General features: G+C 37.4%; 11 protein-coding genes, 1 long non-coding RNA gene and 1 pseudogene across 16 annotated transcripts; 9 read left to right on the top strand and 4 right to left on the bottom strand.

Annotated features, from left to right (window-relative positions):
- The first annotated feature begins 491 nt into the window (after positions 1–491).
- LOC108994997 (mitogen-activated protein kinase 15) lies at positions 492–8,240 on the top strand. Of its 3 annotated transcripts, none has more exons than XM_018970450.2 (10): positions 492–1,356; positions 2,532–2,940; positions 3,107–3,234; positions 3,390–3,449; positions 5,140–5,289; positions 5,415–5,570; positions 5,651–5,862; positions 6,320–6,421; positions 6,540–6,691; positions 7,406–8,240. In XM_018970450.2, exons 1-10 carry the CDS (start codon positions 1,333–1,335, stop codon positions 7,672–7,674), a joined length of 1,662 nt encoding a protein of 553 aa, XP_018825995.1. In that variant the 5' UTR covers positions 492–1,332; the 3' UTR covers positions 7,675–8,240. The 3 variants fall into 3 exon arrangements, with proteins under 3 accessions (XP_018825995.1, XP_018825994.1, XP_018825996.1); XM_018970449.2 differs by having other exon boundaries at positions 497–1,356; positions 6,540–6,700; XM_018970451.2 differs by having other exon boundaries at positions 497–1,356; positions 2,519–2,940; positions 6,540–6,700.
- A 987-nt stretch (positions 8,241–9,227) lies between these two features.
- LOC108994998 (BTB/POZ and MATH domain-containing protein 2-like) lies at positions 9,228–17,118 on the bottom strand. 2 transcript variants are annotated; one of them, XM_018970454.2, is made up of 5 exons: positions 16,302–16,636; positions 12,343–12,400; positions 11,899–12,247; positions 10,363–10,639; positions 9,228–9,663 (listed from the first exon to the last, which is right to left on the bottom strand). In XM_018970454.2, the coding sequence occupies exons 1-5, from the start codon at positions 16,522–16,524 to the stop codon at positions 9,482–9,484; spliced, it is 1,089 nt and encodes a 362-aa protein (XP_018825999.1). In that variant the 5' UTR covers positions 16,525–16,636; the 3' UTR covers positions 9,228–9,481. The 2 variants fall into 2 exon arrangements, with proteins under 2 accessions (XP_018825999.1, XP_018825997.1); XM_018970452.2 differs by lacking the exon at positions 12,343–12,400 and having other exon boundaries at positions 16,302–17,118.
- Positions 17,119–25,387: 8,269 nt separating this feature from the next.
- Positions 25,388–25,675, top strand: LOC108995075 (annotated as a pseudogene).
- Positions 25,676–28,365: 2,690 nt separating this feature from the next.
- LOC108995074 (guanylate kinase 2, chloroplastic/mitochondrial) lies at positions 28,366–31,280 on the top strand. The gene is made up of 2 exons (XM_018970577.2): positions 28,366–29,330; positions 30,863–31,280. Exon 1 carries the CDS (start codon positions 28,453–28,455, stop codon positions 29,299–29,301), a length of 849 nt encoding a protein of 282 aa, XP_018826122.1. The 5' UTR covers positions 28,366–28,452; the 3' UTR covers positions 29,302–29,330; positions 30,863–31,280.
- Positions 31,281–32,898: 1,618 nt separating this feature from the next.
- LOC108994975 lies at positions 32,899–36,061 on the top strand. Its single transcript, XM_018970420.2, has 2 exons — positions 32,899–35,302; positions 35,476–36,061. The coding sequence occupies exons 1-2, from the start codon at positions 33,224–33,226 to the stop codon at positions 35,896–35,898; spliced, it is 2,502 nt and encodes an 833-aa protein (XP_018825965.1). The 5' UTR covers positions 32,899–33,223; the 3' UTR covers positions 35,899–36,061.
- Positions 36,062–38,029: 1,968 nt separating this feature from the next.
- On the bottom strand, positions 38,030–38,700 carry LOC108995008. The gene is made up of 2 exons (XR_001996792.1): positions 38,533–38,700; positions 38,030–38,396 (listed from the first exon to the last, which is right to left on the bottom strand). It is a non-coding gene; the product is annotated as an uncharacterized LOC108995008 (long non-coding RNA).
- Positions 38,701–38,949: 249 nt separating this feature from the next.
- LOC108995037 lies at positions 38,950–60,547 on the bottom strand. Its single transcript, XM_018970497.2, has 14 exons — positions 60,215–60,547; positions 58,854–58,935; positions 57,761–57,864; positions 56,832–56,958; positions 55,886–55,980; positions 43,671–43,794; positions 42,902–42,982; positions 41,721–41,819; positions 41,050–41,208; positions 40,904–40,964; positions 40,695–40,765; positions 40,229–40,273; positions 39,790–39,966; positions 38,950–39,689 (listed from the first exon to the last, which is right to left on the bottom strand). The coding sequence occupies exons 1-14, from the start codon at positions 60,250–60,252 to the stop codon at positions 39,189–39,191; spliced, it is 1,764 nt and encodes a 587-aa protein (XP_018826042.1). The 5' UTR covers positions 60,253–60,547; the 3' UTR covers positions 38,950–39,188.
- Positions 60,548–65,461: 4,914 nt separating this feature from the next.
- On the top strand, positions 65,462–71,491 carry LOC108995063 (glutamine synthetase leaf isozyme, chloroplastic). 2 transcript variants are annotated; one of them, XM_018970560.2, is made up of 14 exons: positions 65,462–65,682; positions 67,177–67,436; positions 67,541–67,580; positions 67,712–67,815; positions 67,895–67,943; positions 68,051–68,157; positions 68,789–68,876; positions 68,983–69,111; positions 69,199–69,273; positions 69,822–69,875; positions 69,959–69,996; positions 70,197–70,356; positions 70,464–70,524; positions 71,037–71,491. In XM_018970560.2, the coding sequence occupies exons 2-14, from the start codon at positions 67,183–67,185 to the stop codon at positions 71,174–71,176; spliced, it is 1,299 nt and encodes a 432-aa protein (XP_018826105.1). In that variant the 5' UTR covers positions 65,462–65,682; positions 67,177–67,182; the 3' UTR covers positions 71,177–71,491. The 2 variants fall into 2 exon arrangements, with proteins under 2 accessions (XP_018826105.1, XP_018826107.1); XM_018970562.2 differs by having other exon boundaries at positions 65,489–65,641.
- An 846-nt stretch (positions 71,492–72,337) lies between these two features.
- LOC108995004 (membrane protein PM19L-like) lies at positions 72,338–73,535 on the top strand. The gene is made up of 4 exons (XM_018970461.2): positions 72,338–72,564; positions 72,649–72,868; positions 72,957–73,002; positions 73,096–73,535. The coding sequence occupies exons 1-4, from the start codon at positions 72,438–72,440 to the stop codon at positions 73,180–73,182; spliced, it is 480 nt and encodes a 159-aa protein (XP_018826006.1). The 5' UTR covers positions 72,338–72,437; the 3' UTR covers positions 73,183–73,535.
- Positions 73,536–82,492: 8,957 nt separating this feature from the next.
- On the top strand, positions 82,493–84,048 carry LOC108994971 (protein DOS2-like). Its single transcript, XM_018970416.1, has one exon. The coding sequence runs from the start codon at positions 82,515–82,517 to the stop codon at positions 83,691–83,693; it is 1,179 nt and encodes a 392-aa protein (XP_018825961.1). The 5' UTR covers positions 82,493–82,514; the 3' UTR covers positions 83,694–84,048.
- Positions 84,049–86,947: 2,899 nt separating this feature from the next.
- Positions 86,948–89,060, top strand: LOC108994972 (pentatricopeptide repeat-containing protein At5g18950). The gene has a single exon (XM_018970418.2). The coding sequence runs from the start codon at positions 87,077–87,079 to the stop codon at positions 88,898–88,900; it is 1,824 nt and encodes a 607-aa protein (XP_018825963.1). The 5' UTR covers positions 86,948–87,076; the 3' UTR covers positions 88,901–89,060.
- Positions 89,061–101,801: 12,741 nt separating this feature from the next.
- On the top strand, positions 101,802–104,467 carry LOC108995066 (BI1-like protein). Its single transcript, XM_018970567.2, has 4 exons — positions 101,802–102,162; positions 103,358–103,471; positions 103,578–103,735; positions 103,856–104,467. Exons 1-4 carry the CDS (start codon positions 101,904–101,906, stop codon positions 104,060–104,062), a joined length of 738 nt encoding a protein of 245 aa, XP_018826112.1. The 5' UTR covers positions 101,802–101,903; the 3' UTR covers positions 104,063–104,467.
- Positions 104,468–104,701: 234 nt separating this feature from the next.
- LOC108995089 (calcium-binding protein 39) lies at positions 104,702–110,016 on the bottom strand. The gene is made up of 11 exons (XM_018970593.2): positions 109,728–110,016; positions 109,183–109,347; positions 108,959–109,077; positions 108,499–108,573; positions 107,001–107,094; positions 106,832–106,891; positions 106,464–106,529; positions 106,277–106,375; positions 105,509–105,553; positions 105,190–105,292; positions 104,702–105,039 (listed from the first exon to the last, which is right to left on the bottom strand). The coding sequence occupies exons 1-11, from the start codon at positions 109,848–109,850 to the stop codon at positions 104,969–104,971; spliced, it is 1,020 nt and encodes a 339-aa protein (XP_018826138.1). The 5' UTR covers positions 109,851–110,016; the 3' UTR covers positions 104,702–104,968.
- Positions 110,017–115,310: the final 5,294 nt, after the last annotated feature.

The following is a 115,310-nucleotide window of genomic DNA, read 5'->3' as shown; positions in this document are numbered from 1 at the left end:
TCTCAATCCTGTTGTTTAATAATCCCCTTTCTCCATTTTTTTTTTTTTAGAATAATGGTAATTGAATAGATAAAAGTGATATTTTGTACGTTAATATAGTAAATTGAAATGAGATAAATTAATATAAAAATTAAATAAAATATTATTATAATATTATTTTTTTAAAAAAATTTAAAAAATTAAAAAAAATTAAATTATTTATTATATTTTATATAAAAATTTAAAAATTATAATAATAAAATAAAATGAGATGAGATGAATTTACTTCTCAATCTAAATAAGGTCAAAAATTTTTATTTTTTATTTAATTATTAATGAAGAGAATATTAATAAATTGATATTTTTTATTTTTTAAAAATATTTAAAGATATATAAAAAATGATTAAAAATAAAAATTAAAAAAATAGGATTTTTTTTTAATCTCCTTCCATTACTTTATTTAATTAAATAATTTCCATTTCGTCCCTTCTTGTTTTTTTTCCCCTCTCTCTCTCCTTCTCTGTCTCTGTCTCTCTCTCCTTCAAGAGCCTTCTACTTCAAGTACATTTTTCTGAGATTTCCACCCTCTAGGTCTCTCTCTGCACCTCTGGGATCCTGAAACACTTTTCAATCAGAGTTTCCTGTTGCAAGCCACGATTAATCTGCCACTTCCATTCCTGCTTTTCAGCGCCAAAAGAAAAGCACTTCCATTCTGCTCTGGAAACCACCTTTCCTCTTATATATCAAACTATATATATATTAATAAATATATATTTATATTTCCTCAACGCGTTTGAGACTTTCGCCATTTTTTGATCCGCCAAAGTTAAATCTTTTTTATCCAGCTAAGTTTAGACAACCATCTTTGAAAAACTCACACTTCTATGCATGATCTGTAACATCTTCGTCTCCAGCTACATTTAGAGGCTTCCGCCAGGTTTCTTGGCCAATCGACGTTCCTATCCTTTCTTCTTTACTAGGCTCGGTTTAGGTACCACAATAAGTCTTTATTCGTTAGTTCAACCCCAAAAGTTTGTATTTTGCTTTTAAACTCTACTGGGTTTTCCTTTTCTTGAGCTTCATCTTTTGCTTTTTTCTCACAACCACGAATTTTGAAATTGGGCTTCAGTCGCTTGTGTTATTGTTTTCAATTTTTTCCATGTTGATCTAGACGTTAGTGTGCCAGTTTAGTTTTTTAAGGTATTTTGGGTTTCTGGGACATTGAACGATTGAAATTTCGGTGAATTTGGTTTAACTTTTGGGATTTTGATCTGGGTTTTGAGTGTGAAGTCAAGGCCTTAGCTGCGCCTATTGGTTTATTGCTTTGAAGGACTTTAATGCTCTGTTGCAAAGATGCAGCCTGATCAGAGGAAAAAGGTAAATTTACTCATTTCTGGTGTATACAGTTATATATGTGCGTATATTGGCTCCTGTTATTGGTTTGAGATTATGCGAGTTGAAGTCTCGAGAATTGCTTCTGTATTTCTTTTATCTAATTTTAAAGGGAATCAAATTAATTGCAACCAAATCGCTCTTGTTCAAATATGAATTATTTTCTTTTTTTATAATTCATTATTGTCCTCTAATTTGTTGTGGTCCATTTGTACTGGGCTGCTTGTTATGTTGTGCTTATGATTCCTGTGTCTGGATCGAATGGAACAACCTGTCATGTTCATTTTTCAGCTTCTGTGCCAGCTGCTATGTCCCCATTGCAGTTTTGTGGGAGGTCCCACAAGAATACTCGTCATATGACAATTGAATGGCTGGCTTTTTTATTTCTCATGTTATGCTATATCATTATTTAAGGGTTAGTTTGGGATTGAAACTGTTATCTGGTGTGAGATACTACTTATCTAGGTTTTCAGACTTTAGTTACGCACTGTGTGCGACTTGTCTTTTTATTTTGGGTCTTGTAAATAAGTGACCTCTAATACCATATTCTCGTCCTCTCCCTTTTCCTTTTCATTTCTGCCATTTCATGAATTTATATTATCTTGCAAAATAATAATTTATTGTACTGGTTGTGAGAACCAGCAGTGATCCACTGAGTTGTATTCCATTTCCATCTATTGCGGTTCTACTGTCTATATCAGATCAAATTCCTTCCCGAATGACTGACAAAAATGCCTGACACTCTTATATACCAACTCATGAAGCATTCTAGCGATCGATTTGTAAGGTTGAACATATAGGGCCAAATATTTCTTCTTCCACTTGCAATACGTCATGTGTGCAAATTAAGTTAAACAGTAAATGTAGCATTGGATAATGCTGGATGCCAAAGCAGTTCTTAAATACTAAATATGATGACCATCAATGGTTTTGCAATTGCTGTTTCCTCTCTAGGTGAACTAGTATGTGGGATATCAAAGTTAAATGTTGTTGATGCTAATTTCTAATATCAGTAGTACATATGTTATCTGGTTATAAATTATGTTTAGCAGCGGTATTTTTTTAAAATGAATTATGTTGCAGAACATATCAACTGCATTTTGTATTTCTGCTTATGGTGTCATGGTGATAAAATTTCATGATCTAGTATTGTAATGCAGTCATCGGTTGAAGTGGATTTTTTCACGGAATATGGTGAGGGTAGCAGGTACCGAATTGAGGAAGTTATTGGGAAAGGAAGCTACGGCGTTGTTTGCTCTGCATATGACACACACACGGGAGAAAAGGTTGCGATTAAAAAAATAAATGACATATTTGAACATGTCTCTGATGCCACTCGCATCCTTCGTGAGATTAAACTTCTTAGACTCCTGCGTCATCCAGACATTGTGGAGATCAAGCACATCCTCTTACCGCCTTCCAGGAGGGAATTCAAAGATATATATGTTGTTTTTGAACTCATGGAGTCTGATTTACACCAGGTTATTAAAGCAAATGATGATTTGACGCCAGAACATTATCAGTTTTTTCTTTATCAGCTTCTTCGTGGCCTGAAGTACATACACACAGGTCATAATCATTTTGTTTAACTGTAGAAATTTTTCTAGCTACATGTTGCCGGTATAATAATTTTTTGGCTATACTTCAGAATGTTTATACCAGTAAGGAGTTGCTAATTTTGTTATCATGGTTTCAGGACTGATTTTTTCCTCTTTAATGTTTAATTTTCTTGTAGCAAATGTATTTCACCGTGATCTAAAACCCAAAAATATCTTAGCAAATGCTGACTGCAAACTCAAAGTCTGTGACTTTGGTCTTGCGAGAGTAGCTTTTAATGATACTCCCACTGCTATATTCTGGACGGTAATTTTCTTTCCTTTTTCTTTTTCTTTCCTCCCAAACTTCTGTGAATTTTTTGTAATTGAACTTGTGGAAGCATTATGTATGCGATTCACAAAGTGTTGGTTTTTAGCCAATATCTCTATCCAATTTGATTATTTGTAATTATCATGTTGTAGGACTATGTTGCAACACGATGGTACAGGGCTCCTGAATTGTGTGGATCCTTTTTTTCAAAGGTGCAATAATTATTACCTCTTTGCTTTTGCTTGGAAGTTGCTTAATCTTTTCCTCAGAGATATTGATTCTTCTTCTGTTGCAATTATTGAGTCAATTATTGAGTCATTATCATTCTTGTCTATCTTCAAAAAATTTTTGTCTAATATTTTTGTTCATCATCTCATTCTCTCTTTTCTTTCTTTTTCAAGCAATTTTTTTTAACTTCAGTACATTTTACTTTTGTGCTTTTCTTACTAGTTAGATTTGTGTTATGCAGTTCAGATTGCTGCTTCTGTGGATTGGCGTTCGTTGAAATTACTTTTCTTTTTCTTTTTCTTTTGGACTATGCCTTTCATTTACAGGGTTATCTCTAGATCTGGAAATTTTTTAAGAATCAGGCAACGTACATGACACACCATTATTTGTATTTGAGATAGAATTATGGTACATATAAGCAAGTTTTACTACAAACTCAACCAATTGTTCATGTGTAGCCTTATGCATTTTGTTGGCTTAAAGAGAACTGTATTTTTAAAGGTTTTAACTACTGGATAACATGCCTCTGCAGGGATGTGATTACATTTGCAGTTATACAGGCAAGAGTTTCAGTTTATCAGGCTAGGCATTCAGTCCTCACTTTTTCTTTATGTAATCGAGGTTTTTTGAAAAAAAGAAAAAGAAAGAGTCTTGCCTTTTCTCAAAGGTTGTGCCTGGCTTGAAGCTGAATCTTTGTCTGTAGAGTGTTCTTTTAGTTACTTGAAAGTCAAGACCATTGTGTGTTTCTAATAATTATTTAATTTATTAGATAACAAACTAAGCTCTGCTCGCATTTAGGGAATTAATTGAGATACATTGTATACATGTGCTTTAACATGTATGACCGGGCGATTATGCCTATGCTTATTTGATGTTTGTTGTCCCATGGGAGACCTCCATGTAAAGGCTGTCATCTCTCAATTCCAAGCCCAAGCAAATCCTCTCTTTTCAATAAGATAAGAAGAATGAGCTTGGTCCACATTCTGCTTAACTATGTTAAACAGTCTCAGGGATGTTGGTTATGTACTTGCATGTCTATGTGTAATGCCCAGTAATATGTGAAGCTTAGGAAACAGAAACATGCTGAAGTCTTGAAAGTGTCCAGCAATTGGGTACATGGGATGCATTTTTTGATAGGTGGGTTACATGACATGTATTTGGAAACATTAGGCATAAATGTTCCTGTTGGAAGAATTGGTAAGACTATTGAGCTTGCTCTACAATCCCCTGAACCAGTAATTATAACACCCAATGAGAAAAAACCTGGGTTTACTCTGCAAGGGTGGGTCCGAAGGGCCATTTCCTTGGAGAGGTTCCCGACATTATTAAAAAAAAAAAAAAAAAAAAAAAAAAGAAGAAGAAAACCTGAGCTCTCATCTGTTGAGGCAATAACTCCGAAGGGTTTATGCAAAAGCCCTTTACAGTATTTTTATATGCCCGTATTGACTGACATAAACTATGTTTTGGGAAGGGTTGGATACCCATACAGATCATTTCCCAGAAAAAGCTAATACCGAGAATTATCAATTTCACAATTCCTGAAATCACCTTACCTCTGGTTCCTGTTATGCCCATAAAACAGTTGCTTTTTAAAATGATATTTCTGCTTACTGTTTCTATGCCATTATAAATTTTTCAATCTCCTCTCCTGATCATAGTATATGTTGTTTTCAGTATACACCAGCAATAGATATATGGAGCATTGGATGCATCTTTGCTGAGCTTTTGACTGGAAAACCTCTTTTTCCTGGGAAAAATGTAGTTCATCAATTAGATCTAATGACTGAGCTGTTGGGAACACCATCTGCTGAAGCCATTGCCAGGGTCTGTATGTTGTGATTAACTTATTCCTAATATGGATTAGAGTATGATATTATGCACCATTGTTCTTTTGCATGTCGTCATCCATACGGATTATATTTCCCTAACCGCTGGGATTATACAAACAGGTTCGCAATGAAAAGGCTCGGAGATACTTAAGCAGCATGAGGAAGAAGAAGCCCATCCCTTTTTCCCAGAAGTTCCCAAATGCAGATCCACTTGCACTTCGTTTATTAGAAAGAATGCTGGCATTTGAACCCAAGGATCGACCTACTGCTGAAGAGGTAAAAATATTCATCAATCTTCTCTTATTTTACAATCTATCTTCTCTTCTCAGGGAGCATAATGTGTTTCATGTTGTCAGGCTCTTGCTGATCCATACTTTAAGGGCTTGGCCAAGGTTGAGAGGGAGCCTTCAGCTCAACCAGTTACCAAGATGGAATTTGAATTCGAGAGACGAAGGATAACCAAGGAAGATGTACGAGAGCTTATATATCGAGAGATTCTGGAGTATCATCCAAAGATGCTGAAAGAGTACTTGGAGGGAGCAGAGCCAACAAGCTTTATGTATCCAAGGTATTCTTATAGAAAATTGAGTACAGATTTTTCGTATGAATCTCTGACCCTTGTTTAGTGGTTATGCAAAACAATTTCAAATCATCATGTTGATCTTGCCTATGGCCATGAAGATTAGAATACACACTACTTATATCATTTGAGCAACTTGGGCATTTTTTATGCTTATGGTTAAATGTGCCATGGTTCTGCCTTTACCATTCGAAAGCGCATGCCTTTAACATCCTGGCTTTGTTTTTTATATTCTTGAAATTTAATGTACTATGGAATGTTAGAATTCAGCTAAATTGATTTCTGGATTTGGTGATTCTAGAATATAAATTCGATAAATTCATATTGATGATCAAATCCAATTTCAAAGATGTCATGCCACCAAACTTAGCTCAGAATCTTTTCAAGTTTGCACGAATTTGTCAATGGTTTCATAAATTAAATTTTAATATGTTTCTTCATGCAGTGCTGTTGACCATTTTAAGAAGCAATTTGCTTATCTTGAGGAGCATTATGGAAAAGATGGTACTGTTGCTCCACCTGAGAGGCAACATGCATCATTACCGAGGTGCATTACTACTATTCCTTTTTGGCTCTCTTTTTTCCTCCTAAAACCTTTTTGTTGAGCTGCCTACTTTCCTTATTTTGCATTATCTAGTCTGCTAATAAAGGGGTTGTGCCTGCAGGACATGTGTATTATATTCAGATAATGCGGTACAGAATTCCGCAGATGTTGCAGATGATCTCTCCAAGTGTTCGATCAAAGAAATTGAGAAGGCTCATATGGACAGGAGTTGTGGGATCCCTATGACACAGCTTCCTCTACAAGTTCCTCAAGGTATCCACGGTGTGTATTCTGTATCTGATTGCTCATATTTACATTTTTTTTGTAATGATTTCCATGTTCACTCTCTTTACGTTTGAGTAGAATGGTGTTATCAAAGTGTGAACAAATATTCTGGAAACTTTTTCTTAATTCTTTTTCTCCCATGTTTGACAAATACGTGTGCTTGTGCATACTGACGTCTCTTCTATCCCTGAAGAGTTTTCATTTCTTTAATCTTCTGTTTTGATTGGTATTTTTCTAAATCTGGAAGCCACAGAAAGTTGGTAATGTTGGAATACAGCTGTCATAGGCCTCTCATCTTACAATAGTAAGCTTTTGAAGGGGTACCTATTAGTCTTGGATACGTTAAATAATTCTCAAGATGACTATGTCTTGAATACACACCTATGTTGCCTCTGAATTCAAGGTGCTTAGAAATACTCCTATTTACTAGGCCTTGTTAGAACTGGTTTATAATTTTTTTCTTAGTAGTATTGACGGGCATGACAGCTAAGAATATGCTCCAACTTGAATGAATTCAATTAAGCATATGTTTGAACTTGAATACATTTGTGATAAGCAAGTACTACTCCAAAGCTGTAACTTTAAAATTGCTGCTCGTCATTCCCCGTCCCACCTTTGATCCTCGCATAGCTTTACACTATTGGCACTCGACTTATAAGAACATAGTGTACCAACTCTGATTATAAGCGGATTACTCTACAGGAGTCGCTGCAAGGCCTGGTAAAGTTGTTGGTTCAGTGTTGCGGTACAACAATTGTGGGGCAGCAGCAGCAGCTGAAGCTCTTGAACAGCGGAGGATGGTTAGAAATCCATCTGGTACAACTCAATATTCTGCTTCAAACGGCTCATATCCAAGAAGAAACCCGAGCTGTAAGAATGAGAGGGGTGAAGACGATGGGGTTGAAAGTTCTAAGTACATGGCAAGGAAAGTCGCTGCTGCTCAAGGTGGATCTGGAGGTCACTGGTATTGATATTGGTCATGTTAATTTTGTGCCGATCTGCCTACTATAGATATTATCCAACCGAGTTTTGGGGAAAATCTACCACTCATCATGGATTGTTCTGCCAAATTAACTCTCAGCTTTGATAACTGTATTCGATCAGTGTTATGAACTAGCATAGGTGCTTGGGAAGTGCAACTTTTTTCGGTGATTGGCTGGCTAAAAGTTGCAATTTGCATCTATATCTTGACATTTACATGGGGTTCCCGATGACTCTTATCCTTATTCTCTGATTCATAACCATAACCGAAACCAAGATTCAGCAGATGTGTGTAGCCATGAATGAGAAGAAGGCAGTGCTATTGATTGACTTGGAAGTTCTTTTGTTTCGTTCTCATTCTTTGATAGACTCTAGAAATTAATCTCTTTGTGGGTTCTTCATAACTGTGATATTGATTGTATCAGTTGACCTTAGTTATTTGTGCTCCAAATAGGGATCTTTATTCACCAGAACATCTTGAGCTGTTTGTGACAGTGACTAGATTGACAGATGGAAATTTTCTGTTATACATATTTGGTACCTGTATTTATTTGCACTTAAATTGCTGACTCTACATGAGCCCTCCCTCTTCAAGAAAAGACATGCCTGCTGATATATGCATCTCGTGGGGTTCAACTAATTGTATGATTCTTTGCCAGAGTTTTTGACGGTGATTTTCATCATTCTCGCTTCTTGGGTTCCTGCACTTGAATAAAAATGGTAGTTTGTCCTTTTTATTCAAGTTTTCTTCCTTCTTCGTCTTTTTCCCTCAAAATTTACAGACTTGTTGACTTTTGTCCCCACAAAAGAAAAATGAAGATTAATAAATAAATCAATCAATAAAGTTCTTCGCATGAGACATTATGCATAAATCCCTTATATATCTATACGCGGAATGCTCTGTTTTTATTCTTTATTTTTTGTTAAGTTTGCACTCAACACGTTTTTAACCTACTGTTCAGTGTTCAGTCTGTTCATTCATCTGGGCTGGAACTCGGAATTCATTGGTTATAACTTATACAAGGATTTTCAATGCAGGACAAGGACTTCCAATGTAACTAAATATATAAACGTGGTATTATAAGGGACCAAAATAGTAAACAGAATAATGCTTTTGAGTCTTACATTATTCTTAAAGGGTATGTAGCAGTTTGACACTCGTACGTTAATTTTATTCCTAAACACGATTAAAACCAAGGGGGAGAGCCATCCTGATTAGTTATTTTGATACAATTTATGTAGACAATTATGATGCCAAGGTTGGAGACCGAGATCTGTAGGTCTTTTTTTGGAGGATAGAAGAAGAAAATCTGATGGAAACTGCACCAACGACAGTGCATAAACCCCACACATATCGGCAAAGGGAGAAAATTGGAGAAAAATAGGGAAGAAGCCTGATCTGTTTCCAACAAGATGGGTTTTTTTTTTTGGCTTGAGTTTCAGTTGTGCAGAGAGAAAATGGGAACAATGTTAGGGATTTGATTTAATTTTTGCAAGGTGTCGGAGGCAGATTTGCAACAAGCAATAAACGGAAGCCCAATACTGGAAAAATACACCATATTTTTTAACTGCACAGCGATAGCACACAAGATATATGACAGAATCAGTCTGCTGAACCTTCGGATTACAGAGTTTTTTACCCCAAGGCAACAACCAAACACTAAATGGACCAGAAACATCAAATTCTTTTCCCCGCTCAGAAATCAGTAATTGTCGTTGCATTACAAAAATGGCTGAATCCTAACAAAATCTTTTCTTATTTTTGCAACGAAAGATGTTCTAAATGTTAATCCTAAATCAGTATAATCTCGGTTTCACACGCCTCCCATTGACATCACTCCCGTCTAGGTAGGGCTCATTATGGTAGGCACGAGCCTTGACAGAATGCTTGCCGATCCTGGCCACATATTGCAGCAATTCACTGAGGACAAGAGGGCAGCTTTCCTTCAAATATTCAAAACCATCTGTCTGCATCACAGCTGAAAACAACAAATCCGCCCCGTAAGTCACCAATTATGTATTCCTTAAGCAAATAGGTTAAACAATAAAATCCACTGAAAAAACTGCCTAATTTAGATTATTATTCAAGAACAAAGCAAATGCAATATATGCATGTTAGCCAAACATGGCAGGACAGAAATTTGCTGAATCATCAGAAAAGACCTCTTATTGTACTGGTTTCAGCCAGATGGCCGTTAAAACGGTAGTAGAAATGCTAATTGAAAGACTTTCAAGTAGTTAACACCGAACCAACTTCACGTATTATGTTTCAGAACATTGGCTGTTAAACCAGACCATGCATAAATTGGTCATAAGGTGCATATTGTTTTTAACAAACAATGCATAAAATTCTCCACAACGGGACTCACAATCAAATAATAAATGAAGCAATATAGAAACAAACAGCTCTCAAATAAATTACACATAAAGCTTAAAAAACTTTAGTGCTTTCCATTAATAAGTTTTTTCGTCAATATAGAGAAAATCTACTTATTGAGTTTCCCATGTAAAGTTTAGCATAACGCATCTTGCTTACATATCAGGCACTAGCCTGGTTTTCAGAATCATTTCATGTGAGGAGCCCATATTGTTCAGTTAGTTGGGTCAGGACCTAAGCATGTCTTCCTTGTAGATTTACAACAGCCTTTTGAACTAAGAAGTCGTGCTGAGAAGCCTACCTCTTAAATTTTCAGGCGACGCAATGAACTTGAGACATACATCTTTCAGTTGGAAACAATGGTGCTGCTCTGCCAAGGCCAATGTTGTCGCCACAGTGTTTATGGCAACATCCTCACAAAGTTTAGCCTCACAGAGCAATCTGAGCCTCTCAAGGGCATATCGGTCTGCTGCTGCGAGCAGATGTTGGGCCATCAGTGAAGAAGCCCACTTAGAGTCAAGACCAAAAAGCTCTTGCATGTCTGGTAGTGCATCCCAGTATATGAAATAGAGTATAACCTGCAGGACAGAGTAAGAAAGGTGTACAGGGGCAGCGCCTTGGAAGAAAATTCCAGATGAATTCATGCATAAATATAGTCCTTCTGTATAGAATCCAATTATTCACCCAAAGGATACACACCAAGGAAAAAAAGCACTTAATAATTTAACTTATTAAGTGACTACGTGAAGCACAGAAAGTTAGAGCAGTTGTAGACCATGCATATTCATTAACCAAAACATCTGTATGCACGTATTGTAAAAAAAGCTGCATACTTATTGTCAGTTACATAAAATATATATTAAGCACTTTTTATAAATTTCATTATTTTGTAGCAAGAAAACACAACACAATGGTACGAAACTACAACTTTTCCTGCAAACCCCCACAAAGGAGTTCATCATTCACATTTAATGCTTAGGCTTATGGAGAAACAAAACGGACATCTATTCTTCTATTTCCCAGCTTTTGATGCTCAATGAAAGCAAAAAAAACTGGAAAAAGAAAAAGGCATTTAAGGGAAATAAGCATCATGATAAGGACATTATTTTTTTTTATCAGTAAATAAGATTTTTATTGATGATAATAGGCATAGCCCAAGTAATATAATGAGGACATTATAATGGGTTTTCTGGGAAATCCCATTTGTTATATTGTTTTACTGTGAGAATCAATTTGTTATATTGTTATATTGTGATGCCAAGATTCTTTAAGTGTGTTAAGTCTCATGCTGGGTGGATAAATGGATTGTGAATGTGTGCATGTGCTAAGTCCCACACTGGTTGTATACAAGGTGAAACTGGCTTGAAAAGGGATTCTAAGGAATTTCAGTTGTAACTATATATAGCTCAAACATGGCTATAGCACATACATTATTATGTAATTGTAAAAGCCAAATTAGCATGAAGACTACAAGGATTTGAGAAAACCAAACATATACACACCAGAGAGCACATAGGCATGAGAAGAAACAATTGATGTTGTCAAAATCTTGATGACTAGGAATGATCAGTTCTTTCCTAAAATGAACAGAATGTGCCATGTAATAATAGAATTGAAAATATCAGGGGAAAAAACAATATACAAGCACGATAAAGACAGTTATTTATAAATAAGCAGGAAAAAATTAATAAAGTTATTTCTCCTAGGATGACAACCAGTAATCACATCTTTTTCCCAACAATCTAACTTATGCACACATCTGATATGTTATAAATTCATAAGAGTAAAATGAGCACAAAAGAAGGAAAAAAAACATGAGAAAGAGAGGGGGAAAAACCTTAAAAACAGGAGCCAACATGTCTTCAACTTTAATGGACTGACTGTATTGGTCTTTCATCGGACCAAAAAGTTGAGCCCTGAACACAGGCGAGCGTGCTGCAAGCACCAACTTGTGGGCAGCAAAAACTTCCCCATCAACTTCAAAACTGACGTCAGCTCCCTTTCCACTTTCTAAAATCTTCCCAAAATGCTGACCAATGTCAGAAGGTGGCACTGTTATAGAGTAAATCTTCGGTCCCTCTGTATGTGATTTAACAACACCAACACAACAGTGAATTATGAGACAATCATCTTTCAGGTAGTCAGATGTCTCGAGGAGAGTTCTTTTGTAGAAGCGTTTATAACCCCTGCAAGATCCAAAAGCAACAGCTGTTTAATTCTATTTATCATCCACTGAAATTTTTGCAAAACTAACAAAAATTTGAACCAAGAATAGGGATACCAGACTGGTATTGCCCATGATGACAAGATGAACAGAACAATTTGCTCTCCAAGAGATTCTGCAAATCCCACAAAATATTAACGCATTGCTCTCAGTAGATGATGCTTTCTCAAACCATTAAAAGGTCACTCCAATGTCGTAATGATCAGATTTTGGTGAATGTTGATGCATGCACACAAATAAAAGGTAGGCACATTTATGTATGCCTTTAGACTAGATGCACAGCACTTGCCAAACAAAATATGATCTCCACAAATATTCAAGCATGCAGTAGCCATAAATTTTGATATAGCTGGACTCATGGGAGCCATAAAGTTTGACCCCTCCCCAAGAAAAAAACCCCCTTACTCTCATCATTTTTATATAATATTACCTTTGCGCTGATATTGAAATTTATTACTAAAATAATATAGAGAACATTTCAATATCCTTCCAGATGGATTTTGGCCCCTCCACGATAACAGAATCATTGCCCCTTGGCTTCAAATCCTCAACCCTCCTAAAATCTCCTTTACCTGTGCACTAGCTTGTCTTTCAATATCAGTGTTTGCATCACTCTGAATTATTAAGACTAGCTGCCACATATTTAAAATATTTATTATTCATTCTTCGGTATTTATATCAACTGTGTCAGTGATATCCTAGTTACTATGAAACAAGCAAAAGTTTCAAACTAGAATGACCATGAATGAGCCAAAATCTCAGATCCTTAAACACAGCGACTATTTTAGTGCAAACCCTTTTCCCTTCAAATTAAAAGAGAAAGAAGCTTATAGTTTGAATATGTAGCCATTCAGACTTCGAGATAGTATGTATTCTCACTTGAGTAATTTGTTTAACATAAACCAAATCCAATAAACCAGCTTTTACAGTCACATTTCTTGTTCTCTTTACACAAAATAAACAACCAAGTTTGAGGTGGGTCAGGGAGCAAGAACCCGTTTTTGGTTCAATGTATGGTGTGGCGAGAGACCTCTTTACACTGTTTTTCTGGTCGTTTACAGCTTGGCTGGAAACCAGCAGGCAGCAGTTACAGAGGTGCTGTCTCATGTAAAAGGGACTGTACTTTGGAATGTTACTTTCACTATAAATGCTCAGGATTGGGGACTTGATGAGCTTGAAGGCTTTTTCAGCTACTTGTATTCAGTGAAGTTGGGAGGTAATGGGAGTGATCGCATGCTGTGGAAACATACGGGGAGCAAGAAGTTTACTGTTAAATCATTTTACAAGGTTTTGATAGTCCAACAGCCTAACTCTTTTACATAGAAGAGCATATGGAGGGTTTATGTGCCATCTAAAGTCACTTTTTTTACATGGACAGCTGTGCTTGGGAAGATTTTGACAGTGGAAAATCTACGGAAACGTGGTATGGTTGTTTTGGAGTGGTGCTTCATGTGTAAAAAGAATGGGGAGTCAATTGATCATTTACTTTTACATTGCGACGTGGCTAGGGAGTTATGGGCTGGAATTCTTAGTAGAGCTGGGCTGTGTTGGGTTATGCCTAAGAGTGTGGCGGATCTACTAGCATGCTGGAATAGGCATCTTAATAGCTCTCAACTGACAGCAGTGTGGCGGATGATGCCTTTGTGCTTAATGTGGTGTTTATGGATGGAAATGAATGATAGGTGTTTCAACAAGAAGGAGATAGGTTTTGGAGACAGGTTGATTTCTTGGATGCGTTTTTGCATTTCAACGGCCTGGTTTTCAGTGCTAGTTAATGGCACTCCTGCTGGTTTTTTTTATAGTTCAAGGGGTTTGCGACAGGGTGATTCGTTATCTCCCTTTCTTTTTGTCATAGTTATGGAGGCGTTGAGCAAGATGTTGCAGGCTACTGTTAGTGGGGGTTTTTTATCTGGTTTTCAGGTGGGAAATGGCTCTGGTAGCTCTTGTATCATTTCACATCTCCTTTTTGCAGAAGACACTCTGTTGTTTGTGAAGCGGATAGGAGTCAGGTCCAAACTTTGCGTGCATTATTACTTTGTTTTGAAGCAGTATCAGGGCTTAAGGTGAACCTTGACAAGTCTGAATTGGTTCCGGTGGGTGTGGTCCCTAATATACGCAATCTAGCAAGTCTTCTGGGTTGCAGGGTGTCCTCGTTCCCAATGAAATATTTGGGTTTTCCGCTAGGTGCTACTTTCAAGAGTAGAGTTATATGGGATGGGGTGGTAGAAAAGATAGAGAAAAGATTAGCTGGATGGAAAATGGTGTATCTATCGAAAGGGGGTCGTCTCACTCTTATCAAGAGTACCCTCACAAACCTCACAACTTATTTTTTATCCCTTTTTCCTATGCCTGCAGGGGTGGTGAATAGAATTGAGAAACTCTTCAAGGCATTTCTATGGGGAGGCTTAGGGGAGGAGAAGAAAGTTCATTTGGTTAATTGGAAGACAGTATGTTCTCCAGTTGAGTATGGGGGGTTGGGTGTGTGTAATTTGAGAACTTTTAATAAAGTGTTGTTGGGGAAATGGCTTTGGAGATATCATATGGAAGGGGGTTCTTTGTGGAGGGAAATAATAGATGCTAAATATGGGGTTGATTGGGGTGGTTGGTGTTCTAAAGAAGTGAGAGGGGGGCATGGAGTGGGGCTATGGAATTTATAAGGAAGGGGTGGATTATTTTAGTAAATCATATTCGTTTTGTCGCAGGTGAGGGTAACCGAATCAGTTTTTGGCGGGATGTGTGGTGTGGAGATCATGCATTGGAAAGGGTGTTTCCAGCTTTATATCGTATTGCAGTTAACAAGAAGGTTTCTGTGGCAGAAGTGCGATTATTTGCTCATGGTTTGCATCAGTGGAATATTATGTTTAATAGAGATATTCATGATTGGGAATTATCTATGGTTTCAGATTTTTTCAGCTTGTTACATTCTTTAGGGTCTACTATGGCACAACAAGACAGCTTGAAATGGAGGTTCCAGGATCATAAGAAATTCACAGTAAAAGCGTATTATAAAATTTTGATTTCACAGGATCACACCTCATTCCCTTGGAGGAACATTTGGAGGTCTCGAGTGCCCTCTAGAGTTGCTTTCTTTGTTTGGAATGCCGCCCTTGGGAAGATCTTAACCACGGATAATTTGAGGAAGAGAGGATGCGTTGTGCTGGATTGGTGTTACATGTGTAGAAAGAATGGAGAATTGGTAGATCATCTTTTACTGCATTGTGACGTAGCAAGAGGGTTGTGGGATGAGATTTTTCGACGAGTCGGTGTGGCTTGGGTAATGCCTAAGAGAGTGGTGGAGTTGATGGGTTGTTGGAGAAAATTGCAGGGCAGTCATCAAGTGGGAGCAGTTTGGAGAATGATTCCGTTGTGTATCATGTGGTGTATTTGGACGGAAAGGAATATGCGTTGCTTCGAAGACAAGGAACGAACAATGATGGAGCTGAAGAATTATTTTCTGCACACTTTATTGCTTTGGTTTTCAGCTATTGTATTAAATGGGGATGATATTCATGAATTCCTATCTTTAGTTTAACACTCTTAGAATGTATCTAGGTGTTCAACTGTATACTTCCTGTGTACTAGGTATATGCCTATTTCATTCACATCAATAAAGTTTATATCTTACTTATATAAAAAAAAAAAAACAACAAGGAGCGTGCAGCGGGAAAAATCTGGAATTTAATTGTATTCTTTTTTTTTACAGTGGTTTTCTGCTATTGTACTAAAGGGCGGGATTTTCATGAGTTTTTGTCTACCTTTATAAAATGTAATTAGGTGTCTCATTTTGTATACTTCCTATGTGTAGCATTGCCTAGTTTCACTCGATTCAATAAAATTTCTTACTTATAAAAAAAATAAACAACCAAACTTTAAATTCATATTGCATTGGCATTAACCAAACGTACCAAAGAAACCAAGGCAGCCAAATTTTGACCATAATATCGTATAATTGTTCTCAGAATCAAGAAAAGTAGTTCCAAAACACTAATTTCCAAATATGAAATCTAAAAACGTACCACATGCTTCCACGATATTTAAGGGTGTAAGGCCCGCCGTCGAGCATACGATTAAAATGGCTGTGGACCTTGTGGTTTCCCTTGCCGCTCTGGTCCAAGAGCGTGAGCTCGAACAACGCCCTGACGTCGGTGCCCTCGCTGGCGAGGGCGAGGAATAGGGAGACGTAGGCGGCGTTGTCCTCAGCGCTCTTTCCGTCCGGGTAGAAGTAGATGGCCCAGGCATAGCCCCCAACAGCGAAGGTGTCAGAGGTTATGTACTTGCCGATCCCCATGCCCTTGGCGAGTGAGTAACCCTTGATCTTGAACTCGTGGGTCCCATTCACGGTCTCCGTGCGCGACGTGGAGGCCGAAGAGGACGTTGGTGACGACGAGGGTTTGGAGTGGATAAACTCTCTGCGAGTTTCGATTGTGCCCATCAACCGAGAGACCGAACAATTTTGATGATGACTTATTTCAATAAAAAGAATAAAAAAGAATTCGTTCGTTATGCGAGAAAAAGGATTCCGATTGCTTGGTGGGTGGACAGGGGGAATTGGGGTTTCCGAAGGACGGAAATGAATTCAGTAGAGATGATGTGGATTGGAAATTTGTGGGGAATGAAAATGAATTGGGGGAGGGTCGATGTGTGGGTTTTAAGGTGGGAAACTTATGATATTCTGGAGATTTGTGTGGGGGGATTGTCGATGGCTGATGATATTTAACACACAGAGAGAGAGAGAGAGAGAGAGAGAGAGGCGTGTCGGAAATGGGATGGGATTTTCTTTTCTTTTTTCTCAGTTGGCAAACAAACGAGGATTCTACATATCACTCGTAAGTTTTTTTTTTTTTTTGAAGTACACTCGTAAGTTGTAACCCACCGATGGCAAAATAATATCTCCGTAATATTATTAATGTGATAGAAAACTTTAATTTTTTTTTTTTTTTGTAAAAATAAAAAGAAGAAAATTTTAATTTTAATTCAATATACATTACGTGAATGTGGTTTTCTAAATAATTTTTAATTTTTAATATTACTAGCATTATATTTTTCATCAAATATATTTATTTGTATTTGTATTTCCATTTACAGCCTCAATTTTTATGAGCCCACAATTTGAAATTATTAATTTATTAGCTTTTAAAATATTTTAGGTGGATGATTAGTCGCTTATATAATCTATTATAATGGGGTTGAATAAATTAGTAGCACAAATTGGAACCATGAAATTCTAGAATCTTCTTCGCTAAGAAAATAATGAAACTTGCATTGCACATGGTGGCGACATCCAGCCACTTAGGAATTAAATTTTTTTCCTACTTTATTTTAGTTTATAAAATAGAAGTTTAATTTTATATTTATTTTTAAAGGAAATTGTCATCATTCATTCATCAGATAAACTTACATCCATGACTGAATACATTATGGGATGTCTCCATATCAAACATGACATCACAAACCAAAATAATGCATTTAGAGCTCTACCAGTACATTATTTCATTTTGTAACTAATATGATCTTCAATATTGTTAATACTCTCTACAGATAAACATCCAAGAGACAATACTCTTTGCCTAAACAGAGACTCAACCTCACCCTTCATAGAAAGAGAAGACTTAATCTGTAAGAGGAGTTTCCCCCTTAGGAAAGGCCAACATGACCTCAGCCGAGAGACCCAGCCCAATAAGGGTTTTTATCCAAGCAAAGAAGCAAACTGTCAACAAGGGAAAGGCGTCGTCTAATCGACAAGACAGCTCGACCTGACGTAACGGCAACCTCCCTCTGAAACAGAATATGTATAGGAAACACAGAGGACCTTTGACTCATCGGCATCAGAGCATCAATGACTCATATAAATCTGATTGAGGCTCAGGGAGCCACCCCACATTAATTACACTGCTAATTAAGTCACACTCTGCCATTATGAAGCCGACACAGAGTCACGCCATATTTAAGGGTTCTGACAAAATGAACAGTACGATGAACCTGGATCTCATAGTAGTAGGGATGATCTGCTCTTCAAACCAGTGGTATAGTTAGCTAATCCCAGGTACAAGGAAACTCTCTCTAATCCCTAGACTTTCTTACTTATTTATTATACTCCAAGAATATTTACTAATTTTGGCATCGGAGGTTCCCCGGCCCTAAGGTCGCCCTCTCAAAGTCGGGTTATATTTTTCTCTATGCAAGGCTCGTTGTAGAAGACCTGAGTTGTTGGAGCTTGGCCCCAAGGGTGTGTGAAACATGACGTTAATAGTGACCCCATCTGTGGAATCATAATAGATCTTGCGTGTACTTCGTACATTTGAGGCAACCCTTTCCATGTAACTCAAAGGATCACTGAAGCGATTCGAGACAGGGAAGTAGATCAGATGGAGAACCAGGCATGCAAGAACGAAAAAATCACTACATAAGAAGACCAGCCATGCGTAAACAAAGCGCTATCTGCGACGGACGAGGCCGACATCTAGCCTTCGATCCTTGATCGCATGGACATTGCAAGCGAAATTCGAGACGAGCAGGAGCTCCGAAAGGCTGAGCCAATTGGACCTCTGGAACTTGTTATCCTAGACCGACTAGAGGCTACGTTGACGATCAGCGTGAAATGACATAGGAAGCTCGAGACGCCATGCTGCAACTTCTTGCTGAACACTTGGATGTGTTTGTATGGAGTCACAGAGACATGCCCAGGATAGCATCCGAGATCATACATCACAGTTTAAGTGTAGACCCAAAAGTCCAAGGGGTGCGGCAAAAGCATCGAAGTGTCATGCAGAGAAGAACGCCGCCATAGCCGAAGAGGTGGACCGGCTACTGAAGGTGGGGGTTCATACGAGATGCTCATTACCCATAATGGTTATCAGATGTAGTACTAGTAAAGAAGCCAAGCGGAAAATGGAAAATGTGCGTTGACTTCATTGACCTTAACAAACCTTGCCCAAAAGATAGCTTCCCGCTTCCCCGCATCGACCTCATCGTTGACTCTACGATAGGCCGCATGCTCAGCTTCATGGACACCTATTCCGAATACAACCAAATCCGTATGAAGCTCGGACGAGGAGAAGTCCTCGTTTATCACCGACCGATGTTTATAACAGACTGCTCGAACGACTTACTTTCCTGCTGGATACCATAGGGAAATGTAGGTTTAAAGGTTGTCTTATTCCTCTTGCAGAGGAGAGCGGGATCGGCCCTACGACTATCCGAATACTTACCCCGGCCCCCACCTCAGTGAAGGAGCGGATCAGCTACATTGCTGTCCGAATTACCTCTTCGGGGGACAAAGAGGCGAGATGGCATGAGGCATTCCGACCTCTTCCCAATGGAAAGTGGGCCGAGTCTATAGACCGCCCAAATAATGAAGAGAAAGACACGAACATCATCATCGGAATCTACATCAACAGGATTGTCATCAGCAACTTACCTTCCCGCGAGGCGAAAGGGAAATGTAGGCTTTAAAAGTTACCTTATCCCTCTTATGAAGGAAAGCGAGTCGGCCCTTGGTCACCCGAAGACAAAATCTTCACCAACGGACTTTACTTCAACAAAAGAATCTCCAACAACAAAATACCACCAAAGGAAACTCCACCAGCTCCAACTTACTTCCCCGCGAGACAAAAGGGATTAGTCACGCCAGAGGCGGCTCTATCCTTCTCGCAGAGGAGTGTGGGTAGGCCTTTGGCCACCCGACATATTTATCAACAGAACGTCATCTCCAACAACAGAACGCCAAACAGATAGTGCCTCAAACCTTCACCCATCCCGGCAAAATAGCTCTTAACAGGTTTGACTTGTGCAGCATCTCTTACTTACCTTCCCATGAGGGTCAACATGCTAGACCAGCCTTAAGGCGGCTCGGCCTGCCTCACTGCGAAGTGCGGATTCAATCTTTCGACTGCCCAACATTACTTTCGAGATGGCATAGCACAGCCGTACATCTCCTACTTACCTTCTCGTGAGGATCAACATGCGAGTCCAACCTTAAGGCAGCCCAACTTGCCTCACGACGAAGTACAAGTTCAGTCTTTCGACTGTCTGACATTACTTATTAAAGCAACATCTCCACCGACAAATGCCGGGTGTTCACACTCATGCCATAACCGCAGCCAGCAGGTTACCTTCAGGAACGAGCCTTCGGAGTTAACGTGCCTCCAAGCTCCACAGCCACCTAAAGTGGACCCAGAGGGTCAACGGGCTCCCTGACCACTTCGCGCTGGTTACAACTAGTACACTCTAACATTAACTGCGATCTGCATTAGTAAATAAAATTTCACCAACGTCATTGAAAACGAAGACGCCGAAAAATAGTACGTCTTTTGACAAGACATAGGGCCAGTCCAGTCTTACAAACTATTCCCCCCTTTTTACCATTTTTATAAAAGTCAACAGGCGGGAAATGTCAAGGACCGCCCGACCTCTCAGGTGTTTGAATAGGAGGGTAGGTGCTTGAACGTGCTCCATGCGATCGAACCTAACTCCACGTAAAGCAAAAGGGATCAGTCTTGCCGAAGGCGACTCTATCCCTCTAGCGGAGGAGTGCAGGTTGGCTTTTGGCCACCCGACATATTTATCGGCAAAATCTCCATCTACAAAATATTTATCGGCATCTACAAAATACTTATTAGAGGAGTCTCCATGTACAAAATATTTATTAGCGGGATCTCCGTCAATAGAATCTTCAACAAATGAATCTTCATCAAAAGAATCTTCATAAACGGAAACTAACACTCTTATAATGTAGGAAAAAGCAAACGGAAACAAAAGGGAGGCTAAAAGCGATAGAAGCTAAAAGAAAGACAGCTAAGGAACAAAAATGAAAAAAAAAAAAAAAAAACGGCGTTTGGCTCCCTACCCTGCAAAAATCAAGCCAAGCCTGCAAGCCGCACAAACAATAAAAGCGGGTGACAAAAACATCATCTTCTGACAAATAAACGCAATGTAAAGGGCCACAGATAGGCAGGGTCGTTGACCGCGGCCAAACGCTGGCAGGGTAGACTGCAGGGGAATTGCAGAAGAAACAATACGACAAGGTAAATGCGGAGAAGGTACAACCGGATACATAAAATCAATTTATTACCTATGCAGGATTACAAAAGACAAATTACATCATGAAGTTGGATTAAAGGAAAAAGTTACATCGTAAGGCCGCGTGAAGCCGTTGAACTACAAAAAATAATTCACACTGGAAAGCTCATACATTCCACAAAACAACCTGCAGTACCACCTACTCCACGTATACACGTATAGGAGAAAAGTCCTTGAAAGGATTCAGGACCAGAAATCTTACCGAGACCGACTCATCGACCTAGAACGATGACCACATAGCCATAGAACCCCACCACTGCAACCAAGTCCGATCGAGTCAATCTTCCAGGTGCAGCGTGTGGCAAAGGCATCCACCATTACGACGTGTTAATAACGCTAGAGATTCCCTCAAAACGTCAACAGGGATGTAATGAGTCAATTAATTGAGTAGTATGATGGACGCACTGTCTGAAACCCCAACAGTAGAGGATTGGCAAGGAAATCTGCTCGAAAATCCTGCCCTCATAAGTCAGGCTTGATCCCCGCAGGGCCACCACCAAGCCTCCAAGATGGCCCGCCGCCCATAAAAGATGGTGGCGGGGTCAAGGCATAATAAGCAAAAGAGCAAGAACAAGAACAGGAGGTCCGGGACCCCAGCAACAGGGGATTGGCGAAGAGATCCACCCGGAAAGTCCGCCTTCATAAGGCGGGTTCAATTCCAGCAGAACCGCCACCAAGGCCACTAGGGATCATACCTTCCCCGAGCATGTCGTGTCACTGCAAAGACACCTCACGTGGAGAAAAGTCGCCCACGCTCATAGCCCGAAGGTTACATTAGAGGTTCTGAAGAAGGAAGGATTTCATCTACTCTAGGCCTTTATAGTAACCAAACCTCCACGCACCCTCGAGCTTTAGCTAGTTCGTGGTCAGGGCGGTCTCCGCATCTTGTCTCTGCTACCTTTCCTCCTTCAAGGTCTTCCTCTTCACCGCCAGCGATTCGTTGGCCTATTTGACCTTAGATTCCAGCCATCTGATTGACCGACCATCTGTGTCTTATTGCCAACGAAGCTCCAAAACGTCAGCTTGCAATCGCTCTAGTTCCGACTGACACTGGTCTAAAGATTGTTGTAGCGTGTCCCTAGCCTCGGAAGTTAGCGAGGCCTCGATGCGGAGTTGACCGACCTCCCATTGGGACCTAACCAGGTCAGCTAGGGCTCCCTCAGCTTCCTCCCTATGCTCCCCCTCGAAGGCCACACTGTCCATGGTCGTCTGGACTAGAGAGTGAAGATCTTGGTTCTCTCTCCCTAGCTCTGCTGGGCTATCCACAAGAAAGGCAGCCAGGCGCTCCAACCCCTAAAACGAAAGACGGCTTAAAAAAATAATAATAAAAAATAAAAAAGAAAGAAAGAAAACAGAATAGCAGGAGAGTAAAGTTTACCCCAATAAGTAGCCTCTTGGCCTTCCCCTCTGCTCTACGAACACGATTGGCACGGCCGTGCAGCATGGTCATCTGGAGGTCCTCAGGAACTTCCCGGCAATTTTCCCGTCACCATAGGGAACACCAACAACTCCCTCACCAGGAACGTCGCCCACCGTTCCCATTGCACCACTAGGGATGGCAGCTTCGGCCTTAGAAGTCGTGTCAACAAAAACTCTCTCGGCCGGTGATGGACACAATACAGAACAATAGGTTGTGCCAACTCTTTGGATGCTCTTGGGGGTGTAGGAAGACAAAGCACCAACACTGACGACCCTCCAGAGGGAGTAGCAACACTATTCGAGTCAGTAGGAGGGGGAGAGATGCTGCGAGGTCTTTTTCCCTTCCCCACAACTAGCGGACTCGCAGGACGACTGGGCACAGGCGCGACAGTCCGATTCATGAGAATCCCTATGTCAGAGCGCTGGTTGGCGGGGGGAACCAAGTATCAACGGAGACTATCATCCGACATCAAGGCCTCCGAATACACGTCATTTGAATGTGCCACCACCCAGGAACTGACAATCCCAAGTCTCGCCTCCTCACAGGGGTTCGGTTCGGGGCGACGGATCTAGGCATCAGAGATAGTGCCCTAGTTGGCACGGACAAAGAACAGCCGCCTAACGACTGCCCAACTGGATACTCCCACCTGTCAACTAGCAAAAAGAAGAACTTGCGGTTGTATCCCTTCACCACCTTATGCCGCCCCTCTATCCGAGACAACTCCTGAACGGGCTGGAAGCTGTAAATACGTCAACCCTTCTGCACTAAATTATGGATAATAAATAATTCATGGGCAGTCAGGTCGGGATAGTCCGACCTGGCCTCCTCCAAGGCATGACACCAGATGACACAACATGAGATCAAGATCCTCCATGCAATGGGGAGGAATTGAGCAGGCACTAGCTCAAAGAAAGCCAGTACTTAACGCACTGGCCGAGGAACTGGTAGCCTTAGGCCATAGGAGAACATTGCAGGATACGCCGCAACTCTAGTACCATAGCCTTCCTCATTTACCGCTTCACTAGTGGGAGGGGGCATTTCAAGCTCCAACTTTAGAGGGATCTCGTTGTTTACTTTCAGTTCCTCAAATTCTTCAAAAGTAACTATTGACCGCCATGAAAATCTTGCAAAATCATTTATAAGGGAGTCGTCTCGGGCGGCAATAGCTTGAACGGTGCCAGAGGGCGAAGGTTTCTTTGGGGCTATAAGGAGCAAGAGAGACTTGTGAAACACTTCAGAAGAAATGCAAGAAAATGAAACTACAGGATAATGAAACAAAAGCAGAGATTAAGATGGGCCATTCAACTGGAGGGGAAATACTTATATATATAGATGGGGGAAAGATTCCCTTATCGAGGCGTCATAACTCCGCATATCTCACATGTGTCCCACTTAAGTACCAGAATCCCTCGAGTAAAGCAACTGTTGTAAAGTGTATCCCTGGGAATGACGTGTGAATTAATGATTGCAAAATGCAAAGACGTGGCGAAGAAGCCGGAGGGGCGTCATTCAATGTGGAAACATGGCTGACATTGTGCTGCCATGTGAACGGAACACAGATGATCACTCAGCATGCGGCTAGGCTGGCCAGGAACTTGATCAAGCCTAAGAACAAAGGAAATGAAAGAAAATTTCTCCCGAACCTGTCTGAAAAGAATTGACGGGGTAACTGTAAGGAGAATTTTCCCATTAGGAAAGGCCCATAGGACCTCAACTGAGAGTCCCAGCCTAATGGGGATTTTATCCAAGCAAGAAGCAAACTGTCAACCAGGAAAAGACACCATCTAGTCGACAAGACAGCTGAACTAGACACAATGGCAGCCTCCCTTGGGAATAGAATGTGCACAGGATATACGAGAAACACGGAGGACCATCGATTCATCGGCATCAGAGCATCAACGACTCATATAAATCGGATTGAGGCTCAGGGAGCCACCCCACATTAATGGCGCTGTTAATTAAGCCGCACTCTGCCATTATGAAGCCAACATAGGGCCACGCCACATTTTATGGTTTTGACAAGATGAACAGTACGACAAACCAGGACCTCATAGTAGCAGGCATGATTTGCTCTTCAAACTGGTGGTATAAATAGCTGATCCCAGGTACGAGGAAACTCTCTCTGATCCCTAAACTTTCTTACTTATTTTCTACACTTCAAGAACATTGAGAAAATCTCCAAACAGGTCGGGTGGCTTTTCCTCCTTTACACCTGCCAAGAGAATTTTAACACGTATAGAACTTATTTGTGTTATGATGTTTGCAAGTTGAGTCAATATTTTTCTCCCTTCGTCAGTTCATCCCATCTCCTCTTCCATTTTCCTATCTCTTCTTCCGTTTTTCCTTTGTCTCTTCTCTTCTCTCCTCTCTTCCCCACAATTCAGCTCTCATCTCCTCTTTCTCCTCTTTCTTCCCTTCCATTTTCCCTTTCTCTCTTCGTCCCATCTTCGTTGAGAGATTTTGTGGAGAGTAATTTGGAACAAACCCATCTCTCTCCCTCAACTCAATATGCAACCCACTCAATTTTTGCAAGTACTTGTAAGTTTTTGAGCCTAAACATACCTCTTCTCACTCTGCTAGGGTTCTACATCTACATCGGCTTCAATGGGAAAGGGAATATGGAGCTTTGGAAAGAAGAGGAACAAGATCCACACCTTGTGCATAAGGTGTGGCCGCCACAGCTTCCATCTTCAAAAGATTTGCTGATCCGGCTGTGCCTACCCTGCTGCCTGCAAGAGGACATATAACTGGAGTGTGAAGGCGATCTGAAGGAAGACTATTGGAATTGGAAGAATGAGGTACCTCCGCCATGTGCCTCGCAAATTCAAGAGTGGCTTCAGAGAGGGTACTCAAGCGGCACCAAGGAAGAAGGGATCAACTCTTATTGCTTAAGGCACTACTGGAGAGTGATCTTGATTGTAATTTGGGCATACCAAGTTACATTTTTTTAGATGTAGTTTTGTGCGTTGTGACTGATTATCGTGATAAAAGCGATATTTGATGGGTAGGTGTTATAATCTTTTTAATGAACGAGTTCTTTTGATTTTGTTTAGTATGAAGCCTTTAATTTTGGACAAGAATGGACAATCCTATAGATGTTTCATCTTTGATTACATCCTATTTCAATGAAAAAAGAAGCACTTATAAGTCTTTTATTTGTTTATTCTGCATATTAAGCTAGATTGTGGTTGCTATTTGAGTTGAGGGGTTAGCTTTTTTTGCAAGTGGGTGTATTTGGATTCCAACTGTTTTGTAAAAAGCTTTTGAGGGTTTTTAGCATAAGAAAATTGGTGGTTCTACTCTCCAAAAAGAGAATACTTGCATTGTAGTTCATCATCAAGACGCTTCAAAACATACAGTCTTCTTCTGTTACCTGTGTGAAAAATTTTGGAAGATGAACTCTAGAAGGATGTTGTAGAGGATGAATTTTGGAGGTGCAATATTGGATTTTTGGCTGTAAATTTTTTGTTATTAATTTCAGAAAATTGTGAATGATAGAGTTTTTAGAAAATTGTAGATTTTTTATTATAAATTTTATGTTATTAATTTTTTATGCTATTATAAATTTTTGGAAGTGCAATATTACATTGTGAATATTTGAGAGGGGGGGGGGGGGGGGAGAGGGAAAAAGATCGGGTTAGGAGCTAGGATGTATAAAATAAAACGATTCCCTACATACGAGTGCATTGTTTAATTTGATATAACTCATATGTGTCAACTCTTTACTTGTGGGTGTAAAATAGAATATCTCACCCATCCGGCTGTACTAACTTTGGCATCGGAGGTTTCTCGGCCCCAAAGCCACATTATATTCTTTTCTGTGCAGGGCCCATTGTAGAAGACATGAGTTGTTGGAGTTTAGCTCAAGGATGTGCGAAACACGACGTTAACACAATCTATACAGACAAACGTCCAAGAGACGAACTCTTTTTTTTTTTTTTTAATTAACAATAAGGAAACTAAAAATTAAAGTAGTAAGATAAATGCGAAAAAGAACGGATTACAGCTTGGACCAATTCTGATAGACTTTGAAATCTGTGACAATCCTTGAAGGCAACACACTTGTCTCTTTTCAGCCACAAAGTTCATATTTGAAAGGTCTGGTGGTGGCGAGTCCGATGATTTGGCACGTATGTCGAGATGAACTGCTGGAATGGGTGGCGCGTGAGGACCACTGCAGATGTGGCGGAGCATGAGAACCACACACAGAGATTTTTGCAAAGTCACTAATTTCCTCCGAATGATTTCCGACCTGTGAATCTGCTTATGCTGCATATGTCTCTCGAATTGCTGGAAAATTGTAAATTTGTTTTTTTTTGTTTTTTGCCTTGAAGAAATAAAAATAAAATTAAGTAAAAAAAATTTTAATAGACAAGGTGGATGAATGGAGGAATGAGGGAATGAGAGGGAGGAAGAGGCACTTTGACAAAAATCAAATCTAAAACTCTTAATTTTTTACGAGAGAGAGGAAAAAGGAGGCACCTAGGATTTTTAGTTTAATTTTATGTTTTAGTTCATTTATTGTAGCGTTCTGTGTAAAATGATTCATGTATGACTGTATGAGCATATATGTTTAGAAAATATATCTATTTTTATTTTGCACTTCCAAAACGCTATTGATATATAAATTTTTCACATAAGTTATTCTAAAAAAAATTTTGAAATAAGATTAAATATAATTTTAAGACGTGTAAATATCACACACTCTCCTTTTAAGAAAATAGAATTCATCATTAAAATTTTAGTTATTTTTTTATATTTATCTACATTTTTAAAAGATAGTAAGTAAAATTTGCACGATTTAAAATTATAAATATTATTTATCAAAATATTAATATTTTAAAAAAAGTTATAATAAATCTGATTATAAATTATATATTCACAGCAAAATTTATATTTTTACATGATTATCTGGACTGCCACGTTGTATGAAATCCGAATTGAAAGAAACCAAAAGTCCCCCAGAGCGATGCTATTTTCGAGTGAGAAATGCTATACAACTTCTTTTAATCTTTACATATAATATTTTTTAAAATTTTTAATATTTTTTTAAGTTTATTCTTTTTAAATTAATTTAATTATTCTATTTATTATTTATTTATTAAATATTTGATAAAAAAATAAAAAATAAAAAAATGTGGTATATAGAAATTATGTAAATAGTAAGAAGTTGTGTAAATTTTTTCTTCTCGAATCTACCGCTCCATCTTACCCTTTTTTTTTAATTTTTTATTCATATGTTTTTTATTATTTTAAAATATTTTTAAAAAAATCAATTAATTATAAGTAATATTACGTTCAATCTTTAAATAGAGACTGTATTGTAAATTTAATTAATTTTATCTTTAAATTTCTTTAAAATTATAATAATATTCTTATCAAAATAATATTTTTTTTCATTTAATAAAAAATTGTACATACAATCTCTATTTAAGAAATATAAATAAAATTTCTCTAAATAAAATAGTTAAAATAAAATAATTAAAATAAAAATTAAAAATTAAATAAAATATTATTTTTTAATATCGTAATTATTTTAATATTTTAAAAAATTAACAATCCAAACTGAACCGACCATAAACCCATACCACTCCATTTTCAGCCGAGGGTTTCCGATTCCATGCCCCTCCACCACCCCTCTATATAGTGCGCCACCGCCGACACCCCTCATGTTCCGCAGACTCCTCCTCTGCTCCTCTTCTCCTTCTCTCTTCCCTTTCAAATTATCCATTTCCCTCTCTCCCAGACCGCTATTTTCCCCAATTATCTCCCCCACCCCTCGCCTCTCCCTCTCTCTCTCCCGTATGTCGCGGCCACCCTCCGTCCCCATCCCTTCCCTCGACAAAGCCGACCGCTCCGAAGTCATCCGCGCCTTCGAGGCCACCTTGGGTTCCTCCTTCAGCTCCGAGCCCATTGCCCCTACCCCCCGACCCTTAATCGTCGTTATTAGCGGGCCCAGTGGGGTCGGCAAGGACGCCGTCATCAGTCGGCTCAGAGAGGTCCGCAATAACCTCCACTTCGTAGTCACCGCCACGAGCCGCGCCAAACGTCCCGGCGAGGTGCACGGGAAAGACTATTACTTCGTGTCCAAGGATGAGTTTTTGACGATGGTTGAGAGGAACGAGTTGTTAGAGCACGCGCTTGTCTATGGAGACTACAAGGGGATTCCAAAGCAGCAGGTCCGGGAGTACATGGCGAGAGGGTACGACATCGTTTTGAGGGTGGATATTCAGGGCGCCCAGACGCTGAGGAGGATTCTGAGGGACTCCGCGGTTTTCGTGTTCCTGGTGGCGGAGAGCGAGGCAAAGATGGTGGAGAGGCTGGTGGAGAGGAGGACGGAGAGCAAGGAAGAGCTGCTAGTGAGGATCGCGACGGCGAGGGAGGAGGTGAGGCACATGAGGAATTTCGATTACGTGGTGGTGAATGCCGACGGGGAGCTGGAGAGAGCGGTGAGGTTGGTGGAAGCTATAATTGACTCCGAGAAGGCCAAGGTGCGGCAGCGAAGCGCAGTAATATAGCTCGCGGCCACCTCCGGATTGTTGGTGAGGTATGTGATATGTGTGAGGTTATTAGAAACGGGGGTTTGGGAGGTAGGTATGTTTTGAAGCTTAGTGAAGGAAGTTTAGTAGAATTGAGAATCTATAATTTAGAGAGTGTTTAATTGTGGGCTATGCATGTTGCGATGGATGGGATTTATGACTATATGGTTATTAGCTTTGTTGGATGGCAAAAGTAATCTCAAATAATTTAACTTATCATGTCATGCAAAAGTTGTGTTTTTTAAATGTGGGTAAGTATGTGCTCACGCATCCACACACCCAGGGAATAAACGCTTGGCTTCAGGCTTCACCATATGTTGTCCGAGTAATGCCACTTACAGTCGTAAAGTGCGGAAGTGCAATCGTTTTAAAGAGAGATTTATTATTAAAAAATTATTATTATTATTATTATTATTATTATTTTATGTAGGTCTTATTTACTCACTATTTTCAAAAGAATTGTGCGGTGCTTACTGCTTACACACTTCACGACTATAGATATCATTTCTCTTGCTGCCCATATATGTGGGGAAGGACATGTATTTTGGTATAAAGACTGTCGGCTGCGAGGCAATGTCACTATCAATATGGGTTGTGAATGATTTGATATCAATTAGGATTCTGGTTGATTTTGTTATTTTGCTATATCGAATGACATAACAAGTGATTTTCCTCTATTTCCTGCGTATTTTCGCCCTTTTCTTTTTTAATTGTTTAATTTTTAGCTTACTTCCTATGTTATCGAATGTGAGTATGTACTGAGTTATTGGGTAAAGGTCTGTGCACAAACCTAACAAACTTCATGTTTTAAGTTGCTACACTATATTAGCCTTTTCTGTTTAAGGCACGTACCTCAATTTGGACATGGCTAAGTCAATTAAAAACTCAATACCAGAACTATTGAATCACACAACAGACCCGTATTTCATAAAGAATTGCCTTCACTTACGTTATTCGTTTTGAATTCAGTAATTTTCTCAAAAGATCATTTCAGTCAGCAACATATCTACCTTGTCTTCTGTTCCACGGCTTTGGAATTTTTTGAGCCACCTCTTCATCATCAATCGTTTCGCCCCACTTTTAGATTAGTCTAAGTCAGACTAACTGTACAAAGTGAGATATATAGAGAAGAAGGGAACATTGAAAGATTAAGAGGATAGAGCACTCTTATTACATTAATAGATATGATTTTTTTACTCTCTCCTACCTTCTCTTCAATTGACGAATGGATCTTTTGCTTGCTTTGCACAAATGTGGTTGTCAATTATTTATAGCAGTATCTTATATATATAGTTTGGAAGTCTAAGTGGTTTACATCCACTGGTTATTAATGAATGGGAGTTACAAATGTGTCTACAAATGCAGAACCTTTGACATGTTTGATAGCCTCTAGACCACTCTCTCAGAATTTAATGTCGTCTAGCTTGCCCTAGAAATTCTTGCATGATCTTAGGGGTATGGGGTTGATGTTCTCCAGTTATTTGTTTGCTGTAGTTTATTAGTATATATATTTTTCCCTTATGTGTGTTTGTTCTTGTAGGTGAGGCGGTGATTACGGCTATAAGACGAGGAGGCATTGTGATTTAGTTACTCTGTAAACTTGGCCCTTTCCAGTGGTTAGCTAGGACGAGTAACGTCAATTTGTTTTATTATTTGGCTTGGGGACGGAATCGACAAATGTGGAAATGTGCTCACTGTGCTTAGGAAGTTGATGGTGCGTGATCAGGTGACTTATTTGGATGTTTATTTGAGTTTTGGAACTTAGTTTTCCATCAGACCGTGTAGTTACAATTGATTGTCTGGAACTTACGTCCTAGAACGAGAATCGTCCATCAGATTCCTTGTTAAGATGATAGTGCAGGATGTTGTTTATCCATTACTGAAAAATTCTTTGTATTGACAATGAATTGATGAGACAAATGGAAATTATCTGCTGGATGTTTCAGTTTCTTTGCTTTTGATGAACGGTGCAAGACCCATGCGACAATTTGGTATTGCACCCTATTTTGGATTTGGGAAGGCTTCTAAAATTTCTGAATCGGCCCAAGAACCATCATCTCTGGATTGGTGTGAATTCCAGTTTGAACTTCCTCCACAATCCAAACCCAAAAGATGATCCATCCAACATCGACCATCTGAACAATAACCAAAAAGGGCCGTACAGAAAGTTGACAAATTCGAAGACTTTGCCAATGATATTTACTTGAGAAAATCCAGAGCATGCATTCTATTTCTACGTGTTTATCCTAGCCAGACTGTATAATATCAATACCTTTAGGCATTGATGGTCTTAAAGACAACACGCAAGAGCAACGTTTGTTTTCCTAGAAGCCACGAGGTTGGTTGGGGTGGCCAGAGATACCGATGATGATTAAACCAGATCATATGATTTGCCACGTGTATGTCTGACCCTACCAGAAACAGGGATCTGGAAACAAGCTTTAGGCACAGGATAAACGAGTGGATTGATTAGATAAGAACCAAACACGCGTAAGGAAAAGATGTAAAGAGAACCCAAAAGGAGCCTTTAACTTGACTCAAGATGACTCTTGTTTCGGCTAACCCATTTGTACAAGCTAAAGCGAAGACTGACTCATTTTGCACATTTAAGACTTTTTAATAACGTAGCGACAACAACAAACCCTTGGGATGAAGTGAGTCCAACACATCTTTAAAGAGAGTTCTATAATGCCATTCGTGATGGAAGGATTTTGGGCTAAATTTAGTTATGTTCTTTATTAATAAAATAAGTCCTATGGATATGGATAATAAAATCACTTCAATCTTTTAATCATCAATCAGACTAAAAAAAGACCAACTTGTAGTTAACAGGGTCGATGATTTACACTGTAACGCGCTTTGAAAAGTCAAATATTATCCATGTCCTTTGTTGGATTGGAAACTTGCCTCGACTCATTTCATCATTATAATTTTTTTAAATTTTTATTTAAAATATAATAAATAATTTAACTTTTTTAAATATAAAAATAATAATAATATTAAAAAATAATATTCTAATAATATTTTATTGAACTCATCTAAAACTATCTCAATTCATTTCTAAGATTGTGTTTAGATGTTGAAGTGAGTTGAGTTGAGTTGAGTTGAGATGATAAAATATTGTTAGAATATTATTTTTTAATATTATTATTATTTTAGAATTTGAAAAAGTTGAATTGTTTATTATATTTTGTGTTGAGATTTAAAAAAGTTGTAATGATGAGTTGAGATGAGTTGAGAGTGGTTTAAGTTCCAAACGCACCCTAAATCTAAACAGATTGGAATCCGAACTTTTGTTGTCAATTTTACAAGATATGTATGTCCCTAGCTCCTAACCCCATCCCACTGGTGCATGAGCTTTATGCATTCATTCATACAAGATCCTGCTCATTTGTAATTGGATTGTGATGCAGTTGTTATTATATTATTTTTCATCTGTTTAAAGTTTAATTCCACAGGGCCACACCCTCCAAGTTTTCCTGATTTACTTGATTAAAAAAATTCAAATATTACAAAGAGAAAAAAAAAAAACAAAACAAAAAAATCAATCATTCTTACGTTCGAACCCTTTGTGCATGAAAAACCTTGTCCAAGTCTTTAGGCGGTGGTACGTACGAGAAAAACATAACCAACCAAGAAATATGACAGAAAGAGAAGTGGCTTAACGTTACTCTTTCCTTCTCATTTCCACAAAAGAAACGTGCTCCCCAAGTTCATTCAACTTTTTTGTCTTTATAAAGTTGAATTCTTCACTTCTTTCTGCTCATCATAACGAAAATTCTCCATCTAGCTAGCACTTCTACGCCATCAACTATCAAAATCTTTTGAAGGATTCGACTACCCAGTTCCTTTGAGAGGAAGAAAGAGCTCTTGTTTCCAAGCCGGTTGAGCCAGCAGCATCATGGATCCTGGGAATCCTGCAGAAGATGAAGGAAGCATTCATCTACAGATAGCTGAACTTCAAAAGCTCGGTGAAACGTCCTCGAGTTCGGGTACCACAATTTTTGAACCACAGAGTAGTATCGAGAAGAGAGACAGCAGCAATGTTGATTCTGTTCCTCCAACATTACCAGCAGTTCGTGCACCTGAAAAGAAGCTTACTCTCTTTGCCCTACGGCTTGCAGTTCTTGAGAAAGCAGCTACAGGCCTTGGAACTCTTGGGTTCATCTGGGCAACGGTTGTTCTTCTGGGTGGCTTTGCCATCACTTTGGATAAAACCGACTTTTGGTTTATTACCATCATCCTGGTGATTGAGGGCACTCGTATATTCAGCAGGAGCCATGAGCTTGAATGGCAAAACCAAGCCACATGGTCAATCACAGACGCCGGAATCAACAGTTTCCGGGTACTGAGATCCAGCTCACACCTCCTGATCGGAAATGTAAAAGCAATTTTCCAGCCCATGCATTTAGTGCGGAAGCAAAGTAAACACGCGAGAGAATCAACAGGAATAGATGATGCAGCAAGTCCTGGACTCGGTACTGATCATCGCCAAAGAATGCCAACTAGAACATGGAAAAGTTCAGATGTTCCTCTTCTACCGTTTTCTCAATGGGTTTTCCTCGCCAGAAATGTCAGTAAGCTTCTCTATTGGCTCCAACTCCTATCTGCAACAGCGTGTGTGGTCCTCTCATTGATAAAACTCGTCAAGCATAACTATGGAGAGGTACAAAAAGGAGACACTGACAAGAAGAACCGGCAATCAGCTCTCAATATTTTCTATTCCTTGGCATTAGCAGAAGCACTGTTGTTTCTAATGGAGAGAGCTTACTGGGAATGGAAGGTCAGCTACTGTAGACTGTTGGATGAAGTAATTAAAGAATGCGAGTTGGGACCTACAGGTATGGTTTCAATTAGAAGGTTCTTCTATGATGCCTATTCAAGATGTGTAAACGGAAGCATTTTTGATGGATTGAAAATGGACATGGTTACTTTTGCTATGGATCTCTTGGCTTCGAACTCCCCTGATGAGCAGCTCATTGGAGTTAGAGTACTTCAACAATTTGCATTAAACGAGCGGTTTTCTAATGACACCCTCCAAAAAATAGGGATAAATATATCTTTGATAGAGAGAATAGTAGAGATGTTGAATTGGTCAGATCCACAAGATGAAGAGATCAGGCGATCGGCAGCAGAAATATTGTCAAAACTAGCAGGCAAAAAGCAAAACTCACTTCGGATTGCTGGCATACCTGGTGCTATGGAATCAATATCATCTTTGCTCCAAACCAATAGAAGCTGCAGTGGTGCAGCCGATGAAATCAGTGAAAAAAATATCATCCTAGACCATGCAAATTACGGATTCTGGACATTTAATCATTTGGGACTTTGTATTCTGAAGAAACTTGCATGTGACCATGATAACTGTGGGAAAATTGGAAATACAAGAGGCCTCCTACCTAAAATCATAGATTTTACACATGCTGAAGAGAGATTGTTGAAGGATAAAAATGTTGTGGCAACTCAGATTCGGACAGTGAAACGGTCCTTGCAAGTGGTGAAGATGCTGGTAAACACAACTGGTGCCACAGGAAAACATCTTCGAAGAGAAATTTCGGAGATAGTTTTCACCATCAGCTACATTAGAGATATTCTAAAGTATGGAGAGAGATACCCCAAACTGCAAAAACTTGGCATAGATATCTTAACCAGTCTTGCGCTGGAAGAGGATGCAACAGAGAGGATTGGGGGCACAGGTGGAGTTCTGAAGGAGTTGTTAAACATTTTTTTCAAACAGGGAATGCCCGAGAATCGGAATCATGTAAAAATTGCCGCTGGAGAAGCACTAGCAATGCTGTCTTTAGAAAGCAAAAGTAACTGCTATCGTATTTTGAAGATGCAAGCTCTTGTAAGACTTGTTGGAGGACTGGAAGTCCCTTTACTTCGTATAAATGCAGCAAGGGTTCTAAGAAATTTGTGCTCGTACAGTGGTGTAGATTGCTTCAACCACTTAAAGGGGGTAACAGCCGCAGCACCTACAGTAAGTGTTTTCTACAAAACCATAGTCCAACAACATTTTCTTCTCCCCTAATGTTCATGTTATGTCAGGAGGGGCACCATAATACAAGCTTTCACGTACAATTTTATTCAATACTGTAAGCATGATACATACCTTCACTACACATTAAATGATTTCCCTCTCTCCTTTTGCAGGTGCTTCGGGCAATCATGTTAGAAGAAAATAAATTACAGGAAGTCATGCTAGGACTAGCAGCACATGCTTTTAAATTCATGACTTCTCAGGAGTCGAGCATCATGTTTGAGAGAGAAGGAACTGAGGCTAAATTGGCTGATAAATTAGTCCACATTCTGAAGCAGCACCAATATCCACCAATTAAAATTCCAAGAATAAGGAGGTTTACCATAGAGTTGGCGATATGGATGATGAGAGATAAGGTAACAAATGTTCGTATTTTCAAGAATTTGGGGATGGAGAAGGTGCTGGAGGCTGTCTTGGAGACCACAGCAGAGCTTGAAAGCTTTAATATTTTCTCCGGTACCGTTGGAATTAATCGGCACAGCACAACAATTCACTCACTCGTTGAAACTGCTTTGAAGTTGTTGGAGGAGGTGTAAAAATTCTTTGTAGTGGACATGGATACTCGAATTTGCAGATTAATTTATTTTGTAGATATGCACACGTGAAAGTTGCAGAAGGTTCTTTTTATCTATGTAAGAAGGGTGCGATGTAATTATCTTAAAGTTATGCCAATTAACACAATTCATAAGTCTTCTTCCAGCTGAAACTCTTGTTGCCTGCCCCATGTTGCAATATAATTGGCATCTTCTTTTCCACAATATCAATGGACCTTCAAATGAATTTGGATTTAAACTAGCCAAAATGGCATTGGAGTTTCCTTTTTTTTGGTGCAGACTTGAACCGGCTTAAACTTTTATTTACTCTTTCTAGTGTGGAGGAACCAATCAAAGATAACAGAAAATCAAGGGCACTAGAGTATAAGGTTGGTTTATTCGTTTGGTGTTGATCTGATGTATAAGGTTTTCCTCCACCATAAGTGAGGATTTCTTTCAATAAAGTTCGGAGGTGCCGTCCTCCTTCTTCTGGAAAAAAAGGAAAAAAAGAAAAAAAAAAGGCACTAGAGGATAAATACAACAGCTACACATGGACAGCAAAATGCCAATCTCATGCTGCTAATATGAGTTTTATTGTCACTCGTTCCTCTTCCCAACAAATCGAAGAACAACTTGGACTGCCAAGAAATTTCTGACCTAATACCTAATCTATTTTCCATTTACTACAACTCAGCACTATCACGTTGCATGCATCTCCAAGAAGTGGCAGCCTCATTCTATATTCACCAAAAGTTCAGCCAATAATTTTTAGATTACCCCTGCACCAACTGTTCTACTACATTCTCTTAAAATAATTCTTTGCCCTATCAAACCAACAATTGGCAATATGTAAGAGTTTCCACAATCTCAGACTTCGAATTAGTAAACAAGCCATAATGGGAAAACACAAAGTTACTTAAGAGACATGAGAGTTTTCAAACCTAACGGTAGAACTCAGACAATCCAGATAAGATCATTGGATATCTTCCAACCATCAATTTGACATTTATGTGAAGGGGAAGGGGCTAAAATGGTTTGGAGTTTTTTTTGCAGATGCATGCCGAGTTCATCTAACGCAGATCAGGAGTTGAGAGGGGATGATGTGGTGTTGGTGCCATAGAGCTTCTATGGGATCTCAGGTTGGATGGCTTCGGGGATCTCTTCCTATAGTCATTTCTTGGGCGATATGGAGGGTAAGATGTGAGGCTAGAATGGAAGGTACTAAATTTATTCCTGAAAATGTTATTAGATTAGTTAAAGTATGGATTAGAAATATTGCTTGCAAAGTTAAACAATTCCAGCATATGGGTGGTGAGGATAGGGAGGTCATGGAGCGGCTAGCTTGTCCAATTATTCCTATTTCTTCCAAGCCTATTAAGCTAATTGTGTGGAGTCCACCAGAGAGAGGAAGAATAAAGCTGAATGTGGATGGAGGATCTTGCGGTAATCCAAGTGAGGCTAGGGAGGGGGTATTATTCGGGATGCTAATGGTGATGTCCTTGTGGGGTTTGCACATGCATATGTATGCCCACTAATACCTAGGGGTGCTATGGTGCAAGGGGCGGGCACCCCCCCCCCCCCGCACCATGAGGGTGATGGGGTTTTTCCCCCCTCCCTGGGGAAAACCCCATCCCCCGCCATTATATTAAAAAAAAAAAATTTTTGGTCTAAAAATATTTTTTTAGACCAAAATTATAATATAATTTAAATAATAAATTAAAATTTATAAATATAAAAAAATTTAAACTCATTAGAGTTAGATTTTGGATTGATTTGGCCTCCTAGGCCAATCTTTATATAGGAGGCCAAGGCAATACAATAGTCATCTTTAAGCAATGTGGGACTTACTACTAAGTGATTGTGATGGTTTATTGTTTTTTATTTGTGATTTTTGGCACCTGAGTAATTCTTTGGTGGCCTTGAGATTGTTACTACGGTATTTTTCCATCATAAGTGAGTATTTTTTGAATAAATTTGGGACGAGGTCTCTCATGGACAGGAGACCTTCGTCTATTTATTAAAAAAAAAAAAACCATCAATTTGACATCACTTGCATGGTTTGCTTGCCATTCTGCCATGTCAAAAGCTCACTAAAAAAAGAGTAGCAGAGACAAAAGGAGCTATATCAATCTGGTGCAATGTAAAGGAGGTAGAAGACTTCCTCTTACCCAAATATACATTATCTTTGAAGAGCATAAACATGATTTCCACACACATGCATATTACTGCATTAGCTAATGATTTTTTTTTAAGAGAAGAGGACGGTACATAAAAATTATATAATAGCTTATGAATCTTCTTAAACACACAGACTCAGTATTGGTATCAAGAAAGGCTTGCCAAGCTGGCTCACAGTATGAGTAAAGTATTAATTCACAGCATCCGTTAGTTTAAAATACCTTCCTCCCAAGTTCTTCCTGTGTCCCCTGTAAGGCAAGACAAAGCAGAACCTCAAATACATGGCAATTAGTCCCCGGGAAATTAGTAAAAGTTCAGCTGCCCTGCAAAATTGTTCATCAAACTGAACACATCGACGCTTACTCACAACATATTCATTCATTCATAAGAAGAAAAAAAAAAAGTAGAAAATCTAAATTCAGAGAGCATCATGAGCGTTAAAACACAACAAAATCATACCACGCACGGATCTCCATTTCTACTAGTTCAAGTAGTTCTGGATCATTTACTTATTGTATGCACTTAATTGAGAAAGCACGTCAATGATCATTGGCGCCCAAACCTGAGCCACAAAAACGAAGGGAACCATTACACACCTGACGATCAAGCAGAATATGTTCCTTGGCTTTGTCGCATGCGCACATCTGTAGCGTGTACCAGCAAAATGCCTTCTATTTACGACAGAAATTTGGGTCCCCCCTAACACTTCAGCGTAGACTTGGGACCCACTTCTTTTTTTAGATTTTTTTTTTTTTTAATGCAAACTTAACGTTGTAGTTGGAGTAAAACATGCAATTTCTCGGTTGAATAAAATCAAAGGAATAAATTCAATAGCCAAATGTCAATTTGTATTTACTGAAATTGAAAGATCATTTCTTACATGGAAATAAAAACAATCATTTTTGCTATTCTTTAATCATAACTGTAGATCAGTGTAACAAAATGTGAAGGAAAGATATTAGCCTTTCTTACACACACACATACAAAGCACATTTCTTTTTTCCTTTCTTTTTATAGGAAGCAATTACAAACTACAATTCCTGTCTCTCGATGCTTAGCTACACGACATTCATTTACCAGATTTTGCACGAAAAAAGAAAGAAAATCTTTTCATCTCATCGATTATTGCTGTTTCGGAAAAAGTTGAAATCCCAACGACGCATTAAGCCATCCATAACATGGCCTGCCGGGCTACGTTCAACAGTCAATGTGGCTTTTGTATTGGCTGATATGTCAGCATCCGATGAGCTATGTATGCTTGCTGAAGTATCGCTACGAGCAGATGTTCCTGTGCTTCCATTTTCCATGCCAGATGAAGAAGTATCAATTGCATGTCCCGCAGTCACACTCGTATCAGGAGATGGCTGCTCAGATGCCAATTTCTGGGCATTGAAGACCGAAGTGGAAGTGGATTCTGTTTTTGACTGTTCACAATGCTCGACTGGATTGGAATTGAGTTGTGTCTCTGAGGACCCACAACGCTCTGTAGGAGAAGCATCCTGGTCATCTCTATATAAAGGCTTTATAGAACTGGAGCTAACGCTAGGCGGTTCTCCTGCCTGGGGATGTCTCATTTCCAAGTCTTTTAATGATTCCATCACTGCTTCCATGAGCATCTGAAAGTTTTGGACATGTCAAAGGTCAACTCAAAGCAACAATTTCATGGAGAACGTAATTTTGGATTTAGATGATGTGAAAACATGTAATTTGACTCACTCTTTCTTCCTCCTCCAAATTGGACGGAAAACCTGTCAAGTCATCAAGTGGGTATTCCACATATTGATCATCATCTGAAGTAGTTGGAACATGGGGGCCACAAGGACGGCCATTGGAAAATTCAAAGCTAATCATTTCAGATGATGATGGGCAATGCTCGTCATCAATTTTTTCATCCTGCCGCAAAGAATCATGTGCTGTAATTGACAGTGTCCCTTTATTTGTATTTGTATTGATTATTTTATTCCATCTTGTTTCCATACTTTTTATCTTTTCCTTTTCAAAGTTGTCCTCTTCCTGTTCCGGAAGTAGAGGATTATTGATTAAGGGTATCACATACATGCTTGTGGCTCAAAACCCGTCATCTACGGGAGGGGACAAACTCAATGGAAGAAAATTTAATATATAAACAGTGAAACAAGAGATGTAAAGAAGATACCTCATCTTCAGATTTATCATCTTTAGAAGGGAAATTAGAAGGAACCTGAGTAAGTAAAAGAAACCATAAATAGACAATGTTACAAAACTACATTCGAGTCAATATGGCTAAAGCATCAAAAGTACCATATATTTTGGGGTTAAGTCAAGTCAATCTAAGAACCCCAATCCCCAAAAAGAGAGAAGAAGAAAATGTCAACCTAATTTTTTTCCCTGCCAGATTTCCTCTGTGTACATGTGCGTGGGCAAATGTGTGGGTGTGAAGAGATAAAGGGAGAAAGAGGAAGAGAATGGGTGGAGCGGGGGATCCAGAAAATTGTTCCATGCACATTGGGCATGCAGCACACACTCCTATTGATATAGAATTAATTTGATGATAACAGGTTTGAAAGAAGTGGTGTTCTGGTCGGCCTTTTAGTATTGGGTATCAATTTGACATCTAAACACCAAACCAACCAATCACTAACCTCTGTCCTGCTCATAGGTCTTCTCGTACGGAGGTTTTTAATGGCATCTGCTGTGCTGCTTGTTGCTGGTTCTGCAAATAAGAAATCAATGAGACAGAAAAAGAGTGGTTACTGAATAAAGATCCTAAAAGACATCAGTATTTGAGAAGCAAAGAAGATTTACTTATAAAAAAAAAAATAGCGAAGAAGATTAGGTACTCAAGTCTTGCCTTTAGATGTAGTTGAAGATTCATGATCATAGCCAACTTCATGCACATTTCTCCAACCACCCTGAAGGTTTTATGAAGGGTTGTTATTATGAAAGCTGGCTGTTTGGATAAAATAAAAAATTACAACCAGATCTATCAGTTTTTACCTTACCAAAGTAATCATCCATGGGATCAAAAAATGCTCTAGCTAGTTCATCCTCTGGAGGTTGCAAAACATTGTGGAAAAATATATTTATAGAATCAAAGTAGAACTGTGGACGTGGAGAGTTATGGTCCCCCTCAAACTTGATAATGTTTTTGTCTCCCTGTAAAAAAGAAATGCATTAAAAGAGAAGCCTGACATAGCAAACAATGCATGGAATGGCAAACTACATATGCCTAGAAACCAGAAGGGAGATCCAGGCATCTCACGCTAATTCTAGAAAATAAATGTAGAGACATCTAGTGAATTCAGTATGAAAATCAAACTTAGAAGATTACCAGAGCATATGTTGGGGTTACAAAGGCAGAAACAATCATGAAATTAAAACATTACAGCCTAATAATATGAGTGTGGCTCATCAGTGCATAGGGACTTCCTAACTAAACCAAGACAAAAGGTCAGGTGTTAATCGTCACAACAGAAGAAACCGGTGGAGGGGGCTTCTTATGTTTAACCTTCCAAAGCCACGAACTTCCTACCGAGAACAAAAGACTTTTCAAAAGTGAAAACACCAAATTACATGCAGCATGCAGATTATGAAGCATGTCTGCCAAATTTTATACAAACACTTACAAATATCGTGCATACCAACATGATGATATGAATGATAATTACCATATATGCCTCGAATATACGATCTGAATGGTGGGGGCGTATGAAATCATCATCAATGGCATGCCCTAGTAAAACAGGGACGAAGCAAGAACTTGCCACCTATAGTAAAGAGCAATAGTGGAACACTTTTGTCAATAAGAGTAAACAACAAGAAATAAGTGCTGAACAGGGTCATTCATTTTTGACATCATGAATATACATAAACTTCTCACACATGCTTTTTTAAAAACTTTGCATTCCCTAAAATTATTTCACTTTCCCAGTTCAACAATTATGCATGCAAATTAAAGAAAATAAATTTGTTACACAACCACGAGAACAATAGCAGGTTGAGTCCAAGAGCTTGTCTAAGGCTAAAACTAGCCGGCTCGTGTCCAAAAATTAAACAATGAGGAAGCTCAACTGACAAAATACATGGACAGGCTCTGGAAGTTTCATGCATAAACAAGTGCTTCTTGACATTAGATGGCATCCACCAAATGAAAAATTCTACTCATCATCCCTCACACCACACACCATATCTTTTTCAATTTGTTTCCCCTTTTTTCCATAATAAGTATGTAGTGTATGGATGATGAGTAGAACAACTCAATTAGTTTAACAGGAATAAAATTTTTTTAAAAAAATATTTTATATAAGGTGTGTGGTGTGGGATGATGAGTAACATCCCTCTCCAACAAATATACAGCACTGCTTATCACAAAAGTAAATACCTTTCCTGTTAAGCATTGGGGAATACCATATGTTGCAACAGAATTTATTACTGGTCAATCTAGCTGCAGGATCTACCAGACTCTTTGGTTCAGCATGGGCTACACTTTTAAAGTAGATTGGTAAATGAATTTGTGCGCTCACATGCAGCCAGGAGAGGATGAAAGCATGGAGGGAGGTAATATAAGAAAGATATTTTACTATTAACACCCTGAACTGGTCCTAATGAATTGTCTCGTGGGTGAGGCTTATTTGACAATTGCTGTATAGTCAGATTTGGCTATCCTCAAAATGAACAAGCTGTCTTTAACCAAGCATGGCAACTATCCCAAAAGTTTGTTGTACATTAAGCTTGAACATCACTCAATGATATGAAACAAAAACCATAAATCCTCCACAGTGCTTTTATTCAAAGTAATGGACCACAAATACAACCCAACAAAAAAGCAAAATCATTGATAAGACTAAACCTTAATGGCGTTCAGGTCCATTATGTCAAACTTTGCCTTTTTTTGAATGGCTCTTCGCATGTATTGGATTGCGAACTTCACCTAGAATTAGCAAAGAGGAAGAAAGCAAAGGTGATAACAGTCCTTCGAAACATTTATGCAATTGTGCTCCCAGCCATTAATCAAAGTAAACAGTCAAAATGTGAAATTCAGGGTGACAGCAAATAAGGCAATGATTACAGCAATATACTCAATCAGAAAAAGATACAATTGCATGTCTTAAACAACCCAAAGATGTTTATGAGTGCCTGATGCATATTCAGTATTCAACCCCCATTTAATAGAACATATTCATATAGGGTGCTCTCATAACTTAAGGTTCCATTTGGTAAATATGTTGTTAACAAATATTCAGACTGAATTTGATGGAAAATTTCACAAAAAGCAAGGGAGGAAAGGCAGCAAAGTTATGAAAGTCATTTTCCAAGTATTTTAGTAGAAATGATTTACTCTATATGTTAGTAAAGTTACTGAGTTTGGTAGAAAGTTTCACTATTTGAGCAAACCCGGACCTAATAAAGTTAAAGGTACAATTCCACCAAATTTTGACAAACTTTGGTATCTGCGTGGCAGGTAATACACCAAGGAGATCTTAAAGATGCATCATAACCAAAGCTGCCTAAACCAAGTAGAGACAGGGGTTTTACACTTGTGCCTCAGAATATATGTATATAATAGTTCCTTGATGCTAATAAAAGGTAAAAAAAGGATGAGCGATGAATTTACTTACAGTGAACTTGGGTAAACGGATCTTGTAGGTATCTACCAGTTCCATCATCAAGTCAACTAGGTCTGAGAAGGGACTATCCAAAACCATTCCAGCAATTGAAGGATCCTCAGCTCCATACATTAGGCTGTGAAAAATAAGTTTATACCATCAATGTCTGATAAAAAATCAGAAAGACCTATTACCTAACCACTAGAGCAAACAGTCAAGCTAAGGCGCCATCACCTATTATTCGGCATAACTGACAACAACACTACCTTTAAAAAAATCCATAAACTTATGGTGGTATTTTCGTATTTTTATTTATTTATTGATAAGTAAAAGATTGTATTAATAAGAATAGGCATAACCCAAGTACACAGGAGGTATACAAGAGGTAACACCTAGTTAGGAGGAAGAAATGGACAGGGAGTTGAAATGTTTAAAATGCTCCATTAATTACGATAATAAGGGGGGAAGTGTGGGGAGGGATAGGTTGAAAGGGAGGGGATCTTGGTCATCAAATGAAGCCTAAAATCCTCTCTTGGAATGTAAAGGGGATTAATGATGTCAACAAGCGTCTCCGTATTAGATCCCTCATCTATAGTTGGAAATTGATATTGTTTGTCTTCAAGAAACCAAGTTGAGTTTTATTGATAGAAGCATCATTCGTAGTTTGTGGGGCTGTTTTTTTGTGGGTTGGAGTTATCTTGCTTCGTTGGGTGCTTCAGGAGGGGTATTGTTGATGTGGGATAAGAGGGTGGTGGACTTAGTAGAGGAATGCATTGGGAATTATTCTGTGGCTGGTTCTTTTAGAAATAGTGAGGATGGGTGGCAATGGGCTTTTGCGGGTGTGTATGGGCCTAATGTGGATAGGGAGAGAAGGTTTTTGTGGGAGGAGTTGGCGCGTTTGTTTTACTTGTGGGATGTGCCTTGGTGTTTGTGTGGGGATTTTAATATTGTTCGGTTTCCTAGTGAGAGGGCGGGTGCATCTACTTTATATGTGGCTATCGAAGAGTTTTTGGAGATAATTTTTTATCTAAATCTTGTGGATCTTCCATTGATAGGGGGTTTATACTTGGTCTAATAGTAGAGGGAGGTCAAGGTGGGATAGATTTCTAGTCCCTCCTTCTTGGGAGACTCATTATCTGGATTTATGTCAGAAGAGGTTGCTCCGTGTTTGTTTTGATCATTATCCCATTTTGCTTGATTGCGGTGGCTTAATTGGGGGTAGGCGTTATTTCAAATTTGAGAATATGTGGCTTGCAACTGATGGATTTGTGGAGAAGGTTAGGAATTGATGGGCCTCTTACTCCTTTCTGGAACTCCTTGTTTTATTTTGGCAGGTAAACTCAAAGCTCTAAAGTTTGATTTAAAGAAGTGGAATAATGAAGTCTTTAGGCAAACTGAAGTGCAGAAAAATCTGCTTTGGGATGAGTTGCATGCTTTGGAGGGGGTAGGAAAATGAAGTCATTTTTTTTTTTTATAAGGAAAATGAAGAGTCATTGTCAAGGAAGAATGAGGTGGTGACTGAAATTGAGAAGTTTTTTATGATGGAAGAAATTTCTTGGGAGGCAAAAATCAAGGGTGCTTTGGTTGAAAGAGGGGGATAGTTGCACCAAGTTTTTTCACAAAATGGCTAATTCACACAAGCACAATAACGCTATTGAGGTACTTCATTCCGGTACCAATGTTCTTCACTCCCCTGATGAGATTCAGGATCACATTGTGCAATATTATGAAGATCTTCTAACCGAGACAGAGGAGTGGCGTCCTAAGTTAGATGGTCTGAATTTTGACCAACTGGACCTCTGTACAGTCAGATGGTTGGAGAGGCCTTTTAAGAAAATAAGGTGCATCAAGTGAGTGAAATATGTAAAGATAAAGCTCTAAGCCCAGATGCCTTCTCCATGGCTTTTTTTCAAGATTGTTAGGATATATTGAAAGTAGAAGTTATGCAGGTATTCCAATATTTTCATCATTGTCAGAAGTTTGAGAAGTCCCTAAATGCTACATTTATTGCACTCATCCCTAAAATAGCCGGTGCCCATGAGTTGAAAGATTTCTGTTCTATTAGTTTGATATGTGGGATCTATAAAATTATTTCGAAGGTGTTAGCTAATCGTATAAGTACCGTGATGGATAAAATCATTTCTAAACCTCAAAATGCTTTTGTTAAGGGACGTCAAATTTTGGACTCGGTTCTGATTGCCAATGAGTGTTTGGACAACCATATGAGGATAGGTATTCCGGGGGTTCTTTGCAAGCTTGATATGGAAAAGGCATACGACCACGTGTTCTGGAATTTTTTTTTTTTTTTTTATATGCTAAGAAGATGCAGCTTTGGGGATAGGTGGTGTGGATGGGTTAGACATTGTGTTTCGACCGCTCGGTTCTCTATATTAGTTAATGGCAACTCATGGTTTTTTTTCAGAGTTTGAGGGGTTCGAGACAAGGGGATCCGTTATCCCCTTTCCTTTTTGTTTTAGTGATGGAAGCATTGAGTCATGTGGTGGAGGCTGCTGCCCCAGGGGGGGGGGTGTTTTCTCTCTGGTTTTTCGGTGGATAATATTAACAATGGTACTATTTCAATCTCCCATTTATTATTTACGGATGATACTCTCATTTTTTGTGATGCTGACAGTGGACAGATTCAAGCTTTAAGGGTTGTTTTATTGTGCTTTGAAACTCTCTCGAGCCTCAAGGTGAATTTGGGCAAGTCAGAATTGGTACCCGTAGGAGATGTGAGGAATATTAACCATTTAGCGGATTTGTTAGGCTGCAAAGTTGTTTCTCTTCCAATGAAATATCTTAGGCTTCCGTTGGGGGCGTCGTTCAAAGTTAAGAATATATGGTATGGTGTTGAAGAAAAGGTTGAGAAAAGATTGTCAGGTTGGAAGCGTCTATATTTATCAAAAGGGGGAAGACTAACCCTCATTAAAAGCATCATTTTCAATCTTCTCACTTATTATCTTTCCTTATTCCCATTACCAGTTGGTGTGACTAACTAAACTGAGAAGTTGTTTAGAGCATTTCTATAGGATGGCATGGGAGAGGAGAATAAATTTCACCTTGTGAGTTGAGATAGGGTGTGCTGCCCGTTTGTGAATGGAGGCCTGGGGATGCGAAACTTGAGTAATTTTAATAAGGCACCGTTAGGGAAGTGGCTATGGAGGTATCAAATGGAAGGAACTCATTGTGGAGAGAGGTTATTGATCAAAAATATGGAGGTGATTGGGGGGGATGGTGCTCAAAGGAGGGTAAGGGATCTTATGTGCTTATGGAAATATATTAGAAAGGGGTGAGACAGTTTTGTAAAACATATTGAGGTTGGAGAGGGTGCAAGAATTCATTTTTGGTTCAATGAATGGTATGGTGAGAGAGCTCTTCATTCTATTTTCCTGGTTTTTTTCAGCTTGGTTGGAAATCAGCAGGCTGCTGTTTCAGAGATGTTGAGTCGTGCTAATGGGAATGTACATTGGAATGTTACTTTCATTAGAAATATACAGGATTGGAACTTAATGAGATTGTAGATTTTTTCAGTTTTTTGTATTCTCTGAATATAAGAGGAAATGAGAGGGATCGAATGTTGTGGAAACACCACGGGGAGCAAAAAAAAATCTGTTAAATCTTATTATAAGATGTTGTTTGGTCAGCAGCAATTCTCTTTTCCGTGGAAGAGTATTTGGAGTGCATTTGTGCCATCTAAAGTTATTTTTTTCACTTGGACAGCCACACTTGGGAAGATTTTGACGATTGACAATTTGAGGAAACATGGCATGATTGTTATGGAGTGGTGCTTCAAGTGTAAGAAAAATGGTGAATCAATTGATCATTTACTCTTACATTGTGAGGTGGCTAAGGAGTTATGGGTTGGGGTTCTTAGTAGAGCTAGGTTGAGTTGGGTTATGCCAATGAAAGTGGTGGATCTACTAGCATGTTGGAATAGGCGGCACGGAAGCTCTTAGTTGGTAGCGGCGTGGAGGATGATTCATTTGTGTATTATGTGGTGTTTATGGATAGAAAGGAATGAGTGATGCTTCAATGACAAGGAGCGAACTGTTGAGGATATCTGGAAATTGTTTGTCTTATTTGCTGTAGTGGTTCTCGGCTATTGTCCTTAAGGGAGGAAATGCTCGTGAGTTTTTGTTTTCTTTTCAAGTTCTAGAATGTAATTAGGTGCTTCTTTTGTATACTTCCTGTGTACATGGATTTCGCTTAGTTTCATTAAATAAAATTTTCTTACTTATCAAAAAAATTTGAGGAAGAAATGGAAACAAGAAAATCATGAAAGTCTAGGCCACTGAAATCTACAGCTTTAGCCCATAGGAACAAAGTTTTAACAAAGAATAATCTAATCTCCTCCAATGAGCGCTCCTTATCTTCAAAAGTCAGAACATTTCATTCCTTCCATAGGCACCATAGAATACATATAGAAATCATCTTCCACACAGCTATGATTTGTGGAATACCACCCAGATTCATCCAACTGGCCAAAAGCTCGACCACAGTAGCAGGCATAACCTAGGCTAGCTCTAATCTTCTGAAGACATCGTCCCATAACACTCTAGCGATCTCACAATGCAGTAGAAGATGATCCACAATCTCACCACTCTTTCTGCACATACAACACTAGTCTACAACAATCACCTGGCGTTCTGTAAATTATACATAGTCAAAATCTTGCCCAAAGAAGCTGTCCAAGAGAAAAAAAATACCGCCTTGGGAGGTGCTTTATTTCTCCAAATCCTTCTCCATAAAAAGTGATTGTTCTAGGCATGTGTAAGGGACTTATAGAAGGGACGAACAGAAAATGTACCTTTCTAGCTGGTACCCACGACAAACTGTCAGTTCCTTGAGTATTCGATCTCATGGCGTACAACAGTTTGAAAAACTTATGGTGGAATTTCACAACTATTATAGAAAATCATATAAATACAGCTAAAGAAAATTTAAGTTGGAATATACAGCTACTACAGCTATATAATATATGTATATATATGAGGAAACTACATTTTGGATCCCAAATCTTTTTTTTTTTGATAAGTAAGAGACAAATTATATATATGAATGAAATAGGCATAACCCATGTACACAAGAAGTATACAGAAGAACACCTAAATACTGGACCCCAAATCTACCTATTAAAAATAAAGTTATTTTTGCCTTTAAAAAAAATCTACCACCACCTTTTCAATTTGTACTCTAAACAACAAAAACTGTCAGTAGGCACCCTCGATCTATAGATCCGACTATTAATATCGGTGAAAAAAAGCACATGCAGCACAATTGTAATGGTAAAATCTTGACTAAGGGTGTAAATTGTCAGGATTTAGTAGTTTAGGGCGTGATTGACGTCTTGATAGTTTAGGTGCAAACTAAAAAAATGGTGATAGTTCAGGGACGCAAAATATAATATCCACGCCAAAATAGGCATAGCCAAGTACACGGACATAAACAAGAGCAACACCTGGCCATGATTCTCTAGAGATACAACGAATTCATGGATATATTTCTTTTTTTGAAAAGTAAAATTAAAATTTTATTACTAGAGGAGTCATGGATATTTAAACCATCGATTCTCGAAATTAAAACATCAAAATCATAACACTCGTCTGAAAATAAGCTATTAAACTAAAAAATAACATATTTATGAAGTGAAAATTGTTAAAAATACCAATTGTAATCTTTTCTCAAAATTTCCACTTCAATTCACTCCCTCAGCAGAAACCCACCATACGCTCCTACCAGCAACTTTCTAGTACCAACCTCCTATCTTATTTGGTGGCAACAATCATATGCAACATTTAGACCCCATGGTTCTTTGTGATTTTTATCCAAGCTGCCAAGTAAAATTTACGACCACCAGATTTCCTTTTTTAAAAGCCTCGACCACAGCTGATCTTAGTTCATTTAAGGCTTTTATATGAAATAATGTCACAATTCAAACACAAGTTAGACTTAGGGTTGGTGTCTCTTCAGTTTTTTCTCTCTATACACTTCTAAGAAAAAATATTCTCGTTGTTCCCGTCGTCTATGGTGCTAAATTATTAGCATATAGTAGACTGGTGATGGTGATGGGCCATACTAAGGAGTTTATCATAGACTCCAAACGTTTTACTTTCGTGAAAGAAGGGGGTAGTTTGACCATTACTGAGAGGGGTTGGAGGGTGGTGGCTAAGGTGGTGTTGGGACCATCAGCGATATTATTATACCACAAAGGAAGAAAAAAGAGATTATTATACCACAGTCCGGGAAGGCAGCCGTAGTTTCATAGCCCAACATTGTTCGAATGCTAGAGGAGATATATGGCGGTGGTAGAATATGGAGGTGGCGGGAGGAAGAACTTCATATTTGTTCCTGAGTAAGAGGTTAGGGGCTGGAACAGGATGGGAGAGGCGTTGAGGGACTGTTTCTTGGATAGAAATACACACAGTGATGAGCAAGGGAAAGAGAAGGTAGTCATGGCTCAGCCATTGAAGCACTCATACAAGGAGGCGTTGAGGGTGGAACAACCACCTGTGTCTCGATTTGGGTACGTTGACACGTTGGGTCAGAGTGGCGTGTCTTCAAGACAAGAGACTGACAGAGGGGTGCGTCCAGTACAGTGGCAGAGTGGTGGTAGCAAAGGGGGCTTAGCAAAGGGAGAGAACATGAATATCTTACTGGAAGCCAAGACGCAACTTGCAGATCTTCAAAACAAAATAGAGTGGTTAATTAGGAAGGAGATGGCATCTAATAACATGGGTTCGGGAGCTGAGTTTGTCGGTGTCGAGCCTCAAATAGGTGGGCATGAGCCCAGATTCCCAAAGCTTTTTGATAACGGGCAATGGGGATTCCAATTTGGACAAGTGGTATTGGGCCATAGCGGAAGTGGGCCTAGTAAGCCCGTTTCAGAAGCAAACAATAGTTGGAGGATCCGTTTGGAGAGTGACCCAAGATCCATCTCCAACGGAAACTCAACTTGCGTGCCGAGACCACCATCGGAAGCTGCGAGGTTCACGGTGGGCCCTTCGCCGGTGGCCCAGACAGCGCTGGCGAGGGTGGTGGAGCAGTTCCCCCCTTCGAACGAAAAGGAAAAAGATTTTCCAGCGATGGGTAACGAAAAAAGAGTTACCGATGGTGCAGATTGTTCTTTCGCAACGAGATTCAAGGTGGGTCCTTCCTTAGTGGCTCAGACAGCGTCGGCAATGGTGGTGGAGCAGATTCTCCATTCGCGTGAACTGGAAAAATTGATGCAGCCAGTCAATTTTTTTCCAGATGGGCTTGTCAGTAAACAGAACTTGTCGATAGAGACCTTGGACTTTATATCGACACAGTTTGAACAGTGCCGAGAGGTAGACAGTGCCGAGGGACTTTCGCAGAGGTCTACAGAGCCCAGCGAGAAGGTACTAGAAGGAGGGGCTGTGAGGAGTGTAGAACTTGGGGAAGACAGTGTAGTGGGGATATCGCAGAGTCTCACGGAGACTAGTGCTGACATAGTCTTGGTTCCTGAAACTCAGGTGAGCATTTTCCCTCCTGAAAATGAGGTGGTCAATATGGTTAATGAGGTTGAATGGGAAGGACGGAATCTATTTGGAGGGGAGGGAGAAACAGGTATTAGAGAGCCACTCCCGTTAACTTGTTAGTTTCCTAATGAGTTTGAAATCTCTGAATGGGTATTCAAAATGGTCAAGGATATTCAACATGTGGTGGGAATGGAGAGTGTGGGGTATGAAGAACAGTTTATGGCCCTTCACACGACCATTGAGGTAGGCCATTCTCAGTCCAAGAAATATGGTTCCAAGAAGCAGAGGGAACTTAACAGACTAAAATGGTCGTTGAATTAGGGTAGCTCAAGTCGTGATAGGAGCAAAGGGAAGGGTACACATGTTTCTTTATGAAGCCAAAAATTGTGTCTTGGAATGTACGCGGGTTGAATGAGATTAATAAACGTCATCTTATAAAGAATTTGCTTAGGGACTGGAAAGCGGATATTTTGTGTTTACAAGAAACCAAGTTGACGTTGGTGTCTAGAAAAATAGTGAGAAGTGTGTGGTGCTGTCCATATGCGGATTGGGTATATTTGGCTTCAAATGGGGCATCGGGTGGGATACTAGTGATGTGGGATAAAAGAGTGGTAGAAAAATGGAGGAGTTTGTTGGGGAATACACAGTGGCGTGTTCCTTTAAGATGGTGGAGGATAATTTTTTATGGGCGTTTGCAGATATATATATGGACCAAATGATGACAATATCAGACAATGTTTGTGGGAAGAACTTGCGGGAGTGTACAGCTGATGGAACCTCCCCTGGTGCATAAGTGGTGATTTTAATGTGGTAAGATTTCCTAGTGAGAGGTCTGGTAATAGTCGGATTTGTCCTGCTATGACAAAATTTTCAGATTGCATCTTTGATTTGAATCTGGTGGATCTCCCACCGATAAATGGGCCTTTTACCTAGTCGAATAGTCAGACGTGGTCTCGTCTGGATAGATTCTTATTATCGCCGGGTTGGAAAATTCATTATCCGGAGATATGTCAGAAGAGATTACCACGACTATTTTCGGATCACTTCTCCATTTTATTGGATGGAGGTGGTATCCAAGGAGGCCGTCGTTATTTCAAGTTTGAAAACATGTGGCTCAATAGCGAAGGTTTTGTGGAAAGGGTAAGGCAGTGGTGGTCCTCATATCAGTTCTTTGGTACCTCCTCTCGTATACTTGCAGGCAAACGAAAAACTCTAAAGAATGATTCAAAGCTTTGGAACCTCCAATCTTTTGGAGATATAGGGGTACAAAAGAGATCTAGGATGGAGGGATTACAGAATATTGAGAAGATCACTAAAGTTAGAGCTCTCACCGCAGAGGAAGTCTCACATAAGGCAGAACTTGTCTCAGAGTTGGAAAGAAGTCTAGGGCACTTTGGTTGAAAGAAGGGGATCGAAGTACAAAATTTTTCCCTAGAGTGGCTAACTCTCATAGGAGAAATAATACCATTGAAATGTTTAAAATCAATGGTAGTGAAAGCACGGAGGCTTCAGAGATCCGGGAACATGTAGTGACCTTTTATGAAACTTTATTTAGAAAAGGCGAGGGGTGGAGGCCAAAATTAGATGGACTTGGTTTTGATTCTATTGAGTCATAGACATTGTCATGGTTGGAAAGACCTTTTGAGGAAGAGGAGGTGTATGAAGTGGTCAGAGGAATGGCGAAAGATAAAGCACCAGGTCCAGACGGCTTTTCACTGGGTTTCTTCCAAACTTGTTGGGAGGTTGTGAAAGATGACATCATGAATGTGTTCCAGGAATTTTTTATGGCGAGGAAGTTCAAGAAAAGCCTGAATGCTACATTTCTTGTTCTGATTCCAAAGAAGACAGGAGCATTGGAAGTGAAGGACTTTAGGCCAATTAGCCTTATAAATGGGGTATACAAAATAATTTCCAAAGTGCTTGCAAACAGGCTAGGGATGGCCATTGGTAAGATAATCTCAAAGCCACATAATGCTTTTGTAAAGGGTCACCAAATTTTAGATTCTGTCTTAATCGCCAATGAATGTCTAGATAGTAGGTTAAAGTCTGGTGTTGTAGGGATTATCTATAAACTAGATATGGAGAAGGCATATGATCATATAAACTGGGACTTCCTCTTGTACTTATTGAAGAGATGTGGCTTTAGGGAGAAATGGTGTAGGTGGATCAGATGGTGTATTTCAACGGCAAGATTTTCAGTTTTAATCAATGGCAACCCAGAGGGTTTTTTCAACAGCTCACGAGGTCTAAGACAGGGAGATCCCCTGTCCCCTCTATTATTTGTTATCATCATGGAGGCTCTGAGTAGGATGTAATCGGCGGTGGTCAGTCATGGGTTTTTGTCCGGATTCTTAGTGGGTGATTCGAATAGGGGCTTGATCTCGGTATCTCACCTTTTATTTGCAAATGACACACTAATTTTTGTGAAGCAGAGCAAAACCAACTTCGGGCTTTGAAGGCGCTTCTCTTTTGTTTTGAAGCAGCGTTAGGGCTGAGAGTGAATTTTGATAAATCAAAGTTAGTGGTTGTTGGGAACGTCAGTAATTCTCAACATCTGGCTAACACTTTAGGGTGCAAGGTCGCTTCTTTGCCTATGACATATTTGGGGTTACCGTTGGGGGTTGTATCACGGGCTTCAACTATTTGGGATACAGTTATTGAGAAAATAGAACGGAGATTTGCAGGGTGGAAGAGACTGTATCTATCGAAAGGAGACCGGGTGACCCTTATCAAGAGCACTCTTTCTAACTTACCAACATATTTTCTGTCTTTATTTCCAATTCCAGCTTGTGTGGCGGCGAGAATTGAAAAACTATATCGTGACTTCCTATGGAGTAGACTGGGAGAGGAATTCAAATTCCATCTTGTCAGTTGGGATAAAGTGTGCAGACCAATTTCCTCAGGTGGGTTGGGAATAAAGAATTTGAGAACATTTAACTGGACACTTCTTGGGAAATGGCTTTGGAGGTACATTATGGAACCGGAAGCTCTCTGGAAACTTATGCTTGATTGCAAATATGGCAGGATATGGGGGGGTTGGTGTTCTAGTGAAGGGATTGGGTCTCATGGTGTGGGGATTTGGAAACACATAAGACGAGGGTGGGGGGTGTTTTCTCAATATACTAAATTTAGGGTGGGGGAGAGTACTCGTATAAAATTTTGAAGGGACATTTGGTATGGGGAAGAGGCACTCATGGACTCGTTCCCTATGGTTTTCCGAGTGGCATGTGACCAAGAAGCTTCGGTGGCGAACCTCATGGTTCGTTCAGGAGACCAAATCCATTGGAATATACTCTTTAATAGAGCAGCCCAAGACTGGGAACTAGACAGTTTTGAGGCTTTTTTCAGATTAGTGTATACTATGAAGCCAAATGGAAGGTGTGGTGATAAGTTGTGGTGGACACCAGCAGGTAAGGGTATCTTCTCGGTGCGTTCCTTCTATAAGTCCATTACCGTACTTCTGAATACCCATTTCCATTGGAGAAAACTATGGAGGAATAAGGCACCCCCCAAGGCACTCTTCTTCACTTGGACAGCAGCCCTAGATAAGATTTTGACTACCGACAATTTACAAAAGCGTAGGGTAATTATTCCTGATTAGTGCTGTATGTGCAAGAAAGCTAGGGAGATAGTGGATCATCTTCTGTTACATTGTGAGACAGCTAGTGCCGTGTGGAGCGAAGTGTTCAGTCGCATAGGGTTTAACTGGGCGATGCCTGCTACTGTGGTGGAATTATTGGCTAATTGGGTAATACCGGATGGAGCTCCACAAATCAAAGCTGTATGGAAGATGGTTCCTAGCTGCATTATGTGGTGTATATGGTGAGAGCGTAATGAGCGGACATTTGAAGATAAGGAGCGGACCTTAGAGGAGTTTCGAGTATTATTTTTCCGTACCTTACTGCTTTGGGCTATAGCTGTAGATTTTAATGGCCTAAATGTACATGATTTTTTTGTTTCTTTTACAGCAACTTAGATAGGCCTTAACTCTAGTATAACTTCTTGTGTACTTGGGCTATGCCTATTCTTATTTATACTATCATTTACCTATAAAAAAAAACAATGTCACAATTCAACAGACTCAACTCAAGAATAGATAAAATCAGCCGAAAGAAGGTCCAATAGGTTGGTTCATCTCAAACAGTACATGCTTGTTCTTGTGGTAAGAGATTCACATTGATCAAGTAAAATATATATATATATTCTTAGTGTATCTATTTCTACATTTAGACCCCATAGTATATGTCCATCCAACGTACACCTATTCCTCCATTAGTATTAATAAAATCTCTTTTACACATATATAAAAATATATATATATATTCGCATAATTCTCTTGATTTTTAGCAGCCAATTAACCATAAGACATTAAAGAAAAAACTGGGTTAAGTAATAACGAATCAAACTGCTACATACAGTCAACGAATACCCTTTCCTTCCTGGTAAAGTAAAGAAGACTTAAGAATGATTTAGATTCAAATATGAGTTGAGATGGTTTGTGAATAGTAGACTAAAAGTTGAATTGTTTATTATATTTTGTGTGGAAATTTGGAAAAGTTGTTTTGGAATTTGAAAAAATTGAATTGTTTATTATATTTTGTGTGAAAATTTGAGAAAGTTGTAATGATGAGATAAGATGAGTTGAGGTGGGTTTTGAATTCAAACGAGGCCTTATATATTCTAATTTCTGTACACACGAGATTAAAGGAAGACAGAGTGCATGGGAAAAACCTAGTAACAGCACCCATTGAACGGCCCCACAAGCCTATCAAAGAGATATTACCATCTGCCCGCAGATATTCAACCACAGTCCTGAGATCATCCTTCTGAAAAACAGTACACAACATCAGACAGAAGTTACATGATGAAGAGTGGTGCTCTAATGCATACATAGAACTCTGGTGAATAAGTATGAGAACTTGTATAAATATACAACATTGGTAATGAAAAATAGTATGCATAAACATGTGTCGAATTGTGCAGGGAAGTTATCCCAGATGGTTTGGTTATGTGCAACAGATGCACAAGTGTTTATTTATTTTAGAACTAAAAGTGGGTCAAAGAAAACATGGATAGAAGAAGCAAGAAAGAATAAGGCCATAAATTAATGGAGAATATGCATTTGATAAGGCCGAGTGGATTAAGATGAAAAATCACATAGGTTCAGAAAAGGACTTCTATAGCCAATAAGGCTTTACTGAGTAGAGTTATATGACATGCAATCTTGTGTGGCTGACTTGTAACACCCTATGGCTATGAGTGTCTCTCTCTTGTATGATCCTGCCAAATATGCATTTAACTGAAAGAGTAAAAAGACATTGGGTTTCTTGATAATAAGCAGAAAACATATTGAAAAGACTCCATGTGAACATGAGACCATGCATGAATAAACACCAGTGTATTTAAACATTTGACTTAATGTTAGTGTATTTAAACATTTGACTTAATGTTAGTTTCTCAATTTTCCAATAAACAAACTGCGAGTGTTCACTTTTCAGAAGGTTGCTTGCTCTTTTATATCTAGTTTACCTTCTAACTCCAAAAAGCAGAAGCATTAATGGTGTTTTATGGAATACAAATGGTGAAAATGTGGATTGAACACAAATAAGAGTAGACTATCGTTGTTAAGGTTTACTTGGATGGCAAATATCTTCATATTGGTTATTCAGTGACTTACTTCATTCCACCCCAGGGTGACATGCTCTCCTCCAGAGAGTCCAGATCCAGAGAAATCAAGAGTGAAAACTGAAATGTTCGACGGCAACAAAATTATTGCAGCTTCACTGGCATCAGCCCTGCACCCACTGCCAAGAAAATAAAGCACCAGTCAAATAAGATTAAATAATCAAATAGCCGAAGAATTTGAATAAGAAACTCTTGAAAAGTTAAATGACATTGATCTTGATAGAGCCTTCAGGCACACAAAAAGATGAAAATAAGCTAGAAAGTTTCGAGTTTTCTACGGTCCACCATCCAGTTCTAAGAATGGTATCCGAAGAAAGCTGCAGATATATTGCTGGATTAAAGCTCAAATTTTATATGTTGCAGAAAGATATCTTCTATGGCTATTCAGCAATGTGTCTGTCACGAGTGAAGCACTTCTCATGTTTATGTAACGGGATTCTTGTAGTGGCACATATGATACAAGGGAGAGAAACTGTCATTCAATCAGAATAAGACCCTTCTATGCCAGCGTTTTCTATATCAAACCATTCATAACACTGTTCTCTCCAGTCATAAGAATGTGACCCACATGTACCTCAAGTACTATATTGTAGGTTGAACCCAGCCCAAGTAAGAGACACTTCAAAACCAACCCAGAACATGCCCAACACTGAAAACTAAAAAGGAAAATGGCTGCTGGAATGGACCAAACCCAATTCCGCGATTTACAAAGGTAAGGGGTTGAAGGAGTAGACTTTTTAGCTAGGCATATCTACAAATATACTCCTTATGTACTTGGATAGCACCTTTTTGATCATTATTAAAATTATCCTACTTATGAAAAGGGTTTAAAATTCCACAAGAACAACTGTAGAATCTACAACTGAAAGAAAATCCTTTAAATCATGCCAAGTAGCCATATTTCTCCAGGCACGGATTCACCTGTTCCCATGGCAGTATATCACACAGGGTAAAGGCTTTCCTTCGGGACTAACAATAGGCACGTAATGACTGCACTGAAGAATATCCCCCCGACTGTTTTTAACCTGCAAAATTTCAAAGCCCCTAAAATGAAAGGCTGACAAAAGCCTGGGATTCTTAAAGTTCAAAAAGGGATGTGCAAAATAAAAGTATCAAAGAATTAAAAAAAAAAAAAAGAGTAACAAAACCAGAGTAACAACTACACAGTCATAGGGTGATATAGCAAGTATACTTAGCAAAGAGTTTAAGGCCTCGTTTGTTTTCACAATTCCTCTCAACTCATCTCATCTCATCTAATTATTACAACTTTCTCAAATTTCCATATAAAAAAAAATAAACAATTCAACTTTTTCAAATCCCAAAAGAAAAATAATATTAAAAAAATATATTCTAACAATATTTTATTCAACTTTTAACTTTAATTTCAACTCATCTCATCTCATTTGCGAAAACAAACGATGCCTAATTGTGTGGGCCTTCTAGGGCTACCCTTACAAACCAGTCCGTTAACCCATTAAGTGTAGGTAGTTAAACAGCTTCACAATGTTGATGGACAAAAGGCCTTATCCTTCTCTTCCTCCTTGACACGATGAAATTGATACAATACACACCATGAATACATAAAAACCATTTTCCTTGATTAAAGTTATAGTCTTGTAAGATTGTAAGAGGTAATCTCTAGCCACAGAATTTTCTGGATTTTAAAAGCTGCCAGATCTTGCAAAGTTCATGACACCATTTCATAAAAGATCCTAGATTTTAAAAGCCAGCAAACCTTTCTTGAAAAGTTCATGAACACGCAAACCTAACACGGTTTTTTTTTTTTTTGATAGGTACGCTTAACTACTGAGTTCTGATGGGATCCGGTGCATTAGTGCTGGTATGATCGCACCCAACACAGTTATAAGCATACATCAATGACTTTTTCTTTATTTAAAGATTATGAACAGATTTGAATCCTTCTGGTGGCTATGGTTGTGCTCCTTCAAACATTAAGCAGTAAAGTAAGATTGGATCCTTTTTTTCACAGGTAAAAGTAGGAATGGATCCTTACCTCTACATCTTTCCTCTGATACCATTTCCCTTTCAGCATGAACTCTTGATCTAATAAATCATCTTTCGGGTCATATTCAGCTCTGCAGCCCCATAAGGGAAAGACCCATAATCATTTAAACTACTAAAGCAAAGTTCAAAACTTTAAGCCCAAAAACACAAATAACTTGCTTGGGCGACAGAGTTCAGATATTAATAACTTTAATTTCCCATGGTATCTTCTCACAAGTTCATGTGATTATATTTTTTTACCACTAAAAAAAATATAATCACATGAACTTGTGAGAGGGTATCTTGATAAATGGAGTCTCGTGCTTAACTCATATCATTGCCAAACTTTTGCTTCTTTTGAGTGCTTCACAGATTGAAATGTGTGCCTTTGAGTATGTGCCTCAACAAGTTTCCCAGTTCTCAAATTTCAACCCAAAAACTGAGGATTCTTTTTTAATACTCTAGTCATTATTTTTTATGGGTAATTATTTTATAGGTAAGTACTGTAATCATTGTCAGTAATATAAACAATCTCATCTTAGATGCAAACAAAGAAAACAACACACTTAAAGCCAACTATGCCTTACAGTTATTCGACATGATTATCTACCAGCAGAATAGTCTGTAACTTGATTTGGGAAATGGTTATAAACATAACAACTATTATATTTTAAATCTTGGTGTTGTTGTTGAATCAAATCAGACGATAGCTCATAAATTCGAAAACTTAGGATTACAGTCACAGTGAACAGCCATGTGGACCTCACAAGCGTATATGGTTGAGGAATTTTGACGCCATATATAACCCACAGAAATAAATAAGAACTAGAACTTAAATGATCTAACAATAAATTTAAATGATCTAAAAATTAAAACTTAAATGATATCTTCAAAAGATCTCAGATTTCTGATGCATCGAATAAATAATAAATGGTTCTTAATGCAGTGACTCCCTGCACAACCACCAAAAAACTTTAAAAAATAACCTCTCTGGTTGGCAGCTAAGATTATTTAAGGCAAAAAAAAAAAAAAAAAAACACAAAAGTAAAACTTGAATCCTATGCTCTACTTTTTGTTTCTTTCCACCCATACATAGAAAATAAGGAAACAGAAAGTGGGCTACAACGCAATTTTACTGAGCCAGTTTCAAATTGTTGAATCGGGCTTAAATTTGTACAGGGTTTCGTTTCCCTAGCGTCCCATACTCAGATACCCAAATAAATATCTTCAATTCTTATTACTTCCCCACCTTTTTCTCAGCAATCAACGGAACAAAAAACCAAATCCCATCTACAACTTCAACAACAAAATCACAAAAAACTTATCAGAGACAAAGAGAAACAAGATGACCGGAGGTATTGGGTCTGTTACCTGGGTGGCCGAATGATAAAGTTGACGAGCTGTTCCATGGATTCAAAAGTACACAAGGATCTCCTCCTCCAGCTTTGTCTGAGCTGTTCTCTTAGTATTTTCGTGGAATATGATATTGAAATATACGAATGGTTTCTTTTGCAATCTCTTTTCTACGATACAACGGAGAGGAAGAAGCAGAACAAGAAAAAAAGAGAGAAGGTTCTTCTTGATGAGTAGTGGTTTGTTTCTTTCTTTAACAAACCAACAAAACGAAAAGAAGGCGAAGGAGAACCGGCCGTTGTTGGTGGTGTTCCCCATACATGTTTCTTTGCTTGTAAACAAAAACAAAATGATAAAAAAAAACCAAAATTGATTGTATTCTTATTTTTTCTCTAAATTTATAAACCCACATGTTTCTCAAAATTTATAAAGCCATATGAATTTATATAATATATTATATGACGAGTGGTAAATTTATTCAAAATTAAAATATCAGAAGGGGTCTGATTTTTAATTAAATATATGAGATATAATCGATTCATATGCACAGTTAGTGCTTGTTTATGTATATAAAATCAAATTATTTAATCTCATCTCATATAATTATTATAATTTTTTTTAATTTTTATATAAAATATAATAAATTTTTTAAATTTTTTAAATTTTAAAATAAAAATTATATTAAAAAATTATATTATAATAATATTTTTTTTAACAAAACATTTCATCTCATCTAAACTGTATAACAAGCTTAGACAGTAGACATGGATTTCATACAAAATTAATCAATGAAGGATTTAACTTATTTAACTAATAAAAAATCTTCACAACTTCTTAACACTCCACACTCTATACTTAATATTCTATAATATTTTTTTATTATTAAATATTTATTATATGAATAAAAAATAAAAAATTTAAAATAATTTAAAAAGAATAACACGTTCTTGTCACGACTTTGCAGCAAAATGTGTTGGGTTTGCACTGGGTCTGGTGGTGGGGATGATGGAATTTTAAGCATAATCTTAATGGGCCTGGACCCAACCGGGCTGAGCCCATTCCCTCACCAATTGGAAGTTTCCAACTAACCGAACCAAGACCAAACTAAAAAAAAGAAAAGACAAAAAGGTTGCCAAAGAGATAGTAAGGATACCATTATTGTTCGGTTTGTTTGTTTAAAGTAAAAACAAAAAGAAAATAGTCTGCCTTGAAAAATAATAAATAAAAAATACTTTAAACGGCATTAAAGTCTTTTGCACGAGTCACAAATATCAAGTCATGTGTAAACTTTTTGTAAAAAAAGTAAAAATTATTATAAAAAAAAAACTTTTTGTTTATACATATAATTATTCTAATAATATACACAACTAAATGCAAAAGAGTATTATTCTTGATGTGATTTGGCAATAGGATGTATAAAATGCAAAAGATGAAGAGACTTTAATAAGTTACTATTAATATGCTCTTAATAGATTAAGATTAGACTTCAGCTAAAGTCCATCTTAGAAAACATTTTTATTATTTTCTATTAAGCAAATGTCTCACGAGAGACTCTTCAAATAAAAATAAAATACTGTTACTCATCATCTATTTTTTCATCATCCTCTCATTATCTTATAATATGACAGTAAATATGAACTTATCATATAACATATACTATATACCATTTTTTTTTTCATAATAAGTATGTGATGTATGAATGATAAGTATAATATTTTAATTAGTTTAAAATAAATAAAATAAAAAATAATAATAATTTAAAATAAATAAGGTAGGAAGATACAAGTTGGTGTCTAAAGGTAGGCTCATCGCTTTGAAAGTTGGGGGAAACGTGGTTAAAGTAAACAAGAAGTCGACAATGACTAGAAGATCGCTTTCCTTACAACTTTAAGGATGTAAAAGTAGCACCAAAATCAGGTCGTGTCAGCAACGAAGGCCATTCACGTTGCCTCTCATATAATAGACAGCCCACGCCTCATCCAATAACCATTCATTTCCTCCTCTACTTCTTTGTTAACCACTCTTTTCTTTTCATTATCTTTCATTTTCTTGAGAAACTTTAGATTTGGTCTACTCTGAAGTTTCGGTTCAAACTGAAAAAATTGACAGACCAGATCGAAATTGTGAGTGGTCAGTTTCGATCCTACAGATGGTGGACTGAATGGGTTTCGATCCGATCCCGAGACTTAATTTTTAGACTAAATTGGACTGAATTAATATATATATTTAAAATATTTTTGTATATATTTATTATTTTATTTTATATAGTAGTTATATAAATTAATTATATAATTTTCACATAATCTATTATCATTGACAATATAAAATGTTAAATAATATATGTTATCAATTAATAATGTATCATAAATCATATGATCATATATGTAGATACATAATGCATTCATACATATTATACTATTTACACTTAATTAAAATAATTAAGTAATTTTTGTTTAAATACCTAAGTTCCAAGCTAGTATGAATAATCTATGTACAATGAAATTATTTGATATTCATTAATCATATATAAAATGTTAGAATTTTAATTTTTAATATAGGACATTATTAATAATTATGCATGCTAAAGTCTAAGTTAGTAAGTAGTAACTATCAACATCATAAATATAATTATAGTTAGTTTTTTTTTTAATAAATTAGTTCCGTAATTCATATTAATAATTCACTAAATTTTAATTTTAATAATTTAAATAACTTTTTTAATTAATTTATTTGAAAAAAAAAACCATATAACTCTGAACCAACTGGACCGATAAACCGAACCGATAGCTAGCGGCCCGATCCGATCCACTGTGAGTGATCGATCTAGACCAGATCAATTTACATCCCTATTCTCAAGGAATCAATTGAGATGAGTTCATCTCATTTCTCAAATATGACCTTATTGACACAAAGGCTTTCACCTTTAAGACCGCAAAGCAGATGGGAAAATACTCTAAGCACAAATAAATTATATAAAAGTAATCATACAAACTGATGTAGTTTATATGATTTGTTAGATTGTAAAATTATTTTTATTGTAAAGTAAATTTAACAGATCACATGAAATCCGCTAGTTTATAAAATTACTTTTATGCAATCTCTTAGTGACTAAAACGCTCCTCTTTTGATGGATATATTTTGTAGTGCCTGTAGTCTCTTTGTCAAAAGCATATATTTTGAATTGGAATTGTGATCTATGCTCTTTAGACTCTAATTTGGACCCGATGTTTTAATTTGGAAAGTTTCTTTGAACGTTGCCAAATGCTTTCAACAAATTTGCGAGCCGACTTATTTGATTATATAAAATTCAACTATTTTATTTTATTTCATATATTTATTATAATTTTTTTTAAAATTTGATATAAAATATAATAAATAATTTAATTTTTTCAAATTCTAAAATAAAAATAATATTATAATAATATTTCATTCAACTTTTAACAAAATATATTATCTCATTTCATCTAAACTACATAACCAAACGAGACCTTAATATTTTTCATAAGTTTCGTTACCATAAATCTTTGGGATGAAAATTCAAATTTTTGCATTTGTGACTGCCATCAATATGCTTACATTTTTTCCATTTTAGATTCTAATAAGAATTTTAAAAACTAAATTGATTTATGGGATTAAAAGGGGATAATCACAAGTGGGCCCCAAACACACTATGACTCGTTTGGATAGTGAAATGAGATGATATAATTTTAGATGAATTGAATAAAATATTGTTAAAAAATTATTTTTTAATATTATTATTATTTTGGAATTTGAAAAAATTAAATTGTTTATTATATTTTGTATGAGAATTTAAAAAAATTGTAATAATGAGATGAGATGAGATAAATTGAAAATTTTTCTACATTTAAATGGGCCTAAAAGATCATTCCAATATGGGCCATTATAATCCCTAAAGACCTAATTTAGTAATGAACAATCCCAATACAAACCATAAAACCGATTGAAGGGAAACACTCCAATCAAGCCCCAATCACAAATAAAGAAGAGAAATAATATTTGTAGTTGCATAAGTATTGTGTAATTTTTTTAAAAAAAGTGAATAAATATGAGATTTATATAAAAAATTAATTTTCAAATGATAAATCTTACTTTTTTTTAAAAGAAGTGTATGACACTTACACAATACCTAACTATATATAATATTATTAAATAAATAAATATGCCAATATGGTAAGAAACCCAATAAACCTATCCAGAGGGAAAACTCATAGGTTTTCAACTACATTAACATATCAAAACTGATTGTAGATAGACGCTGCCATTTCATGAATGAGTAATGATACTCATCATTTTAATTATTATCATTTTATGATGTGATATTAGATGATTAAAAATTATTTATTATGAGAAATCCTATAAATTTATCATCTAATTCCATATCATGAGATGATAAAAAAATAGATGATAAATAGATTTTTTTTATCATGAACATTAAACACAATGATCAGAGATCTAAAGATCTATTTGATAAAGAACAATCTCAAACCAAAGAAATAAATTACTCATCATATCTGCCCAAAAACAAAATATAAAAAAATTACTTATCATAAAATGACACGCGATAAGGAAGAAAAATTCTCATCCAATCAAAGATTTACTCTGCATTTGGATGTTAAAGTAATTTTAGATAATTTGAGTTAATTTATAAATAATAATATTTTATAAATCTCATTGACATACGTTTGAATGTAAATATATTAAAGTTGTGCATCAAAATAATACTAAAAATGAGAAAAGCTTGATATCAAAATCAAGCATTTGTCCAACCAAGGAAAACGATATTACAAATAATAAAGAAAAATCCTACTTATAAGTAAGTGTGGATAACACACTTAATAAAGTGTATATATAATATAATTATTTTAAAATTTAAAATTTATAAATTAAATATTATCATTTAAGTGATGTAGAGTGAATAACTTAACAAAATATCGTTTTTATTTTTTAAATTGTTGGCCGAGCCGTAAAGTTTCCACATTTTGCATCAATCACCAATTCCCTAATTTTCGGTATTTCATATTGAGATATCACTTTCTATAGCAATGTATATATACATATATAGAAGATATATATATATATATATTATTCACAACAGTTGGAATAAACTTTCGAACATATTAAATATATATTTTTATAAAGAACATATCAAATATTTAATAAACACTATATAACGTCATCTTTCAGTTCAATCCTTCAAAATTCAAATATAAATTTAAACGAAAAATTGTAATTATAATCCAAGCATCCATAGACTGTTGGTGCCTCTACCAACCATTTTCCACCACTCGTAAAACACCCCTATCTGCTTACGGAAAGCCAGCAAAATCTTTTGCGTATTAAACACCCATTGCAAGGCTTCCCCATTCAAGAAGCCAACTGGGTCGTCACTCTCCCTCTGTCTCCCTCTGTATATCTTCACTCAAGGTAATTCCGGCAAAACCCACCGGCCATCCGCCATTCCTGAGGTAAGTTCTTTGTCTATCTCTTTACCTTGTCCTTGACAACTTTGCTCTGTACAAGTCAGATTCATTGTTTTCATGAAGTAATGGGCTGCTGGTGTTTGTCAGACACCCAGGCAACAATGTCTGACACATATGGTATTATACTTGGCCTGAATCTGGCGAACTGGTCGCCAAAGTTTAACACTGCACATTTTGTGGAAGTCTTACATTTGTTCTTTTCTTCTTTAATAATTTATTCACAAATATCTTTAAGCAGCATCGTTAGAGCAAGAGAAAATATATAATACGTTATCCAATGAGTGCCTGCTGGCCAGCTAGTGGGACTGTAAAGAGTAATCACTAATGGTTTAACTCGTCTCAAGATTTGACAATTGTCTCCATCTTTATATTAATATATATTTACATATGAAAAATGTTAGTATGCCGACTAGCTTTGCCCCTTATTTTGACAATTCATATATTTAAATTTTTTTTTACTTAATAGTTAATGAAATGACTTTTAGTGTATTAATGAATTTTTATTTTTATTTTTTAAAAGAGTAATTCTACGTACAATCGTGAATTGCGTAAATGTTGTGTAAAATATTTGAAAAGGAGTGAGGTCTACTGTTAAAAAATTAATTTTTTTCATGTAGGTTCCACGTTTGATTCACTTTTTTAAAGTGATTACGCTGCGATTGCACAATTCACGGTTGTAAATATCTTTTCTGTTTTTAAAAATATTTAAAGATATTTAAAAAATGTGAAAAAGAAAAAAACTAAAAAACAAAATATAGAATTTGTACTAGTGGGCACACCCAGCGGTCAAAGCTGGCGCGGCACACTAGCATCACTCTTTACATATATTGCTTAAGGCATGGTTGGGTATTATGCCAATGTATAAGATAGACCATGCATGATAAATGTCTACAAAGTCAACTATGTAATGTTGAACTTCATATTTGTTCATTATAATTTTCCTTCAACTTGTCCTTGACAAATATCCCGTTTTATTTTATATTTTATATTTCATTTTGTTTGCTTTATAGCTAATTTTTCCTAAACTTCTACTTCTTATTTAACTCAAGTGCGTTTAATTTTAATGTATAAGATTTTTTTAACATTGATGGTAATTAAATTGTTAGGTCTTAACGTCTGTGCAATGCACCATGATTATAACTGATGATACCAAAAAATCGATGGCAGGAAAAAGAGAGAAAGAGTGCATAAATTTTTTCAGTTGTTAGGCATTCACTTTTAGATGAAATTTCCTCCGAATGTGCTATGATGGTTTTGGTTAGGACTTGGAACGAATGAGTTGATTTTTTCAGTGGGAAATGGAAATTTCAATTTAGCGAAACGTGATGAGAACCATGTTACTTGACATTTCACCATTCAATAATGGCTGCCTTACAAATACAACTTGTTTGCTTCTGACCTGTTATGGTTATTGGATTTTTGTATCTTTAAAACCTTTCGATCTGAATCCATAGCTGTTTCATTTTCTGTTGGAAGCAGCTGAAAATGGCACATATCTTGGCACCCACTACGCAATGGCAGATGAGAATCACAAAGAATTCTGCAAATGCGAGTCCTATGACAGCAAAGATGTGGGGTTCTCTGTTGTTGAAACAAAACAAGAAAGGGTCATCTAAGGGCTCAGCTAAGTTTCGGGTTTTTGCCACGAAGTCGGAGAACAGCACTGTCAACAGAATAGAAAAACTACTAAATTTGGACCTCACTCCATATACTGACAAAGTCATTGCTGAATATATTTGGTACATTTATTTTTCTAACATACGTTTGTAAGCAACTTCTGGTCGGCTAAATCTGTGTGAACACTCCTTAACATTTAAAATAATGTCATGTCATTTTGCAACAGGATTGGAGGGTCCGGAATTGATCTGCGTAGCAAGTCAAGGGTATGATAATGTTAATGATATGATATAAATAGAATGCAAGTTTGCAATCTTCTCCATGTTTCTTCTTTTTTTCTTCATTAGTTTAAATATTGAATGTTAGTATTCTTGGCAAATTACTTTCAAATTTTCAGACAATTTCCAAGCCTGTTGAACATCCATCTGAGCTTCCTAAGTGGAATTATGATGGATCAAGTACTGGTCAAGCTCCGGGTGAAGACAGTGAAGTAATTCTATAGTAAGATCTTAGAAACAAAATGAAGTTCTTTTATGTATGTATTTATTATACCATGGGCTTGACCTAATATTTCCTCCAGCCCTCAAGCGATCTTTAAGGACCCTTTTCGTGGTGGTAACAACATCTTGGTAAGTACCTAGTTACTTCGAAGATAGTGTATTCCAATTTTAGATCAACTACAACTCTGAATTTGATTGATCTTCGATTGACATCTTATGTCTTGTGCTTTCTAAAGGTAATTTGTGATGCATACACACCGGCGGGGGAGCCTATCCCAACAAACAAACGCCACAGGGCTGCTGAGATCTTCACTAACAAGAAGGTCACAGATGAAGTTCCATGGTCGGTCTATTCTCATTAGTGTAGTCATAAATCTAGCTTCCCGTGCTCGTCATAAAAAAAAGTTTAGCTTCCAATGCTTTACAATCCAAATGTCAGTGTATGAAAGAGACAGATTGCATCCATACAATTATGTTGAGAAGATCTGAAATACAACCATACATATACTTTTTAGTGTTAGTAACCCTGATTACGAAATGCAACAATGGGTATTGGCATATGGCATTTTTCATTGAACAATGATTAGACATAAACAAGACTTTGTTTAGGATAATTCATAGTGAATAGATGCCATGCTCATATGCATTTTAGGCAGTGAAATAGATATATATATATATATATAGAGAGAGAGAGAGAGAGAGAGAGAGAGAGAGAGAGAGAGAGAGAGCTTTGCTACTCATCATCCCCATACACCACACTTTTTTTTTTTTTTATATTTGTTTTTGGTTTTATTCTTCTTAAACTTATTGAATTCTTCTACTCATCATCCATATACCACACATTTAGTAAGAGAAAAAAATAATAAAAAATAATAAAAAGTATGATATGTGGTGTGTGGGGATGATGAATAGAATTATTCATATATATATATATATATGGAAAATATTGTGATGATTACTGATTAATACGTCAGGTTTGGAATAGAGCAAGAGTACACCTTACTACAACAAAATGTGAAATGGCCATTAGGTTGGCCTGTTGGAGGCTATCCTGGTCCTCAGGTACTATCAATTTGTATTGTGAAGAGTATGATTACAGGATTCTGTAAATTTAATCTGGTTTTTATTATGACATGAATCTATATGATACTTTTTATGTTTGTTTCAGGGTCCTTACTACTGTGGTGCTGGGGCAGACAAATCATTTGGCCGTGACATATCAGACGCCCATTACAAAGCTTGCTTATATGCCGGAATTAACATCAGTGGTACAAATGGGGAGGTTATGCCTGGCCAGGTTCTCCTCTCATCCTCCTCTATCTTGTTTCTTGTGTATGAAATCATGTAATGTTTCATACTGTTGATTTTTGTGATTGGGTTGCAGTGGGAGTATCAAGTAGGACCTAGTGTGGGAATTGAAGCTGGAGATCATATATGGTGTTCCAGATACATTCTTGAGGTAATCCTTTCCTTTTTTCTTTTGGGTGCACGAACATTGGGCACATAAAAGTGCACGCCACTTCTAACACCCCAAGAAGTTCAGTTCTGCTCATGCTCAGACTCAACAAAATTTAAAAACTGCTGTGCTAAAGAATTTTCATTTAGTTAACAATGTCAGACTTACAGCCTTACAGGCAGGTTTTGTCCCAACTGCTACTTTTATTGCTCTTTGCTAACAGGTATGGTCCATGATATCATTTTATAAAATACTCTCTATCCTGATTGTTTACAGCTCAAACTGAGCTCCCCTGTCCTCCCCAACCCCAAAGCGGGTCTTGTCAAAATCGAAAAGTGGTACAAGATAGAGCAACTAATTTAATAAATTCTACCAAAATTCTATCAAATGATTCACAATCCCAACCCTCATAATTTACATAAGACTGAATCAGATATCAAACATGTAGCTAATGAGCTGGGCCCTGGGGAAGAATTATTCTTGCGTTAGTCTATGCAGGCAGATCTGTTCTACCATCGAGTTACTCATTTCTTGTTTCTCCTGTCTGACAGAGAATTACTGAACAAGCTGGTGTTGTTCTCTCACTCGATCCAAAACCAATAGAGGTAATAAAGCTTCTCTTATACAGTAGTAGTCCTTACTTAAAAAGAATCTGTTAGATAAAGCTCTGTTTAAAATGCATTGCCAGGGTGATTGGAACGGTGCAGGATGCCACACAAATTACAGGTACTTGATCTGCCTAGCTTTGTTTCCTCCCGTTTTTTAGTTTGATGCTTTCTGTTTTTGCTTCATCTTGTATCTCCTCTCTTCAGGCCCATAAGCAGAAAGGAAAGGGACAGGATATTATAAAGTTAAATCTTTGCCATGCATACATGGAAATTAGCATGCTAATCCTGATATATTATTGATTCCTTGTTGGTTCGCAGTACTAAGAGCATGAGGGAGGATGGAGGCTTTGAAGTTATAAAGAAGGCAATTTTGAACCTGTCACTTCGCCATAAAGATCATATCAGTGCCTATGGAGAAGGAAATGAGAGAAGGTTAACAGGAAAGCATGAAACAGCCAGCATTAACACATTTTCTTGGGTAAATTCTTCTCCAATCTATTTCTTATAAACTTAAAACAAGTAGAGAATTGAGAAATACGCTTCATATTTCTGTTTATAAAATATCTTAAAAATCTCAATCTGCAGGGAGTGGCTAATCGTGGATGCTCCATCCGTGTTGGACGTGAAACTGAGAAGCAAGGCAAAGGTACCGCTTCAGCAGTACTGCAGCACGCAATTCTCTTTTAAGGCTCCAATTAAACGATAGGGACAAAAACAGAAAATAATTTCATATTCAACTCCTATCGTATTCCAAGTCCAAAGTTTTGCAATTCTTTAAGCGATGCTGAAACTATATATGATTATGGATGTCCTGTTCAACCTGAGTTATAGGCTAAAATAGAAAACAAATGGGAAATACTCTAGGCACGAATGAATTACATAAAAATAATCCTACAAATTGATGTGGCTTAATTTGATTCGTCAGATTATAAAGTAATCCTACTAAAATAAAGATGCTATCAACATAATGTAAGTCCTGAGCCACTGCTGATCTCGTGGTTCTGAAAAGGCATTATTTTATGCATTTATCTTCGCTCAGTCACATGATTGTTTCAAATTCCCAATGCTCTTGCCCCATTTTGTTGTCATCTTTTCCCCACTTTGGATTCTGATATCACCTGATCTGCTTTAATTTGATGTTATCTACTATTGTGCTAGGGTACTTGGAAGATCGGCGTCCAGCTTCAAACATGGACCCTTATATTGTGACCTCGCTACTGGCTGAAACCACAATATTATGGGAACCAACACTGGAGGCTGAAGCTCTAGCTGCTCAGAAGCTGGCACTGAATGTTTAAAGTTGATTGGTTCAACGTAATCTGAAGGCATTCGGAAGTGGATTCACAGGGAATTAGTTAATCCTCATGCAGTGAACCTTTTTCCCTTCTAGATTGGTTAGAGCAGATTTGTTGTAAATAAGGGATCTTGAAGTGATCAGGGGTCGTACATGCCCAGGCTTGTAGAATTGCAGATGGAATACTTCTTGTGAACCATCATAAATAGATTTGATAGATTATATATATATGCATGTTGCTTGGGATGTATGCTTCTCAACCTGCTGGGTTCTTCTAAAATGACGTTTTATTCCAAATTCATACCAATGATATCGTGGAAGACTTGTCTTTAGCGATTTTCATCTGTTTTTGCATTACAAAAGAAGCATGTGTTGATGAATAATTCTATATTGTGTGGATAAAATTTTGGATATGTTTATAAGGAATGAACAATCATTTCTTGTAGAATCAGTTTTATAAGATGAATTAAGTCATGAATTTTTTCATGATATCAGAACTTGTCACAGGATGAATGGAGGTTCACACTACTTATTCCTTGACAAGGATCAGAAAAAAATACTGACCTGCACGTAAGGGAGTTGGGTGTTGAGAAATAATCTTATATTATCTGTAGATAAGGTATTGGATATATGTTTATAAGGAATATTGAATAATCTTCTTTTATAAAATTAATTTTATGAGATGAATTAAACCTATAAATTTATGGACGTTGTTATGATCTGAGAAATGGAACCTAACCATGGCTAAATTCTCACCTTTAGACATTTCCATGGGATAATGATACACCTAGCTATAACTATTTTACTATTTACGTCAAATTAAAAAAAATATTTTTAATTTTATATAATTATCCAAAAGTAGTTGTATCCTAGTTGTAGGCTTATCATTTTTTTTTTCATTGGCAGCCAATTGGAGCGCAGCTGTCAAGGAAATATACAATGGATTTGTTTGGCTATAACCAGATGGAACTGGGATGGGCCCCATAAGGAACTCCATTTGTACTCTGTAGACATGGATTCTTTTCCCTTCCATGAGGAAAGGCCTACGAGGGAAAGGAATTTTAGCCGTGTCTTTGTATTAAAGATATTCCATTCGGGAAGGTAAGGAACATATTGAGAAAAATATGCTAGACCACTACCTTACGTTTGCTGGCAAGAGAAAGAACAACTTACATAATATACATATACATACAAATATGTCTCCTGAGCTCAAGAAGGGCGACCCAGTTCAGGTTTTTCTGTTCCGATTTTAAAGATCAAAGGCCATGGCATCTGGAGGATCCAAATCAGCAGCTTCCGTCCTCCTAATCGTCAATCTTGTTTTATATTTTATTGTAACAGTGATCGCTGCATGGGCTGTAAGTCATGGGATTCAGAGATCTCGCGAGACAGGTAGTTTAGATAGCTAGTTTGACATAAACTGTAAGGCCTGTCTCACAATTCTAACTTATTACAGCATCCGTACGTTTATTGCAGCATCTGTTTTGTCTATTCCGGCTCGCATATTCCCAATATACTTCCCATTCGGAAACATGGCGACTGGTTTCTTTGTCATCTTCTCCCTCATTGCCGGCGTTGTGGGCATGGCTACCTCACTTACAGGGCTCAACAATGTTTCTCAATGGAATGCACCCAACTTGCACGCAGCAGCCGCCTCTTCTCTGGCAACTTGGGGACTCACTCTATTAGCCATGGGGTATATAGATTATATATTATTTTACTCACCTCTGTTTCTCTTTTCCTTCATATCGTTTCAATATATAATATTGAATTGAATGTTGCAGGCTGGCATGTAAAGAGATCGAACTTGGTTGGACAAATTCAAACCTGGTAAGACCTGATCTATTTTATACCCAGAAAAAAAAAAAAGAGAAATATATAAGTGGAGTTTATTTTCAACATTGTTGTTTTATATATATGCAGAGGACTCTTGAGACCATCACCATTGTTGTGAGTGCGACACAAACGTTTTGCGCGGGGGCTCTCCATGTAGGGCTAGGTAGAGCTTGAAGATGTTGTTTGAGCTCCAGCGTGCGACATTAACGCTGTGTTGTTGATTCCCTCATATATAACTTGTGTAATTGTATTGCCAATGATTTCGGTTTTTACATTTTAAATTCGTTTTTCTTTTTCTTTTCTTTTTTTGAGGTGAGAATTTACAATTGTTGATCTTAATCGGTCCATGAAAATAGTTTAATAAATGCATGGTCTAATGATAGCTAGCAATGAATGAAAGTACTCGAATTACTTGCAACCATAACGTGTAGTGGTGGATTAGATTTCCTGGTGTGAGGGAGAGGGAAAGGCAAATGTATTTGAGTAATGTTAGAGAGAAGTTATTATAGTAGTGTATATTTTGTATTCATTGTGTGACTGTTTCTAGTTGATTATTTTTAATACTCACTTAGAAAGATGTGTGATCTAGATAATGTCATATCATGTATACAAAATAAATATTCTCAATAATAATTTCTATCTATATTTATTCAATATATTTTCATCCAAAAAAGGAAAAAAAAGGAAGAAGGTGCGCACTAGGAAGTAGGAAGAAGCTGTATGCATCTGTGTCTGTGCATGTCTGTACGTACCTTTCCAACACAGAAGCATGCAATAGTAGTTGAACAAAGGGACTATATTCTATTCTAATATTATAAGATAAATGGTTGCAAGGACTATATTTAAATCGAATAACACGATTTTCTCAATCTATTCTATATTGAGAGGCTGACGTTGCATGCCAACCCAGATGGACATCATCTTCTTCCTTTCCTTTGAAAAAATATATATATAAATTATTCTCATTAGTTACTATTTACTACTACATACTTATATTTTATGAAAAATACATCTACATCTTATGAAAAAGAAAAAAAAATTGTAAATATAAAATGTGAAATGAATAGTAATTGATGTGTAGTATTCTTCATATGTATTTAGCTTTTTTCATATATATATATATATATATATATATATATATATATATATTCTCATATGAAAATGGATTTTACACAAAGGAAATGCTCTTTGAAACTTTAATGCTTTTGGATGTTAAAAATAAAAAGAGAAATTTTACATGACGGCTTATACCACAAACTTATATTTAATTGATTTGTCATTTTTTTTAGGGGGTGGGGGGTTTAAACCTGGTTCTTCTATTTGGAGACCAATCTTTTTGCCATCTTATCCAAAAGACCTTAGTGACAATTTATGTAACGCCCAATTTTCAGAAGTTCAGAGAGTTAGCTTATATTATTCAAGAACATCTCTAATAATCAATAATAAATAAACAAAAACTCCACAAAACACTTAATTTATTTGTTCGATCTAAAAATCCATGTCCCTCCACAAAAATACTAAACAAAAACCTCAATAACATAAATAACATCTCCACAAAGACTCAAATTATTCATTATTTGACGTACCAAAATAACCGTTAAAGATAAAACTACTAAATATGATCTCCAAAATACTTGTACCATTATCACTCGTTCATCTATGACCATCAAACTTTTCTAATACTTCATACTCTTGTTCTCCAATTGAACCATTAAAAATTTTGAAAAATGTTATGGAGATAAGGGGTGAGTTATCAACAACTTATATGCTAGTATGTAAACATAAGCATTTTCACAGAGTTCAAAATGCAGAAACAAAACAGTTTAGTTTCAATATGCAAATCTCAAAAATACATATTATCAAAAAATCAGAGCGACATTTCAAACATTTCATATTCAGAAACCAATTTTTCATATTCAAATACTCATTTGGCACAACATGACTGAACATTTTTATCTTATCATATCATATCAGAGCATCATATCAGAACAAAAGGCTATGTTTAACCCCCGTGGTAGGGTTGTGCATTTTGTGGAAAGCTAAACAGAACATAAATCACCATGTTATCAAAACGATTGCACTTAAAGCAGAGACCACTACTATATCCCGTAGTAGGGCCAGATGTCACTATTGTATCCCGTGACAGAGCCAGAGATCACTATTGTATCCTGTGACAGTGCTAGAGGTCACTATTGTATCCCGTGATAGGGCCAGATATCAGAGCAAAACAGAATCAGAATCACCGTATTAAAACCATAATCAGAGTCAGAACATAATTAGAAAGTCATGCCAAAGGTTTTTCAGATGCCAAATCATATCAAAATAGAGTATTGAAATTCAGATAATTTCACATTTTCCAAAACAGATTTAGAACATCTTCACGTAACATGCAAATTTATCAAATTTTCATATTCGCTCATTTTTCTCAGTTCAATAACAGAATGCCAAAAATAAGCTCATGTCTACACCAGTCATGCCAGGAAAATACCTTATTCTTATACAGAATTTCATGAGTAATGCAGAACAAATAACTGAGACCGTTTCAAATTTCTTTTCATAACAAACGTGCATATTTTCCAAAATTCAACCTCAATCCATTTTATTTTTATGCAAAGTCTAGAATAGGAACCCCGCTTACTTGAACTTCTTAGCTTTTCAGAAATTCTGCATAACAGTACTGAACGAAAATCAATCGTCACCTATAAAATACACATGTAACTTCCGTAAATCTCAAATAGAGCACGTACTTCGTAATTCAAACCCAAGATATTAAAGAAAATCTCTATTTTCCTAATGACTAAAATCCTCGAAACCCTAAAATATCTTCTTTTTCCAAAGTATTTTGATTTTTATATAAATTCTCCCAAAAAAAAAAAAAAGAAACAAGATTAATGCCTATGATCATATTACTCCATAAATTGGTCTTATAATATTGTCCGTGCGAATACGTGATCTCGACCCCAAAATATGCACGACCCAACATCGAAAAATACACACCAGCCCATTTCGATATACCCGTCCATCATACAAATAGACCCAACACAGTAACAGATCATGAATGGAAAGGTAAGACTGTAATTATAACTAAACCTTTCTTCTATCTAATATCTGCGTAAGTGCCTACGAAAAATATAGTTTAGTTAAAAAAAAACACCCAGCAACCATTCGTGGTGGGTAGAGGGCAGTGGTGGGCTTACCATGATCAGCAATGAGCCGCATCCAGTGATTGGGCACGGCGTGAGTGCACTGTGGAAGTGAGAGAGAGCGAGGGCAGCGTGAACGTGTTTGCGGTAGCTGGGCCAGGTTGTTTCCAGTGGAATCTTGCGGTGGAGAAGGTCATGCAGGGCTTGATCAGAGGTTGACATTGTGGATGGCTAGGCTTCTAGGGAGGTGATGTCATGGAGGAGAGGGGGTTGTCCATGGTGCAACTGCTCTGTTTTGGACTCCTAAAAACATAGGCTCTCTAAGCTTGCACGTGGCTATGGCGTCCTGAGGGTCACAGTGGGTTACGGTGGTGGCAGTGAGGTTTGGGCAGGGTGGTTCCGTACGGTGGGTGCACGTAGGATTGAGCTTTCGTGGAGTGGCTCTCGGTGGGTGGGTCTCTTGTCGTGCAATCTGAGTGCTCGTGGTGGAGTTTGACCTCTGCTGGCTGTGGGTGGTGCACTGCAGAAGTGCACGGTGTGGGGCGGAGGACAGTGTAGTTGTGGACGGCAGTGTGGAGAGGCAGCTATGCGTGGGATGTTGCGGCAGAGTATGGTTCGACGGTGAGTGGACCGATTGCTTGTGGAGCTGCATGTGCGATTTGGGGCTGTTTCTATGGTGGAAAGAGGCGTCAAAAAGGAAGAAAAAGGTTGTTACGTGTAGAAGGTGATTCACTGAAAACAATAGGCTGCGGTTACTTCTTTTTCTGGAGAGAAAATACATGTATATAAAGAGTTGATTGGAAAAACCCTAGATGAGAACCAAAAATAAGAGGGTAACCGTGCATGGCATGAAATGTGCCTGACGTGAAAACTGGTCCTAGCTTCATGGGCTTGGGTTTTGAGCGTTGATTGGGCTTTTTCTTCGAGTTTTGGTCTCCCAGTGCAACCTCTAAAATAATCTAACTTGTCCCACCAATCTTTTTCTTGGCCCATGAAAAGATTTTACCTAATTCAAAAAAATAATTAATGATTCTAACCTAAAATAGCAAGCCCACTAAAAATATACTCGACATCCGCCAAAAATAAAAAATTTAGGCCACAGTCCATTCCAGTAAAAAATTGCTCGTTAATCTCAAGTGGACTTTTCATTCGTATAAACCCAAAAATTTTAGAAAACAACTTAGTGCTGAACCTGGGTGTTACATCCTCCCCCCTAAAAAAAAATTTCATCCTCGAAATTTTTTGCATCCACAAGCAAAGCCTAAATATTTAACTACCCCTACCATTCCATGCCTATCCCAAACATCAATCGTATTATTGAAACTAATATTCCAAAATTCTAACCTTCCAATATTGAAATCGGCCAATCATATTTCCCCTAGACATACACATTCGTGCTTATTGTATTGCTTATTGCACACCTCAAAGGGTCTAAATCAAGTCTAAAATATAAACCTCAAGAGTGGGCTCGAGAAGAAGCCTAAAAATAGTTTCACCCAAGTTCTAATCTTAACTTCATATCACAAAGTAAACAGAACTCTTCACATAATCTAACAACCTCATATGCAACGCGAAAATAAAAGCAAGTCTAGGGTACTTAATCACATACTTTGTTCATGAAGATATCCAAAAGATGGTCTCTTTCATCACTAATCATAATTAATACCCCTTTTCATTGCCTAACCTTTCAGCTACTAAAGTACAAAACTTAGAATAAACTGTTGAGACGAAAGAATGGTAGCCCAAAAATCAGAGAAAAAATTAGGTAGAGTACCTGTATTGTGTTGAACTCATGCCGACACTGTATTGTGTTAATTCTTGCCTCATGCTGCCAAATCAGTCCTTTAAAGCGGGTTGGGGTTCATACTCCCATCTGATTGCCTTGGACAATCTCTGATGAGGTGGCTATGCTTACCACATTGAAAACACCGTCTAGTTTCCCTTCTGCATTCCCCAAAGTGCACTACATTGCATGACTTGCAATGGTTATTAAGTTGGTTGTCCTGCACCTGTCTCTGGCCTGGGTTATTCACTACTTTCCTCTTCTTCCATGGTCCTTGATTCTCGCTTGAGGGAAACCCTAATGGCATCGACCTCTCCCTTTGCTCCTGAAGTTCAGTACTTCTCTTGAGGCTTCGCTCGAGTATTGTGGCCTTATCTACTAACTTTGAGAAATTCTGGATTTGGAGGGCCATCACTCGTTCATATATCTGGTTATTTAGTTCTTTCTCAAACTTTCGGGTCTTGTCTCCTCATCGGGTATCAGATATGAGGCAAAGCGTGATAGTTCAACAAATCTGGCCGCATATTGGTGCACCATCATAGTACCCTGCACTAAGTTGGCAAAATCCTTGGCCCTAGCATCCCTAATCGATCTTGGAAAGAAACGCTCAAAGAAAATATGCTTGAAGTGGGGCCAGCTAACCATTCCCCTCCCATCAGCTTCCCTGATGGTTCTATCTGATATCCACCATATTTTAGCCTTACCGGTCACCTTGAAGGCTGAGTACAATACTTTCTGTTTGTCGGTACAATTCAAGACATGAAGTATCTCCTCAATATCCCGGATCCAGTCCTCAACTAAGGTTGGGTCGCCGCGACCATCAAAAGTAGGAGGGTGCATCTGATTGAACTCCATTTCAAAAAATTATTTCCTAAAGTACATTTAATTTCAAGACCTCATATATCAGAGTCTACAGAATTTCAAACCTGGCTTTTAATCAAGCTTATTTACACCTATAAAGATTTAAACCATAAATCTTATCAAAAATCATTTTTTACATTACATCAAATAAGCCTACTGGACGTAAAGCCTTAAATGTCATGAAAATCGGTTCTTAAAATTCTCAAATTAAGATCTCAAATTTCCTAGAACATATTCTCAAAAGCCTGTCAGATTCTAAAACCTTAAATACAAATATCATCATCTCTTAGTCCTCAAATTTCTGCACCTCAAATCAGAAGTTACATCCTATACCCACAATATCCAAAACCACACGTTATAATCTGCAGAACCTCTAACCTGGCTTTCGGTCAAACTTATATCAATTTCAAAATCTAAACCTTAAATCATATCCAAGTTGTGTCCTACAGCCTACAGTATAAGCCAATCGAATCTAAAACCTCAAATTCTATCAAACTTCTTATTATAGTATGCAGAATCTCAAACATGTCTCTGATACCAACTGTAACGCTCCATTCCCAGAGGTCTGGAGAGTTAGCTCATATTACTCAAGAACATATCTAATAATCAGTAATAAATAAACAGAAACTCCACAAAACACTTAACTTATTTGTTCGATCCAAAAATCCGTGTCCATCCACAAAAATACTAAACAAAAACCTCAATAACATAAATAACACTCCACAAAGACTCAAATTATTCATTACTTGACGTACCAAAATAACCGCTAGAGGTAAAACTACTAAATATGATCCTCCAAAATATTTGTACCATTATCACTCATTCATCTATGATCATCAAACTTTTCCAATACTTCCTACTCTTGTTCTCCAGCTGAACCATTAAAAAATCTGAAAACTGTTATGGAGATAAAGGTGAGTTATCAATAATTCAGTAAGCAGAGAACATATGCTAGTATGTAAACATAAGCATTTTCACAGAGTTCAGAATGCAAAAACAAAACATTTCAGTTTCAATATGCAAATCTCAAAAGTACATATTATCAGAAAATCAGAGTGACATTTCAAATATTTCATATTCAGAAACCAACTTTTCATATTCAAATACTCCTTTGGCACAACATGACTGAATATTTTCAACTTATCAAATCATATCATATCAGAGCATCATATCAGAATAGAAGCCATGTTTAACCCCTGTGGTAGGGTTGTGCATTCTGCAGAAAGTCAAGCAGAACATAAATTATCATGTTATCAAAACTATTGCACTCAGAGCAGAGACCACTATTATATCCCGTGGTAGGGCTAGATGTCACTATTATATCCCGTGATAGGGCCAGAAGTCACTATTATATCCTGTGACAGGGCCAGAGGTCACTATTGTATCCCGGCCAGATATCAGAGCAAAACAGAATCAGAATTACCCTATCAAAACCAGAATCAGAGTCAGAACAGAATCAGAAAGTCATGCCAAATGTTTTTCAGATGCCAAATCATATCAAAATAGAGTACTGAAATTCAAATCATTTCACATTTTCCAAAACAGATTCAGAACACATCACATGGAAATTTATCAAATTTTCATATTCGCTCATTTTTCTTAGTTCAATAACGGAATGCCAAAAATAAGCTCATGTCTATACCAGTCATGCCAGAAAAATGCCTTATTCTTATACAGAATTTCATGAGTAATGCAGAACAAATAACTGATGTCGTTTCAAATTTCTTTTCATAACAAATAGGCATATTTTCCAAAAATCAATCTCAGTTCATTTTATTTTTATGCAAAGTCAAGTATAGGAACCCTGCTTACCTGAACTTCTTAACTTTTTAGAAATTCTGCACAATAGTACTGAACGAAAATCAATTATCACCTATAAAATACACACGTAACTTCCGTAAATCTCAAATAGAACACGTACTTCATAATTCAAACCCAAGATATTAAAGAAAATCTCTATTTTCCTAATGACTAAAATCCTTGAAACCGTAAAATATCTTCTTTTCCTAAAGTATTTTGATTTTTATATAAATTCTCGAAAAAAAAAACATAATTAACGCCTATGATCATATTACTCCATAAATTGGTTTTATAATATTGTCCGTGCGAATACGTGATCTCGACCCCAAAATATACACGGCCAAACACCACAAAATACATACCAACCCATTTCGATATACCCTGCCATCATACAAACAAACCCAACATAGTAACAGATCATGAATGGAAGGGCAAGACAGTAATTACAACTAAACCTTTCTTCTATCTAATATCTGCGTAAGAGCCTACGACAAATACAATTTAGTTAAAAAAACATCTGGCAGCCATTCGTGGTGGGTAGAGGGCAGTGGTGGGCTTACCATGATCAGCAATGAGCGGCGTCCAGTGATTGAGAATGATGTTTTTGCGATAGCTGGGCCAGGTTGTTTTCGGTGGAGAAGGTCATGTAGGGCTTGATCAGGGGTTTGACACCGTGGATGGCTAGGCTTCTAGGGATGCAATGGCTTGGAGGAGAGGGGGTTGTTCGTGGTGCAACTGTTCTGTTTTGGACTCCTAAAAATAGAGGCTCTCTAAACTTGCACGTGGCTATGGCGTCCTGAGGGTCATGGTGGGTTTCGGTGGTGGTAGTGAGGTTTGGCTTGGGTGGTTCCGTGCGGTGGGCACACGCGGGATTGAGCTTTCGTGGAGTGGCTCTTGGTGGATGGGTCTCTTGCCGTGCGATCTGAGTGCTCGTGGTGGAGTTCGACCTCTACTAGTTGTGGGTGGTGCACTGCAGAAGTGCGCGGTGCGGGGTGGAGGACGGTGTAGTTGTGGACGGCAGTGTGGAGAGGCAGCTATGCGTGGGTTGCTGCAGCAGAGTATGGTTTGACGGTGAGTGGACCGACAACTTGTGGAGGTGCAAGTGCGATTTAGGGCTGTTTCTATGGTGGAAAGAGACGCAAAAAGGAAGAAAAATGCATTTACGTGAAGGAGGTGATTCACTAAAAACAATAGACTGCGGCTATTTCTTTTTCAGGAGAGAAAATACATGTATATAAAAGATTTGATTGGAAAAACCCTAGATCAGAACAAAAAACAAGAGGGTAACCGTGCATGGCATGAAACATGAAACGTGCCTAACGTGAAAACTGGTCCTAGCTTCATGGGCTTGGGTTTTGAGCATTGATTGAGCTTTTTCTTAGAGCCGGTTCAACCTCTAAAATAATTTAACTTGTCCCACCAATCTTTTTCTTGGCCCATGAAGTGATTTTACCTAATTCAAAAAAATAATTAATAATTCTAACCTAAAATAGCAAGCCCACTAAAAATATGCTTGACATCCGTCAAAAATAAAAAATTTAGGCCCGTAGTCCATTTCTAAAAAGAAATGCTCATTAATCTCAAGGGGGCTTTTCATTCGTATAAATTCAAAAATTTTAAAAAATAACTTAGTGCTGGACTTGGGTGTTACAATTTATATATTAATTAAATAGAAATGTGTGAAGTAAGCCTTCTATTTTTTAAATAAAAATTTACTTTCTTTTATTTTTTATGATAAAAATCGACTTTATTTTAAAAAGACTATACAAACTTGAATAAAAATATAATCAAAGTCGCTCCAAGCTGTGTCTTCTTCATAGACTATATGTAGAGCTCAGCCCACCATATTTTTGGTTAAAAATAAATATTTATCTGATTAGCCCATCACCTAGAGGTCGGTTATATCTAACCTTTCCTTTATGCTCTTACCGTCACAGACGCTGCTCTCTCCCGCCTTCTCAAATCTCCTTTTATTTCCCCCGATGGATTTCTTCAGGTCCGTATTCGCCGACGACCCACACACGTCCGAGCATCATTCACAACCCCGAAACGACGACGCTACCCTCCCGGACCCCAACCCGAATCCCAGCGGCGCTTGGAGCTTCGGCGGGTTAATTAACACGGTCGCGCACGACCTCGAGGAGTTCGGTTCCGGTTTGAAGAAAGAGACGGCGCTGATCCGAGACGTCGCCTCTCGCGCAGCCAAGGAGCTACCGGCTTCGCTCGTCTCCGGCGCCTCCGTCACTCAGGAGTCGCTCGAGTCGGTCGGCCATGCCATAGACGGCATCGGTAGCTCTGTCTGGAAATCCACGGCCGAGATCATCTCTCAAGGTAGGGACGCGTTTCTAGCCCCTGACCCAGATTCGGATTCCTCTGAAAATAATGATAACAATAATAGTAGCATTATCACTAAACGATTGAGCACTAATAATAGCCAGGGTTCGGATTTGAAACGCTACAGTAGGTTCGATGCGCAGGTGCGCGCAATTCAGGGTGATATGAATACGTATTTGGAGGAACCGCAGGATTTGGAGGGGTACAATGAGTGGAAATTGGGTTTTGTGTTGGACGAGAAGGGGGAGGAGATTGAGAATCTAATTGGAGAGAATGGGGTAATTGGTGAGATTTATGGGAAGGTTGTTCCAAGTAGGATTGATAAGGAGAGCTTTTGGGGTAGGTATTTTTACAGGGTGCATAAGCTGAAGCAAGCGGAGATTGCAAGAGCTAAACTCGTGAAACGAGCGATTTCTGGGGAAGAAGAGGAGGATTTGAGTTGGGATTTTGATGACGAAGGTGAAGAGAATAATGCGTCTGATTCAAAGGTCGAATCAAGCGGCCATGACAATGTTAAAGTTGGATCAAAACAAAAAAACGATGAGACTCCCGGCGGCATTAAGCTGGAAGAGAGATCGGATGAGAAAGGGGTGTTAGAGGGGAAGACAGATAGTGTGGAATGTGGGAGAGAAAGTGAAGTTTCAGTCGTTTCAAGCCAGCGGTTGTTGCCCGAGGAAGAAGACCTTGGGTGGGATGAAATTGAAGATGTTGGAAGCATTGATGACAAAAGAGGGGATGCTGTTGGAAGCGTAAATAAGCTTTGATTTGCATGAGCGGCTGAGTGCAGTGGAGAAGGAACAGGATATGAATTAGGATGTTGAAGATGATGATAATTATGATGGGCCTCTTAAGCCAGATAATGTAGATTCTAAAGATCACAAATTTTCCGATTATTATAGTTGATCTCAACACTCTCCCTTATTGTGTTCCCCTGCAAAGTGTTCATTTACATGTCAGTCATTCTTTATTATTTAGCCTTTATAGATTTAGATGTAAATCCTTGTCTTAGTACTTTTTTTTAGTTGAAATGATTCTTTTACCATTATTTTTCAAAGACAATTAGAGCCCTGTAGTCTGTTATTATCAATATATGTTCTATTGTTATTTTGTTATGACCAATATATGTTCTATTGGTTTAAATTTGTTAATATGCTGAACTTTTAATGATTTCCTATGTTGGTCACCTTGTGGATTTGCCACTTCAGCTCAACACATCCAACCCTGTATGGCTGTGTTCCAATTACTTGAATCAGTTCCGTAACTTACATGGAGTTGTTTTCACAATTTAGCTATTTTATACAGTACCGTTTTGTCTAAATTACAGGCACTTCTGAATTTTCGTATGGTGTTGCCAGGATTCTTCTGGTTCTCTTCATGTAACATCAAACTATTCAAAGCTGGAGTCCATTGTCAGATTTAATTGTTGTTCTGATTGGCAATCTAGATGTTTATAGGGGGTACGGCATTATAGTTGCATCGGCTCTTTTTATGTTGATGTCAAAGATCACCATATGAACTCTATCTTTCTTCTTAGTGCCACAGAATTGGGTTGAGTGGCGGTGGCTATATCTCCTAGGCAGTTGCAGTAACACATCTCTGAGAAGGTGTGCAGAGGTAATTAGCATGGCACTTCAAAATGAGAGTTACGGGATGGAAAAAGCTTCAGGCCGGATGGGTGCCAAACGTGTCTACCCACCAGCCAATAAGAATATGCCACGTAGGCATTCTATGGGAGACTGATATGAAGTGAAATGCACTGGATCTTGTCTTATAGTTAGAAGAATTACCGCTCTCCTCTCTCCCTCTCCCTCCCGAATCTGAGTCCATTTCGAGTTCTCAACCAAACACAAAATCACCTCTCTTATTCTCTCTCCTTCTCCCTCCCGAATTTTCAGTTTTCACAAGAAGATTAATTACTGGGCAGCTGATTTTTTGTAGCCATTATACAAGTTTTGTAAGCATCATACTTTTGATTTTCTTGTTTTCAGTAGAAAAACTGACCCTGAAATATGTATGGAGTAATTTTTTTTTTTTTTGATAAGTAAATTGAAACAGAAATATGATTTGTGCTTTCATTTCTTCCTTCGAAGCTGCTGCTTGTACATCTGTTTCTTCATATCTAAATTTCTGCAAATTTTGGGATTCATTCAGTTTGTAGAGCTTATAAATAGGCTGCTGGATTGTTGTAGGAACACAAAATTTTGTTTACCTTTCAACCTGCAGATTATTTTTTTTCTTTCGGCGTGGTGGAGTGGAGCACAAATGGGGCTCTAGAAGGCTGGCTGCGTTGAGCAGATGGGTTCCGTCAAGAAAGGTGATTTTGTGTTTGGCACTCCAGATTCGGGAGGGAAAGGGAGAGGGAGAGAGAAGGAGAGAGGTGATTTTGTGTTGGGCTGAGAAATGAATTTAGATTCAGGAGGGAGAGGGAGAGGGAAGTGATTTTGTGTTTGGCTGAGAAACTCAGATTCAAGAGGGGAGGGGGAGAGAGAGAAGTAATTCTTCTAACTATAAGACAAGATCCAGTACATTTCACTTCATTTTACTCTTCCATGAAATGCCTAAGTGGCATATTCCTATGGGTCGGTGGGAAGACACGTTTGGCACCCATCCGGCCTTAAGCACAACTCTTACGAGACTCAGAGATTGGGTCCAACTCCAAGCTTTGAGCGAGGAGAAAAGATGCATTTATCACTATAAAGTCTGCTGATATGCTCGAATGTGTTGTATAATTCTATTCTTTTCGAGCTATTCTATTCTCAAGTCAATGTGTAGAGCATATTTAAGAAAGTACTTACATATTATAATTTGATAATATAATACTTTTTCCATGCTACAAAGTTTTCTTTGCAGAGGGACAAAAAACTCTTTGGCTATGTAGGGATCAAAGCATTCGGAGAGATAAGCAATGCAATTACAAAATAGTGATTAGGGGTGTAACCGGTCCGGTCCGGTCCGGTTTTGGATAAAATCTAGGACCGAACCGGTATATACCGGTTTTATATTTTTCAAAACCGATTACGCACCGGTTACCCTCCTAAACCGGTACTTCCGGTTTTACCGGTTTCAGGTCCGGTCCGGTCCGGTTTTCCGGTTTTTTAAAAATATAAATTTCACAATTTGTCATTAAAAATTTGTTTATAAAAAAAAAAAATTTGATTTAAAAAAAACTGTTTTATACTTTTATTAATATATTAGACTATATAATAGTATTAATATTAGACTATTAGTATAGTTATAAATTATATATTAGTATTAGTTATAAACTTTTAGTGATTTAGTATTAACATTTTATGTAATAATTTATAAATTATAATAAGAAATTATTTCATATATGAATATTTAATATATATAAAATATTTTGTATAAAACTTATATATAAAAATATTATTTTTTATTTTTCTTAATCAACCGGTCTGGTCCGGTCCAAAAAATTCCGGAACCGGAACCGGACCGGAACCGGCCGGTTTTTACGTTTTAAAAACCGGTTCCGGACCGGACCAGTTCAAAACCGGTAAAACCGGTCCGGTTCGGTCCAGTCCGGTCCGGTTTTTCGGTTTTCCGGTTTGAGTTTACACCCCTAATAGTGATGGCGTCCTCATTCGCGTTTGATTTGTGGCATTCATTTCTGGGAACAACACGTCCGCAATTGAAGAACTCGTTCACCCTCAAGTCACACATTTTCAACTAGACGACTTTAAAAAATGGTGTAGAAGGAAATCGAATAAAAAAAAAAAAAAAAATAGCCGTTAGATTTGTGTGTTAATACTTCGAGTAACAAAAGCAATACATAGCTATGGGATTTTTTAACATTTTATTTTATTTTTAATTTTTAATTTAATTCATTTTATCTCATTTATAAAACTAAACGAAATCGTAAGGTCGTGAAAAGATTTTGAATAATTATATAAAAATTAAATTAAATATAGAATGCGTTTTGCTTTAACTTTTTTTTTTTAAAAAAAATATTTTCTGTAATCTTTATTTTTAACCAAATAGAATACATTTATTTTGTAAAAGATTATTAATTTTGTTGATTTCAGATGCGCAGTTGTGGCTCCATTTCTGTAATTCTGCCTCGAAACTTCCAAGTCCATGAACGTTTAAAGTGAGCTTGAAAAACCTTGAGATTCACGGACAGTGATTCTTCATGGCGAGGGCTCCATCACCCATCTTCTTTATTCGCCAAAACCCTCGAACTAGCCCAAACCCTAATACCCAGATCCGAAACCTTGCTCTTGAAATCGGAGAAGCTGATTGTCGCGGCGGAGAAATCAAGCCAAACCCAGATCATGAGCCATCACGAAACGCGCACAATGAATTTACTGAGATTGCCAAAGAGGTTTGTAAGATTACTCGTACGAGACCCAGATGGGAGCAGACCTTGGTCTCCGATTTCCCTTCCTTCAATTTCTCTGATCCCCGGTTCTTCAACGAGCTGATAAAGCACCAAAACAATGTGCTTCTGTCGCTCCGTTTCTTTCACTGGCTATGCTCTTGTGATGGTTTCTCACCTGACCCGTTGTCGTTGAATACCCTTTTTAATGCGCTCGTGGAGGCCAAGGCCTGTAGTGTTGCAAAAGACTTTCTTGATTATACAGGGTTTAAACCTGAGCGGGCTTCTTTGGAGTGCTACGCTCGTTGTCTTTGTGAGGTTGGGTTGGTCGAGGAAGCGCTTGATGTGTTTGATAGATTAAGAGGGGATGGAATTAACCCGTCGATAGCGACTTGGAATTCGGCTTTGTCAGGTTTTCTTAAGGTTAGGAGAACTGATCTCGTTTGGAAATTGTACAGGGAGATGATGGAATCCAATGTTGCGGCAAAAGTTGATGTTGAGACTGTTGGGTATCTTATTCAAGCTTTTTGTGAGGATGGTAAAGTTCCAAAAGGTAATGAACTTCTTAGGCAGGTTTTGGAAGATGGTTTTGACCCTGGGAATGCTACTTTTAACAGATTGATATCTGGGTTTTGTAAGGAGAGGCAGTATGACAAAGTATCTGAACTCCTTCACACCATGATCGCAAAGAACCATGCTCCCACTATTTTTACCTATCAGGAAATCATCAATGGGCTCGGCAAGAGAAGAAAGTGGCTAGAGGGTTTTCGGATCTTCAATGATCTAAAGGACAGAGGGTATGCCCCAGATAGGGTCATGTACACAACAATGATACGTGGTCTTTGCAAATTGAGATGGCTTGGTGATGCTAGGAAGTTGTGGTTTGAGATGATTCAGAAGGGGTTTATTCCAAACGAATACACATACAATGCACTGATTTATGGGTTTTGTAAGATTGGTAATCTTGAAGAGGCTAGGAAGCTGTACAAGGAGATGTGTGATAGAGGTTATAGAGAAACCACAGTGAGTTGCAACACGATGATTGCAGGTTTGTGTTTAAATGGAAGAGCGGATCATGCTCGTGGGTTATTTGAAGAAATGCCTCAGAAGAGTGTTATTCGTGATGTGATCACTTATAACACTCTGATTCAGGGCTTTTGCAGGGAAGGCAAGATAGTCGAGAGTATAAATCTGTTAAAAGACCTGCAGGTGCAGGGTTTACAGCCATCAACACAGTCGTTTACCCCAATTATTGAAAAGCTTTGTCTGATGGGAGACATCCAAGATGCAAAAAAGTTGTGGAATGATATGGAAAGTAGGGGTCTGATACCAATGGTCTGTACTCGAGATCATATCATTACTGGCTTATGCGATCAAGGATTCATTGGGGAGGGGATGGAATGGTTGTTAGAAATGCTGAAGCGTAATCTCAAACCAAAGAGAAGTACTTTTGAGAGACTGATCAATTGTCTCTCTCAAATAGATAGACCTGATGATACTTTACTTGTATTAGATTTTATGTTTAGGATAGGTTATACTCTTCAAAAAGGTACATGCCAATCTTTAGTTAATAAACTTTGCAAAGAGAATTCCCATTTTGTTGAAGCACTTCTAGGGGAGGTCTTAGAAAGAGTGTGATGGATCAGGATTCTTCTCGATATGTTGTTTGTAACTTCTATACCTCATTTATGATCAAAGGCATGGAAATGATCAATTGGTTGTGAAACAAGAGTTATCTTTCGCTTTCTAATGAAGATTTCTCACCTGTCAAAAAAAGAAAAATAAGAGTTATCTTGAATTGTTGCACTGCATATTGTTTTGGTTTGTCAACGAGACAATGCTGAATAGGCTGAAGCTTACAGCTGAATCACTGGTAATATACATGCCAGAAAATGGGGCCCAACTGAGTTTTAAATTTTTAGTTTCCTGGCTGAAGCAAAATTAGTTCCAGATGTAAATAACGTTCAAATACAGGTTCCCTCTTGATAATTTGGAGTCATTTAAATTTTTGGTGCTTACAAAAATGAATAGGACTCTAAATATTAGCTGTTAAGTATGTCACTGGCATCCGTAAAAGACGATATGCTCTGCAGACAGTTCATTCTCTTTAAATTACAAGCTAAGTGCAAAAGTATCATGTTAAAAATTTTGCGTATGGCACGGGTGTAGTGCTGAGTTGGTTTTGATGGGGTTCACAAGGGAATTGGTGAGAGATTCGAAATTATTTTTATTAGCGAAGGAGGGAGGTTTGTTACATATCATTGAGAGAGGATGGAAGAAGGATCATGAGATTAAGGTAGAAAAAAAGACAGTAGGGTGGCTTCAGAAAGCATTGGAGGTTTGTTTGAGAGGGGAGAAGGAGTTCTATAGCACCGTTAGAGAAGTGTATTGCAGCTTTATAGCCTAGAGGTGTTTGAATTTCCGGGGTCGTTACATAATGGTTGCAGAATACGGTGAGAGTGGAAGAAGAAATTTCATTTTCATACTTGAAGGGGAGGGGGGAAGAGGATGGAAGAGGTTAAGGGAGGCCTTGGGAGAGTGTATGTAGGAAGGTAGAGGTGGTGGGGCTCTTCAGGTTGGCCCTTCATGACAGCAGAAGTTGGTGGAGAAACTATTGTTGTGGTCTTACAAGGAGGCTCATTGTGAGCATAGTGGGGGTAGTGGTGGTTTCAGCTTCTCTGATAGCTACTCGCGTCGAGCCCCTCACTTTGTACGTAATGTGGGAAATGGCAGGAGGGTGGAGTGGGACATGCACAGGATGTGAGAAGAGGTGATGTGTTGTTTACGGTACCTGCAAAAGGAAATTGCAGAAATAAAAGTCTCTGTCGGGCATAAAAAGGAAGATTAAGGTGCAAGGTTGGGGGAGTGTAAAGATAAGGGGTCGGGCTTGGTGTGAAAGCCCTTCAAACATAATAGGGGGAAGGGCCCCCAGTGGATTAAGACTTCAAGGCCTCAACCCACGGGACCAGCTTTGGGGTCCCTCAACTTGGGTGGGACTTAGCCCATGGGCCCATCTGGAGGCTTCCAAGTGAGGCAAGCTGGGCTTTATCTTTTGGCCCAAGTTGGTCCTCAGCCCAGAACTCAGCTGAAGGGCAGCCCTATGCAAAGCCTGAGGGCTTCTTCCAGCGATGGGTTGCTGTCGAAGACCACGTAGTGCCACTTGCCGGTGCAGGTGGAGCTGTTGGAGGGTAGACAAAACTCACCGATGTCGACAGTGGCACCCTCTAATGACGGCTCCACGAGCGGGAAGCTCGGATTGCGTCATTCGATCTTGCAAAGGGTACTTCGACTCTTGTTAGGGGTTGTTCTCTATTGTGTGGGGGCTACGCTGGTGAGCCTTTCTGTTTAGGCTCTTGAAGATGCGAAGGGCTCTCCGACTATTGGTGGTTGTTCTCTGCCGTGTGGAGGCCAAACAATGCCGACGAGGTGCGAGGAGGAGGGGGTGTCGCCGACAAACCTCTCTATCCAGGTTGTTGCAGAATTTGGCTTTGACTTGAAGGAGTGGGAGGTTTCTGCAGCTTTCGTGCACTCTGATTGGGTGGAAATGGTGTTCTTTGATGATGAGATTTCTCAAAATATTGTCCAGGTCATGGGTGAGCATCTGGATGGAATTATTTTGGTGGAAGATACCCAAGGTACTCAGATGGACAATAGGGAGGTAAATCCTTTGCATTTGAACTTTATGTTTCCTGGCCTTCTTGAGGTCTCGGATTGGGTTATTGATACGGTGAAAGCTATTAAAAAATGCGTGGATCTGGAGAGCAAAGGTTACAAGGAACAGTTTATGGTATTGCTTACAGCCATTGAAGCAGGGCATAAACAACAAAGAAAAGCTGGCTCCAAAAAATAGCGTGAGCTCAATAGTTTGATGTGGTCAATGAATACGGAGGGCAGTGGTAGCAGGAGTAGTCAAAAGGGAAGGGGCTGGCCTTTTCCCAATGAGACCAAAAATTGTGTCGTGGAACGTCTGTGGGCTCAATGAGGTCAATAAACGTATGCAGATTAGAAATTTGCTTCGTGAGTGGAAGGTAGACATTGTATGTCTACAAGAGACTAAGTTGAATTTGATCAATAGGAAAATTGTAAGAAGCTTATGGAGTTGTGCTTATGTGGATTGGGTTTATTTGGCCTTGATTGGGGCGTCAGGAGGGGTTGTGGTTATGTGGGATAGACGGGTGGTGGAAAAAAGGGAGGGTTTCATAGGGATGTACTCAGTTGCATGCTCTTTTAAGATTGTGTCGGATAACTTTTTGTGGGCATTTGCAGGTGTATATGAGCCAAACTTAGACAATAACACATCTTTGTGGGACGAATTAGCAGGAGTTCATAGTTGGTGGGAACTTCCATAGTGCATTGTGGGAGATTTCAATGTTTCTAGATTTCCAAGTGAGTCCTCAGGTAATAGAAAAGGGTGGCCAGCAATGGTTGAGTTCTCTAAGTGCATCTCTGAGTTAAACTTGGTTGATCTGCCACTAGTTGGGGGTACAACCACATGGGCTAATAATCAGACATGGTCTCGGTTGGACCGCTTCTTAATATCGCCAGAATGAGAAAGTCATTTCTTGGATGTTTGGCAAAAGTGTTTGCATCGTGTTGGGTCAGATCAATGGCTTATCATGCTTGATTGTGGTGGCCTCTGTAGAGGACAACGGTATTTCAAATATGAAAACATGTAGCTGAAATCTGAAGGTTTTGTAGAAAGGGTAAGGCAGTGGTGGTCTTCGTACCAAATTGAGGGAACCCCTAGTTTGGTCCTTGCGGGGAAATTGAAAGAGTTAAAATGAGACTTAAAGTTGTGGAACATGCAATCATTCGGAGACATAGGGGAAAACAAGAAAAGCAAGTTGAAAGAGATCCAGGAAATAGAGAGACTCCAAGAGGCTAGGCCTCTTACTCAGAAAGAATCAGATCAAAAAGCGTTGTTGGGGACGGAGCTAGAGAGAATTATATTATTAGAAGAGACATCTTGGCGGCAAAAATCAAGAGCTTTGTGGTTAAGGGAAAGAGATAGAAGCACAAAGTTCTTTCATAGTATTGCAAACTCTCACAGGAGTTGGTTTCTATGAGCAACTACTATCCGAGCCAATGGGATGACGACCCTCCCTTGATGACCTTGCTTTTGATACCATTGGACCGAGTGATGTATCTCGGATGGAAATGATTTTTTTATGAGGATGAGGTTTTTGAAGTAGTGAGGAAGATGGGAAAAGACAAGGCTCCGGATCTTGACGGATTCTCTATGGGTTTCTTCCAAGAATGTTGGGATGTTGTCAAGGAAGATCTTATGAAGGTGTTTCAGGAGCTATTTGTGTTTGGAGAATTTGAGAAAAGCTTAAATACCACTTTCATTGCGTTGATTCCAAAGAAGGTGGGGGGCTAATGAGGTTAAGGATTTTCAACCCATTAGCTTAGTGAATGGAGTTTACAAGATCATATCCAAAGTACTTGCAAATCGGCTGAGTGAGGTAGTAGGGAAGATCATCACCAAACCCAAAAATGCTTTTATTAAAGGTAGGCAAATCCTAGATGGGTTTCTTACTGCTAACGAATGTCTAGACAGTAGGCTAAAGGTTGGTATAACAAGAATCATTTGCAAGCTTGATATGGAGAAAACGTATGATCACGTTAATTGGTATTTTTTTCTCTACCTCCTTGGGAGGTGCAGTTTTGGTAAGAGATGGCGGACTTGGATTTGCTGGTGCATATCAACGGTAAAAGTTTCCGTATTGATAAATGGTAGCTCAGCTAGTTTCTTTCATAGTTCGCGAGACTTAAGACAAGGCGATCCAATGTCGCCTCTGTTGTTTGTCTTTGTGATAAAGGGTTTAAGCAGAATGACATCGGCTTTGCTTAATAATGGCTTTGTGGATGGCTTTTCGATTGGTAGCTCGCATAGGGGTATCATTAATATATCTCACTTGTTGTTTGTAGATGATACGCTTGTTTTTTGTAAACCAGACCAAAATCATATTCAAGTGTTGAAGGCCTTGCTGCTTTGTTTTGAAACAGTCTACGGTTTGAAAGTAAATTTAAATAAATCAGAGATGGTTCCAATTGGATATGTTCCTAATATACGGCAGCTGGCTAGCACGTTGGGATGTAAGATAGCCTCTCTTCCTTTGACGTACTTGGGACTTCCATTGGGGGTGGTTGCAAGGGCGTCCTCTATATGGGAGACGATGATTGAGAAGATAGAGAAGACATTAGCGGGATGGAAGATAATGTACTTATCGAAAGGCGACAGGATCACTTTGATCAAGAGTACACTTTCTAACTTCCCAACTTATTTTTTTTATTACTTTTTCGTATATCCACGAGTGTGGCATATCGAATTGAGAAGCTCCAACGTGACTTCTTGTAGGGTGGCATGGGGGAGGAGTTCAATTTCCATTTAGTGAAGTGGGAAATGGTATGTCGTGCTATCTCTAATGGTGGTTTAGGTATTAGAAATGAGAGGACCTTTAATCGAGCGTTACTTGGAAAATGGTTGTGGAGATATAATAAAGAACCAGAAGCCTTGTGGAAGGTGGTGATTAAAAATAAATATGGAGGCATTTGTGGGGGAAGGAGTACTAAAGAAGTTAGAGGAGCATATGGAGTGGGGTTGTGGAAATACATTAGAAGAGGCTAGGGGGTTTTCTTCGACACACTCGATTCCAGTTGGGGGAGGGCTCTAAGATTAAATTCTGAAAATATATTTGGTGTGGGGATATCCCCCTACAAGTTTCTTTCCTGTCATATTTCCAAATTGCTAGTGATAAAGAAGTTGCAATGGCGGATATGGGTGTAATGGGTCCGGTTTAGTCCCGTTTTGGATAAAATTTATGATCAAACCGGTATGTACCGTTTTACATTTTTCAAAATCAATTACGCACCGGTACCCTTCTAAACCGGTGTCTCCGGTTTTACCGATTTTCAATTTGGTCCGGTTCGATTTTTCAGTTTTTTAAAATGTTAGTTTGTCATTAAAATCTGTTAATAAAAAAAACTGCTTCAAAAAATCTATTACTAATACTGTTAAAAAAATTTGATTTACTAAAAAGCAATTTGTTTTACTAAAAAAATCTGGTTTACTAAAAATTGCTTTTAAAAAATCTGAAGAAAAAGATATGCAATAAAAGAAAAGAAAAACTATATTTGTACTTGGGAGGGTACCCCCCATGTACATGGGCCTCCACGTGGATGCTAGAAATGGCTGCATTTCATTTACAGCGTGTAGAAGCAGATAGACTCCCAACGCTGCATTTCATTTGCAGCTCTTAATTGATAGACTGCCCTTCATCTTCGTCATAGAGCCAACGACCAAGAGCATCCCCACCCACGAAGAGCTGCCACCACGGCGACAACTTCTCTGCTTCCCATCTTCTTCACCACGAAGAACTTCGTCTTTGTTTTATGATAATCAACAAATATTTTGAACAAGTTCCTTAGAAAATGGCAGATTCTTGGAGAAATTTAAACCATTGGGATCTTTTGGTTTTTTCAATTTCAATAATTTTGAGGTTGAAAATCCAAAAAACAAAATGAAAATTTTCTTTTCTGGATAATATGAGGAGAATGATCTCTTTCTCAGTTTATTTGACCTCATCTAGTGTCACTGCTGCCATTGGGATTTATTACTAGTTGTGTTTATTTTTCAAAAGTGAAAATAGATACGAGATGGCATGCTATGGGCTTTCAGTGCCTTCCCACAACGATGCCTAAATAGAACGACGCTAACGATGGGATTTTGGTGGATTCGGTGGCTTTCAAAGTTTCACACAAGTTCTGCTCTACTTTTGCAATTTCATTTCCGAACTTCCCTCTCATTTTGTGTTTATCGTCTCTTTTCTTTTTTTCTTTTTTTTAATAATATATCAGCTGACGTGGCATAATCACGTTAGCCGGTTCCCCCCGTGTACCTGTAGAAGAACTGAAAAGAAAAATGTCTAAAAGTCTAACAAATTACAAGTCCAAATTCCAAAAGTCTAAATTACAAGTCCAAATGTTCAAAAAATTACAAGTCCAAATACCAAAAGTCCAACAAATTACAAGTCCAAATTAAAAGTTCAACAAATTAAAAGTCCAAATCATCTCCAACCAAAGAAGTAGGTCTTGAAGAACTCCCTAGGTCTTCCATGAGCTCAACACAAAAGGGGAAAAAAATAATAAGCATAACAATTAAAACAAATTACTAATATAATATACACTTTAGACACAGTTAAAGAATAGGTAAATGCTTTTACATAACTATATCAAATTTCTCAAACTCCTCAAACATCATCCATCAAAGTGCGAATGTTAATCGAGGTAGAAGAACTGAACCAAAACAAACCTCTGATCTACATGCACACACCTTTGATCTATGTGATCATTAGTCAAGTTGGCCCAAATCAAACATACCTCTGATCTACATGCCATAATTCATCAGTAAGGTCAAGTACATGTCCCCCACATACCTTAATAACATTGCACTTTCGGGTAATTTCACAATCACAGACTCACAATCACAAAACCCTAATAATTATAACACAATCACAAACCTCTGATCTACATGCCATAACACACCTCTGATCTATGTGATCATTAGTCAAGTAGGCCCAAATCAAACACACCTTTGATCTATAACACAATCACAAAATCCTAATGATTTATATCAAGTTTAAAAAACAAGTAATGAAATGAAAAACAAATGGAGAAACATTACCATGAGATGAGGTCGTAAGTCTGTGAGGGGGTCAAAGCGAGTTCGGCAGGTTCGATCGTTCAAAGATGAGAAAGAGGCAGAAAGGCGAGGCGGCGAGGTTCGACAGTGAGGTTTGACCGTTCAACAACGAGAGAGAGGCAGAGAGGCAAGGAGGCGAGGCAGAGAGTGAGGCAAAGAGGTGAGGAAGGCAGGTTCTAAGGTTTATTGAATTTATTCAGGCATTCTTTGCACCTTCGTGGAGTCTAAACGACATCGTTCCCTATTGGTTTCTGGACATTTGGAGAGGAAACGGCGTCGTTTCCTATTGGTTTCTTGAATTTCTTCAATGGTTTGGTTCTTCTTTATTAGTATATTAGTATAAGTATAATTATAGTCTATATTAGTATACGTATAACTATAGTATATATTAGACTATTAGTATTAGTTATATCTTAGTATTAGTTATAGTAGTTTAGTATAATTATATTAGTAAAACTATAACTATAATCTATATTAGTATAACTACTAATGTCTTGTGTACTTATCAAAATTTAGTAATAATATTTGAGTGATTTTCTTTCTTTTTATATATTATATATAAAACTTATATATATAAAATATTTTGTATAATAATATTTTTGTATAAAACTTATATATATATATAATTATTTTTTATATAGTTTTTCCTCTAACTGGGCCGGTCTCGAAAACCACGAAACCAGAACCGAATCGGGTTCAGCCCGTTTGTGCAATGCATGAACCGGACCTGGACTAGAAAACTGGGAAACCAGCCCAATCGGGCCGGTCCGGTCCGGTTCAGAACGTTTTTCCAGTTCAAGCTTACACCCCTAGTGGCGGATGTCATGGGGGTTTTTGGGTGGACAGATCCATTGGGATATCAGTTTTAGTAGAGCAGCACGAGATTGGGAGATGAGCACTTTTGCAGATTTTTACAGCCTCTTGTAGTCCGTTAAACCGAGCAATCAACAAGAGGATGGATTGTGGTGGTCACCTGCTGGGAAAGGTGCTTTTTCGGTTCACTCTTTTTATAGGTTCTCGGTCAATAGCCTAACTCTTATTTTCCTTGGAAAAAGACTTTGGAGACACAAGGCATCCCCCAAAACTATTTTTTTCGTGTGGACAACAACATTGGGAAAAATCCTCACTATTGATAATTTGAGGAAAATGAGGCTTACCATAGCAAATTGGTGTTGCATGTGTAGGGAAGGAGAGAGTCAGTGGACCATTTTCTTTTACATTGCGAGACAGTAAGGGTTTCATGGAATGTGGTGATCGGTCTAGTCGAGTTGGCTTGGGTTATGCCAGAGACTGTAGTGGTAGTGCTGGCCAACTGGACAAATATAGGAGGCATGTAGTAGATTAAAGCGGTTTGGAAGATAATTCCTATTTGCATCATGTGGTGCTTGTGGTAGGAGCGTAATGCGAGGACGTTTGAAGATAAAGAGAGATCATTAGAGGAACTTAAAACTTTATTTTACACTACTCTTTGTACCTGGGCCATTGCTGTTGATTTTAATGGCATTAACCTTTATGACTTTCTCATTTCTTTGGCACTTTCTTAATTAGGGCACACAGTGTTTTCTTATTTTTATTGGGCTTTACCTAATTCTTTGATTAATAAAGTTCTGTTTACCTATAAAAAAGAAAAAAAATTGTATATGACATCATGCAGTTTCATACTTTGTTTCTAATCAGGAAAATCAAATTGCTACTTTTATATATTCTAGCCCTTTGCAAACAGTTACACGAGGCATTAATGTATGTTATAGCTTCTCTAGATGCCTCATTGTAGTCTTTGATACAAATTGTTTTCCTTTCCTTATGTCTGCCATAATGTGTTAAGATTCCATGAGATATTTCTAGAAAACTTCTTATGCGGTTTACAATCTTGAACACATGAAGGATATTGCAGGTATAGGTTCCTTTGGTGCTGAGATTTTCACTTGAGGTAATTCTAATGATCTCATTTTTCTGTCTTATTGTGGAGATGTCATTATTTTACTTGAAATGAATAAGTATGGAAGTGCTATATCATTTTTCATTGTTTTTTTTTTCTTTCAAAAAGTTCAGGTAGGATAAATTCTCTCTCTAGGGGGATTTTAATCATTGGTACTTAATTTGCGGATGGAACCAAAAAAAAAAGAACAACTTGTTGGCTTTTCTGCATTGCTAAGCTAGTGAACTGATTGTTGTATAAAATGAGCAATCTTAGCAGTATGTTTGTTAGAGGAAGAAAGTTTTGGAGGGTAGAAAAGTTAGAAAGAATGGAAGAATAAGTTGTACAATGCATGTGATTGAGAATGCAGCATGCATGGTTGGTGTGATTGTTTGAGTTTTTGGCTTAAATCAAATCAACTGAGTTAAATTTAGTAGTCACAAGAACTCAGTTCTTAATTAAATCTCCACTGCCTCAAGGCACATATTTTTCTAATAAAAGCCCATGTGAATGTAGTTGTCTTACTTGAAAAGATAAGGGTGATTGGGATACCCTGTACTAAGTGAGTATAAGAAGGTGGTGAATGAGATTTCATATTGCTCTTAAGGGAAAAATTCTTGCTCTGTATAATAATTTCAAGGGATTCCAATTGTAACATCAACTAATTATTTTGAAGTCTAGGGTTAGATGTAGCTTAAGCCTTCTTTAGATAGTTACAAATGATATTATAGCCAATTCCTATCAAAAGTGTGGGATTTGTGTCATGCCACCTATGATAGAATGATTTGATGAAGACGTTGAAGAACTAGGAAGGGAGATCATTATGCCTTGTACTGAGTGAGTATAGGAATGTGGTTAATAGATTCCACATTATTTGGAAAAAAAGAAATTTTTGCTCTTTATAATGATTTCAATGAGCTCTAGATGTAACATTTACTATTCATTTTAGAGTATAGGCTTAGATATGACTTGGGCCTTCCTCAAGTCGTTAAAAATGCTATCGTGGTCAATCTCAACTAGAACTGTTAGTCTTGAGTCTTCCAAGGGATTCTAATTGTAACCATAACTAATCCTTTTTGGAGTCTATACGTAGATGTTGCTTGGGATTTCCCTTGAGTCGTTGACTCGTTCGAAATAAAGGATGTGAAAAATGGAAAGGAGACATTTCAAATTTTCAGTATACTACGATATATCAAAGATTCAAAATCCTTTCAGCTGTAGGACAGCTGGTGTCTGTGTATTGGGCCCAATCACAAGGTTATTTTCTTCCTTCTCTGTAAGAATCATCTTGCTTGTAGGACATGCATTAATTAGTAGAATTAGCACACACAAATACCAGGTTTTGGTCTGTCTTGCTAAAACAAATGTCGTATTTGCTCTTTTTCTAAGGTCTTATTCCCAATATTATCAATTTCCTTGTGTTAATTCCTATTTATGCCAATATTCTAAGGGCTCATCACGTTTACATTACTTAATAATCTACATTTAATCGTAGTACAATTTTGTGGTTGAACTTCATCGAATACATTTTTCTTTTTTTAACTTTTTTTACATGGAGGTAAAGAAAGTAGCTGGACGGAAAATGATAAACATACAACCATTTTTACAACCTTTTATACAATTATGTTTTAAACGAAGGATTTTTGTAAAGTAACATCACTTTATGTAAATACCTTCGTTTTGAAATATGGTTGTAAAAAATGTTGTACATGTATGAGTGTCATTCTTAATTGTTCATCTTTTCAGGTCATTTCTTTGCATGTGTATTCACGTTTCATCTTGTGTGTTGTTTTCTGATACTAATGTGCCAACCATATGTTGACAACCAACCTAACATGTCTTGTGTTTTAACATATGTGGAGTGCTTTTAAATTAGGCTAATTTTTCTAGAAAACTATCTGACTGTGTTAGTTTCTAACTTCAAGATTGTTGCTTGAGGCCCAGTTTGGTTTGTCAGATGAGATGAAACTATGGTTAATTTCTTCTAGTCTATATGGATGAGATAGTTTTGTCTATCCAAATGGTTAATTTCATATCTCTGTTTCATATCTAAGTTTTCAAATTCATCTCATTATTTTTTGACATGAACAGTAAAAATAATTCCACAGTAGAAAAAATTTCTTTGTAATTAAAATAGAACAATCAATAAGTCATTATTAGAATAATATATTTTCACAAAGAAATTGATAATTTTGTGAGTATTGAATACAAGTGCATTTTGGGATTTTATTAGAAAATTCGAAATTAATAAATTTTTTAAAACAAATCTACAACATAATTCATATACTTATTTTGTACAATAATCATAATTATTATAATTTATAATTAGATAAAAAATGATGACTTTCTTATATATAGCAAAATAAAGAGATAAAAATATCTTTTAAAAAAAAAGAAATTATAAACTTCGGTCAATAACTTCCCAATATATTTTGGGATTTAAATTATATTTTAGAATAATAATATCTTTAAGAATAATATCTTTTAAAAAAGAGAATTTGTTTTTTAGAATTATAGAGTAATTTCAGCCAACAACTTCCTAATATGTTTTAGGATTTAAATTTATTTATGATAGATTTTTTAATTACTCATAAATATTATTTTTTATTAATATATTTATAACTATCACACAATCATTGTGGGATCCACCTCTTTATCAAAGAGTGCTTCTACACCCATACATGGAGGATCCTGACTGTGATCCCACCCAATGTATTTCTTTTTTTTTTTTTTTTAGTTTTTTTTATGCATTTTTTTCCTTTTTAAATATTATTTTTTTAATAACATCAATAAAAAAATAATTACTTAATCATTAAATAAAAAAAAATCAGTCAAAATTCCAATTGAAAAGACCTAATTATGATTTTAATATTTTTTTTTATTAAATCTTAAAAAATCCAAATTATATCCTCTCATATCGTCTAAATTGTGTATCCAAACCGGCGTTAGTTCTTACTTCTTCATTTGTTTTGATTTTGAAAGGAAGAAGCCGCCAAATCCTGTGGTTGGCCTTACCTTAAATTGAAAGAAGAAAACAAACAATCCAAGATGGTTCTGCAACTCCGAGAATGCTAAGAAATTTGCCATGATCCATCCAAATGGCTGGCTGGCTGGCTGCCACGTTACATTCATTTCCCAGTTGATTTTTAACGTTTCCTCTACTCTTCCCACCATACTTTTACTCATTACTTCCACCACACCAACCCCAAATAAAACTTTAAATAAAATAATATTATTAACACCTAGTAAACGCGTTAAGACCGATTCTCCTTGATTTTACATTACACTTAACGTTGAATGTTCTTGGCATTATTATATATTTATTTATATATATGTATTTTTTAGACTTATCGATTTAATCATTGGTTGGATGTGATTATGGGTGTAGATTCCAAAGATAATAAAATGGAATAGGCATGATCTAATAGTGAAAACAATTTACGCTTTGTTCTTTAAAATTTTTAGAGCAGCGCTAGGCTGCCTCCCACAAATTCATCTTTTCATTTCTTATTTAATTTTTTTATTTATATTTTTTTATCATTTTAAAATATTTTTAAAAAAATATAAAAATATATCAACATATTAATAATTATTTTCTTAATTATTAAGTAAAAAAAATTAAAAAATTAAATTAAATATATAAGTTATCAAAATAATATTTTTTAAATTTTTATACGTAATATTATATGTACTTACAATTTTATTTATATTTATATTTATAAGATTTATTTTGTTTATTTTTTTTAAAATTTAAAATTAATTTTTAACATATGAATAACTAATAGAGAAATAAATTTTTTTATAAATTTTTTTTAAATATATTTAACATTTTTCTCTTTTAAAATTTAAATTATGTCTGGAAATTAATCGGGGGAAAATTATTTATTTAAAATGATTAAAATCTTGAAATTATACCTGGAAAAAAAGTGATCCTCAAAACGGGCAACGACGACCCTCACCACCTCCATTTCCCTTTCCCACTAAGAAAAGAAAACAGAAGAGAGAGAGAGAGAGAGAGAATGTACGGATACGCGGGTGTTAGCACGAAGGGTGGTGAGGAGGTAGACCTAGAGTCCGGTGAGACCCTATACCCTGGTCTTAGCCCCGGCGAGAACCAGCTCCGATGGGGTTTTATCCGCAAGGTCTACGGTATTCTCGCTGCCCAGCTCGTCCTCACCACCATCGTCTCTTCCGTCACCGTTCTCTCACCTGCCGTCAACGATCTCCTCCGGGGCAATTCCGGGTTGTTGCTCTTCCTCATGTTCCTTCCCCTCGTCTGTACGTAACCTAACTCCTCAGATCCTTGCTTTGGATTCCTTTTTTCCTCACCCTTTATTCATGTTCACACACCTACTTATGCGTAAGTACGTATTTTCCGGTGATATGGGAATTTTATGAATTGACTTTGTTTTGGTTGGTTGGTTTTTGCTGTTAGATTTAAAATTTTTGGTATTATGATTCTGTCTACTGCTTGCAAAATTAGATGTAAAGATGGTTTTCTTATTAGAAAAGAGGGCTTGCAGCAAGAGTGTGCGATTGGGCTCTGTTTGATGGGCATTTGACAATCCCCAATATAAACTTCTTGCAATCCGATGTTTGCTTATTGGAAAAGCCTTAGATTAGGACTTGAGAATCCCGTTGACTTCTGCTACCCGGCAAGATAAGTGTTTAACAGAACTACTTATTAAAAAAAAAAGGGTTTAAAAGGATTTCCAAACCCTTTTCTACTGAAAAAAAAAAAAATTCCAAACCCTTTTCTACCCTCTTTGTGGTTGATGCCGATTTAACAAAAATATATGGATTTCAGTAGAGTTGGGTTGGCTTGGGTGATGCCTATGAAAGTAGTGGATCTGCTTGCGTGTTGGACCGGAATTCAAAGTTATCCTCAAGTGGCTGCTGTGTGGAAGATGGTTCCTCTGTGTCTTATGTGGTGTATTTGGTGGGAAAGGAATGAGAGATGTTTTAATAACAAGGAGCGAACTATGGATGAAATCTGGAAATTCTTTGTGTTTTATTTATGTCAATGGTTTTCAGCTATAATGCTTAATGGAGATTCTGTTCATGATTTCCTGTTTTCGTTTTCTTCTTTATAGAATGTAATTAGGTGTTTTCTTTTGTATGATTCCTGTATGCAGGGGCTTTACCTATTTCATTCGATGAATAAAATTCTTTCTTACTTATAAAAAAAAAAAAAAAATTATACCCCACCGATGAGAAGTGTGATAATTGGAGCTTTCTTGCTAATAGAATTCTCACCGGGGATAATTCAAACCTATATATGTACAGTTGAAGTTTTATGTATAATTTTGAGTGAGCTCTACAGATACTTTTTTTTTATCGGTAAACAAATTTATATCAGCTGTGCTACCCTTAGTCAATTTCACTTCTGGAGGACTTGGTTGGATCCTTCTTGTGTCTTGTTTTGTTATTGCTATGCTACCTTCATATTTTTAACCAATCCAAGTATTTGCAGTGTTGTGGCCCCTGTATATGTATCAACAAAAGCATCCCCTGAACTTTATCTTCCTTGGACTCTTCACCATGTCGCTGAGCCTCACAGTAGGTGTAAGCTGTGCGAATACGGATGGTCAGTATATTTCTTTCCCCCTTTAAATTGCCTGTAGAGATTCTAGGATGAAATACAGGTTCTTAGGGTGGTGATCTGACTATCCTCTTACATTGGGTGCCTGCAGGAAAACTTGTGCTTGAAGCATTAATTTTAACCTCAGCTGTCGTTTCCTCCTTAACTGGTTACACCTTCTGGGCATCTAAGAAGGGCAAGGACTTCAGCTATCTTGGACCAATCTTATTCACCAGCCTCTTTGTCCTTATCCTTACTGGTTTTATCCAGGTCAGATGCCTGCTTTCATTTACCTGGGCATGTTCTTAATTAGTTAAACCTGAAACATATTCACATGCACTTCCATGTGCGGTATCGATCTGACTTGGTGGATCTCGTTTTGTCATGTAGATGTTCTTCCCGCTTGGCTCGGTATCTGTTGCAATTTATGGTGCAATTGGTGCCATAATTTTCTCGGGCTACATCGTTTATGACACTGACAACCTAATCAAGCGCTACACTTATGACGAGTACATTTGGGCCTCCGTTAATCTTTATCTCGACATCCTGAACCTGTTCCTTTCCATTTTACGGATGCTGAGACAGGCCAACAATTAGTTGTGTCGGGTAGACGTATACTTTGCCGGCCTGGGGCTTGGCTGATCACTCTATTGGTGGTTTACATATCATCATCCAAGACTGAAGATATAGTTGTGGATAACATATGCTTCCCAAGACTATTTAACTACTGAGTGAGATGTATAACGTGCTGACTGTAGTATTTCATTTGCTTTGATCATGTATGGTAAATATATCTTATGTGGATTGTTTTCCACTCTGGTTGCCATACTACGCTTGTTTATTTTGCTTGTTTTAATTGGCTCAAGAAGAAAGCCACTACATTGTAGAACGGCATGCCCTATGAGATCGGGTTTTGGCTACCCTTTTTCAAGTGCCATCTGTTATTGCCATGCAAAAAGTCAGCTTTATCCATAAAATAAAGTGTTTGTCTTTGATGATTGATTGATTAGTGTCCATCTCTGCCAGCACTTCCTGGCACATTCTAGACTCGAAAGCTTCCCCTCCCAAACCCTCATATTTTGATAGTCGATGGCTGTGGCTGTAGAATGCCCCGTCAACGAGGCAAGTTCATATGGGCACGAGCTTTCAGACGAGATAAGCATGAAAGAATCGGGGGTGGGTGAAGGGCATGCATTAAATGCCATAGCAATATATTTCCAGTTAAAAATCGATCACTGTGAATCCCCAACATGGGCTTTTCTAGCAGACTATATTAAGAAAGTAATGCATTTTGAATCAACAAGATGAACATACAGAGCTCTCACATATTCTGTTCTTCCATTAGTTTGTAGGTATCTATCTACTTACTTCTTGGTCAAAATCAAACAGTGTTTGTAAGATCCATTAATACACAAGAATGGACATTACGCCTCAAGAATAGGATTATCAGACCAGAAGGAAAAGCGACAAACTAGGAGACATGAACTAGCATTCAAGAACTGGCTAGCGAGATACTCTGCCAATTTCCTTAATGATCAGTTCCTTTTCCTCTTCAAATTGCTCATCTTCGGCACCTGCAAAGATTGATAAGTTAGCGGTGGCAGCCACAACAGAAAAGGAAGGTTTCATGCAGACTATTTTAAAAGACCATTTCGAGCCCCCTTTTTAAGTAGTCAATGTGCTGCTGCTGTCTAGAAGATACACTGCTAAAATGATATAATAACCTTTGCCAGCAGAAAGATTGTGAAGCAATTCCAGCAGTTTCTTGTGGTTTTTTGCTAGAATAACCTTTATTTCCCCTGGCTTGTTAGGATTAGCAACAAAAACCTAGAAAACAAACAAATAAATGAGAAGCATGGATGGTAACGCAAAGTAGAATAACCTAATTCTGAACAAATGGCCAAATATATATGTTGTCAAAGAAGTGGACATTTACAGGACACCAGTGATACTTTCTAAGTGCACCAGAAAGAACGTGAAAGAAAAGCAGCAGCAAATTAGCAACTACAGATACAATACAAGAAAGGAAACAAATTTAAGCACCTTGAAAATGTGGAAAGCAGATATCTGGATATTTTTGCTTGAATCCTGTTCAGACAATTAAAAAATTCAAAGCAATGAGAAGAAACAGTTACATACATGTATTTTTCAGTAATTTTCAGGATACAGAACTTGGAAAGCTATTTTATTATAGATTGGGCTTCCTGTCAATTTACAAAGATTTAACCCTATCAACTCAAAGTTCGAATCAACCCAGGAGGCAGAATAGGACAATGTAATCAGACTGGGCAAATAAAGGGGAAAAACAATGCTTGAAAGGTTTCGGTGGATGTGATACATCTAAAGTTCATATTCAAGATAAAGCTATTAATTTAGTTTCCTATAAAACAGAAATTTTACTGAGCACCTACAACCCATCCACGCTAAGGTAGTTGATACTTTAATTTGTATCGTGAGGACAAATTTAAGGATGGAATTGGATAATTGATAAGATCTCATATCTTGCCATAAACAGCAGAAAGTGCATGTCTTGATGTCGATATGAATATCAGTATAAACAGCAACAGCAATTAAACTGTATGCATGTAAACTAGAAATATGAGACAAGGCAAGCTGAGCAAAAGAGGCAAAAGAACATGAAAATGATGTGAATACTGTTTATTTGCATAAAACTGAAATTCTATTCTCAGCAACTGAACTCTGAAGCATCCGTACAAGAATTTACAGCATTGCCCATTGGTCATGAATGGGCATTTAAACAAATAATACCAAAAGAAACAGAGGACAAAGGATGTGATAAAAGTACTATACCTTTAGTAATGTCATCATTACTTTCAAGTGCCGAACTTCTAAAATGTAGCGCTTCATTATATTGGAATTTGGAGGCTCCAAAAGAAAATCCGAGAGAAGCTAAAATTCATGAGCAGTCTATTCTTAACACATCTATGGGTCAAGAGAATAGCAGAGAACACAACTGGAAAACTATGATGAGAACTACCTTCAAAGATTGCCTCCTTGTCACATAATTAGTGGATGTCAAGAGTTTCTCGTATGAATCAAAGAACTGCAAAGAGAATCTCCTATAGATAAGCCGAATAATAAATGTAAATATGCGAGAATAAGTTTTGAACAAAGCTATGTTCACTGCCTACGCCATGCAGGTGCACAATATCAGGGTAGATGCACTTGATTGTCTCCAAAACAATGAATTAAGAAAATTTAGATTATCCTCCAAAAAGCTTCATGGTCAAGCAGATAGCCTAGGGATAAAATACTTATTAAAAGAACACATTAGGAGTTCCAAGCAATATATGCCACTGCCTAGATTTGTTCATAATGAGGAAGAAAGATTTGGAGCAAGCAAACCTCATCATAATGAGCAGTCAAATATTCACAGACCACGGTTCCATGTTTAGTAAGCAGATCCTGCAAAAACTTTCTTTAGGGAAATATAATGGACTAGCAAAGAACAGGACTAAGACATTCAATGGGTAAACACAAAAGAATATACAAACTTAAACATTCATAATCTGACCTTAAAGGTAGAAAATGCATCAGAAGCAACATCAAAATTAGGCAACTCCACAAATTTGAAGAACAGCTCGAAGCTTGCAGACTCCAATATGTATCTGAAAAATCAATACCAAATGTAAATGTGTAAACAAAAATGAAACTCACTTGCACAAATTAAGACAGCCTCAAAACCAACATTACCCAACAAAAGCAACGACCACAAAACCCCTTTTTACTTAACAAAGCCATTACAACACAATTAACTTTCAAAATTTCAAATAACTGCATAACAAAATTTTAACACGAATGAGAAATCCTCAACTTCTGAAGCTATGCCACTTTGCTCATTCCACTACATACTGGAACAACCAAATCTTTTTTTTTTTTTTTCATTCTTCTCAAAAATAAAATAGAAGAATCTTGAACCTTATAAGTCTCAGAAATAATGGGTTCAATGCTAGACCTCCTCCTTATAAAAGAGAAGGTACCGCTTGAATATAAAGGTTAGTGGTCAAACTACCATATACTTGAATGCTCCTCTAGAAAACTAAACCCATTACATTTTGCAGGTCCAGGATCCATATGTTTAATATTCATTGAATTTGAAAAGGCCACTGAGAAAGGTGATGAAAGTTGTATTTGTCTATAAAAGCTTGAACACATATAACAAAGACTTAAATATACCTGGTGAGCTAAAGGCTCTACAAGAAGGGAAAGGTTGAAAATTTATGGTAGATATCATAAAATGGATTCAGAAAACATCGGTCCTCAATAAGAAGTGGTGGGAAAAAGCTTATCACTTTCCATTTCTGGTACCTGTTAACTATGTTAAGAAGTACGTAAACTACACTCCCAAGTTTAGGGTAATCTTTAAATTTTAGGCAAAAGGCTCAGGCTTTGTCATAGTTAAATCTAAGCAAAGTTTTGTGATGACAACACGCTCACATTTGATATAAAAATTGCAGTTAAAGTATTGTGGTGAAGGCCTTGGTCTTGGGTATCATTCCCTTCAAGGTCCAAGGTTCAACACCTCATGGGTGCAAACAATCATTTAGGGCCACACCCCTGGTGAAAAGCCAACGATTTAACCAGTTCCGTGTAAGGAAAATTCCGAGAGTGCGGTGCATGGGACCGGGGTTTACTCTGCAGGGGTGGGTCCGAAGGGCCCTGCCTTGGAGAGGTTCCCAAACATAAAAAAAAAAAAAAAGTATTCAATAATTCCACAAGACAAATTGTATGCGAGTAGATTTTAGCCTATCTAAACAATGATGTACAGATCATAAATCCTAACGAGAGTCGTTAACAAAACTTATCATCATCAAAACAAAGTTCAAGCTTTTTATAGCTAGCATTTTTACACATGCACTAGGAATTGAGCCTCATCATCTCACAAATCTCCCAATATATATGCCTCAAAAGACCATAATCAAAATAAAGCATCAAACATAATGACGGTGATGGTGGTGATCATAATGTAATGATGGTAATGGAAACATATAAGAAAAGTTTGAATGCCTTACTTTGCAAGTGTTGAGAATTTGATGCATTCCCTCAACATATTTCCACAAGTCAAAGCAATTTCCTTGTTATCATAACTGGTAGAAATTATAATAACATGTTATATACAAAAATATCCACTTAATATCAGTAATAATACAGCACTGAAAGGTAGGTACACAGCACCACATGGTAAGTGCACTGGATGGTAAGTAAATTGAAGGAATATACATGTAGTGGTAAGTAGACAACGCAAGAATTAGCAACAAGGTTTTCTAAATAACATTATTCTAGTTGACTATAGTCAGACGGACTTAGAAATTATGAAATTACCACGGCCACTCAATGAAATAGTGGAAACTCAATTTGCTTTTTCTCTTTATTGGCAATGTATGTATATCCAATGTGCATGAAGCACAGAAAATTAATATGACAAATAAAAAGATCAATAAAAAATTCAGGAAAAGGATTGAATAACCTTACCACACGACAATAAAGTCTAGTAGCTCCATATGGTTTTCAATGTATTCCACGCAACAATACGCGGAGCCAACCTTCTGTTTCAACAGTACGGACCAGCAGTAAACTAAATCCTTTCTTGCCTGTGTTGAAAACACTACATCAACGTGAGAAATCAGTGAAGCCACATGTCAAAATGTTTAATATTACAGTGGGGAAAAGAAGAAGAGGAAGAAGAAAACACTTACTTCCCATCCTAGTATCATTAACTTGTGAACCAAAAGAGCAATAATGTCCTCCTTACATATTTCTTGCACCAACTGTGTAACCTGATCCGCGTTGGGTTCGGTATCCCCTTCTCCGCAAAGCATACACCTCATAATTCCGAAATTCTTTTCGACTTCTTCCAGTGCCTTGAATGCAAAATAAAACAAGCATCATAATCCCAAAAAAAAAAAATTACTGGGACTCGACTCGTATGCAAGTCAATATGCAAGAAGCAACAGGTGTGCATTGTGAACAATTCAATCTTCCTCGTTAGACAATATTTGCTTTATAGGAATATAAACCAATTTTTTCGCCTTTTATGTATCGTTTACGCAGCAGATAGAGACAAAAAATGCCTTTTTCGTACAAACTGATCCAAACAACAACCCCGAAAGGAAAGTAAATTCCATCACCATAGCGGTATTTTGCCGATATGTGTTGAATAAATCGCATAATTGGCATTAGGAGCACGAATTATTATGGAATGTAATAATGGCAATTTTGGGTGAGAGATAGAGAGGGAGACCTTTTCGAGGGCTTTAACTTCGACGACGGTTTTGGTGTCGAGGGCCGTGAGGCTGTCCTTGATGGCTTTGGCGACCTCCTGTGGGGATCTAGGCCGCGACGGCTTGAAGAAGGAGAAAGACATGATCGATTCCGATCGGCTTCTCGAATTTCTCAGTGCGTATGTGTTTTGGATTTGCTACTTCTGTGGACGAATCGACGGAGCTAGAGCATGCTGTAGATCGCCTGTTCATGCAGGGCTTTGACAGCCTTCCTGCTCTATTTCTTTTTCAGTATTTTGGTTACCAAATGGTTAATTTTAATTTTTATCATACTACTATTCTTTCATCTTTTTTTCTTTTTCTTTTTCTTTTTAACTTTACTACTCTTTCCTCTTTATCTTTTCTATTCTTATTTATACATATTTATTAAAATAATTTTAGGTCGTTTTTTGTATATCAAACATTTGAATAAAAGGTCGTTAAAAATATATTAATAAGAAAATATCTATTCTCAAGTCGGTATACAAAATACAACTAATAAAATACTTATATAACATAATTTGACTTGTAAGATAAATTTTAAAATTTAAATTTTTAAAATCAAAATTGACGTAGACAGTATTTTATACACGCTAGTTTAAAAATAAAATGACTATAATTAGAAATCATAATTCAAATAAATTGACAAACCATTGTACTAACCAAATAGATTTATTTCTTTTACTTAATATACACATAAATTAAGCTTCCTTTTTATTTCCATCCCATTTCAGTTTTTAATTTTTTATTTTTTAAATTTAGATGCAAAATAGAGCCAAGGTATTTTCCTCTCCGAGTTTCAACCATATGTGTTGCCATCTTAAGCTCTCCTCATCAGGTGGCACCACATGCATGATGCATGTAATCTCTCTTTCTTCTCTCGTACAGATATTTCTATCTTGATTCTTGTTTATGGTTCATGTTTATGTGGGTGTTTGGTTTTCATGTCGTTGATGCCTTTGAGGTGTTACATCGTGGTTTGAGATGGGGGAGAGGTTATGGATTGTTGATGGTTTGAGATATGAAGAGTGTGATGAAACATATAAATAAGACCATGTCTGTTTATTATCTTAAACTCATGAATAGAAGAAAATATACATCCTCCATGATTAACAGATGAGCTTGCCATTACCTTCGTTTATCTCAAAAAAATATGGTGTTTGTGTATTGAGGAGACTTTTACTCTCTTCTCTCTTAGCACAAAAATGGCTCTCATGGAGTCTAATGGGCCAACTCCATTTATATATATATGAGATGAGAGTAAGGACTATCTCAAGTGCTCACTAAATAGCCCAGTCCATTATGGGCTCACATTATGACTATGCTAGTCCACATATAAAAAAATATAATAAACTCTCATTGGACATCAAAGTCATCCACGCATAAATTGAATAGGAACTTGCATTCAAAGAACACAATCTGGATCAAATGCATTTGCAAGCAACAAGTTATGAGTACACTGATAGGATGCACAACACAAAACAAGTACCTACAATCACGATATCCAGACAAATAATATGTAAGTACAACACACATATCAACACAAAAGTAATTGCTAGATTCTCAAAAAAAGCCCAATGAGACTATTTTATAGTGTCTCACTTTCAAACACAAAAAACCTCATAATTAACACAAAATATATGCATAATGAAATTGTGAACCAAGTGCTCACAATAAATACAAAGATACATCACCCACTAATTTAATAGAATAGAAGACTCTAACAACCCCATATGAGTTACATGCTCTTGAAACAGTTTTGGAGCTAAACCTTTAGTTAGTGGATCAGTTAACATATGCTCTGTGGAAATATGCTCAACACAAATATTAGATTCGGCTATTTTCTCTCTAACAAACAAATACTTAATATCGATATGCTTAGAGCGAGAAGAGCTCTCCTAGTGTTTCGAGAGAAAACAACTGCTACAGAATTGTCACAAAATATCTTCAGCAGCCTCAAAATGGTGTTCACAACACCTAGCCCCAAGATAAAGTTCTGCAATCATATAATATGACATGTAGCCTCATAACAAGTTACATACTCTACCTCCATTGTAGAGGAAGCTGTAAGTATTTGTTTCACACTTTTCCAAGAAACAGCTCCTCCGATCATCATAAAAACATAACCAGAAGTGGATCTTCTGTCATCTAGACAACCTGCAAAATAGGCATCAGAATATCCAACTACATCAAGAATGTCATATCGCCGATATGTAAGCACTAGATCTTTAGTGCCTTACAAATACCTAAGTACTTTCTTTGCAGATTTTCAGTGAGCCAAACCAGGATCGCTTAAGTATCTTCCAAGTACACCAACAATATAAGTAATATTAGGCTGTGTACATACTTGAACATACATCAAACTACCCACAACCGACAAATAGGGAACTGTTTGCATTTGAGTCCTCTCACTATCATCCTGAGGGCATTGAGATTTAAAAAATTTATCATCTTTTATAATAAGTGTTTTTCCATGAGAACAAAAATGCATATTAAACCTACTTAGAACTCGATCAATATAGGTTTTCTGAAATAATCCACGAATATTGCCTCTAGATTTCTCACGAAAAATCTGGATGTCTAAAACATAAGAGGCCTCACCAAGATCTTTCATATCAAAATGAGATGACAACATGCATTTTGTCTCAAACAAAAGCTCAATGTCATTTGTGGCAAGTAATATATCATCAACATAAAGAATAAGAAAGATATTCTTACTTTCACTAACCCTCGAATATATGCATTGATCAACAAAATTCTCCTTAAAATCACAGAAGGTAATAATTTCATCAAACTTCAGGTATCATTGTCTCGATGTCTGTTTAAGCCCATAAATCGACTTCTTTAGTTTGCACACCATATGTTCCTTATTGTTCACCTGAAAGCCATTTGATTGCTTCATATACATTTCTTCAGACAAATGCTCATTAAGAAAAATTGTTTTGACATCCATTCGATGTAACTCCAAGTCAAAATGAGCTACAAGTGCCATGATTATCCGAAATGAGTCTTTGGTAGACATTGGTGAGAACGTATTATTATAGTCAATGCCCTCTCTTTAGCTAAAGCCTTTAGCAACGAGTCTAGTCTTGTACTTCTCTACTTGGCCACTAGAATCATGTTTGGTTTTAAAGACCCATTTGCAACCTATTGGTTTGTAACCATTTGGTAACTCAACCAAATCTCATACATCATTTTGACACATGGACCTCATCTCATCATACATAGCCTCTACCCAATGTGAAGACTAGGGACTATCAATGGCCTTCTGAAAAAAAAACTAGATCAATAAATGTTCCAACACTAAACTCATGCTCTTGCAAATAAATCATATAATCATCAGAGATTGAAAGTCTATGTGTCCTCTGTGATCTTCTCAAATGAGCATCATTAGGTGTCCCTTCAACGATAGTAGGTTTATTGTTAATCATGGGTTCTTGAGTAATGGCAACATGGTGCTCTATAGGTGAAGATAAAATTATAGATGGGGAGATAATAGGTACTGGGACAATGACACGCTCTTCATTGAATGCAATCTCTTGTGGCATTGAATGCTCACAACTAATATCATCCTAAAAGTAAACAGCTCGATCCGACTCAATGATTCTAGTTGCACGAGAAGGACAATAGAACCTGGAGCCTCTTGAGCTAATACAATAGCCAATAAAATACCCAATAATGGTTTTAAAATCAAGCTTCTCGAGGTGTGGATTGTAAGGTCTTACTTCTGCTCTGCAGCCCCAAACATGAAAATGACACAAATTGGCTTTCTTTCCTGACCATAACTCATAAGAAGTTTTAGGGACTAACTTGCTCGATACTTGGTTCAAAATGTATGCAACAATTTTTAAAGTCTCTCCCCACAAGAACTCGGGTAAAGACGAATGACTAAGCATACATCGTGTCATATCCATCAAAGTACGATTTCTTATTTCTGCAATCTCATTTTGCTCAGGAGTGCCAAGCATGGTATATTGTGCCTCAATCCCACATGCTTGAAGGAATCTTGCAAATGGTCTTGCAATTTACCCAGTTTCGTCATATTTTTCATAATACTTTCCACCTCTATAAGATCTTATGGCTTTAATACATTTGTCATTTTTAAACTCAACGGTAGCCTTAAAAGCTTTAAAGGCTTCCAATGATTCAGACTTTTCACGAATGAGCTCAATGTGGCCATAACGAGAATGATCATCAATAAAGGTGATGAAGTACTTATAATTCCCCAAGGCAGGAGGAGTGATGGGACCATATATATTAGTGTGTATCAAATCTAGAATATTATCTCTTCTACCAATCTTTTCCCTTATCACTTTAGTAATTAGCTTTCATTTAATACAATCAATGCAGATGTCAAAATCATAAAAATCTAAATTAACAAGGACACCATCTTTGACCAACCGTTCTATTCTAGATTTGGAAATGTGACTCAATCGTTTGCACCATATCATGGAAGATGCTTCATTCACTCTACTTCGTTTGGAGCCAATTGCAGCATTCACAATATGTGTATTAGAAAAACAATAAGTCAAAATGGGAATCAAGTCAATTTTATATAAACCATTACACAAAACACCAGAACCAATCACAACAAAGTCATAATGTATCGTAACCTTTCTGGTTGCAAATACAAAAGTGTAATCACATTGGTCTAAAAGAGATATAAATAATATTCCTCCTAATGGAAGGTACAAAAGTAGCGTCTTTTAGGTCTAAAAACTCCCCAAAGACAAAAAAAAGTCTGATTGTTCCAATGTATTCAACTTTAACTTTTACTCCAGTACCCATATTCACTATCAACTCTCCATCACTCGGCTTTCTGATGCTTCTTAATTCTTGAAAAGAATTTGTAATGTGAATTGTTGCACTAGTATCTAACCACCAAGTGTCAGAGGGAACATCAATCATATTAGACTCAAAATATACTAGTGTCGTATGTGTACCTTTCTTCTTTGACCAAACTGTAAATATCCTGCAATTTGTCCTTTTGTGTCTAAACATATCACAAAAATTACATTTTCCTTTAAAAACTTCCTTCATAGGATTAGAAAAAGTACCCAAGCTAACTTGTTGAGTGGATTTTCTAACAATTTTCACCTTATATGGCTTACTGTTGTTTTTGCTCTTAGGAATTTTTTTTTTTAAAATTTCTAAAGTCTTGAGTTATAACAAATGTAGCCTAAGACCTCCCATTTTTTTTTTATCACTTCACCCTCTTAAGAGACTATATCAGTCATCTCACTCAAGCTCCATTCATCTCTTTGAGCGTTGCATGTAGTCTTGGGAGCATCAAACTAAGATGACAGAGACTCAAGCACTTGCCATACTAGAAAACTATATGTCAACTCAATTTTCATTTCTCTCAGCTTATTAAACAAATGAGTACGTTTCATAATATGCTCATGGACTCCACTGATATCATCGTAAGTCGTGGCAGTAAGCAACTTCATGAGGGTTCCCTTCTCTGCTTTGTCAAATTTTGTGAACTTCTTCCCAACAACGTCGAAAAAATATTTGACATTATCAATTTGGTGAATGCTCTGCCTAATAGACTTGTCAATGGT

This window comes from Juglans regia, chromosome 7, assembly GCF_001411555.2.
Source record: "Juglans regia cultivar Chandler chromosome 7, Walnut 2.0, whole genome shotgun sequence".
NCBI lineage: Eukaryota > Viridiplantae > Streptophyta > Magnoliopsida > Fagales > Juglandaceae > Juglans > Juglans regia.
The sequence above is the reverse complement of the archived record's forward strand: the minus strand, read 5'-3'. Positions and strand labels throughout refer to the sequence as shown.

Bases quoted from the DNA above. Each gene is read 5' to 3' on its own strand.
- LOC108994997 (XM_018970449.2), top strand. From the start codon at position 1,333: ATGCAGCCTGATCAGAGGAAAAAG. The intron at 5,290-5,414 runs GTCTGTATGTTG...TTATACAAACAG, and splicing joins CTGCTGAAGCCATTGCCAGG to GTTCGCAATGAAAAGGCTCG. The intron at 5,571-5,650 runs GTAAAAATATTC...TCATGTTGTCAG, and splicing joins ATCGACCTACTGCTGAAGAG to GCTCTTGCTGATCCATACTT.
- LOC108994998 (XM_018970452.2), bottom strand. From the start codon at position 16,717: ATGGGCACAATCGAAACTCGCAGAGAGTTTATCCACTCCAAACCCTCG. The intron at 12,248-16,301 runs GTACGTTTTTAG...TGGATCTTGCAG, and splicing joins AAATATCGTGGAAGCATGTG to GGGTTATAAACGCTTCTACA. The intron at 9,664-10,362 runs GTAGGCTTCTCA...TGTTGTTTTCAG, and splicing joins GTCGCCTGAAAATTTAAGAG to CTGTGATGCAGACAGATGGT.
- LOC108995074 (XM_018970577.2), top strand. From the start codon at position 28,453: ATGTTCCGCAGACTCCTCCTCTGCTCCTCTTCTCCTTCTCTCTTCCCT.
- LOC108994975 (XM_018970420.2), top strand. From the start codon at position 33,224: ATGGATCCTGGGAATCCTGCAGAAGATGAAGGAAGCATTCATCTACAG. The intron at 35,303-35,475 runs GTAAGTGTTTTC...CTCCTTTTGCAG, and splicing joins TAACAGCCGCAGCACCTACA to GTGCTTCGGGCAATCATGTT.
- LOC108995037 (XM_018970497.2), bottom strand. From the start codon at position 60,252: ATGGAACAGCTCGTCAACTTTATCATTCGGCCACCCAG. The intron at 58,936-60,214 runs GTAACAGACCCA...ATGGGGCTGCAG, and splicing joins TTTATCATTCGGCCACCCAG to AGCTGAATATGACCCGAAAG. The intron at 40,965-41,049 runs GTAAAAACTGAT...TAAAACCTTCAG, and splicing joins TGGATGATTACTTTGGTAAG to GGTGGTTGGAGAAATGTGCA.
- LOC108995063 (XM_018970560.2), top strand. From the start codon at position 67,183: ATGGCACATATCTTGGCACCCACTACGCAATGGCAGATGAGAATCACA. The intron at 69,112-69,198 runs GTTCTCCTCTCA...ATTGGGTTGCAG, and splicing joins GGGAGGTTATGCCTGGCCAG to TGGGAGTATCAAGTAGGACC. The intron at 69,997-70,196 runs GTACTTGATCTG...GTTGGTTCGCAG, and splicing joins GGATGCCACACAAATTACAG to TACTAAGAGCATGAGGGAGG.
- LOC108995004 (XM_018970461.2), top strand. From the start codon at position 72,438: ATGGCATCTGGAGGATCCAAATCAGCAGCTTCCGTCCTCCTAATCGTC. The intron at 72,565-72,648 runs GTAGTTTAGATA...CGTTTATTGCAG, and splicing joins TCAGAGATCTCGCGAGACAG to CATCTGTTTTGTCTATTCCG. The intron at 72,869-72,956 runs GTATATAGATTA...TGAATGTTGCAG, and splicing joins CTCACTCTATTAGCCATGGG to GCTGGCATGTAAAGAGATCG.
- LOC108994971 (XM_018970416.1), top strand. From the start codon at position 82,515: ATGCTCTTACCGTCACAGACGCTGCTCTCTCCCGCCTTCTCAAATCTC.
- LOC108994972 (XM_018970418.2), top strand. From the start codon at position 87,077: ATGGCGAGGGCTCCATCACCCATCTTCTTTATTCGCCAAAACCCTCGA.
- LOC108995066 (XM_018970567.2), top strand. From the start codon at position 101,904: ATGTACGGATACGCGGGTGTTAGCACGAAGGGTGGTGAGGAGGTAGAC. The intron at 102,163-103,357 runs GTACGTAACCTA...AAGTATTTGCAG, and splicing joins CATGTTCCTTCCCCTCGTCT to TGTTGTGGCCCCTGTATATG. The intron at 103,736-103,855 runs GTCAGATGCCTG...TTTGTCATGTAG, and splicing joins TCCTTACTGGTTTTATCCAG to ATGTTCTTCCCGCTTGGCTC.
- LOC108995089 (XM_018970593.2), bottom strand. From the start codon at position 109,850: ATGTCTTTCTCCTTCTTCAAGCCGTCGCGGCCTAGATCCCCACAGGAG. The intron at 108,574-108,958 runs GTAAGGTTATTC...AATTTCTACCAG, and splicing joins CTAGACTTTATTGTCGTGTG to TTATGATAACAAGGAAATTG. The intron at 106,892-107,000 runs GTCAGATTATGA...AAGTTTTTGCAG, and splicing joins ATGCATTTTCTACCTTTAAG to GATCTGCTTACTAAACATGG.